The 142,175-nt window shown below is 44.7% G+C and overlaps 3 protein-coding genes, 3 long non-coding RNA genes and 1 other non-coding gene across 16 annotated transcripts; 4 read left to right on the forward strand and 3 right to left on the reverse strand.

Moving 5' to 3' along the window:
- Positions 1-2,903: 2,903 nt before the first annotated feature.
- On the forward strand, positions 2,904-44,321 carry LOC136007873 (uncharacterized). The gene is made up of 4 exons (XR_010609886.1): positions 2,904-3,461; positions 9,014-9,112; positions 14,353-14,469; positions 42,976-44,321. It is a non-coding gene; the product is annotated as an uncharacterized LOC136007873 (long non-coding RNA).
- LOC136007874 (uncharacterized) lies at positions 28,128-36,421 on the reverse strand. Its single transcript, XR_010609887.1, has 3 exons — positions 36,320-36,421; positions 33,653-33,754; positions 28,128-28,213 (listed from the first exon to the last, which is right to left on the reverse strand). It is a non-coding gene; the product is annotated as an uncharacterized LOC136007874 (long non-coding RNA).
- On the reverse strand, positions 43,371-57,138 carry LOC136007872 (uncharacterized). Of its 2 annotated transcripts, XR_010609885.1 has the most exons (4): positions 57,011-57,138; positions 54,373-54,698; positions 48,875-53,299; positions 43,371-43,433 (listed from the first exon to the last, which is right to left on the reverse strand). It is a non-coding gene; the product is annotated as an uncharacterized LOC136007872 (long non-coding RNA). The 2 variants fall into 2 exon arrangements; XR_010609884.1 differs by lacking the exon at positions 43,371-43,433 and having other exon boundaries at positions 48,771-53,299.
- On the forward strand, positions 52,012-56,247 carry IL6 (interleukin 6). The gene is made up of 4 exons (XM_065666308.1): positions 52,012-52,343; positions 52,429-52,542; positions 52,776-52,922; positions 55,201-56,247. Exons 1-4 carry the CDS (start codon positions 52,089-52,091, stop codon positions 55,390-55,392), a joined length of 708 nt encoding a protein of 235 aa, XP_065522380.1. The 5' UTR covers positions 52,012-52,088; the 3' UTR covers positions 55,393-56,247.
- An 8,583-nt stretch (positions 57,139-65,721) lies between the features above and the next one.
- Positions 65,722-70,770, reverse strand: TOMM7 (translocase of outer mitochondrial membrane 7). Of its 2 annotated transcripts, none has more exons than XM_065666316.1 (3): positions 70,513-70,770; positions 67,160-67,208; positions 65,722-65,942 (listed from the first exon to the last, which is right to left on the reverse strand). In XM_065666316.1, exons 1-3 carry the CDS (start codon positions 70,685-70,687, stop codon positions 65,927-65,929), a joined length of 240 nt encoding a protein of 79 aa, XP_065522388.1. In that variant the 5' UTR covers positions 70,688-70,770; the 3' UTR covers positions 65,722-65,926. The 2 variants fall into 2 exon arrangements, with proteins under 2 accessions (XP_065522388.1, XP_065522386.1); XM_065666314.1 differs by lacking the exon at positions 70,513-70,770 and adding an exon at positions 70,110-70,193.
- Positions 70,303-80,853, forward strand: LOC136007875 (uncharacterized). Of its 8 annotated transcripts, none has more exons than XR_010609891.1 (3): positions 70,316-70,975; positions 78,733-78,768; positions 80,439-80,853. XR_010609891.1 is itself a non-coding variant. In XM_065666313.1 (3 exons), exon 1 carries the CDS (start codon positions 75,394-75,396, stop codon positions 76,414-76,416), a length of 1,023 nt encoding a protein of 340 aa, XP_065522385.1. In that variant the 5' UTR covers positions 75,193-75,393; the 3' UTR covers positions 76,417-77,118; positions 78,733-78,768; positions 80,439-80,853. The 8 variants fall into 8 exon arrangements, 3 of the variants coding, with proteins under 3 accessions (XP_065522385.1, XP_065522383.1, XP_065522384.1); XR_010609890.1 differs by having other exon boundaries at positions 70,319-70,697; XM_065666313.1 differs by lacking the exon at positions 70,316-70,975 and adding an exon at positions 75,193-77,118.
- Positions 79,019-79,106, forward strand: LOC136009528 (small nucleolar RNA SNORD93). The gene has a single exon (XR_010610590.1). It is a non-coding gene; the product is annotated as a small nucleolar RNA SNORD93 (small nucleolar RNA).
- Positions 80,854-142,175: the final 61,322 nt, after the last annotated feature.

The following is a 142,175-nucleotide window of genomic DNA, read 5'->3' on the forward strand; positions in this document are numbered from 1 at the left end:
TACTTCAGATACACTTATCAAGAAAAGGCAGAAAGACTAGAAGAGGCAAAAAGAGCATTCAGCTGCAGCTCTTCCAGGGTCTTCCTTCCTTCTAACAGCATGTTCTGCCCAGGACAAGAAACATGGGTCCAGTGCAGTGGGACCTATGAAAAGCTGCATCAAGCATAGTACAGGGTTGAGGAACAAAAGAAGGTAGGAACCAACTGGATTTTTATTCTATAGATATTAGCTCTGCCAGCTAGCGTAAATTTAAAGGAGAAAAAGCCCCAGCAATCAGAGGGAAACACCTGCAGCTCTTCGGGAGCCCCTCAGCCTTGAACTGGAACTTCATTGTTTCACCATTTTAAATTAAACAATTAGTCAGTAATGGGCTGCCAATTTTTCTTAACACACCTCCCAAACAAACCATGAGTTTTTGATAAAACTGTGGTACAGAAAGGGCACATAGGAGGTGGCTCTGAAATTTGTTGCCGCGTTTAAGGGATAAAAAACCTTTTCTGCGCTGCAGGGGTGGGGAAAAGCAGAGTATTTTAATCAAGTTAACCTCCTGGGTACCTAAGATAGGTAAGTGCATGCAGAGTCTATTGACTACATAATGTTCATGCAGGCGGTTGATAGGGAATGTATGTGAAGACTTGGTGGATCTGAAGGCTCCCTCGTCCCCACCAGCAAGCTTTCTTTTGGCTGCACATTTTGAACCTGTTTCATTCTCCCTACTCCTGTGATCTCCACCACCACGCCTATGCAACCAGTGCTAGCTTTGCCTCATGAAAGCAAAAAGGTTTATGTAATCTGTCTCCTGGAAACACTCATCTCAGCAGTCCTCCTCCTCCCGTGAGTGTCTTCTCTAAATCCTGCTGCTCTCTCTGCATTCATTAACCCCCCAGATAATTCTGCATGTGCGTAAGTGATGTCTGGGAATAGGAAACTTTCTCCACTGGGGAGAGAATAACAGATGTTAAAGCTCATTTAAAAATTACTTGTTTTTTCTTAATGTCTGGGTGATAAGAGACCACATCAAACTGCATTTCTTAGGCAGCAGTTTACACCAAAGCCTCAGCTCTGTTCCACTCAGACCAGGGAGCTTTGTGGAACGGAAGGCTTTTCCCATGAGATTCCACTTCCCAGGAAGGTTTATTTCCCTACAGCCTAAGATCTGAGACGACATGCATATAACCAGAGAAGGGAGCCTTCACCTTCGTCTTAACCCTTCATATCACTCAAACCACTAATCTAACTTTCCTGACCTGCTGTGCTTGTCCTCATCTGCACATTGCACTTTCCAGAACACTAGAAAGCTTGTGGGCACATTTCATGGGCTGTGCTGTCATGTTTATGGAATTGAGCATCCTCAATATCTCACCTCAAGCAAAAGCTAAAATAGGACTCAGTTGCAGCATGCACTGTATCTTAGCACATCATGAACCCTACAATACCCACACAATCAAAATCAGGCCTAGTCACTGACACCTACATCTCTTGGGTACCTACACATCAACAAGTCACTCAGTCTTCTGCCTGCATTGAATCCATTCGTTTAATTTTAAAGCTATCTTTGAATTAGCATCATGCAGCTGCAAATTCAAAACCTTCAGATTCTCTGCTGAAGATTTAAAGACTGTAAATATGGCATAACAACTATAATGGGAGTGACAACTCCGAGCAGAAAGGACTTTTTAGAACCACAAGTAGGTGTATGTTTCATAACTTCTATTTTTTAAAAGCACACAGAGAACAGAGATGAAGCCAGCATCACGTGCAATCACAAACTAAAACTGGACGAAACCTCTAGAAAGAGAGGCAAAGAAACACAAGTAACATGTCTGCATGTCTACTTTACCTTCTCAAAGGTGAGGAGCCACCACTGCCTTTGCCACTTCCCTCCACCACCTCTGTCTGCTGGAAAGAGACAGGCAAGGACAAACAGCTTTGCCAATTCAGGTCTGGAGAAACACCAGGTGGCCTCAAGTGGCAGATACTTTTCCCTACCCCATTCCCTCTGCCATTTGCTAGCTACTGTCCTTCATGGTCCTGAATTTGTCTCCATGCCTGTAGACCTGGCAGATTTAACTCTGATGACCCAGAAAAGTTGTGTTGCATCATGCCTTCAGGCCCTGGGCCAGGCAGGATCAGTGATGCGAAGCAGAGGACTTTCCAGAGGAAAGCCCCTACAAAGAGCCTTTGGGAAGAAAGCCAGGCTCAGATTTATGTCTGTTGTCCTTAGTTGTAGTTTCCCTTTAAGTGCTTTAAGAGCAACATTTGCCAGGTAAGCATGCTGCACCCCTGCTACACTGCAGGATAGTTAAGTCACCTCTGTGGTCACACCTCCTCTGCAGCTCTTAGCCACTGCTGAGGGAGGGGCTTTGGTTCTCCTCTGTCCCTTTCTGTTAGTATCTAGTTTAGGTAAAACCAGTCTTGAAAGGATTAGGGCACTGTGGTCCCCCCTGGGACTCTTGCTCCCCATGTGCCAATGTCCAGCTCACATGTCCCAGGAGCAGGGTGCTTCCCTTCATGGCCTGCACCAAATCTCATCCCTTCTGACAGCTGTCCACAGGATTAACATTGCCTAGTTTAGCTGATGGACAAGATTTCAGCACAAAAAGCACAGTAATTTGTAACTGAGCTGCTTAATATCTACATGTCAACATGTAAATGGTTCAGAGTAGCTACAGGGGTCTTCTTCACTGCTGCACATGGCAAAGGGCTTAACTGCTTGAAAGCTTCTCTGTTCTCCCCCCATCCCTCTCCCCAGGTGAACTCTGGATATTGCCTACTATTAGAAAAATGGCTTCTGCTACAGCTCTGGACCATATAGTTGTGTTAGTATTATTACTGGAATTAAGGATTTCCAGCCATCTGCTGGTCCTTTGCCCCGGCCCCAGCACTGCAGGATTCTCAGGGAGCAGAGTGGGTCCCTAGGAGAGAAGGAATTTCTCTACCCAGCTTCAGACCTGTGAACAAGCATGGGCCAAGTTTCTTGAGAACCTAAGAAACCTTCTCTCTTTGCATGAGACGAGGCTGACATCAATGACGGCAAAAAATATTGGCCTTGTTAGTGAGGAAGCCATTCCTCTCTCACTCCATTGGTGCCACTACTCCTGAATTTTAAGCTAATCACAAAAATCTGAATTTTTGCAAAACCTCTTCTATTGGAATGAAAAATGTCATCAACACACCTTGAAATCTGGAAATACAAACTTCCAGCAAGGAGAAAAATCAAGTCACATGGAGATTTTTATAAACAGTTAGATTGTTATAGTTTGCAGGTGAAGACCATTCCAACTTGACACATGTAAATCAGGCTGTGATAGGAGTCATTATTAAACAGATTAAACAAAAAACAGCCTGAATACAGTCCAGGTGGCACTAAAGAAAAAAATTGCTAATGAGGTGAAACAGAAGTACTTCAGCCTGACAACACACAGAGTCACAACTAATGAAGCACCAACAGTGCATCACAGGTAAGCAATCTCTGTAACTTTTCAAACTCTTTGTTCTACATTTAAATATTTTAATATTAATTTATTCCAATATCATCTCAAGTAAATAATTAATTATATCAGAATTGTGGGTTAAGAAAACTCCAGCAACAAAAAAATACTAGACTCTTATAGATCAGCCTGTCCTGGTAAATAGAACACTGAACACCTTTCTTAAACATAAAACCTTCCTATAATGGACTCCCTAAAGGCTATTCAACCAGCTACAAAAATTTTATGTTTACCTTGAAAGCAGTCATTAGTATAGACTAATGATGTCTAAAAACTTTCCTAAAATCTGTGATTAAATAAATTCTATAGTCAAGAATGAATTAAGTAGGAAATGCTGCACTACAACAGGAGCGTAATAAGTAATAATTAACATACAAGCAAAATGCACTGAAAGTACAGACATTTTTCCTGGCCCTCCAAAATAGAATAATGGGTGTTTCTCAAGGTTTCTGCATAACACATTTCCAAAGGAAAAAACCCCAACAAACCCTGAACTTTTATTTTGCATTTTCTGAGGCAGTCAGAAAAAGTCAGCCAGGTCTTATATTTGATCTCCAAATGTTTTTTCCCACTTAAATTAGTTTATCAAATCATAGGGAGAAAATTAGTATTTTCTTTTCCAGCCTGTCAGATACCTTTAAAACTGCAAAAAACCAATACCAGATTAAAGTGATTGCCCCCTCTACACAAGAGGTCAAAAAGAAATTTAGAAAATAAGGTTATATGTTTTGATGGTTCATTTCAATTACTACCTTGCTGAAGTTATAGTTATACTGTTATCATTGTGGAAAGGGCTGCCCATCGTATACTTTTATGTACTAAAACGACTTGCTGTGGCATATGCAACACTTAGTACAGGGTTAGCTTGTCTGTGACCATCACAAGCATGCCATCAACTGTAACGAGGACATAGGCTTGCAAACTCTCTTAGGATGACATAAGCTGGCACAGCCATGATAGTGAGACACTGCTGCTCTCAGATGCCACTGTCCCCTTTCTGCTGCCATCACTACCGTTCATAGTGGAGTAGGCTAAACACTGATCCAGTTGAAAATTAACAATTAATTAAAATTAAACAATTGGTCCAACCCCCTGTTCAGCCAAATGGCATTTGAGTATGGCTTTTTGCCTTTGGAGCACCTTATCCCTTTTTGTTCACCATAGGGCAGTGTGTGTTTCCACTGTAGGTTCCAGTTCTGCACCATTCTCCATTCTGCTCTCAACTCTCCTTCCTCTCAAGATGCTGCCAAGATTAAGGAGCATTTGTATATGTGCCCGAAATCTTTGTTCTTAATCCTCTCAACTTCACCAACCAATCTAAGAAAAATATTAACTTTCCCTCCAAAATCTGCATCATTTTTTTCTCCATGGTCTGTATTAGAAGTGTTTTTAGGTGACAAATACATACTGTAGGAGAGATTTTAGCCCACAGTGCATTACCACTATAGAAAACACAAAGTTACCAAAATTCCATGAAAAACTGATGAAACCCCATTGCTATTGCTGAACAGCTCCAGAGAGGGAGTCCTGCTTGCTTTTTGCATCATGAAGGAGTGATTGACATACAGAAGTTCACAGGATCTGTGACCAGGCAATGAGTTACTTTTCAAAAAGAGTAGCCTAGTGAGGACATTTCAGCTCTAGAGAATGTGGGCACATTCAAAACTCAGAAATCCCAACACATAGTTCCAGTTTAGACAATGGTCCTGTTGTACATGCTAACATGACATGCAGTCATTCCTTGAAATTGTGGGATCTTCTTTTTAAAAGAAAATTAAAATAAACAATGTCAGTGATGTCTCCAGTCTTCACAGCATCGTTTCCTTAATCTTAATTCATCCCTTTGTGGATTACAATTCTGTTTCTATTTCTGTCTGTCTCCCAACAGCAAATTATGAGAAATAATTTTAGGGAGGTGGAAGGAGTGAGAGAGGGTAACATACCTTCTTTTGTATCTTTCTTTGGAGCAAAAATTGATACCCTAAAAATGGAAAATCAGTCTCAATTTGGTTCTCCTGACAGGTAACACTCTCCATGGGCTGGCTTCTCATGTGAGAAGTCAGGGAACCTACATGTGTTAACTTGAGTGTCAGTTCAGTGCATGAAGTTCCCATGAACATTTTATTTATGAGTTCCCACCATCCTGGTGTCAGTCATACAGCCAGACTGCTGTCACTGAGCCTACTAATCTCATCCACAAATCTGTGACAGCTTTCAATGAGCATTGTATTTGGTGGATGCGGTACAGGAAACCATTTTCATTTATGAACCACTGCTTCACTAAGGGAAGTTTTTTGTTTTCCCTTCATTGTTGCTGTGGTGGAAGACGCTATATATTCTTTCTATACTAGCCTGCTTGCATGACTACAGCGTTAAACAAATTACACATTTTGGATGAGGTCCTGGGAACTGCTGGATTTCATTGTGGCTACTGCTGCCGACTGCAATGTAAGACTGCCAGTTTTCAATACAGCAACTTCTCAGGTTCTTTAACAACAAAATAACAGACAGGTTTCAAATACGAGCCATTCAGCTAAAGCACCATCATTAACTGTTCTGAAAGGTGAAGAGAGGCAATCAAGGAATTTGAACTAAGAGACAAAGGGCTTCAGTCTGTCTCTCTTTTCCTGGCTAAAGCAGCAACACTCCTAAGAAATCAGAATTCAGTAGTGCAACCATAACTACCCAACAAAACAGAATATTATAAATATCCAACGCATAGATGGCTGAGGCCTTACTGCTGCAACTCTGCTTCTGCAAGGATGAAAGCATTTTGAAGGGAATCAAATAAATAATTAATAACCATTGCCTCTACCCCACCAGCATGAAATTACTCATTTAATTCTAATCAAAGTTAAGTCTCAGTTTTCCAAGACCAGACTTTTTATAACTTTACTGCAAGATCCCAATGTTCTAAAGATGTTTTTCAAATGCTGTTTACAGTTTGGTTTTCATGACATCCTGAAAGAGCTCGTTCTCTTCGTTGCTTGTCTCACACAGGTAAACTACACAGCAGTTGCAATCTGCAGGGTGCATGACCATAAACACAGTACACATGCAATAGCTGCTGAGCAACTTGACCTAGCATATCTGTACCTTAATATTGGTAGTATGTCAGCAGAAGCTATAGGAGAACATATACGAGACCAAAAAGCAAGACAGGGACATATAGTTCAGACATTGATTCCCTTCAAAAATTGTGTTAGTTTTCATTTCTTCAGACACAGTCTTTCCTCTTCATTTATGTACACTCCTTCTGTAGAGGCAGAATTAACAGAAATCATTCAGCTTGACCCTTTTCACCTTCCTGGCACTCCCCCAGAGTCTCTGGCTTTAGCGCTTCCCACCACCAGCCAAACAAGGGTAGGTGCAACTCTCCAGAACCTGTCAAAGTAACATCAAAACTCAGCCAGAAGAAATCCAGCAAGCCATGAACCAGAAGGTTATTCCAAACGAATTCCCTATTGGGATGCCCGAATTATCTTAATAGCTTTGTTGGCCTAAACACAGTTCACAGAGTTTGGCAGTTCTGAGTTCTCGCATTTTAATTGCTTTTTTTTTTTGATCCAAGGATAGAGGCATATAGCTGGTAGGAAATACTAGGTCCACAGAGTTAGTAGAGTTTAAATTTTCTGAACATAGTCCTTGAATGTTCTGTCCTGGGGATATGGCAGCTTACTGTATCACAGTTACCATAAGCGACACAGCTGACATAAATCTTAATCTACTCTTATCTCAACATCAGAATGAGTTCTAGCACTAATCACATATCCTTGGAACTTCTGACCTTTAAGAATTAAATTATTTGAAAGTACATCAAAAACATGGAGAAAGCTGCTTTCTCAATGGAAACAATCCAGGCAATTTATTACATGGGCGACAGCTCAAATTATGTAAAAGAAAAAAAAATTAAAAAAAAATTGAACTTGCCTGAGATAGCCCAACATATAACCTTAAGTGTCCGTTACAGTGAGGAAATTATGTCAGTGGCAAACATGGGGAGTTAACATGGCAGCAGGATCTAACCAAGGACCTCATCCCCACCAGGAAGCACAGAAGCATCATTTCTGAGAGCTGCAACCATGCACCTGCATTTTCTGTAGGAATTTGAGAACCCAGCAGGGGACTGCACATGGGAAACTGTACTGAATGGAAGCAGAGAACTTAGGACAAAAGTAACAGAGGTCCTTTCCAACCCTAACTATTCTATGATTCTATGTTGTAACATCTTAGCTGACACCACTAAAACCAAGAGCTGTTCATATTCCACTGAAGGCACACAGAACATTATGTATGTGGCACATTACATTTAAAAGCTCCCAGTGCACAGAATGAATTATGCAGCAGTGTTTATTGAATGATTTTACTAATAAGCTATCTTAAAGTAATACTAATTTTTCATGTAAGGCATATAGTAAAAATGATTAATGCATTATAAGTGTCTGGGTCAAAGCACACCTTCCTTAGCAGGAGGCTCACTGGGGAGCTGATAGCTGAGGGATTACCAGCTATTCATAACAATGGGGACAGAGAAACAGTGTGCTTCCAGTTCCTCCTGGCCACTTCAGCCATCCTAGAGCCAGCCTTAAGGCAGGAGCTCAGGACTGTGAATATTACAAGTGTGAGGCTTTGCTATTGAGAGTAACCAGGGGCCTTAACTGGCAGCTGCAGGTGATTCTTGCATGTACATCTAGTGCTAAATGTAGCCAGAGATAAGCAGAAACTGCTGAAACACAAGTGAGAACTGCAAGATGGTGAAGTGACAATGTATTTATTTGGGGATTTTGGTCCCCAAGTACATGGGGATCACCCAAATGTTCCAAGAAGCCTATCAGGAAAGAAATAACAGTATTTGCACCACTGTTCCATGTGCTTTAGGGTCTTAATGACTTATATAATTACAGCAATATTACAAAACATTATAATGCATAAAATTGGGATAATGTTGCATAATTGTAATCTGCAATATAACACATAAACTGATTTGTATACTATATGACATTACATTATAACTCTACATTCTGGCATTTCACATGCTCTAATTGCAAATTGCCACTTAAAGCATTCCCTTAAACCCCTATCCACAGCTCCCTTGTGCTTTCCAACCTACCCTCATTTCTTTTCTATCTTCATCACATAGTTTCTGCCTAATCTGGCTTGCTCATCGGCTTCTGTTCCACTACAGTGTTTTTTGCCCTGGCATATGTGGTGTTCAAATCTGGTCCCAGTGGATTATAGACCATTTTGAATTAATACAGAATTGTTCAAGAATGTAATCACAGAACTACATTAAAAAAAAAAAAAAAAAAAAAAAAAAAGATCCTAAGTGGTGGAAAAACTGACTTTGTCTTTTTGGCTAAGTAGAAAATAATTATCTTTTGGAGCTATTAGTTCCAGAGCATAGAAGGATTCTTTAGTTTGAGTAATATACTGTAAATTAGCAAGTCTACATACTGATTGTTGAGCATATCTGGAACCAATGAATGCTACAGTCTATAACAGCTGCCTTATCGCTCTATCAGTCTGACAGCAATGGAGCCTGTCCTGAATCACCCAAAGACCTGCAGCCTCCTTTCCAGCTTTGCTGTCCACTTTGCACATTTGTAGCCAGTCTCCCACAGGTAACAATCACTCCTTTCTCTATATTAATTTAGCAGTAATGTCAAATAATTAGGGAGTTGTTTTGTGCTCTGCAAATTTAAATCCAAACACATCATTCACATTATTAACACCTATGGACTTTGTTCCAGTTTTAGCTGTCTTTAAAAAAAATGGTAATCACATGTTTCCCATGGTGTTTGTGTAGAACTATCTATGTGAATAAGGAGCAAATGCTAGAGCTTGCCAGGATTTTAGTTAAAACTTTCTTCATGGGTAGTTGAAATGGTTTACATTTTCATGAGAATTTTTTGCTGTTTCTAGGTGTCCTGGGTTCAGCAGTAGCAGTCATTTTTCTCCTTCTTAGTAGCTACTGCAGTGCTATGTTTTCATTTTTTGGCCTGGGAAGAGAGCTGATAACGCTGATGTTTTCAGTTGCTGCTCAAATGTTTGGTCTGGCCAAGGACTTTCTGAGCCTCATGCTCTGCCAGGGAGGAGGGGAGGCCGGGAGGAAGCAGAGACAGGACACCTGACCTAAACTGACCAAAGAGGTATTCCATACCACAGCACGTCATGCCCAGGATGTAACGGGGAGTTACACGGAAGGGCTAGGGACTGCAGGGTTGGACGAGGTATCGGTCGGTACTTGGCTCGAGGGAGTGGGGCGAGTTATCAGTCAGCTGGTGCCGAGGTGTATTCTTTCCTCTTGTTATTTCCTTTAGCACTATTATCATTGGTGGTAGCAGTAGTGATTTGTGTTATACCTTAGTTACTAAACTGTTCTTATCTCAACCCGTGGGAGTTGCATTCTTTTCGATTCTCCTCTCCGTCCCTCCAGGAGCAGGGGGAGGGCAAGAAGGGGGGGAGTGAGTGAACGAGGTTTGTGGTTGGGTTTAAACCACGACACTAGGAAATTATTATTTATTCCCTTTAAAAGTGAGGAAAAATTCCAAAGTACAATTTAAAAAATTAAAAAAATAAAATAAATAATGACAACAAAAAACCCATACCACAAAACAAAACAAAAAAAAAAACCAAAAAAAAAAAAACCCCACCTAAACCTGTTTGTTTAATAAAAAACAAGGTTTTGACTACAGAAAAGTATAAATTGGTATTTTTTGCAATACCAAGTTGGATTTGTAGCTTGGGTGGCTGAATCTCCCCTCTGAATTAGAGCTGCCATCAGAATACACTTCTCATCAAGCACTGCCAAGGACTCCTTTGGTGGCTGAGCCAACCAACCAGATGGGGGTGATGCCATTGAGCCACAAGAAGAACAAGCCGGATGCATTTCCAATAGCATTTTCAATGTTTTAGCAGTTTTCCGTTTTAATTTTGGTACAGCAGTAGTATTTTTTATATAATTTTCTAATACTATACTACCTATCCTTTCTTTCCCTTATCAGCTGTAATAACTTATCCTAGGTGAGGGTAAAGCAGGGAGCTCAGCACCTCAGAGAGCACTCAGCCAAATAAAAGCATCAAATCTGATCGTAAATGATTCAGCATTTGACCAAAAGGCATAGCTGAAAAGACTGGAACTTTGAACTTCTCTCAGCTTAATCTAATTTGTATTCAATGCCTTTCTAGTTTTGTTGATATAGTCTGGCTGGCATTTTTGTCAAGGAAATCTAAGGGGTTTTTTTCCTCCTCCATCACTCATCCCATTTGTTGGAAGAGAAGTAGATAAAAATACTTTTGAATTAATCCAGAAGATTTCTTTCAACCCCCTTTAACTCCTCTTCCCTCTATCTATTAGAATAGTGTTCTGTAAAGTTTAGCCTAGATTTTGTGACCAGATCACATCATTCAAGGGAAAGACTTCCAAAGACTGTGGTCCCACATGGGACCAGAGACCTACTTTGCTCACTGTTCACTCTGGGAAGCTGTGTGTGCCTACTGTATCTTGGATAACCTGCTCTAATGAGATGCATGATTCTGGTTTCTGACCTTAAATACTCTAGAGAGGCCAAAGTAGTATATTCCACTGAAGTCATCCTCTGAAAAAAAGTCAAACCCTGAGGATATGTTTGTCTGAGTGACAGAGTTCACCAGACAATTGTGAAAATTTTGGTCATTGAGGGCTGGTGCTCTAGTGATTAGTACTTAAATAGTGTTTAAAGTATTATTTATAATATTTAATATTTACATTCCTATCTCCTTACTATAACCTCACTGTCTGCTTTCTTGTGACCTAGGTGTTCATAATCCCCGTTTACCTTTAGCAATAGGTGGCATGCTCTGGTTTTAATTAAACCAAACTTCAGCTTCTCGTTGAATACCTTCGGCTGCCAGAGAAATAAGCCCCGAGCTCACAGGGCTCTGGAAGGTAGTGGGGGCAACCCCGGTGGGTTTTCTCAGGGAGAGCACTATCCGCTGCCACAGGGAGAGGCTCCGGAGGCGGAGAGTGGCGGGCGGACGGCTGGCTCCATCTAGTGCCCGCTGGGCCCCGTGTTACCCGGCCCGGGCAGTGCGGAGAAATCCATCATCATCACAATAATAATAGAAACTTAAAATGATAACTAAACCAAATTCAATATTTTTAAAATGGAAGAAGAAATACTATTTCCAGATTGAGGCATAAGAATGGTACTTCATGAAACAAGTTCCCAGACAAATAATTGATAGACTGCTCTTCTGAAGAATCAGAGAATATGAGGTTGGAAGGGACCTCAAGGATCATCTGGTCCAACCTTTCTAGGCAAAGCATGATCTAGACTAGATGTCTCAGCACCCTGTCCAGCTTAATCTTAAACATGTCCCAACACGGGGGAGCCCACCACTTCCCTGGGCAGACTATTCCAACGGCTGATTGTTCTTATTGTAAAAAAAAATAATTTCATCTTGTGTCCAGTCAGTCTCCCCAGGAGTAATTTGTGCCCATTACCACTCAACTTTTCCTTGTGACCTCTTACAGAAAGGGAGTCTCCACCTTTGAAAGCACCCTTTAACTACTGGCACCTGGTGATAAGGCCTCCCCTGAGCTGCCTTCTCTCTGGCTGAACAAACCCAGCTTTCTCAACCTTTCCTCATATGCAGACTTCCCAGTCCTCAGACCATCAAATCCTGGGGGTGTTTTGACTGTGGTACCACCAAGCCTCAGGGCTGGGAAAAGGCAGAAAAAGCAAGGTATGGTGGGGCTGGAAAGCAGTTGCCAAAGGGAGCCAGCGCTGACACTAAGTGGAAACACTGGCTGCATTAGCCGTCTGCTCAGGGGCTGATAGATGTCTTACTTGGGTGGCTGGGGTTAAAAGAGATTCTATAGCCCTGTGAGGATTGGAGCTGAAGGGTCCTGTCAGAAGGCATGTGAAGGGTATAACATAAAACCTGCTCTCCTCTATCTCCCCAAGGTCACCTTGCTGAATACCATTTTGGGGAAGCCTCACAGATCAGCTTTGGAAATCTTTTCCTGCATAACTACATGCAGCTATATTCTTAGCCCCTCCATTAAGTACATATTACCTCTTTAAATGACCTGAGAGCTTTTTGTCATAGATTATTAGAAGCTTTTTTCACCTTATTCTTTAAGTAGCTGTTATTCACACAAATTGGGCTAATACTAAATGAAAAATATTTCTAAGGAATCCACTACAGACACTAAAACATCTTTTTGACATTTCTGTGAAATTAAGGCTATTTTGTCCTTATTCACAGTTGCTTTATCATCTGTGCACGAATTTGGCCTGATGCAACTTCATAGTATTCCCAGTTCAACCTGACACCTGAAGCATTGTCCAGCAAACCCCCAATAACATCATTGTGTGGACATGACAGACTGCACCTTGCCCATAAACTGGTATAAAGCAAGTATGTGAAATCAGTAATTTCCCTGGTCCCCTCTTCTGAACACAATCAAGCACATCATGTGCTGTCATCACTCCCATACTACAGAGGGGTTTGTGTTTTCTGTAGTTAGTAGTTTCTGCTGATGTCAAAATACTTCTTGTTGAAAAGATGTGGTGGTATGTGTAATACACACACACACATATATATGTATTGTTTTACAATATGCGATTTTTCCCTAAAACAAAGACTGGGTCAGGCCCAGGAGGTTCAGAACAGGGTGGGGTCTCCACTGCAGCAGATGATGGGCAAGAAATCAATGTCACCTCATAGCCTTCTACCAATTAAGGCTCTTCCCATAAAGGTTCATATAAAGTCTTCATTGTATACTAAGAATCAGCAAGCCAGATGCTTCATCAGCTAGCAGAATTTACAAACTTTTGACAAAGCTCACAGTAACACTACACTGCCACAGCCCACAGGCAGGGCCAGCAGTTGCTGCTATAACATCAAGGGTGAGCAACAGCAGCTGTACCAGTCAGTGGGTCCATACCCAGGAGAAGAAGGTTTGAAGCTCTCACTCCACAGCTCCAGTGAGGACTTAGCACACAGAGGAGGCACTGCACAGCTGCATCCCAAGCATCCCAGCAGGCCACCAGCACTGCATGCAGAGGCAGGCAGAAGGACCCATGCAACCCTGCTCAAGCTCCTGCAACCCTCAGTTGTCCTCTGGAGAACTGTCGTGGTGCACAGTGGCAGGTCAGGAACAGGCACTGTGGCTAACAGCCATTTGGTTTTGTGTTAGAGGATGAGTGAACTGAAATGACTGAAAACCTGCAATTTTCTCTGCATATAAGAACATGCATTGAGCTCTGCTTGCAGATCAGAAAAGACAACACTGGTCAAGACTACCATTTTAACCATATTTCTGTCCATCACTAGTTCCTTTACTACCTCACAGTATTTTTTTTACAATGAACTGGTATCTCAAAAGTTCCTGTTACTTCACAGCAAGGGCCACTTACTTTATAGGAAAGCTGGAAATAAATTTAGCTTGCACTGAAATGTCTCAAAAGCTCCCAGTTAACCTTGATGGGAGCTGAGGAGATTTGTGAACTATGTAAAGCTAGTTCTGATATGCAGGAACACAAACATGGGAGAAAGGGCTCATGGAAGAATCAGCTTCTGAATGAGCTTAAATGCTGAAAGAAAGCACACAAAGGTAGACGCAGTGACAGGCTGCCCAAAAGGAATAGAGAAACTTGGCTTGAATTTGCAGGAGTGAAGCTAGGAAGGCCAAAACCCAGCTAAATTGGAACACAGAGGCCACATTGGCCAGGAAGGACAACTTCTACAAGCACACTAGCAGTAAAATGAAATTTGAGGAAGAAACAGTCCTGCTGCATACTGAGGCAGGGGGGCTAGTGACAGAAGACATGAAATATGCTGAAGTACTCAATGCTTTTCTTTTTGGCCCTAGGTTTCAACAGCGAGTTGTGCCATCTGGTCTCCCATTTCCTGACCATACCAGCCTAGTGTATGGGAGCATATCAGGTGGCAGCAAGGGGAGGGTGAGGCAAAGGTGAAGACACCACAGGTAGGTATCTTACCACTGGGGTATGGTCCCACAGCCCCTGAATAGTGACAGCAACAGGTCCCACCTGTGATCATTCAGTGATCATCAGGCAAAGACAAGATAACAAGTCAGATCCAAGGTCAACCCAGGAAATCCAAATAATTATTCATAACTATCAGGAAATAGGATTGGAAAAAAGTCTTACAGCTGCAGCACAGCCCAGAAAGAGCTTGTGATCTGAATCTGAGCCTAAGAGAGCTCCTCAGTCAGTGGGGGGGGTGGGTGGTGGGTGTATGTGTATGTTTGTATGTGTATTTGTGCGTGTGTGCGTGCGCGGTCGTGCGTGCAGGTCCCAGGTGAGAGTGGTCAAAGCAATTACAGCCTAATAGAGCACTCAGTGCCCTGGCAGAGTGAAGAGTTGCTCACAGCTGAGGAAGATACAGTTAAGGAGTACTGGCCAGGTACAAGTCAAAAGGACCAGATAGAATGCACCCAAAAGTCTTAAGGTAGCTGTTGTGCAGCCCTTCTCTATCATCTTTGAAAGGTCATTGTGGCTGGGAGAGATGCCTGATGTTTAGAAAAACACATCACAGATGTGTCCTTCAGGAAGGACAGTTGAGGGAAATAAATGTAGGCCAAACAGCTTTGTTTTAGGTCCAAAGATTTCCAGCCTCAGAAAGGTCGTGCAGATGACTGGGAGCAGTCAGCATAGGTTGTTCCAAGGCAAATCATGGCTGATTAACCTGACCTCTGATGAGGTGCCTGATTCTGGGAATAAGGGAAGGGCAAAATCTCAAACTTTGGATCTCAAGAACCTTTTCAAGACACAGTGTTTTCTCTGCACAACATAAACATGTTGAAAGACTTAATCTATGCCATATCTAGGTCAGCTTCCATAGGCCATCTCAGACAATTTTAGTAGATATATGCACTCATAAACTGGGTTAGATGAGACATCCTGGTCCTCCAACATTAAGTGTCTCTGTGTTTCCCCTTGAAGGTCTTGTAAGGTTTTATTTCTTGTTTAAAGCAGTAAACTACTTCTGCCAGTTTTCTTTTTGTTACCTTTTCTGAGAGGCAGAGCAGAGATGGTGGCATTGTTGGCTGGGGCCAGGAAGAAAGCCTGTGGGAAGTGTCAGTGCTGAGACCATAGGTTCCACACAGTGTGTGTAGCATCTATACCAGTTTCAGACCAGTACAGCTACACTCAAGGAAAGTATAGTCTCTTTCAATTAAATATTTTGTCACCTGAAGACAATAGGTTGATAGAGGAATGCAGTTCAGTGCAAATATCTTTGGAGTAAGAGAGGAGATAATTCTTCTGTTAGGGTCCACTGCTGAGCAAAGGAGTCACTTATGGGAATGAGCCCAAACAGGACCCCCTCCCAGTGCAGAATTCCTCTTTTTAGTGCACAGCTTGACACTAAGTCCTGAAGCTTTTCCCGGGTCTATTTCTAAATCTCAACAATGCAACCCAGACCCATAACTGATGGAGACAAACAATGAATTAAACAAGTTAACAACTTCTTCTAGTGCCAATGCACAGCCACATTAGACTTGTAGCAGCTTTAGTGGAGCCACTTGTTGAAAGAGGAGGCAAGAAGTGCCTTTGTAAAGTGTGTATCTGGGTATTAAAATTGGATGTCCTTTTTGCTAAAGGAATGGGAACTTCAATCATTAAATAAAACACAATAAATTATGTTAATGGTTAACTGGATGAGAAATAAATAATTTCAAGACACTATTTTTCTTATTCACGTCCTAATATTTCTGAAATCCTTAAGTGTGATGAAATACTTTCTGTCACAAGCCACAAAGCTTTTCAAAATGTAAAGATTGTAGCTTCTCATTTAATGGCTTCAAGGTCCTCTAAAACAGAGAAACCATAGGTTCCTCTCCATAATACTTCTTTTATGCTCAGGCGATACTTCTTTTATGTTCAGGCGATATTTCTTTTACATTCAGGTCACAAATGTGAAAGGCGAAATATACCAAAGTGGCAAATGATTTAAATAACAAAAGGGGAAATCATAATGGATTGAAAATCAAGTCATACTTAGTTTTGTAAATGAGGAACTTGCAAAGAAGAGTGTTTCCTGCATATAGTACTTTGCAGAACAAAAATAATCAGGCTATATCTAAAATTGAACATCACCATTTCCTGCAAAGCTCAAACATGACTTAAATGAGGCTCAGTGCTGTCACTGAATCTCTGATTCCTAGACAGGCTCTTATGACTACTCATGTGAGCAGTTTTAGTGTCAAAATATTCTTCCTCATAAAGTCTGTGGCCTTGGATCCTTCTGAGAACTGCACGTCCTTAATACTATGGCACCACGGCAATTAGGCCTCCTTTTGGTTTCTGCTTTAATGTGGGGACAGCCTTTATGTTGACACCAGCTCCAATAAAAACTGGAGGTCTCTGAAGCCTGATTGACTCTGGCTGGATACTACTGCTCCTGGGGATATCTGCTAGCTAGGAAGGGTTGATGTGCTGTGTGATCTATTATCTGTGCCCCTCCTCAGTGCCACAACACATTCTCTTGTCACTGCCTGGAACAATCATCAGTTGCGTCAACACCAGGAATTTTTAAAAGTAGCGTGGTTAAAAAGAGGTCCTTTGGGGTTTCCTAATGAGTGGTGGAAAAACTGAAATTGTGATGATAGAAATGCCATTGGAGTCATACTTGTTGCACTGTACTATTCTTTCCTCTACAACTGCATGCAAATTCTTCAGTGGATTTTACTGGGTTCTGATGTAGCCTGTTGTTGTTCTTTGGTGTTTAGGGAAATCCCCAAATTAAAATTGTTCCAATACCGATTTCATAATTTCATGAAAAGTTTCATAAAAATGCCACTCATGTCACTCCCTGAAATCATCCTTGCAATTGCAAGATACGTGGCTGTATTAGGAAGGGGAAATGGCTTGTTGAAATACATATATTTATATATAAAGTATTATAACACATAATTTACAATATAATAATATACAATATATTGTTGATACATTATATGTTTTATATAAAAATATATAAAAATACACATGCTTAAGTGTGTATATATATGTACACAATGGTATGTAAGAAATACACTATGGTTCATAAGTGCTCCCACAAAGCCACAGTACTTGGAGTGGTGTTAGGCTAAGGCCCAGCATTCACATTTCAAGGAAACTTGTAGAAAAACCCCAGCTGGATAATTGGTTGCAAGCAGATGCATATAATATGCTCAACAGAGCTTTTCCAAATGGGATGTTCCACAAATCTTTCAGAGTTCTTTGAAGAAGTCTACAAACACGTAGACTGACTAGGTGGATCCAGTTGATACAGTCCACTCAGATCTCCAAAGAGCATCTGACTTTGTTTTTTTAAGGGAAAAAAGCTTCCATGTGATAAGAGTGAAGGACTTTGCATGCTAAGCAATGATGGAAAGATAATAAAAAAAACCACAGATAAGAATAAACTTTTTCACAGCAGAGGAAAACCACTAACTGAATACCATAGACTTGTGTTAGAGTCTGTATTTTCTAATATATTCCCATATTGTGTGAAAAAAGCTGACTACTGAAGTAGTGATGTTTGCTGATGACACTATTCTTTATGCTGGATGTAGCAACACTCTCAGAATGGTTGCCATGAGAAACTGCTGAGGCAGGTTCAGAAAAGGATCAGGCAAATTCAGGGCCAACATGTCTATAAATCATGAATTGGCAGGGCAATGAAGTAGCATCACCTATTTTCCCTGTTGGAGATGGAAGACTGAGTAGGGAGACTATTGCTGTAAGTAGAGAGTTTCTTATATTTTGTGTACACTAACTTTTTCAGGGTAGTAGAGATACCGGCTAAATATGAAGAACTGCAAAAGCAGTCCTGAGTCACTGGGAGATAAAATGGCCTCTGGATCAATGTGACTGTGGTGCACATGAAAATAAAAATCCTAACTTCACAAACAGGGTGATGACCTATGAACTAAGCATATATTGCTCAGGAATGAGATGTTGAGGTTAGAACAGAAAGTGCTATGTAAACATCTGCTGAATGTCCAGTAGCACTGCATAAACAGTCAAATTATATGTTGGAAAGCATATGACAGAAATCATCATTATGTCATCTATTACATCTAGAGTCTGTCTGCATTTTTCAATGCTTTCATAGACCTCCGTCTATCAAAAATCATAGGAGCCTGAGAGAATATATCAGGGAAGTGTGGCTGTATAGATGGGCTCTTCTTACACGACCCTTAATCATCCTTCTTTCTGTTTCCTGCCAGAAGAGTTTACTGCAAAACCAAGGACTGTTCAGTTTTGGCGAAGAGGTACAGACCACAGCTGTGGTCATCACAGTCTTCCCTAGGCATGCTCTGTGCAGTGATGGCCCCATGCACAACATTCTCCATAAAACCTACAATGAACCTCATGATCTCTGAGGTGCACTGCACACTGCCATGGGTGGGCCAAGCAGCAGAAAATGGGCTTGGTGATGCCCTAAACACTGTTGTAAAGAATCCAAGTACCTCTATCCCCTAGCTTTTCAACTTCTTCTCCACAGCCAGACACAGTAAGGGCACAGCCAGTATCTTCAGATACTGAGCTAAACAAACTTCTGTTCTTGTTTCCTTTATCTCAGCATCTCCTTCCCACTTCAATATCACCCACGGTTTATGCTGCACAAGTTCTGCTGCCTACCAAGTTTTCCAACCCTGCCCACTGAAGACAAGAACTAGGGCACGCCTCATTAAATGCACGTATGTAACTGAGTTCTATTCAAAGTGTGGCCGTGTTCACTAACCATCCACAGACTGGAGAAACATATGGTGTTTAACATTACATTACATTACTATTACGTTACATTACACTACATTACATTACATTAAACACTACAAGATATTACACTAAACACTACAAGATATTAGTGTAGAAGAACTAAATTTAAGATTATATTCCACAATCCTGAATGCAAAAGTCACTGGTTAACATAGCCTAGCTTTATGTCTGCACCAACAGTGACCAGTTTTTCTTTTTCCATCTCCATAAATAGATACTCTGAACAGCCATTATTAGCTCTGTGTTTTTAAACACTGTTTAGTTTCCTTCTGATTGGTACATAAACACTTTTTTCTACTGTAAACTTACTCACTGCATGAATGATCTTCAGAGTATGAGCAAAGCTAGACAACTGTTACTATGAAATTTTAAATCTGATCAGAAAAGACCTGGAAAATAGAGTCCTTGCAGTGGTAGTAATCATTCTGCATCTCTGCTGGTGTTGCACTCAGAGCTCAACTAGGCCAAGGGCACCAGAGAGAGATTGTACAAAAGCTCTGCACATACACGATGCAGGTCAGGCACCAGAAGCAGCACAGGAACAGGGCTGCAGTGTCTTGAATTTGCTGCACAGAGAAATATCTTCACTACCAGCAAACACTATCTCTAGTACCTGCACAAGTTCCTTGTCCACACTCTGCATACCCTTTATGCACTGATGCAGGTAGAGGCTATTCCTCTATCAGAGGCTGATCTATCAAAATCATGTCTCACAAAGCCAACTGGAAAAGTCTTATTTTTACCAGACTAGAAAAGTCATTTCAATGGACTAAAATAGAGGAAAAATCAAAAATCAAACTTTAAAATAAAGCTTTGTGATCAAATGTTTCAGACAATTAAAAATGCATAAAGTTTAGGTCAGCAAAATTTCTCAGAAAGAAATCGAATTTTGAGTAGCAGTCTTAGAGACAGCTAGAGTAGTCTGTCAAATCAGTATAACTCATCTGCAATTAGGTACGTGACAAGATAATGGGCATTTTTTAAATTTGTTTTAGAATAAGAGATCTCAACAAAAACAGACCAGGCAGGCACTTTTTTAGGCTGACTGGCTTTTCTTCACTATTGCTTTCTTGAACTAATTGCAGAATCTATTACCACATAACTTGCTTTCATTTTCTTATATGAGTATGCTTTTCCTTTTCCAAAAGTGAAACAGGATATCAGACTTTCAGAACTTCTGTCCTACCTTTTGCAATACCATTCATTTGTATGTGGCAAGAGCACAAGGATTTAGCAAATCACACTGTGGTTATAGGAAGTTTGCAGCTTTCCTATTGCAATAGAAGAAAGCTTTTGTTGATCTACAAGATTGACTAATGTGGGACACTTCCTACACCCCCTTACTTTGATGTCATCTGTTTAAGAGAAATAATAACAGCAGAAATAATAACTGTATTTTACTGTTGATCTTCCTCATTTTGCCATGATACTGACTTTTAAGGAGAGCATATTGAAAGAGCACATAAACCAGCTGGAAATGGCCCTTCAAATCCCGTGCCATTAGGGACAATTACCACAGTGTCACTCATACAAAGAGTATGGGACCTGCTTTCACCCCATGAAGGATGTACAGTGATTTTCTTTTTTATAGAAAATGCTGACAGTTAAATCTCTATGCTGCACTGTCATTGCTAACAAAAAAAAAAAAAAAAAAAGCTAAAAATCATGAAGAGAGCTTGAAGAATAGACTGGTTTTGCTAAGGAGGTTTTTCAGTTATATGTAACGTACTATGACAAGAACAGTACACATACTAAATTCTTAATATTTGCTTTCCAAATTTTCAGTTTTATTTTGGAAGGAAAGGGGAAAACCCTGGCCAAGCTGCTCGATAAAATTAAGGTAGGAAATGTGAAAAAAGGGGATGTATTTGGACAGAAGAATCAGGTTTTTCCATATTCATTAAAAAGGACATGGAAATCAATATCACTGTCTTCTTGAAGTTTTTTTTTGTTTTTTTGATTTTTTTTAAAAGAGCTTCCAGTTGTTTTCAAAGGATTTTCTTTACTTGTAAAGGGACTGTGATTCTTCAAGTGAAATTACATGTGTATATATCCTTTTAAAAGTATTTTTTAGACATGCTATAAATGTTCATCCACTCTGAGTCCATGGCTACTCTCCATGATGATTATTACATACCACTTAAAGATACATGTGATAGAAGAAGGACATTGCTCACTTAAAAGCACGCTCCGCCTGCATTTATAAGTTGTGAGGTTGCCTACACTTCCAGGAACACAAACTGTTTTCTCCAGGGGATTCTGCTCTCATGCAGAGTCTGCGATGAGTGCTGCTCAGGGAATGAGACACCTCCTCAGTACTTTGGCTCTTCGTTCAACAGATGATCCCTTTCTTGCCTATAACTATTTGTATTTTTCCTGAAGTTTTCTACTCCAGGAATGGTAGGGAGGTGATAAACACAACAGGATTTTTGCTACTACCTTCTAAACCCTAAAAAATATCAATTTATCTGAGGCAAAAGTTGTCATTAATATTATTCTCCTGGGAAACTGAAGACAAAGTCCTTTTCCTGAGGCTATCCAGAGATAGACTAAAAAAAAAAAAAAAAAAAGTGTCATTTTTCATGTTTCCTTCACAAATAGATGCCTCATTTGTGAAATAAAATTATTTAAGACAGTTTCAGCTACACAAATGAATTAATTGCAAAGAAATCAACCCTCCTCCCTTCTGATACTGTATTCCTTCAGATATCACAGTTTCTCTGCTACAGTGGTGAACACTGCAATGACTTTGGCTGTAGGTATCTAGAAAATTAAAAACACTGCTGTTGCTTTAGCTTTTAAAGCCTGGTGATTATCAGTGGCCTACAGGGGCTTCTTATGGCAACCAAGACATTGCCAATGGTTCACCTCCTGGAGTACAGAAGGTAACAAAAGGACTGTGCCTGAATCCTTCCCTACTGGTGGTAACTTCCAGTACCAAAAAAACAGTCTTTGAGCAAGTATAAGAATTAATGGGTCTCTACAAATTCTTCAAGCTGAAGTCCTCCATTTATTTTTTTGATTTGAACTAAACTTGCCTCTCAAACTTAGGTTTAGGGTTCAACAGGGAGGAAAGGTTTGAACACCTTCATTTGGTGTCCTAAACCTTGGAGGGCACCTGCTTTATCCTTAGTATGAAGTGTACAATTAGTACCTAAATGAGTATAAAATACTTCAGTGAAAATGACATTTTGAAACATTACAAGGACTAACCCTAAACAAGATTACCAAAAGAAAAGTTTTCAACATCGTTTCATTGTTTTATTTTCTCAAAGTGTTGAGACAATTCTGCAGAAGCAAATTAACCCCTGAGGACTTCTCTTTCAGCAAAGGTGGTTACAGTATGAGCAAATTTTCAAAGTGTCCCCTCAGACCTCATTCCTAATCTGCTTCTTCCATTTTACATATAATTTCCAGCAGCGAACAAAGCCCTGAGGAGAAATAAGCCTAATTATTTGTTCATGGCCCCCCATGGTGTCCTACTTGATTGTGTCAAAAGAGTCATTCTGCTGAGGCACCTCCTGCCAGCCAGCTGTACAGTATAGTGATGATTCTCCTTCCCTCATTTTGCTTTCACTCTCTACTTGGCAGAGGTGCATGTGTGGGATTTCACAGGGTCGTCTGACAACTTTGAGGCAAGAGATATGTCCAACTTCTGTTGGTTGCTTTCAATTTGTAAGGACTAAACCAACATAATTTGAAGCTTCAGACAAATACCAGGAAGGAAAAAAACCCTCTGCTGTTGACTTACTGGAACATAGTATGATTGACACTTCAAGGGAGGAATTTAAAAGGAACAAATTGCATGGATTGTGCGAGTTATTAATTCTATAATTTGATGAACAAGCCTAATAACACATGCCCTAACATGAGAATGTGGGTAACAAATACCACAATTCACAGCTGTCATGTCTATCTTAAAGTGATGTCTGCATAATTTCCCAGACTAACCAGTTACTACACTTCCTCAAGTAACAGCTGAATTTGCCCCTCCTCTGCCTGTTGCTTCCAAAGTCATTTCCTTAACACCATCAGAGAGCAACTAATAAGACTTTTACAGATCAAACTCATTGCAATATATCTAAACTAGCTATTAGTGTTATATAAACACTAACAAGGACACAAAACCTTTTTCAAAACATAAACTGGAGGTTTCATTTCTTATATACAATATCCTACCTCCTTAATATGGTATATTAGCCAGGGCACCTTATTCAAGAGTCATCATAGGATTTTTATGTGTTGGAGCAGAAGGAAGAATATGGGGTCTATTAAACACTGAACCTAATGCTGAACTACAAAGCAGGACTTTGCACAAAGACTAAGTGCCAGATGTGTGCATCTTGCTCATCAAAATAAGCAGCCAGGGCATTCACAAGATGTTTAAAGCATATTTATAGAATGAAGACTCTGACCAAAGTATTACTAGGCAGATATTGTAGCGATATTGTGCAAAGTAACAGAGTAAAAATCATAAATATGATAAGGTAAGAAAAATGTTCCAACCATTTTGGCCAACAATGAGTTCTGCTATTTAAAGAACACTTGGGAAATATTCTTTATTTTTAGGACTTCCTAGGAAGTTATTACTGAGCAACCAAAGAGGACCTCATATACGTTTGATAAAAAGAATTCATCCTGGTGTAAAACTACTTATTAGCTGTTAGAAAGATAGTAGGAATCCATGATGCTATTTTAAAAATCCTACTCTGTTGATCCAGAAAACCCACGCCATTCCTAAAAAATGTGAAATATTCCAAAAGACTGATAAACTTTTTTTTTTTTTTTTACATTTTCATCCAAGCAATTTTCCACTGCCAAAAATAAGTAGTTTTTCAACTTAAGTAACTCATTTGGGGATAGTTGTTTCCACATTATATCACAGACCATTTTGCGTTCCTTGTACACCAGATGGTCCTAAAAATTTATCTAGTACAACTCTGGTACAGCGAAGAAACTCACCACCTTGCAGGTGCTTTACCATTTCCCCAAACTACAACTGTAACCCCATGCCCTTCATCTACTGCTGTCTTTGACAGCCTTCCCCCCTCATCCCTGTCCCATCACTGCCACCTCCCCTGACTCCCTATGCACTTCTTTTGACACAGAGGCATTGCAGAGCTCATGAAGAGCGGGCATGGGCATGGGAGTATCTGGTGGCTGTCCTACAGAGAGCTCCCCTGCCTTCCCAGGAGATGTAGGATGAATAAACAGTAGATTCTGGAGAAAATATGTTGGGGAAAATGAAACTGAACTGCTCACAAGGACTACTTGCCCAGCTCTGTAGCAGAGAAATAGATTAAACCTCACACGAAGACAGCTGCTGGTTTCAGTAGCCTTTCTGCATGTAGTCTTCTGCAGTTTAGTCTTCAGTGTATTTCATATCCCTTCATTTTGTCCATGAATGTTGATATAAAAAACTATCAGTACCAAAGAACAACTGTAAATTCCCACAAAGAGGATGTTGTCATGTGTTTCTCCATTTGCCACCTGAAGGAAAGACTACATGTAGTATTGCCATTCTATTGTAGCAGCCTTTTTTTTCAATATAAGATCTAGGGCTAGAGTCAGACCTTAAATCCAACAGGTAAGTTTGATATTTTAGATAGTTAGATATCCTGTTATACCTAAGCTTTTAAATTAATAATGGCAATACTGAATTTAGGATAAGTACTCAATTAATTCCCCAGATTTTTAGGAAAGTTTTGCACTTTCTACTGAACCTTGTGCTACCACGAATATACTGCCAGAAGATGCTCAAGAGAGCTGCTTCAAACACAATGACTTTAGTCACTACATTTACTGCAATAATCTCCAATGTCCTTTTGTTACTGCCCTCAGTTTCCCGTAACCTCCATGCCCAGGGCCTCAAAGGCAAAGAACTGGCAGCTTTTACCCATGCTAAGTAGAGGTCGAAGAGTGTCAGTGTGATCTTCTCCTGGCCTGCCCACAGACTGAAGTGTGAAAATGTAGTATTCTTGGACTTCATTTCTCTGCAAAAAGTGCTGAAATCCCCTTCCAGAAAAGGCACAAACTCACCATGCTTCTAGATGACTAATACTGTATTCTGTGTTGAAAATGCACTTTATTCTGTTGTCATTATTTTTTCCACAGTCAGCCCAAGGGTGATTCTTGCATTATTTTATCTCATAGTAATGGGACAGTTTCGCAATCTGTCCCATTATCCAATATCACTCACCGTCAATGGGTTTCACTTTCTCCCCTTCTAAAGAGAAAAGAGTGTCCATTTTGAGAAAGCCATGCGTGGGGTTTTTTGCCAAAGAGATGTGTGAATCAGGCTGTTAACAGCTAGTACATGAAGATCAGCACATCAAGCTGATCCTGGGAAATAGCTCATGTCTGACCTCACAGTCTGACACAGACAGCACAGAGCAGAACACCCATTAGCACATGAAGCATGGCTGAACAGGTAGCTCAGAACACAGCCTTACGCCACAGTTACAGCAATGTTCAGGATAATTAAAGAGAGAATAAAAATAGTCAGGATAAAGCTGCATTATTTAACCTGATTAAAAGCCAAAATATTGTGGTGAGCCAGTCTCCATCACTACTGAAAAACAAGCAGAGTGATCAAACAGGGAGATGTGAAAAGAGTACACAGCTTTCAGCCCGCTGCAAGAAAAGGGGGGATGCTTGTGTATGTCAGTTGTTTCTCATATCAATTGATATTAAGCCAAACATTATAAAAGGCTTAGTGACTAGGTTCTTTCCTACAGCATATTGCTGGGAAGCTGCACTGTTTAGAGGCTACGATCTCTGATTGCAAGGAAATCCAGCAAATAGCATCAGCAGCCAAATTGATGGCGGTGAGTCAGGCCAGTTTCTCTCAGATATTTCTGCTGCTGGTATACGTAGTCAAAACCCTGGCAAGTATTACTGAGCTGAAATGAGAACTGGGGAAGTTTCACATCCTTGCCCAGTGCTGGGCAACCAGCACCTTCTCAGCCCTCTTGCCCCAGAATATGCTTTACTCAATTTATTTTTCAATTAGCCCTTGTTGTTGGCCAAGAAGAAGAAGAAGCCAGATTTTCTCAGTGAGAATTACCCATAAGGACAGAAATGTTAATGCTCCAGCAGCAAAGACCAGCAATGATGACATGAGGCCAGCCAGCGCTAATGCTAGGCGCTCCTGCACGTACAAAGAAATTAGGTTGAGGGAAATGATGAATAGAATAACGTTCTTTGCTGAAAGGCTCACAGCCCCAAAATCAGTCTGAGAAGCTGTGGTTACATAGCGCGATATGTGGTAAGGAGATAAAAGGGAGGCTGGAAGAAGTGATACTGGGATGAAGCAATCAGTCACACTTATAGGAAAAGACCATGTACCATGTTCTTCCAAAAATATCCAAAGCACTTGGAGGATCCTGTCCATCTTTAGCTGGTATCTGTGACCCTGTTACACTGCTGCAAAATAATCATAAAAAAAAAAAAAGTAAGAAAACTTACTTAACTTTCAACAACTTCTGAATACACAGCTGTAGAGAGGAATGTGATGGTACCTGCAAGCTGCAAGCTCCAATATAGGCTGAATATCTTCCAAGTTTAACTTCTGTAACTTCTTTCAGAGAATGCCACCTCAACTTCTAGCCTGAAAGACTTGGAAACTTATTAAAACTCCACTTGCCTGAGATACAGTCTATATTAACAGGAAAAATTCACAAAGCTCAGTATCTTTTAAAGGCTGTAGGGAGCAAGCATGGCTCATAGCAAACCCTGAAGCTGGAGGAATGGAGCATAACATTTAGAGCTATGACAAAATGCGTACCACAATCCTAATGAATATGTGTTTAAACTCCAGACACCTGATGGTCAATTATAACAGAGTGCTGTAAATATTAAGAAGAGTGGTTTTGGAATGAATCCAATCGTAATGAGTCTCACTCTGGGTGGTGCTGAAAAAAAAACAGCTATGTAATTGCAATGTGCTCTGCTGCTGTTCTGATTAAAGCTGTGCTGGGATCTCTCTTAGCTTATATGATCAGGGAAAAATCTGCATATTCTCATTCAGTTGATGAAGCATCAATATCTTTAAGTTGCCATTGAAACACCATCAGTAGAAAACAGACAATGAATTACCCTCAGGTTCAGGTTCACTGCATTTTACAATTAACCACCAGGTCTGAATTTTCTTACTTTTAATTGTAACTCTAGACATATAAATTGTCACGTCTTGAATTATCAGTAAAGACATTTTCATGCAAAACATCTGTTAAATACTTTTGAAGATGCAAATAACTAGTTAATGTAGGCATTCGAAATTAGCATTTGACCTCAAGGATTTTCATGTGAGTTTTAATGCTAATTCACTAGGTGTGTTTGAACAATATAGTTTGCATCCTGAATTCCTGTACAATGCTTGTGCAATGAAGTGAATGGCTGTAGTTAAACTACTAGGCACTGCTGGTTTGATTAATCATTGTAATATTGCTACAGCTAGCAACCACAGAGTCAGCTGGGCAGCACTGTTTTGTTGCACACAGGACGCACCCCAGTTCATCACAGTCTCCTTCACAAAAAAAGGAAGCAGGAGAGAACCCTGCACAATGCTGGAAAGATTCAAACAACAGCTTTTGCCCGCTCTCTGAGAGAAGTCACTGCCATCACTCCTGCATTATCCCTTATGGCTTGCTGTTACACAGCCATAGCTCTCAAGAAGCACCGAACACATTTGGGTCAGTTACTAAGTGAATCATCTTTAGTCCATGAAAAATCAGATCAAAGAGCTGAGGAAATTGGTAAAGGAGGTACAGGGATAACATTCCTTTTTTCCTCTTCACCAGCTTCTTGGAAATACGGGAAATGCCTTCAGCACTTCAGCCATCTGCAAGGCTTGTGGCTTCTCTATTTTATTCTCAGCAGGTACATCTGGTTTCCGCTAAAGGGATGGCCCTTCACCTTCCCTTTTTCCTCTGACATGGACATCTGCAAAGTAATGAGAATAAAACCACTTCAGTCACTTTCAGGGAGACTGAGTGAGGTTTCTTGAAACATAACAGGAACTGAAAGCAGTAGCAGCTCTTTGAGCAGAACTCTGTAAACTTATGCAGTGGCATCACATCTTGCTGGGGGCTGCTGCCTGGGGAACTTCTGTTCATTCAACACCTCTTCCAATGACATCTCACACTAGTTCATTTCTTTGAAGTTCTTGAATCTGGAAATAATTAATGGCCAGTCAAAAGTGGTGCTCCCCAGGGTTCAGTACTGGGCACAGGTCTGTTTAATGTATTTATAAAGTGCACCCTCAGTAAGTTTGCAGACAACAAGTTGGGCAGGAGTGTTGATCTGCTGGAGAATAGGGAGGCTCTGCAGAGGGATCTGGACAGGCTGGATCAATGGACTGGTGCCAATGGCATGAGGTTCAACAAGGCTCAATGCCAGGTCCTGCCCTTGGGTCACAACAGCCCCATGCAATGCTACAGGCTTGGGGAAGAGTGGCTGGAAAGCTACTGGGGTGCTGGTAGACAGCTGCCTGAATATGAGCCAGCATTGTGCCCTCGTGGCCAAAAGCATCCTGGTTTGTATCAGAAATAGTGTAGCCAGCAGGACTAGGGCAGTGATCATCCCCTTGTCCTGGTCACTGGTAAGGCTGCACCTCCAATATTGAGTTCAGTTCTGGGCCCCTCACTACAAGAAAGACATTGAGGTGCTGAAGTGGGTCCAGAGAAGGGCAACAGAGCTGGTGAAGGGTCAAGAGCACAAGTCTGATGAGGAACGGCTGAGGGAACTAGGGTTGTTTAGTCTGGAGAAGAGGAGGCTCAGGAGGACCTCATCGGTCTCTACAGCTACCTGAAAGGAGGATGAGAAGGGGTAGAGTTGGTATTTTCTCCAAAGAAAGAAGTGATAGGACAAGAGGAAATGGCCTAAAATTGTGCCAGGGAAGGTTTAGGTTGGATATTAGGAGAAATTTCTTCACTGAAAGGATTTTGAAGCATTGGAACAGGCTGCCCAGGGAAGTGGTAGAGTCATCATCCTTGGAGGTATTTAAAAGACATGTAGATGTGGCACTTAGGGACACAGTTTAGTGGTGGACTTGGCAGTGATATCTTAATGGTTGGACTTTATGACCTTGAAAGTTTTTTCTAACTTAAACAACTTTATGGTTCTGTGATTCTGATGTCCAATGTTTGGCAAGGGCAGTCTAATATGAAAAAAAAAAAAAAAGAGAAGAAAAGAAGTTCAAAAAATCAAATCTGTTTCTTCTTCTCTCCATGTTTAGGATATTGGAAATTTCACAACAATAATTGCCAAATTCCATTCATGGTCCCCCCTCCTTCCTGACAAGCTAACTTTACTTCAGACCTCAGATACAGTAGAGTCAGCTCACATTTAGACATCTGTTCATCCTAACCTACTGTTAGCAGCACTGTTGTGAACAGCTGTGCCTTGTGTCAGGACTGGTCAGCTGAGGAACAGGGGATGAGATAAATGTGACAAAAGTGCAGTTGTGACACCAGCTTTGTACAAACGAAATCAGGGATTGTGATGGCTCCCCAGCATGTATATGAAATACTACTTGTACTGCTCTGCATTTTTTTAACGTTTAATCGAGCTATGACCACAGGATTCTAAATGAAAGTGACTTTGCCTTCCTCCTCTGGTGTCAGAAGTGACAACACCTTCCAGAAACACGGGCCTCTAGACTGCATCTTTTGGCCAAGCTGTAGTGGCTTTGGGTGCTGAGCCCATTGATGTCTTGAGCATATGCTATCTTTTCACGTGTAAGCTCACGGATTTCACTGGATAGGCTTTCCACAGGATCTTGGCCAAGAAAAATAAAACCCCAACAGTTATCTCTCTGAAACATAGACAAATAGAAAAATAAATCACTGCCCCATCTTGGCACCTGGTTTGCTTTTGAATCCAACCTGCTTAAGCACATACTGTTTGCTATTGCTGAAAATAGGTGCCTCTAGCTCTGTGCCTTTGGAAGTCAACGTGCTCCTTAGTGGTCTTGCTCTGCAGATGATGTGAGGTCAGCCTAGGGATATTAGATGGAGCCCAGAATGTTTCATAACACTCGAGAGAGAAAGCACAGCTCAGGACCTGTTTGTGCTCAGTTGGGGCTGGGATGCAGACTCTGACAAGCTTATCTGCTGATGTCAAGAGTGATTTAACATGTGACAGTGTGTGGAAACTGGCTGTGCAAGTGGTTGCAACATCCAGTAAGAGCAGCAAAGGCAGTAGGAGTACTACAAGTACTTTGCAACCACAGCAGTTCATGCTGAAGAAAATCCCCATAAAAAGTATTTACAGCCATCCTCTGACAGAGGCTGGTTAGTAAGATGGGTAGTAAGTGGCATAACTGAAGGATCCCTAAGGCAGCTGTGGTGGTTTCCATACCCCAGAGATAAGTCTGGGTGTGAGCATGAGCCAGGAAAAAGGGGGATGTGACATAAAAGGGAGGAGAACCCACATTTTCCATGACCCAGGAACTTTCCACAGCACGGGAGAGAAGAGAAACTGGAAGCACATTTGCTGATTCTTCTCTGGGGTAAAGGGATTAATCACAAAGAGAAAATGCCTTGTAACACTGTGACTCAGCAGAAAATATTACTTGCTAGGAAAAAGCTGGAGGACACAGCCAGGATTCAGCAGTGAGTCAGGGAAACCTGGGATTTGGGCTGTTGCCTTCACCCTCCCCTCCAGACAGTCTGAAAATTTGGGAATAAGGTGATTCCTTATAAAGAGACACCTCATGTTGTCTTGTGTAGCCAGTGTGGATTTGGACTGCACAGCAGAAATAGAAGTACAGAAGACATTATTCTCCTTTTTGTGATGTCTTCTTTGTCACCAATATTTCTATGGCAGCACCTGTGGTATGGTTCTAGCAAAACAGGGTGGTGTATCACACTGAGCCTTCTGACATGTACAGTAGTCTAAACTGATAGTAGCACAGACCTACATCACCAGCTTTTCCACAGGAAAAAAAGAAAAATGAGGTAAAAAAACCTCCTATCACCTCAGCCCTATACTCCGTGGTGGTTTTAGGGGAAGATCTCTCAGAAAAGGGGATAAATAAATCATGTGTTGTCTTTTCTGAGAATAACCACAAGCAATGAAGTGAGCTCTCATCTCATTTTTGATGAAAGCTTTTTGAGCTTTCATCTCACAGAGTCAAAAGAAGATAAGAATAAGTCTCATTTTCAAGAAAGACATTGTGAGGGTAGGATGTTATCCAATTGCTCTCTCCTGTCTGATTTACTTAAGTGGTTATGCCGAGCAATGAATGGTACCTGGGTACTAAATCAGAACACAAGTTAAAGGAGTTTTAAAGACTTTTAATCTGTCCTGCTCACCTTTTAGGAAATGTTAATTATCCATAAACCCTTAAGATCAACCTACATAGTGATTTTCTTTTCACCATTTTATGTTACATGACAGTCTGGAGACCCCTGGCAGAAGTAAATCTCATGGTCACTGGAAGAGGTTGCCCAAAGAAGTGGTAAATGCTCCATTGCTGGAAGTCTTCAAGGCCAGGCTGGACAGAGCTTTGGGCAACATGGTCTAGTGTGAGGTGTTCCTGCCCATGGAGGGGGGTTGGAACTAGAAGATCATAAAGTCCTTTCCAACCCTAACTATTCTATGATTCTATGGTCCGTAGCACTCTAAAACTCACTAGGAAGCTGACTTTCCCCTGCCCCGATTTTATAACCCAAGATACACACAACAAGCAGCAGGTAAATAGTTAAAAGAACGTAAGTAAGTAAAATAAACAGACTAAATAAAACCTAAATAAAATTAAATAGCAGGCAAGGGAAAGGTGATACACGGTGACAGTGAAGTTAGGTGTGATTACATGACCTAGTCACCACAGAGACCTGGGTAATTGCAAGCCACTTCAGGATCATTTGTGTGTCAGACAGCATGAAAAGCTAGGATTTGGTGAAGAAAAGATGATGGTTTCATGAATTAGTGCAATATGCAAAAATGTTAGGTATTTTATTTACTGGATGGATTCATGGATTTATTACAAGTCCGTGAAACTGAAGCTGGGATCTACACTATTACTTTTATCAGTCATGATGAACCATCACTCTTTTCCTTGCTGCTGTTCTCTTTTAAGCCTCGCTTCTCAGCACTCTGACATCTGAAAGATTATAATGAGCAATGCTGGTGGGTTTTTCTCCCAAAATTTCTGCTGACAACCCCTGGTGACGTGTTAGAATATAGTGTTGGTATTGGGCCACTGCCAGAGGGTGTGCCAAGAAACCGGCAGTGGGAAGCGACACCAGCCCTTACAGCTGAAATTGTAGGAGTGAGTGAACTTCAACTTCACAGTCATTGGGCATAACTGCATGCTCACAGATGTACCTAGGTCAGGCTCCTGGTCCAGGCCCTGGTTTCCGTCCTGTCTGAACAATACAGTTTTCAACCCAGGCTGCCAGAGGTCATCCAAGGACCACCATGACTTCAACGGTGTCTCTCCTGGTGACAGCTCTGCACTCAAGTCCAAAGCTGCCAGTAACTTCTCTTAGGAGCTCTCTCTGACAAGCAGCCCTCTCTTCAGCAGTAACTAAAATGAAAGCTATAGCTTACCTCATACTAAGGAAGAGCCTAAGCCAAAACAAAAAGATAGCAATAAATCCATCATCAGAAGTTGATCTTCTTCCCGCTGTCTTTTGACTTAGATTGCTGCTTTTATCCTTGTTTTAGCTACCATCTCTAACACATAAGAAATATGCTGTGAACCCTGACAAGCAATTGAGATAAACACCAACCCTTGTAAACCCTCAGACAAGAGGCTGCATTTCTGTTATATTCAGCAGTTTGGAGAAACTACCAGAAGCCAGCAAGGTATAAATACTCATTAATCCTTAGCTTGCATTAGTACAGTGAATGGCAGAAAGAGAATTTGAGATTTTATGGAACAATACTACACAGCTATACTACAGTGATGCCAGCAAAGAAGTTTCCTCAGTTGAAAGGTGGCCTGAGGTCATTATGCTTGCTTGACTTGTTAAAGGGTGTTTAACTTGGCCGTGCCAGTAGTGTTCCCTGCACATTTTATGTTGAAACAAAACAGCAAATTTAGCTTCCTTGTATTTTCTTCCTTAGGGAATTCATCTTCAGGGAGAAAGATTATAAACATGCTGAAAGCCAGCATTTCTTTACAGTCTCATGAGCTCACAGTACTCTATTAAGAGTTCCAGTATGGGTGGTGCCATTATTAGAACCATAATATCCTCAGAGTCCTTATGGTGGATTAGAATTTCATATGTAATAGTGACAATAATGACCGTAATAATAATAAAGCAATTGTTAAACCTTGTGTTGGTAGATAGGAGTTTGAAAAACAGCTAAATATGCCTCAGATGCTCAAACCCAGTAAAGCAAGTGTAGAAAGAAACAAATATTTATTACCGATATATCTTCTTGCTCTCTGCGATGCTTATTTAATGGATGATGTAAGGGTGGCACTGCTACTGTGGCATCCTCCTGATAAGATTTGTGCTGTGAAAACACCTGCAGTACAGAACAGAAATGGACACATGAGATTAGCTAATTGAGTACTGCTCTTTAGGAGGCTGGAAAATAGAGTAGAAAGCTGGCAAGTCTGAGGAGGCTGAAGTGGAGGCAAGAGAAAAGAGGTGAGGATCCTCTTGCTCTTCCCCTCTCTAGGCAGAAGCAGCCCCTGGCAGTTCCTTCGGTATGCGTGGGCACCTAGGCCATGCAGCAGCCTGCACTGCCACTGCCATTTTGTCATAAGGGATGGGAACGGTATTTTAATTTTCATTTTGAAACAGTAGTAAAGAGAGCATTTCCTCATTTCCTTGCATCGTGGCTCCTGTGTGTTATATGTGTCTTCAAGTCCAAGAAGAGAAGGCAATAAAAATGTTTGTCAAAGTAAGATGCATTCAATGTAGGGCATGAAGCAGGTCTTGTTTGAGGAGTGAGGGGCAGAGGGACAAGTTTTAGCAATTCTAAGAAAGTCCAAGAAATAGTTCTTGTAAACTTGCCTGAAATTTTAACAAAAATGGAAGAAGATAAAGTGCTTCAACAAGAGAAAACTTTAGCTTCTTCACTTGCCAATATCTTCTTTTCTAAAACTAAGCAGCCAGATGAAAATGAGAGCAGGGTTTGACTGAATTGTTTGGAGGTGCTATGTTTTCTGGGAGGCTTTCGGTTTGCAGTTTGATTTTTTTCATTTAATTTTTAAAGTATGCAGTAACTTATATTTCTAGATGAAGTGGAAAGAATAATAAGCAAAACTTATTCTCTAAAAAAATGCGTGCAAAATGCAAGCGAGTTTGTTTCGCTTTTTGCTTCTTTAGGAGTGGTGTCTGGAGATTGTGGGTTTTTTTCTCAGAAGACTTAGAAAGCAATTCACAAATTCCAAAAGCAGGTACTAGTTACAGTTTTTCCTGTTTGTTTTTCAAGAGAGTATGAAAAATACATTTTTAAATGGCAGAAATACTTTACTAGCACTAACCATTTAATTGTCAGACAAGAGCCACAGGTTAGTAACACTATTGCGAAGTCTGTAAAAAGGACAACATGAAAAATTGTTAGGTGGCTCATTTAGCTTACGGCTGTTCTGTATTGAGCTGTATGATATGTCAAAGAATGACAGTTTTCGTTTTCTCTTCTGATTGCTCTATTTAGCTCACTTTGACACAGATTATTGCTTTTACAAGAACACAGTCTAGCTGGAGGGCAAATATTTCTCCTGAGGTGGCACTGGTCTCTGCAAGGCAGTGGTAGTCAGGTCCAGCACTGGATTCAAGGCCCTGCAGAGGAGTTGTTGGTGTCTCAAAGCTAGTACAACTTTCCTTTCTCGGTTTTTTGGGTGCACTGCAGCAACACTGTCTTCAAGCCACACTGCATCCTCCACAAAAGGGCTTAGGGGTAAAGGACAGCTAGTTCAACTGGGAAAGGTGGATCAGACAAGGGAAGGTCTTTGTGATCCAAAGCAGGAGATAGACACAGAAACCACACTTCAGGAGATAGATCCAGCGACCACTTGCCACTGAGAACTCCTAAAGCTGAAAGGAGATATTGGAAGGAGTAGTAGTAAGAACATATTCAAGAGCTGATCCTCAAAGGCCAGAGAGTTAGAAGAGGATGCAAGAGCAAATTTTTAGCCACTCAGAATATCAATCCTATTAAATATATTTATGGTGAGAAAGACAACATGTCCTTACAGGAAATGAGTGCAATGTAAAGATGTTATCAGAGGCAAACATCTGCAGCTGACTGAGGTTATTGCTTACGAGACTTTCTGTTGACTGCAGTGGAAAAAGGAAACAAGTGTACAAGAGAAGTAGAAGAAAGCATTTGAGAATCCTCTTCTGTACAAGCACGAACATGTTTTGGATTTCACTTGGCCTCTCTTGCAGTGTCCAACTGCCAAGCTAGCATACTTCTCTCTACTGCTGTTTCCTCAAGTGTCAGGCAATCGAAAGTGCCTGATGCCTTCCCCAGAATGAAGTGTCTTCCCCTGCATCTTCCTCCAGCATATGCATAACTGCCCTGGGTCTGTGAGTCACTGGAGAGGTGTCAGCCCATGCACTGTTTTCTGCCCCCAGGCTATGAATGCTGGGCATTTCCAAATGATTCAAACACTTTTTCCTGCGGAGGTTGTTTTGAAGTGTTCAGACAAATGATCCTGCCCATGCCTGTGCTGGGAGAGCAGGGCACCTGCCACCTCAGCAAATAGCCCCCAGTACATGGTCACACACATAGATATGTGCAGAGCTCACAATGCAGGCTGAGAGCAGTGGTAGTGGTGTGTGTGCTGCAAGCAACCTGGGTCATGCTGAGCCAGCCATGCGATGGAGACAGTCACCTGAGAAGCAGCAGACTGCAAGGTAGGAGGAGAGAGAAAGCTGTGCCCTGGCTCTTGGTGCAAGGCTGAAGCAGTGCAAACTCAGAGAAAGGCTTCAGGGAGAGCATTGCAGAACTATACACATCTTGCATGTATAGCTGCCTTGCACCTCACAAGTATATAAAACCCAAGACTTTTTAGGGTGCATCCCATTGGCCATACCAGGAGAATTTTATCATGAATCAGTGAAGGTTTATACTTACGTTTTGGGTATATAGCCTAGGGCAAGCTGAGCCTGAAGTCACTGGAAATCGTACAACTCATTGTGTACCTCTTTAGCATCAGAGTTGTAGCCCAATCTACAGATTACCAAAAGCATGTGGAGGTTTTCCTACCAGATACAAATAAACCCAGTAAATAAGATATCCTTTCACATGAAAATATATTTTAATTTATTACATTTTCCCCTTCTCTGTTAATTTTTTTGCCTGCTACTTCAATATAAAAATAAATACTCTTAAAAAATGTTATCCTGGGCATCTAATTATAGTATTTCTGTTGAGCTCAGTAAACTATCAGCCCAGTCCTTACACATGTGTTTCTGTGTTAATATAGGTCTACTGGACAAAGAGCTAAATTGCCTAAATTTGTTTCAGTGGAATGACATTGGAAGAAAACTGAGTTACAAACAAGAAAGAGGGCTTGCCTTCTAGTGCTCACTGAAGAAGATGAGTTGCTAGGGAGAGAAGGTTGAGTCAATTTGCTGGTTTTGTGGCTAGATACCCCATCTTTTGCAAGCGCTGTAATTCCACGGTTCAAAACCAAAGTCAGGTCAATTTTGCTTCCCCACTTCATTTCACTTTCTAAATGATTTAGCAGAGGCTGTGCCATTGTATCTGCCAAAAAAAAAAATAGGATTTTCTAATCTCTTTAGCAAATCTGGACTTCTGGCCTCCTCCTTCTTCCCCTTGGTTTTCTTTTGATTCTTCCCTTTTCCCCCCACTCCTTTTTTTTTTTTTTTTCTTTTTTTAATCCTATTTCTGCCTCAGCTGTACTTTTTTTTTTCACTGAAAAATAAGCTTGTTCCCAGACTTCAGCATATCTCTTTTGTTCATTACTTGGCCATCTTCAGCTTTCCTGCAAAGCTTTTCTCTGAACCTTGTGAAAACTATATAGAGGAAATGAGTGATAAAGACAGCCAATAAATAATTTCCAGAGTTCCTCTCTATCAAAAAATGCTAAGAAGGGATTGTTGTTGCTGCTAAGCTGTGAGACCCAAACGTAAGAGCTGGCCAGACATTCTGTCTTGTCCTTGCATGTCTTCCCTGTAAGGCTTACAGCCTTAAAAGAACACCCTGGTCCTCAGTCTCTTTCCTACATACCACCTACATGTATAAAATAGTCCTGTTGTAACGGTCTGACATAACAGCATTTTGGGGTTTGAGGACTCTGTTGATGTCATCTACCTGGACTTGTGCAAAGCATTTGACACTGTCCCACGCAACATCCTTCTCTCTAAATTGGAGATATCAATTTGATGGATAGACCACTCGGTGGATAAAGAACTGGCTGGACGGCCGCACACAAAGAGTTCTGGTCAATGGCTCAATGTCCGGCTGGAGACCGGTAACGAGTGGTGTCCCTCAGGGATCGGTGTTGGGACCTGTCTTGTTTAACATCTTCATCGCTGACATGGACAGTGGGATTGAGAGCACCCTCAGCAAGTCTGCCGATGACACCAAGCTGTGTGGTCCGGTTGATATGCTGGAGGGAAGGGATGCCATCCAGAGGGACCTTGATACGCTTGTAAGGTGGGCTGATGCCAACATTATGAAGTTCAACCATGACAAGTGCAAGGTCCTACACCTGGGTTGGAGCAATCCCAGGCACAGCTACAGATTGGGCAAAGAAGAGATTCAGAGCGGTCCTGCAGAGAAGGACTTGGGGGTGCTGGTCGATGAGAAAATGAACATGAGCCGGCAGTGTGCGCTCGCAGCCCAGAAAGCCAACCGTATCCTGGGCTGCATCAAAAGGAGCGTGACCAACAGGTCAAAGGAGGTGATCCTGCCCCTCTACTCTGCTCTTGTGAGACCTCACCTGGAGTATTGTGTGCAGTTCTGGTGTCCTCAACATAAAAAGGACATGGAACTGCTGGAACAAGTCCAGAGGAGGGCCACGAGGATGATCAGGGGACTGGAGCACCTCCCCTATGAAGATAGGCTGAGCAAGTTGGGTCTCTTCAGCCTGGAGAAGAGAAGGCTGCATGGAGACCTCATAGAAGCCTTCCAGTATCTGAAGGGGGCCTATAGGAATGCTGGGAAGGGACTCTTTGTCAGGGACTGTAGTGACAGGACAAGGGGTAATGGGTTAAAACTTAAACAGGGGAAGTTTAAATTGGATATAAGGAGGAAATTCTTTCCTGTTAGGGTGGTGAGACACTGGAATCGGTTGCCCAGGGAGGTTGTGAGTGCTCCATCCCTGGCGGTGTTCAAGGCCAGGTTGGATGAAGACTTGTGTTGGATGGTTTAGTGTGAAGTGTCCCTGCCTATGGCAGGGGGGTTGGAACTACATGATCTTGAGGTCCTTTCCAACCCTAACTATTCTATTCTATGAGTCTACGATTCTATGACTTATCCTTTCTTTCCTTCTGCTTCTCACTAATGTGCTGTGAAAGGTTTCTGGGAGCTTCTTTGTTCTAATGGAGCATGGGATCATTCAGGTGGAAGGCACCTCTAGAAGTCATCTAGGCCACCTCCTCACTTAAATATAGTTCAAAGTGTGATCAAGTTGCTCAGCGCCTCATACAGTCAAGATTTGCACACCTCCAAGGATGGATATTCAACAGTCTCTGGGCACCTGTGCCAGCAAAATTTAAATGGATTCTCAGAAACATCTTTGAATCAAGACAGTAAGCTTCCCTCTTTTCTGTTGGATATACCTCACCAGACCACTCTAAGGTCACATTAACAGCCCATCCACTGTATACACCAGGGTCCTTCCATTCCACAATTATTTCCATCCAACATATTTACTGCCATCACAGCACCCACCTCATGAATTCCTCTCTGATGCATACTAACACTCAGCAGTGCTATCTCCCTTTTAGCCAACTCTGTACACATCTAATCCCTGTTATCTCACAGCTCCCTCATCCCTACATAACACAAGACTCTGAAAAGGCTTAACTGAAATTCCCAGGAAGAAAATATGTATCACTTCTCAAAGAATCTATTGGGCTGACACTATCCAATGCTGTAAAGACATGTTTAATTTTATCCTGTTCACCTCCCAGCCTTTATTTGTCCCTTCATCCAAAGTTTTCTTGAGAGCTTTGCATACTATACCAATCACATAAGACTTCCTGGGTCATCTCCTCTCCCCACCCTCTTAACTAAACAGCCCAGGTTTGCTTTTCTTCATGCGTGTTGTTGTCCTCATCTGAGTGGTCTAAGAATACTTGCTCCCAGGGCTCTGCTTCCATGTACTAGTCCCTCCAAAATTCACAGGCATACTTTGCCCCAGAATAATCCAGAAGTTTTCTGGAAAAATGCCAGACTTGCTGTATCTTGAACAGCAGAAGGGGCAGAAAATATGATGACACACTTGAGATCCAAAATGACTTATGATTATCCCAAAAGTGTGAAAAAAGAGATTAACTGCGCCGTAGCTGCCAGTGTGTTCATAGCTTTGGAGGCAGTATTTTCTTCCACTATATTTCTATTGTCAGAGCTTATCTTTTTGGTCATGGGGATACAAAATGCTGCCATAGCTCTGTTTCATTTCTGGAGTTACTAGCTGGAGAAACATGAGGAGAACAGGTGAAATCAAGGCTTACGAGTTAACTACCAATAGGAGAGATTTCAATTTCCTTCTAATCTCTATTTTTGTTGAGACATGGCTTATTATCCCAGTGTGTTATCCTTTTCAATCAGCTTTCCCAGAAAAACAGTTACCAGCACTGATTTTGTAGTACCCATAGCTAAAATAGTTTTGCAATATGGGGAATATCAGCAAGATGGATTTTGTTGGCCTCCTGCCAATTTTCTTGAACTCTTCTTGAAGGGGCAAAAAACTACTTGGTACAAGAAAATCTTTTCTCCAGTAATCTTTAAGAAATCTACACATAAAAATACATTCTTAAAAAAATTAAATGTCATGCTCCACATTTAAGAGTTTCACTTTCTAATTTCAACCACAGTTATGAATAAAAACCCTGATCCCCTGCTCAAAACATACTATAAATGTCTTACAGCATGCCAAGTGGAAATTCTGGAATTTCATCCTAGAAATTTAAACCAGACCTAATTCTTTCATCTGCTTAGTTCCTTACAAAACCATCATTAAAAAACAAAGCACCACACAAGAAAAACTGCCAACAAGAGTAACCTTAACCTTCTGTTGCAGCTCAATGATAACAGCACTAAGCTTAAAAGATGAATTTTGAGGGTGCTGTTATTTAGTTAGGAAAAATGGTACCTGCATGGTATGGATAGTCAAAGATTAGATTTATCAGTACTGGAAATTAACTGTAGTGAATAAAATGCAGAAGACTGGGAAGTTAGACGCCAGCAGAGAGAAGTAACATGAACCATGTGAATGTGAATGGTTATTTATGATAGAATAAGACAACATTATTTACATAAACCCAACTAGTTACTATGTAAAACATAATGGTTTATATCATCAAAAGACATCACGTGTCTTTTTCTCCTTTCAGAGCCAAGGCTAAAATTTACGTTAGAGACTGTCTCTCTACCAGAGTTACTCCAAACTGCAGCATGATCACAGCTGCTGTTTGTCCACCAGGGGAAAGGAACTCATTCCTCCTTTCTCTGGAGTGTAAAACACTGTGTTGAGTTTTCAGCAGCTTTGCTATGACTCAGATTGAGGGATCTTGAACCCAAGGAATGGGAATGCCCCCAGATGGCTAACCAGCTCCAGCTTCCCCTTGCTCCTGTCACTGTCAGTATAGCTGACAAAGTACAGCTGACTGTAGTGCAAATACTGTCTGTAGTGTAGGTATGTGGTATAGCTGATGAAATTCTGCTCCTTTTTTGCATCAGGAAGAGAACAGCAGTATCACTGAGGGTGATATTTAAGAAGATGGGAGCTGTGGTTCAGAAAGTCTGACACTGTGGCTTCTTATAAGCTTTGTGTCAGCACTCAGTGCCAACAAGGCCCTGCAGCAGTGTAACAGCATCCACAGAGCATTACTACCAAGCTCCAGAGCAAGAGACATCATGAGCTAACGGTCCACTGGGATGATTTCTCACACATCACTTAATATACTGTATGTTTATAAACAGCCAACACATTCTAGACTGTCATTTCTAATTCACTTTCTGGTCAAGACAAGAAAGCCGAGCAGCTATCACAGCTGTCCAGCAATTTGGAGGTGCCAAGAGCCACTCCTGATATTTTAGAGCATTCCCAGCTAAAAAGAAACACTTTGTATTTCATATAAATTACTTCTGATTTATTAAAACCATTCCAGGTTACTAAAGGGAAGAAAAATTAAAGTGGTGCAAAACTGACATCGATATTTCTTTTGCAAGATTGCAGAGTAGCCTTGGCTTGTGGTAGTGTACCATAAGGATGCTTTCCATGTGACTTCTTTTCTTCCTGATAAACTCTTTCGTGAGAATGGCAGGTTTGAAGTGCTAAAGCAAGAGGGAAAGTAAAGAAGAAAAAAGATAGGAAACAGCAGAAGTAGAATAAAAACCTACACAAGCTGGAACAGTGATCTACAGGGAATAAAATGTTATTGTCTGATGCTAACAGAGGAAATGGCATCCCATGTCTTTTTCAGTCCAAGTCAAACCTGAAATTGTCTATACTTTATAGTGTGATGCTGTATTAACATTGAAAGGAAGCCCACTGCACATGTACAAGGGAACATGCTAGGCAAAATCGGATTTGGGGGAAAAGACATTTTGGTGAAAGAGAACCTAAGAGCAGGGCAGGCTTTGAGGATACAGCAAGTATGCCTACTAGCAGTGAACTAATGCCAAACTTCAGCAGTATCAAGAGACACTGTTGTGTGGGATTACAGGTCCCTACATGTCCCTGTTCAGAAAAAGCTATTCAGGAAAATGTCCTTAATGAACCACTTTAGAGTTTTTCAACTTTTTTTCAAATTAAAAAAAAAACAACAACCCACATCTATTTCAAAATCTTTGAAAAAAGGTATTACTTCTCACAAGCAACCACATAAAATTAATTTCAAAATGAAAATCTTGTTACTCCAGAAATCCTGTGACTTCATTTTGGAACTGCGAAATGCTATGGTCCCATCATGTACTTTGTGACAATTAATCATTACATTCTCCTTGTTACTCCAGGTTATGTCAAGATTATTAGTGCTTAAAGGCCTAACTCAAAGGAATAAGTGGCAGAACAGGCAGAGTGACTTTGTCCCCTGGCAAAGAAGCGTCCTACGTCAATGGCAAGCAAAGAATTTCAAGCAGATGTCATCTAATGTGTGGAACCAGTAGTTCCTCATTTTCTGATATATATGCTCTGACTCATTCTCTGAGGATGCTCCAAAAGATAGATATCTATCTCTCTGTGGTAGTGTTTGTTCTGAGGGTACTACTTCTAGAAAAGTTTCCTCGAAGCCTGATGAGAAGGAGCTGAAGGTCAAAAGAGAGTGAACAAATAGTACAGAAGGTAGGAAGGATGGTAGAAAATATTTCCCACTTTATCAATTTGTCTGTCTTTCCTGCCAGGTTCATAATGAATTTAATAGAAATGCTCCCATTGAGTTCACCCCCTTACAGTAATTTTACCATACCATTGAGAAAGTTTTAAAACAGCTTTCCCTCTGTGTGGCACTGATCTTTCCCTTTTGAGAAGCAGCTATTTTCATTACCCCTGTGACCAGTTCTCTGAAACAATACAAAAAAAATTTGCTCAACAGGGACACAAAAAGGAAACTATGAAGAATGAAGCAATGGAATTCTGGAGATGTGAAAGGAGCCTCCCACACATTTCTTATCATCGTCAGAAGCCAAAAAACATCAGCTCTGTTTTGCTGACTCTTTGCAGGCTTTTGATTCTGCAGAGGTTCTTTGTAGACCCAAGAGCACTGGGAGCTCTGGCAAAATTTGCGGTCCAAGAGGTCGTGCAACCCCATCACATTGCTTAGTAGAAAAAATTGTCAGCTGTGGACTTACCTATTTGGATGGCAAAGCATGCACTGACAGTGGTGTGTGGCTGCAGAACTCTTCAACTTGACTCTCTCTGCTGTTTCATTGGACAAGAGGAGTCCCGTCCAAATCAGAGTAGTTAAAACAGCACAAAACATATGCAATTGCTTTCTGTAGGCCAAGGCAACCATTCAGGGAATAGCAAATATGTCCAAAGCATGACCTGGAGCTGAAAGGAGGTGAGGAGACAAAAGTCCTCATGAAATCAAATTGAATTTGCCTGTTAATAAAGAGTGATGAACACGTCAATGTCTTAAAACTTTATCTTTTTATTAACTGGTTTCAAGAGTATGTGCTGCTTTGGAGATGCGAGAGGTAAATGTTATTTGAGATGAGGTAAAACATTTCTCATGTTCAACACAAAGCTGTTATTGGTATGGTCCTAGTAGTCAGGCATTGCAGCTGGCTCCATCACACTGACACAAGCATTTGGGTAGATGTTCAGTGACTCAGATCACACAAAAGATCCTAGTTAAAATTGTTTTATATTAAATTCCTTTGGTGTCTCAGTTTCCAACTGGATCCTCTCCCTAGTCTGACATAACTGCTCAGCACTGACACACGTGGGAGGTGGTGAGAAAAAGTGACTCATGGCAGAAGTCAGACTATGGATTAGCCTGATACTCTTTTTGGTACCATCTTTCCCATATTGTCACCCATTTGGTAGCACATTCCCACCTCCTAAGAGTTAGCAGGGCTCATTGAAAGAACTATAAATTTATTTGAAGGGGAAACCAGGCTCGCCAGAGATAAATCTGGAGACAGCACCTCAATGTTTGAGGAACAGTGTGCTAGCAAGGTCCTTCTGTCTGCCATTAAGGTATAGGATGGAGATGCATGTGGCAGCAAAGACACACATTGATAGTGCGTTAGAAACCACAGAAGTGCCGGATAATGGTCACATAGGAATTAGAAGCAGATTTCACTAAAATAGGCATGTGGCACCCAGACTAAGTGGGAGACACAGCACTTAGCTGATGACTGCATAGCAGTGTCCAAGGAATGTCTTCTATATGACTTAAAAAATTTCCTATTAAAAACAAATGTAGAAAATAAACTTCCAGAAATTTGTAATTTTACAAAATGTATAAAATATGCAAATTCACACCAGAAATTTTGCATAACAGTTTGCAGACTGTTGCAAACGCATAATAAAAACACTGCGAAATGAAACAGAGATGTCTAATTTATCCTTTCTTAAAAGTGCCTGTAATTCTGACCAAAGCCTTTGCTCTCTGTTGATGCTTGCCAATGGTTATTGAGGGAATAAGGAGAATACACTTTGCTGCATTCACCATGACATGTGTTGGAAGTCTAAGCATTTCATCCTGAAAAGCCCAGACAACTAATATCAGAAAAAAAAAAAAAAGCAGACCATAGAAATCCCAAGATTTGAGCAATTATAAATTACAAGAAATGAAGATCAAAGCAAGAGCAGCGGAGAGTGAGGCTTGATGCTGCACAGCTAAAGTTCAAAGGGAGATACACAACGCATTCCCTCTCCACACCAAAAGTCAGGCACAGGGAAGAGCTGGGGAGTTTTCAGATCAACCAGACTGCTTCTGGTTCTTATTTTTAACTTTCGGTTTCTCTTGTATTTTTAACATCAGCAGGGGGAAACAGTGCACACTGAATTTGGGATGACCAGTACCAGGGGACTTCATAGCAAGAGTAGCCAGACTGGGGCAGGTCAGAGCCATGGTGTTCCCCTGCCATGGTGTTCCCCTGCCAGCCATGGGCAGGGCCCCCACCTTAAAATGGGTGAGAGCTGTTTTTTTTTGTGTGAGGTGCTCTTGTACCAGCCCGTAAGAAACCAAAGGCAGAGAAACTTTTCCTCCCCTAGAAAGCAGGTGTATCTTCCTGAGAAGCAGCCAGGATCTTTGCTGCGGAGGCTCAGACACCCAGTCCTCCTGGGTTTCGCTACACAGATCAGCTTCTCCTCTCAAAACACAGCCCATGGAGGAAGTGAGACCCTCACCCATGGCCAGGCTTACCCAACAGCTTTGAGGTCAGAGCGCTTCCTGGGAATCAATTCTTATTTCTGCCCAAAGGCTGAATTTATTGTATCGAGCAAACATCAACTGTAATCCAGATCAGTCCAAGGTGGTACTGTGGACCCCAGACCTTCTCTTTCTGGCAAAAAAATGGTCCACTTTAAGAAGACAGACTGGAAAACATTTTGGCTAAGATTATTCTTAGGAGTTGGGGGACTTCCCTGTAAAGTAGCAAATTTGGTTTCATAAGCCCTTTAGATAGGGAAGGGATATGATTCAAAATCTCCACATCCTGGTTGAGCAATATAAACAAAAAGCACCTGACAATTTAATTGGTCATCTCAAGGAAAAATCTTGTTGGACCTAGACCACTTGAATCCTCTGATTATGGAATCAATGTCCTTATAGCCAGCCTGGCCCCCAGGATACCTCTACTTCAAAGGCAGCAGCATGGGAAGAATGAAGATTACAGATCCAGCACAGCCTATTAATCCTATTATAGCGTGCTGGCATGTAATTGGAAAGGGCTCCCACTATAGTAAGTAGGTTCCCTTTCACAAATTCAGTTTAGAACAGTAAAGGAGTTTACTAGAACTCACCCAGAAATGAAGAAAGACCCAAAACACCCAATGCATAAGGCACTTTCCAAGTAGTGATATTCAGGTTTCTCAACAAGATTGTAAGGCCAAAAATGTGACCAAAGTGGCAAATTCCAAAGCACCTCCACCATGTCACTACAGGATCCTTGAGCTAGAAAACCTTCATGGAACGACACAATAGTTATTGCAGATATATTTTGGTTTTCTAGTTACCCGTCTCCTAAGAAAAATTTGCAACACATATGAACTGCTAATTAAATGTTATCTCCTGAAAGGAATGTACTGCATCTGATTCTGGCAATGGAGTTACAGTACTTTCATCAGCAACACTACCACATTATAGCATGTGTAAAAGATAGCCCTCCAACTGGACACTCTACAGGTCTCATTATACTCAGAAGGGAAATAATTTACACCTACCAACTTTCAGCTCTATTTCCCTATTCTAACCCCCAATGGAGAAATAAAGCTCTTTGAAGCATGAAAGGTACTATCTCTTGCATCGTTCCGCATAGAATGGCAAAAATAACCACTGATGCCACCCAACTTCTGTTCTCAGTGAAGAAAGAAACTGCTGCTTTCTAGGAAAAAATATAAAAAATACCATTAAGTGCCGTGGGTCATGTGTAGGCGATTTACAACATCACAGAAAGGCAATCAGAAGGAAAAGCAGAACAAGAATGCACAGCTAAATGCGAAACCAAGCAAGAGAACACTCCGATAATGAGATTATGGGCACCAAAAATTTTGGCATGAATGAGGGTAAACACATTTAGATCTACAAATGTCTCACTGAGCAACACATCAAACTTTCGTGTAAGAGTGAAATAGACCTTATGGTTACTGAACCGAATTAGACTTGGTATGCATTCACAAGTGCGATTACTTTCTGGATAAACATTGACACCCCTTCCTTTGGCACTGAGCAAGCATCTCAGAGAGAGAATTTGTCTTTTGAATGCTTTCTAAACCAAATCTGTGTCTACTATATCAAAAGCAGCAAACTATAAAGATAACAATCATACTGTTAAGTACCTCCCATACACTCAGGCTCCTCAGTGTTCTCTTTTCAGACTCATCATCTTCCCCAGTGGCTGAAAAGCCTCACTCTTCACCTCTGTCATACAACTTCAAATTTTCATCTTTCATGCATAGAAGAGAACTCAAAGGGAACCAAGAAGTTCCTTAAACACAAGTGGAATTCAGTTCAAATAACATTTTCTATACAAGTGCAGACCAACAACAATTTAAAACATAGTACTCATAAGATGGGGTCTTTGTCAAAACAGTGTGTTGCCATGGTGGACAATGATCACGGACAAGCCAGATAACAGCATGCAGGTATCATGCTTGCTTGTGAAAGACAAAGGCCACTGGGGTATTTCTAACATGGCCAGTCCTCTGCTTTTGTGCCTCATGCAGCCCTACAAAGAAGCATCACCACATGAGGAACACTGTGCCGTGGTGGAGACAATGCAAGAGCTACCTTTCTTCCATGGGAAAAGTTTGTGGAATTGCTTCATGACACCATCAGTGCAGCCACAGTAGCAAAGTGCTCCTTGTGCAAATCTAGGTTCACTGGTGAGCATTTCAATATTCTAAACCATCTGCAATTGTTTTGATTTGAGGGAGATGCGTCTACTTTAAAGTGACCTGTAGCATTCAGATATTCCCCAAGAACAGTTTCTAGATCTTTCACTTACAACTGCATACCTGCCTAGAAGCTGACTAGAGAAGACCATGATTTCTCATGTTCTCATTTCTCATCGACATGATTTTTCTTCTCAAGATTAAGAAGATAAAGCTGAAAATCAGGACATAATTTAAAGCTAACTAAGAATTTTTCCTCTAAACCTCTGATTTAGCTTAAGGCATGGAAATTAATGGTATTTGCATATGAAACAGTGGGGGGGGGGGAATGTCTATTACTACACATCCCAGTATTACTTCAAAATGATGCAAGTCTACCTTTAAAGAAGAAAAATGAGCAATCCCCAAAGCTTTTCACCAAAAATCCACAAACAACTCTGCATTTCCCTGGGAAACAACAAAGAGAGAACCAGTTTGCAAAGCCACAAAAGCCAAGGGCCATTAGTCAAGTCCACCAGTGCCCTTTGGTGATGTGCAGCTTCTGAAAGCAATGTTTGCTTACGAGAAACATGAACACATGACATTAAAGACCTGTTCAACCCGTTCACTTCAAATGCAGAACAGTGCACCTTGCTTTAAGACTCACGCATTCATCTCTTAGCAGAGCCAGTGGTGACCATTTATTTGAAAAATGCATGGACAAAAATGCATTCCAGTTTTTGAAGCTAGGGATTTTTGATGGAGACTGCTGAAGATGATTCTGCTAATGCTTTGTGACACAAAAACTCCAGAAAAAGTAGAGGAGAGGCACATAAGCATTTAGAGATAAGTGACTGTAATGTCAGTGAATGCTGAATATAAAGATCCTTAAAAGAAATGAGCTCTAGAAAAGGTGCAGTGTTCACATCTTGATGGACAACAAAGAATTCATTTCCACATTTTACAAGATCTGTAGGAACTCAAGGCTCCTCATTCCCAGCTTTGTTTCAACCAAAATATGCCAGGGGAATTGGACATCATCTTCCAACCTCATTCAAGAGATTCAGAAGTTATTTTTTCCAGTCATTGTCATAATCCCACTTGAACAGTCTACCAACCATTAGCATTTTCTTCCACACATGAATTAACACTTATGGAAGAACTGAATTTTTAGTTGTATTTTTTCCTCTTATTACCACAATCTGAAATCATAATCTCTGAATAAACATTAGTGGTTTGTATTACTACCATAGAACAGTGTAGTTTATTAGGAAGAAAAAACAGTCAAACTAAATACTCAAATAAATCAGAGTAGAACATACTGCAGCCCTAATAATCCTCCTGCTTTATTAAAAGACCTTATTTTTCCATCTAGGAATTGCACTTATACAGCCATTTAGTTGACTTGTAGCATTCAGCAAGCAAAGTCTCCTGCTTCTGGGTTTTACCTTGGCTGATGGTGGGACTCCTTGATGACATGTGCCTGGTGGTTGACAGAAGAAGGGTGACAAGCTTTGACCATGACAGCTCCGCAGCCTGTTGAATTCTTCAGTGGCAGTAGCATTTCCACACTGGTGTCACCCACCTCCCCCGAAAACAGCCTCTTGTTTGCAAATCTCCCAGGTATCAGGAATAAAAGTGGCATGGGCTTGCTCCCAGGCAGAGCAATTCTAGAATAAACAGAACTCGTTTTGGAATGGGCCTCTGAGTTGCCACACTGATCCTAGAGTTTGATGCATGGGATGATCCTGGGTGGGCTCCCTCGCTATAAACTCACCCTGAACTATAACCAGTAGTAATTTTCATGTCTGAGAGGAGAGAATTTTACAACATTCAGAATGGACCCCTCTGCTCCCACAGAAACGTACAGCAGTAATGCTCCTTGCTCAGACAGAAAAAAAAGATGGATAAACACTGAGAATTTCTGAAATCCCACCTTAAGGAGATCTGGTTTATAGTATAAACTACAGGAGAAAAAAAAAAAAAGTACAGTGGCATGAAGAACCATAGCAATAAAAGGGCATCAGAACAGTAATCTACAGTATTACAAAGATGCTATGCAGGAAAGAAATTCTTCTGTATCTAGGAATTACACCTCAGAGTCTCAGTAATACTACTTATACATTTTAAAGTACCAACAGGCGAATCTCCTGACTGGTAGCTAACTCATGAGCAAGTGGTGTTTGTTCAGAGCTTACTACATTTTGAATAATGTGGCTACTGATGAATCAGTGTAACTCAGTGTAGTACAGTGCAGATTAATAAACCCCCTTTAAACCAGACTTCAACCATTATTATAGATAGATTAGCACAAAGTATTTCTTTGATGTGCAGTACCAATTTAAAGAGTGGGCTTTCCATAAGAAACTGCAATAGGAAAAATATATTAATGCTACTGTGTAAATTCCAGTTCCTCCCTTCCTTGAATGCTACGCTTTGTCCTAGGTTGTCAAACTGAGTTTCTAAGGCATTAATGAGCAACTTCCACTGTTGTATGTAAGCACACTTTGTATTTCTGAAGTCACACAGACAATCATGTAAAAGAGTAAATAAAACCCCAAAAGGAGACACTAATAACTGAAGGCTAAGAGGCTTTTAGATGAGGAACAACAGCTGAAATTTGCTTCTATTTCACTCTGAAAACGTAACTACACGCATTACCAAGACTCGGCCCTGTACAGCAGTGCTCAGCACAAAAAGGTTCTCTGTAGATTGCTAGGGCACAAATATTTTCATGACATCAGGAGAAAAGGACAGCTCACAAAATAAAATTACAGAATTAAAAATTCCAGAGCTACAAACAAGATTAATTTACAGAATACCTGCTGAAAATATATTAAGGAAATGTAGCCTTTTACTGAGTTTTGGTGATTTTAGGAATAGTTAATATTTAAACTTTGGATAGGTAAAGGAAAAGTTTGGCTGTCTGGAGGGAAGAGCCCAAGAGCCACCCGGCAGTGGAAGGAAATCCCTATCCAAGACATGTACATCCATGTGCTATCACAAACAGAGGAGGAGGCACGAGTTCCCATCCTGCTGTATCTGCCCCTGACAGTTATCAGACTGTCAGGGGCACTGAGCTCATCTGCTCTGGCTGTTTTAATCCTTTGGCACCTTGCGACTGGGTCTTTTCATTTGATACTAATGAAACATACTGTTAGTGGGGTGCTTTATTCTTATGCCTAATGACACAGACCTGCTGAGGGAGAGCTAACATGACAGAACATTATTGCTGTTGCGCCCCACTGCTGCACTCAGGAAACTGGGCAGAGGGGGATTGCTGCTGTTGGAAATTGCTCTCTCACACCTGCATTTGAGCATTAACATCTCTTTACTGGGCAAAAAAAACACAGCTGCTTTTCACTACTGGAGGAATAGGACATTAAGTAAAAACACAGTAGTACCCTCTTCTTTCCTGCAGCTCTCTATCCAGGATGTCCTTAGAAAATGAATTAGAAATATCTGGGGTTTTTGGAGAGTACAAATGAGGACACCCAAGTTCAGTCACTGTGTTGTCTCTTATGTCCCATATACTGTTCTCTCTACTTCGTGCCCTCCTGCTAACACCTCCTGAAGCATAATCAGGCCTTTTTCTGTCTTCCTTAAGTAAGAAAATACCAATTTTATTAAAAAAGAAAAAAGAAAAAGTCAGCTTGTCCAAAATCAGTTTAAGGCATTCCAAAAGTTCAACTTCAGCATGCCTTGCACAGTTTGACTCAGTCCACACTCTACACAATTGAGGTGAATGGGCATACTTGCCTTTGGTAAAGAGCCCCTATGTGAAAGGTTAAAAATCCCATCTCACCTCCCAGGTGGGCAGAAAGAGATTAAGGCAGCAGATAGCAGGGAACTGGGTGGCATTTCCTACAGCCACCCTCTTGTCGGAGCTGGATTTGGCCTATTCAAGGCACACTTAAAGTGCATGAGCATGATGTATTTAATTTCAGCGATACACAGGTCAACAGGGAGAGGGGTCACTTATGACTTATACATACCCAGCATTTAGTTTCAGATATATCACAGAATCACAAAATTGTTACGGTAGGAAGGAACCTCCAGGGGCAGCTGGAGGTCATAACTAATGAAAATAGCTAGAATACAGAGATAAATACACATAATATGAAATTTATATAACACTAAACCACTTTAAAATATATGGAAAAATATACGTACACACACACATATGTACACACATAGGTATATGTACACATATAGGTACACACATAAGCACACATACACACACACACATATATATAATGTAAGTATGTGTGTACACAGGTAGTAGTTGCATGCAATTTCAGAGACGTTCTGGGCACCTGGAGCTGGCAGGCTCGAAGGTTGCCGGCAGCTGGACCCGACCGCAGCCCCTGCCCGGTGGGGTCAGGTAAGCCGTTGCCGACGGCAGGGATGGGAGATAGCCCGGTCCTCAATGAATTACAGTGCAGGAGCACGATGACTTCATGTAGTTTCACAATCGCCGCACTGTCCAAAGCAGTGTTTCGCCGCGCACACACCCCCGTGTTCTCATGCCGGATTTTCCCTTGTCCATGAATAATCTCGAAGCCCCCTCAATAAATACACGTTCAAGGATGTCCGGAGCTCATTCAACCCGCCAGCCCCGCCGACGAGACAGGGCTGGTGCCGGAGCCTAGGAGCCTCACCATGAGGTTTCCCCAGGGCTGTGCCTGTGACCATGATCGTAACCGCGCCGCCCGTCGCCGCCAGCCCTCCCTTCGCGCCGTCCTGCCGCTGCTGCTGCTCCTATTGCTGCCGCGGGCCGCCGCCGCGCCGCTGCCCGCAGCCGACTCTTCGGGGGAGGCCGAGCTGGAGGAAGCGGCGGGGCGGCGGGCGGCACTGCCCGACTGCGAGCGGCTGGCGCGGCTGCTGCACGCCCGGGCCGCACAGCTGCAGGAGGAGGTGGGTATGGGCGACACACACACCAGATCCGGAGGCTGCTGCCACCGGCCAAGGTGCAATGAAACCTCTCGGTGTCTCTCTCTAGATGTGCAAGAAGTTTACCGTCTGCGAGAATAGCATGGAAATGCTCATCCATAACAATCTCAACCTTCCCAAGGTGACGGAGGAGGACGGGTGTCTGCTCACCGGCTTCAGTGAGGCAAGGAACCACTGCTCTCCTTTCTGGTCTAATCCTCTGTACCTGGGGTAATTTTTTTCTGCTTCAAAAAGCCTGTGGGAGTTGACCTAAAGATTTGTGCCGGCTCCAGCTGGCTTTGCCATGGCAGACTTCCACTGTATCAGCACCATCCAGTTACCTGTGCTGCACACACAATGCCATTATCAAAGCGTTCCTAAGCTGTAAGTGACCTTCTTACTTTTCTCTCACTTCAGGATAAATGCCTGAGGAGAATCTCCAGTGGGCTTTACACATTTCAGACATATCTTCAATTCATACAAGAAACTTTTACTAGTGAAAAGCAGAACATAGAATCACTGTGCTATACTACAGAGCACCTGGCCCATACCATAAAACAGATGGTGAGTTGGTTTTAAATTCTCTCCAATAACTGTTATGGCTTGGCACTGACGTGTAGTCAGACAACGAGGATGCTGCATGAAGCTCAACATCTCCCAGTTTCACTTTTCTCCCCGGATAGACACGATGGTTCCTTCTGCTCACTCACCCTTATGACTAACTTACCAGTTTCACAAGGTTTGGTTTTATATTCTTAAGGAAACAACTCTTCTTCCTACTTCCTACTGCTGTTTCTAATTTCCAAACTAACAATTAAATGCATAGTTGTTTCAAGAATGAATACACTAACACTGCCTGGCTGACAGAAATGAGATTTCTCATGGAGCTTGTTCCTAATTGGAACTGCAGTTCAGTCCAAGTCTTCTAATGCTGCAACCCCCTGAGAAGCAGAAAAAAAAAAAAAGAAAAAAAAAAAGAAAAAAGCCTTTTTTTTTAAGAACCCACATAAATAGAAGCAAATACATCTTTGCAATACTATTTATCTTTAATATGCTCCAGAACAAACTTTTAAGCCAAGATACTGGTATGTCAATATACCATCTAGCTCTCAAATGAGGGAAGACAGTTAAATTCAGAATATTAGTGACTTGACTAAACAAAAGGTGCTGCCTATTGAAAAGCACACATTTTGACTGTAAACCTAACACTAATAAAAATCTTCCTTCTTTACAAATGCCAAATTCTCTTTCGATTCAGTAAACTAAATGCTGTTCATCTCTGACAATCATTTTGGAGAGCTTTGAAAGTTCACGCTCCAAAAATTCACTTCATTCCTGCAGTTCTTACTCACATTAATAACCCTTAACATGAATACTTCCTTTTGTAATCAGGGAAACTATTTGCCTGAGTAAGAACCATTCAGGTGAGTAAGATCTGCAGAAATCTCAGGGCATGATTTCCTTCAAGGTGTTTTTCAGCACCTGAAAAGCCCTTTGTGTGTTTGCCATACCTTGCCTAACATTTACTTATGTCCATCACTCTTTAAGAGAAAGGGAGCTGAACTGCTTTTTTCATACTGTGCTAGCTAAGAATAATTGTCCTTTCACACAGACAGCAACTGACTGCTGGCTTCCAATATGCTATAATAGTCTGCAGAAAGTTTGTTTCTTAACTGGGGGATAACAGCTTTCTTTGGAAAATTAGTAGGATTGAGGCAACCGTAACACGCAGAATGAAACACAGTAACCAAAAGCAAAACCTCTACCTGAGAAAGTAAGTTTTTGAGAAAGAGGTGTCTTGATCTCCAGGTTTGAAATCCTTTCTTTACAAAAGCAGCCTATCTGCTGTTTAAGGCAAGGAGAGCAAGGACAGAATCTGTCATTTGTGCTCAGGCTGACCCATCAGCAAGCTAGCTGACTGTATATCCAGATACAAAAAATTTTCAGAGCACGCTACAACGAGTTGGATACACCACTTCCAAGTAGCCTGGACAGAAAGCAATTAATATCTTACCGAATTTCACAAAAAAATTTCATGGTTCCAGAAGCAGGTGCACATGCTTTTGTCACTTGTTAATGGGTAGGAGAGATTATAAAACCAGGATGAAGCTGATACTTTAGACTTCTAGACCATAAATCATCTAAACCAGCTCCATGATTTGGGTGAGTAACTTCCATTTTCAGAAGATCATGGGACAAGTTCTTAAAAGACATCTGGGTACCAGGTGCCCAGTGCTGTCAGTCAGCATTAGGTACATAACTCCTTTTACTCATCTTGCAGTCAGGATCCTACACAGGAGTGAAAGTTGGTGACATCAAGACTCCCACGTGCCTAAATGCCTGGAAAATAAAAATTAGGCAGCTGAACAAGTTTGACATCTTTGGAAACTGTTAATCTACTAAAACCAGGAGAGTACTCCAATGTCATCCAGTTAACTTATGACTCAGGATGGAGCAGCCAGAACAGTTTAGGACAAATCACAATCCGCATCTTCCCAACTAACTACATGGTTGGCAGATAGCAGGAAAAGCGTATGGATCTGTTCAGTGCAGCATGTTGGACTGCAGTGGCAGATGTTGCATTCAAACCAGGACAAACAGCATAGATCAGACAAGACACTCTGATTGTTCCACAGTAACCATAGCAGCACCAACATACCCCAAACCCCAAGACAGAAGTGGGGCTGTAGGGAAGCACAGGTTCAAGAGAAGTCTGTTGTCCACAGTACAGAAAGGGTGGATATGTAGCTGGCTGGGAACATCACACACCTAAACTGGTGCTCCCCAACAAGTTCAATTACAATGATTTAACCAGAACACCCCAATATTGTCTTTTTCACAGGTGATCAATCCTGATGAAATTATCATCCCAGACTCAGCTACCCAGGCATCCCTCCGGGCAAAGCTGAAGTCTGGTAAGACCTGGATAGAGAAAATCACCACCCACCTCATCCTCCGAGACTTTACTTCATTTATGGAGAAAACCGTGAGGGCTGTTCGCTATTTGAAAAACACCAGGAGTTTCAGTGTCTGAATGTTTTAATTCAGGCACAATCCTTTGTTACAAATCTGTCATGTGGCAGATGACAGTGTTGTTCTGTTTTAGGAACTAGAAACAGTAACAATGGTTTGCATTTAGGTATGTTCTCATTTCCTTCTAGGAACCTATTTATTGTATTTAAAATATTTATTACTTTCTAATGTTTTCTATTTATATTTTCAATACTTAGTAATAATTTAAACAAAGGCTGTATTTTATTTCACTGCTAATGGCACTATTCAAAATAACAACTTATTTAATATGTATTCAACAAAAATATTTTCAGAAGCCAGAAAAATTATTTTATAACTTATACTTTTTAAATATTTGAGAGATGGTATTTATAACTTATTTATATTTTTTAATAAATAAAAACCAATTTGTAAAAACAAACCATATAATCTGAACTTGAAACAATACTAAGGAACTCTAACATATACATTTTTTCATACCTGCAATTACCAAAATAACCACTTTCAAGAATTTTATCTATATAATTAGTTCAGTTATCTACATAGCACATACACACACATAGATAGCTTGATCAACATACAGTTCTTAAACTGGGATATAAAAGAACCAGACACACTGAACATAGCACTTAAGAATGAACACAATAAAACACCGTTGCTCTCCAGAAACAAATGAATAATGAGTCCCCTATATTTAATAAGGAACACTCCATAAAATAGTAACGGTAAGCATCTGCTTACATGTCAAGCAATCTCTTTTAAACAAATAAAATGGCAAGATACCAAACTATCAGCTTGGACATGAATGGTATGACCTGATTAGATTTATTGTCACCATCCAAAGGAATTTTCCAAATTTGACTAAACATTTCTTTCCCCTCCCCAAAGAAGCAGAAAAACAAAAATCTTAGGTTCTTTCCTTAGGTGATATAAATCAATATACTGCTGCTAAGATGTCAATCACCATCAACAATCTAATGCGTTTGTCTTTTGTCATTTGTATTCCACTAGCACAGAAAGGCATACACGTAACATGTATGCATACTCTTCAATACTGTAGAGGGGAAAAAAACCCAACAAACTAGGTCCTTTTTCTAAGTACCAAACTGCTGAAATACTTCTTATGTGTACCATCTGCTTCACTGTGGCTATGCAGGTACCTGTATACCTAAACTGAGGGGAATTCACAAGGGATTCAAGCAGCAGGAACCCCTCCAGCTTTGTCCCTATAAATGGTGGAACATTAATTATCCTCTTTCTTGCAGCACAGCAGTGCAGATGAGGAGATGAAAGGCAAGCCCTGGAATGTGGATAAGGACGTCAGTAAATTTTCCTCTTCCTCTGAGTGGTTGTCCACACATGTATTCCACTGCTGGGGATGCCAAAACAGTGACCAGTCCACCCAGAGCCTACATCTCAGAGGCTCAAAACAAAACAAACCACAGCTTTGCCCAATATGGTAAAACCAATGCCTTCAGTTATGCAACATCTCAAGAAGGAATAAGGAGACCTCAAGGTGGTCACTTTGAGGATGCCCATGGTGAATAGTATTTTCTCACCACACAAGATCCTGCTTTAGCTGCCCTGGCATGGGCTCTAGAAGACACAGGAAAGCCTAGTATGACTTTTTCACAGCTTACCTTCACAGAGATTTTCTTAGTGATTGTCTTGGGTTTAGCAGTAGCAGTCAATTTTTCTCCTTCTTAGTAGCTGGTGCAGTGCTGTGTTTTGACGTTCAGCCTGGGAACAGAACTGATAACACCGATGCTTTTAGTTGTTGCTAAGTAATGCTTACTCTGACCAAGGGCTTTGTGAGTCTCATGCTCTGCCAGGGAGGAGGGGAGGCCAGGAGGAAGCAGAGACAGGACACCTGACCCAAGCTAGCCAAAGAGGTATTCCATACCACAGCACGTCATGCCTGGGGAGGTAACTGGGAGTTACCCGGAAGGGCATGGGCTCTCTTCTGGGGGTCGGACTCGTTTCAGCAGGTGGTATCGTATTCTCTTCCCTTGTTGCATTTCTCTTACTATTATTATTATTGGTGGTAGCAGTAGTGATTTGTGTTATACCTTAGTTACTGGACTGTTTTTATCTCAACCCGTGGGAGTTACATTCTCTTGATTCTCCTCCCCATCCCTCCAGGAGCAGGGAGGGGGGGAAAGGAAAGAAAGAGGGAGAAAGGAGGGAGTGAGTGAACGAGCTGCGTGGCTGGGTTTAAACCACGACAGTGATCATTAGGTTAGAGACCATTCTGGTTCTTACTGTAATAGCTACGAGACCTGAATGTGGGTCCCGCATGTGGACCTTTTAAAGACTTTATTACTATGTAAGAAGAACGCAGGGAGGGAAAAAGATGGACTGACCAAAAGGAAAGGCATCTCCTGGTTTCACCTCTCCCAGTAGTAGGTGGCTGCCTGTGATCACCATTAGTCACTATGTACAGCTAAACAAACTTGCACTGATTTCCTCCTTGACTGCCAGCAAGCATCTAAGATACACGGTACTGAAATCTTCTGCAATTGATGGACAAGTGTCCACACATCCCACCAGCACCCTTCAGCTGGCGGCCACCCCAGGTTTTCCACGATTCTAGCAAAGACACAGAATCATAGAATAGTTAGGGTTGGAAGGACCTTGAGATAATCTAGTTCCAACCCCCCTCACATGGGCAGGGACACCACACACTAAACCATGTCACCCAAGACTCCATCCAACCTGGCCTTGAACGCTGTCAGGGGTGGAACATTCACAATGTACAAGATGAGTAAAAATGAACTACTTACTGGGTGGGGATGTAAAATTTCACATCCTGCCTGGAGTAAAGGGTATCACTGATGCTGCCACTGAGCTGTGATACTTTACCCATAGCTCCTCCACAGTCACCTGCAATTCTCAGGGTACTTCAATCCAGCAGCTGCCTTGCTGGCCATTATTTCACTGTGCCAACTTTAGATGATGCCCCAAAGAGAAGCACCACCTGCTGAAATCTACACTCACTGGTGCTTTTGGCACATGACCCACATTGCAGTCAGAGGAAAACTAAACACTGCTGAGGATGTTATGGCACTTCTCAAACTAACGAACTTACTGTCCTTTTTCCAGTTTGCTGTGTAGAAACAACAATCAGTAAACACACACGGACATTTATTTTACTTGTCAAACCATCACAAACACAAAACACACCCAACAATAGTAAAAATGAGCATTCCTAACTCTTATAAATGAATCCTCAAAAACAACTGTAGTACTTTTAGCAACAATGAAATACCTTATTGCTTCTACTGGAGAGCACGGAAAAAAAAAAAAAAAAAGCACCACCACCAAAACCAAATCCAAAAAGCCCTGCTAATAATTGCTGAAAAATCCCTAGGAAACTAGCCAGCAAAGCAGCATTTTGGCTGCTGCTGTACACAACGAGCCTCTTCCCCTTTTCCTGCAGATCCCATCTAGCCCTTCCCCACATTCCCACTACATCCCTACTCATTAACTTCACAAAGAGGTTTTGGAATGCTCAACAGCTTACTAACTCCCTTCACCCTGAATTTGCTTTCCCAATGCAGGAAGAGGGTAAAGCTATGTTAAAAAGCATGCATACACTCTACAGTATGCAAGAAAAAGCCCAGGGTGTTTAGAGACAGTGATAAAGATGAGAAACAAAAATTCTTCAGTACTGTGGGAAAGCCACTAAAATGCTACAATCAGGAAGACAATGCAACCTAATACTCATCTGTAATGCAAAATTACATCTGTTTCACAATGACAGTGTCTGAAATATTTTCTGATTTATTAACCATACTGTACTGATGCAGACACTGGTCAGAAAGAACAACAGCTACTTGAAAGAGACTGTCTGCATCTCTAGCACCTTCACAGATTTTATCAGCAGCTGACGGCAAGTGAGGTTAGCAAGTCGGAGATGATGCTACAAGAGATGGAAGAGTCACACCACCAGTGAAGCAAGGGGAGCAGGATCACTTTTTCAGTGGTAATGAGCCATTAGATTGGCTTAGGGGGAAGGTTCCCATTCAGCCAAGTCTGCCACTGTTATTTGTGAGTAATAAACTTTTCCGTATTCAGTTTAAAAGATAAAACGGTGGAAAGGTACATATTCAATACTGCACATCAAAGTCAGATCTTAGGGGTCAGGAAGTGCTACCAGATCTATGAATATTACTACAAACCATGTGATACTGGGTAGGAAGCCTTCTGTAAATCCTTCTCTAGTCAAATGATTAGACAACAATTTCTGATCTCTCTCTGTGGATTTCTTTCTTCTTGATAAGAGAAGAAATGAAACTCATCCCCTCACCTTCAGAAAATGCAACTTCTTTAGGCACCAACACTGAAATACCATTTCCTCCCTGAACTCTTCCCAAAATCAACTGATTTCTGTCATCTAAACTTAACCAAACATTAGTATACTTTCAAGACTGGCTTTGGCAGTCAAAAAAAAAAAAAAAAAGCTACAGAAATTTTGCAATCTGAATTTCAGTGCTCAGAATCTAAGATTAAATCTTTCATGAGAAAAATATATTTTAAAAAAATTAAACATTAATCTTCAGATTAATGAAACACTGAGATTTCATTTGCTCTGCCATACCTATTGCCAGCAGACAGTGCTTATCTAATATTAATTTCAAGATTTTCTTCCGTTTCAACCATTCTGAGGGCAGAATTCTGACTGGTTTCAATAACACAAATGTATTTATGATTAGTTTCTTCTTTATCCCTTTGAACTTCAGTATTAATAGATATAGTACTACACTCTTTACTTTCTATAAGAACAATATGATGTATAAGCAAATTATATTAACAGGTTTATTACCCAAGACAATCTCTAGGGCTGCCACATACACAAAAGTAAAATCACCTATGGAAAGCTTGAAGTCTCATCCTCAGCTCAAGAGAAAAAATAGCTACTACACCATCACCACTGCACAGTGATAGTGCTCTTACATGTCTAACAATTTGGGAACAGATACAAAGGTCCCATATATTGACTGTGCCCATGGGTCCCACATTAGTGTGCATTAACAAATAGAATCAAGTTCAAAGATGTCAGATATACCCCTCCTAAACTTATAGCTCAGTGCCCCGGGATAGGACTATAAAAGTAAATGGAATTTGATAAAACAGAGACCACCAGGGATGAAATCAGATGTACAGCTAACCTTCCAGCCCGGCTGGGAAATGACTGCTTTCAGGCTGCATTGAACAAACTGCACTGTTTAGGGGGATCTCTACAAGAATAAAATGAACCCTGAGAAACAGAATTGGAACATAACTGGAAATTCACACTTAACTCACTTCCCAGGCTAGTAACTGCTCCCTACTTTGCAGTGGCTCAAACCTATTTTTGATAGAAGTTTGGAATCGATTTCTTTATCGGAGGAAATAATCAAAGTGTATATACCTATTTCCACTCAGCAGATAAGCATCCCCCTGGTCTTACCCACCCCTTAATCCTGAATTAACCTAAGAATAACCCACAAGCAATGCATGCAACCCACAAGTTTAACCAAGAAATAGCTAATGCATTGCGCACCATCATGGAAAAGTATTTAGAAATTACTATAATTAGATAGTCATTTGTAAAAATTAAATTAGTCATATGACATTTAACCAGGATGTGGTCTCTGCTCCTGTGGCAAGAACAGATGTAATGAGCTTTTATTTCCAAATATATAATCATAGCTTAAATTCCAAGTCTGTAACAAATATCCAGGGCATACAGCTCTTTTAAACATTTTTTTTCCAGATAAAAAACAATGTGTTAGATCCATTTCACTTATAACACAATGCAATGAAAACACATTTTCAGAAGCACTTTGTAATTACGGCCATTCAGAAGACAACTACACCAAGAAGCGAAGGATTTTATACACTGCCAGCACAGGAGCTTGTGACCAAGTTATGAATGTTGCTTTAGTGTGCACAGATCACATACCTGAAAGCTATAGGTTTAAGTTCATGTGAGTTTTGCTGCTGAATTCAAGAAATAAAAGCACGTATCTTCTGTTTTATAACTGTAATGAGATGTAGTACAGTGACTTTATACCAGCCATGTCTACACCAGGAATTTGTAGCAGAATTAAATACTTGCTCCAAATTTCTTATGAGCTTCATTTTTACCTCACAGCCAGCCCTTGAAAAGTTTTTGGAGCAAAGAAGTAGGTTCCTTTGTAGATCATCATACAAAGCACAAATTTATACTGAAAGCCAGGTAACTTTTTTTTTTCCCCTCCCTTCTTTAACGCTGACACAAAATGGAGTAATTTTTCACCCCCTACTACCAGGAGATCTCTAGTCCTCATACCAAGACCAAGACAACCACCAAACTCCACCAACAAGACTCCCTCAGCATCACACACCAAATACCACAGGGCTCTGTGGCTTCTCCTCTGATAAGCACACCTTTTTCTCACTTCTTACTTCACCTTTAAAAACCTTGTCAGTTTATCCTCCTCTTTATTCTTCTTCTGATCAACCTCCTTGTCTTTATTCTCTTTTCGGAACCCTACCTTTTCTCCCTACCTTCCTGCCTCCCTGTCTCTTAGCCCAACATCTTGCCCACACCCAAGGGCATCTCCTCAGAGCCAAGCTGGCAAGAGATGTATTGCTAAAGGGGTTGTCACAACTGTGGGCTGAAGAGGTGCTGCCCACTATGTTGCCTTCCATTACCCAATGGTACCAGGTAATATTAACTGATCTTCTGACTCTAGCTGAATACAATGATGGGAGAAGCATTCTTTAAAAAAAAAAAAAAAAAAAAGAAATAATTGAATATATGGAAATTGCTCTTGAATGGTAAAACCACCATCAGCTGTTGTGATCAGTGTGCCAGTGAACAAGAGATTCAGAAGACAGTGCTGTGGTTTAGACCCAGCTGTTAACTCAGCACCACACAGCCACTTGCTCACTCCCCTTTTTTCCCCTGCCCAGGGAAGGATGGGGAGAAGAACTAAAAGAATGTAAACCCCACAGGTTTACATAAGAACAGTTTAATAACTAAAATACAGTAATAATAGAAAAAATACCAACAGGAAATGATGAGAAGAAATGAAAGCTCAGAAAACCCAAGTGATGCAAAATACAATCTCTCCCCACCCACCAAACCATACCTAGCCCAACAGAACATGGATTTGGCCTTCCGAGTGACTCCCCACAGTTTATATACTGGGCATGACGTGCTGTGGTATGGAATACCCCTTTGGCTAGTTTGGGTCAGGTGTCCTGTATCTGCTTCCTCCCAGCTTCTTGTGCCCCTCCTCACTGGCAGAGCATGAGACTGAAAAATCCTTGATCAAGCTGCCTGCTACTTAGCAACAACTAAAACATCAGTGTGTTACCAGCACTGTTCTCAGACTAAAGCCAAAACACAGCACTGCACCAGCTATTAGGAAGCAAAATAACTCTTACAGCTGAAACCAGGACAGACAGGATACCGTATTGCTCCTTGCCCGTTATAACCTCCTGACACTTCGGTAGCATTCGACACACAGTCTGGCTAAAGGAGAAACAGCCTGTTTATTCAGTCTTGGGTTAAGGACAATCTCTTTTTCACAGACACTCAATTCAGAGGCCAAACAACAGTCACTGCTGCCATTGTCACAGACCAGCACCTTCTGAAAAGGAGGAATTCTGTCTTTCTGATGTGAAGGCACCATGGGCATGGGATTGCAGGTCATTCAAGATGGAGAACAGGGCATTCCTCTTGCATTAAAATCCTCAAGATGCCTTAATTTAAGATGCCTTTATTTTTGACCTTCATTTAACCACTGCAACTCTTGATTTTCTTAAGACTGGTTCAGGTGGAAACATTCCTCTCAGCCCCTTGTGCAACTGTTTGTCACCAGGTACAACAGACATCAGCATAGCCTCTCACTGGGGTATTTCCCCAGCACTAAGGCAACCACAAGGACACTCCACCTCTGCTTCGAGGCACAAACAATTCATATCTCCACGTAAAATCAGCTGGATACCTCAAAGCTCGTACTATCTTCACAGCACACAGGAAGGCATTGGTGACTATATCACACAGCTCAGACTGCAGCCTTGAGCTCATTTGCGGAAGTCACAGCTCAATTTTCAACAAACTACACTCATCGACTTTATTCCAACACTGCGTTCATACCTGTTCTTGTAGAACAGCGTAACAAACTCCACTACAGGGAAGCATCCATACTTGGCTGCGGAAGCCAACAATTCACTTGACAAAGATCAATACAGTCAAGTAGAGGAGCCCAAGTCCCTAGCTCACAGCTTGACAAACAGGAGTGTCACTCCACTCTGTAGACCTGTCCTCTTCTCCCCAGCACCACCACCAAAACAAAGTCTTGATAAAACCAGCATATTTGCTGAAGTTATTTTAAGGAACTAAGGTTCTTCACAGGAAACTATTTAACATACAACTTCACAAAAGACTGACCTACTCTTAATAAGCACATCTGAATTTCGTGCAAAAGAATTAACTGCAAAGTAATTTCAAGGTATTGCTACTAAAGATGCTTACATTTTTAAACTTGGAAAAAAAAAATATTTCTCCCATGCTGTTTTTTTGCTACCTTACAATTAAAAGACCTATGAATAATGCTTATTCTGCTGGGGTTTCTTTCAGGAGGAAGAAAAGAAGCGCTTATTTAAGGAGTTTCACTCACCTTTTAGTTACAGAGAGCGCGCTATACTGAATCAAAGTGTCTGGTGTTGTTACACTACATATGGGCATTCCATTTAACTTAAATGTACCATGAAAGACTTTTTCCCTCAATTTGAAACCCCAAAGTTCCATGCCAACAACTTTCCTGAACTATACTTGATCTTTTTTTAAGAGGACAAGAATTTCCCATATGAATTTCCCATATTTCCACAACAGCAGTGAATTATCAAAAATTATCAAAAATTTGCTATCCAATGTGTATAAAGTGAAATTCTAAAAGAATTACATAAGCAATATTTATCCAATAATTCCCAGTCTCAAAAAAACCTGAATTACACTGACTTTTAAGGGAAATTTTCAGCATGCTGAAGTCTGGAATCTGGCCTGTCCCTGGTCTATCCATGCTTATGTAAAACTTCACAGAAGAGATAAAAACATTTCCCTGTTTCTCTGTGTCTTGCCAAATACTATTATTCCTGGAGAGTAGCCAGAGCACCCATGTGGCGGTTAAGACACACAAACCATATCCTCAAATGTCTGAGCACATGAAATACACTCCTGCAGGTGTTTGGGTCCATCCACCCACAGGTGCACTTTGGATATTGTAAACCCTGTGAAACACAAAATCAGATTTTGAGAAACTCAAGTTACTTTACACTGAATACCCTATCTCTTAATATTGATATTTCAGGTTATTCCACTAGATTCAAGAGAAGGAAAATATTTATGATCACCATTAAAGCCACTATCAATTACCAACCAATTATTTCATTACTATTGTAATTAGAATCAGTCAAGAAAAAGGATCAAAATTTGAACTCCTTTCATGATTTAAGACACATGAGCAGTTACATTAATCTCAAGTCACCATTAGAAAAAAGGCACTAGAAAAGCAGCACTAGCAACAGGATATAGGGTAACATGAAAAATGTTCTGTGTTCAGTCCTTGCTCTGTTCCCCTGTCAGCGGTCTATTATCTTTAACCATTCCACTATGTCATGACATTTGATTTAATTACTCTGATTAATGGAATTTTAATTTAATGGTTTGCATTAACTCTCCTTAATGTTTCCCACCTTTTTCTGAAATATAAAAGAGGGAAAACCAACTGAAGCCAAACCAACAATATTCCAAAGAGCAAGACTTTGGAGTAAAACTAAAGCAGATACCTTGTTTTCTTCCTTCCATTATACATTAATAACGTCCTCTTACAATAAAAGCCCTACACACATACACACACAAAGGGCACTTTTGTTGTGCCCTCCCATCCTATTCCAAATTCCGGAAAATGTACATAGTGTTTAAAGGTAAATCTGGCAGAAAAGTATACTTTTCAGTTTCTGACTAAGCGAGGAAAAAACATATACATCTCTCAACTCTTAATGTCTCCAGACATGAACAATTCCAAGAGGAAGAGGAAAAAAGCTCAAAACATAACCAACCACAAAACCACAATGACCAGCTGCAGAGGATTACCAACATTTGGAAAAGGCATCTTTGAAGACTATTGAAGTATTTAAAACATTATCTCACTTTTCTGGTTACTCTGAAGATAAAGAGGAATCCACCCAAAAGACCACTGTAACTGAGATAAATATGGGCGTTGAATGTCACCATGTTTTGGAATAGGTTACCCTTTCTGTAACAGAGGTATGACTACATTAAACTTATGTAAAGACTTAAAAACAACGTGTATCCATTCAAATTGTATTTATTTAATTACACTGTTGTGCAAATAAGTTAGGTCCATATAAACTCCATTTTGTTGTATGTACAACCTATGGCGTTAGAAAGCTGATTGAGCCAGCTGGTGTAAGTGTCTGCCCCATCCTCTGGAATGCGCATCTTCAGACACTTTCTCTGTCCATCAGCTGGTTCTAGAACACGATCACCACTTCCTTCATCCCCAAAGTAGACTGGAAGGGGAGAGGGAGGAAACGAAAGTCAGATTTGCAGCATGTACTTCCTTTTAAATGGATATTTGGAAAACACAAATCTGGAGGAACAGCCCTATAAATGTACAGAATAAATGCTAGACCCAAAATACTGAAATAATGCCACCTTTAAAATAAAATTCAAGCCTACAGTGCATGAATATGTGCTCAGAGAAATAAGCATTTGTAAGCTTTGTATTAGAGCAAACACATGCTTCTGGTATCTATGTACATAACATGAAATGCATGTAAGTGTACTCTGCAGAGACACACGCAGTCAACCAGGTCTCAAACTGCTAGCGAAGCTAAACATGAAAACACGGTCCAAACAACAAACAACTCCAACAAGTCAGTTCTTAAGACAACAGAGTTTACTGAAATTCTAACATGATCTTGACACTTTTTTCCAAAAGTTGTACTGTTAGAAGTAGCTCCCTTGAATCACCGCATCTTAAAAAGGGGATATCTACACATTGTAACTCTGTGAAGCTAGAAGAGTTAATACGTGACTTTGCAAACAATACAGTCTACCAATTCTCTGTCTTAGTAATACCTGGTTCTTTATATTAACCAAAGTTATTTCAAGAAAACAGAAGTGTCACCCCTTCTTCAGAGCTTTAATTATTTTGACACAAGGAAGCCCTCCAATAAAACTCACATACCACAAGAATTCAAGTATTACTAATGCTATGATATTGCAGCATTAATAAACACCCCTATGAAAGAGACAACATGAGCAAATGCACTTGCTTCATGACAATGACTAATACTGAAGGACAGAGTGCTTTATTTCATGCAACCTTTATGCAGTGTTGCTACCATATCTTCAAAGGCAGAGGAAGACTGGGTTTTGGTTTAAATTCATGGTAGGGAGCTGAGAACTGCAGGAACTTGCATAAACTAGCCCTGCAACAGATTAGAGAGGCAGCTTCCATTGAAAAGGTACAGAAAGTCCCATATATTAAAAGCCATTCAAGGTTAAAAGAAAGGCCCTCTCAAGAACCTGTGTTTGCTTGCCTTCTCATATGAATTTCTAAAGAAACAAAGAACCTCAAGCAGCCATGCTTTCACCCTAAATAACGAAAAACCCCAACAAAATGGATGAAAGAAACCTTCCCAACTGCTGCTGTCCAGAGATAATACCCCAAACAGTGACTACCTGCGCTGGATTTGCATGTACATTTGGAATAGATACGTACCTCCAGATGGTTGGCTCAGGCATTCCAGGATCTGCACCTCTCTTAAAACCTGAAGCGAAACATACATTACAAACATATATGTAAAAATATATATGTGCAGATGCCAATGTACTTAAATCACTATCAAATTATTCCAGCCCACTAAGCCGCAATAAAAAAGAAAACCCATTAAGAACTGCTATTTTTGAAGTTGTATATAAACATAAATAAAAATTGCACGTTCTAATCAGGGTTAGAAAACAGAGAAAATAAGTATAAGTGTACAGTTTTCTGGTTTTCCTTTAATTCTTACCTGCATCTTTATCTGATTTAAAATTCAGGGTCAACTAGCTATGTGGGACAGAGGAAGTTATCAAGACATACACACAAACACACAGATTTTCAGTGTTGTTCAGAAAGCAACCTAGTACCACCAGTGACACCCATAATTGGTACAAGCGAGCACCTTGAGTCCTAACAGGCAATGTTCTGCAGTAACACCTGATACAGAACTTACAAGTAATATTTCAGTAACAGTTCACTCAATGTAGAATGACAGAATTCTAAATGCTGTATCAATTAAACCCTAAAATCTTCTACTTTCACTGTCACTTTTTGAAAACCTACCTAGTTCTAAAGCCTGCAAAGAAATAAGATGTTTGTGAAACTACTCACGCCCAGGAAAATGGAAAGCTAATTATGAAGAGCTCATGTCCAGATAACTCAAATACCAATTGATCAAAACAAACTAGAGAAGCAACTGAAGGTTCAATGTATGAAATATCTTTGCCCACTGGACTGCAACTTAAGTCTTGAAGCAGAATCATACACTTCATGCACTGTTCAACATGCGGTCTCCTACACTTGCTACCTAGAAATGGATGTTATATGAAAAATATATTATTTCCCTTGTTTACAGAAAATAAATAATGTTGGCTTGCCTGAAACATAGGACATGAAGGTTAGTGGAAAAACTTCCATCAACTTCATGGGCACTGGGTTAGCTCTTCGAAGATAACCTTATGTGATTTGAGACTATTAAACATACTGATCCACTTTCTTTGGTTGCCATGCTGTCCAGCAAAATCACTTTAAAATTCGTGAAACTGTTATTAGGAGTTACACTCCATGTGTGTGAATATGTCTGGCTTCCTCTCCTTCCAGTACTTTAAAATAAAAAAGGCAGATTTAACAAAGCCTCACTGGTCTAATTTACCTACACAACAAGGGCAGACACTTCAAGTGTAAAAAAAACCACAGACCAGTTACCTGTAATTGCACTTTCACACACCAAGCTCCCTCTTACATCCCTTTAGCATGCCATCCTGACCTAGAGACCCAGAAAGCCTTCCAGAAAAAGTTTAAAGCTAATTCTGAAAGTTTCCTTGCCTATGCTTAGTTTAGTGTCTATTACATATACACAAGGGTCAATACACAAATTTACTTTGAACTAGTGACATCAAGAGCTGTGCAGCCTCTTGCACTTGTGCTGCATCACACCTTCCCTCTCAGACTCGAATGCAATCCCAGAACAAAAGAAGTTCTTCCCATTCTACCAGAATTCAAGTGCATGTCACCTCCAAAGTAAAGGCAAGTAAAGGTGGCACCTACACACACCCCCCCCATCTGCTTACGCTTAGAGAAGACAAATTCAGAAGAAGGCAATACAGATGTGGAATAGCACACTTATTTTCTGGAGGCATGAGGTTAACTACTACAACTTTGCTTCTCACTGCAACATAACAGAAACATACTAGGCATGCTAATACTAGTACAACCATAAACACAATTAGATGGCTTTATATGACTTGAAGTTAACTTATTTCATTTCCCCTGGTGTCCCTCGAAACAAAGAGCATCTTTCCCATACTCACAGATACTGTCATAAAAGTAAAATTAAAAACTCAGCAAGCGCAAAACTAGGTCACAAAACACTGCTGAAATTCCCACCCAAAAGATACCAATTGAAAACAACTGACAAACTAAAAATGGAAATACAATTGAAGTTTAAACTTAATACTGCCAATTCAGGGTTGGGTTTGTGTGTGTGTGTGTGTGTGTTTGAAGTGACTTCTCGTACTTGTTAAAGCATGAATGCAACTTAAAGAGACCAACTTTTCCCTGATTGTTATCTACTATGTGAACAATCAAGGCCCTGCAAATCTGAAGGGCTGTATTCCCGTCAATTAAAACAACCTATCAGTTTGGACTGTAAACACACCAAGCTCCCAACCCTCCTTAATGTTTGCATTCCATGCAGAGCACACCTGCCTAAGGTGTTTTTCCCAAAAGCCCAATGGTAAAACAGATTAACGGCAGGAATCAGTCTTTTTGGAACCCCTTGTCATAAAAGAAGTGAACAAAAGTGTCAGGCCTGTTGCACACATTCGTATTTTAAGTGGGTCAGGTTCTTTAATGAAGACAGCTGATGGCACACAGCCCAAACAGCAGGACAACTACCATGTGATAGTGATGCCTAGCCAGCCCCGGGACAGGAGCAAGTGAAACACATCCTGGGCACCAGCCATGACATCAGGGCAACCACAGCAGCTCATAAACAGCACCCACACCATTTTGGCAAACTGTAACCTGCACCTAGCTAGAAATTCAACCTCAGCCACAAAGCTGAGGCGCTACGAAGCAGAACTCCGGACGCACACAGCTTCTCCTCACACACGGCTCCCTACGGCAAGAAAGACGCAGGCGAGCCTGCTAAGGCCCTGTCTCTAATGCATCGTCTAACCGCAGCTTCGTTTGCCGTTAAGCTGCTCTGATGCGCGCTCCGCCCGCTGCCCAAAGGGAGGTCCTCCCATCACTAGGCACGCGGAATCATCCACCGGGAAGGGAAGAGAGCAGAAAAGCCTTCTTAAAGACGGGAAAAAAAAGAAAATCCCCAACCCACTGTCCCGCCGTTTTGCCAAGGGCGAACCCTCACCCGACCTCGCCGCACCCATCCAAGCAGCCGCCGTACCTCAGCACTCCCACGCCTCACCCACCCGCTCATGCGCGGGGACAGGCCGCAGAACCCAGGTCGCGACAGCGCGCGCCTCGTCCACGCACGTGCCCTTGCCCGTGCCCAACCCCCTCCCCCCCTCCCCAACCCCCTCCCCCCTACCCCCACCCTCCCCCCACCCCCCCTCCCTCCCCCCACCCCCCCTCCCTCCCCCCACCCCCCCTCCCTCCCCCCACCCCCCCTCCCTGCTTCCCTCCCTCCCTCCTCCCCTCCCTCCCCACCTTACTACTGACGGGCAGTAACGGCCCTGGCGGGATGGGAGTAGGGGGGGGTATATGCGCCCCCGTCTCTCAGCCTCGCCAATGGCCACCACCTTCCCAGCCCCCCAGACCTCTCTTTCGGTGCCCTGTCCGGCACTGACCGAGATAGAGCACAACGGGAATGAAGCCCCAGCGGATGGCGAACTGCCCGCCCTTAAAAAGCTGCTGTAACCGCTGCCTGGCTTCTTTGCTAAGCTTCGGCATGCCGGCGGCCACAGAGAGAGGAGCCCAACTGCCCTTACAACCCTGCGCCAGCGCTGGTGGGCGGAACCCCATCGCGCAGCCGGTGAGTGACGGGGACGAGATACCGCCTCGGCGGCTGTAGTGGGAACGGCGGGGGGCGGTTCTGGTCTGCCCTGAGAAGGGTGAGAAAATGGCTGCCGTGGGTTCCGTTGCGTTCCGCTCCTCGGCCGCCAGCGTGCATGCGTGATACGGGCTCTCGGCCCGCAGCCCGGAAGAGATCGTCTGGCGCCGCCGCGCCGGCCCCACGAGTTGGGGTCGATGGGCGAACGGCAGTCTGTCAGAATCGGGGTGTTTGTTCGAGGGTGAGGGAGTTACAAAGCTGTAAGTCTTCTCTGTCTGCCTGTAGCCACTGCGCTTATGTATTTGTGTTTCTTTTCCGGAGCTGTCAAGGTGTGCACGCTCTTTGCACACTGCCTCTGGAGGCTGGCAGGAGTGCCTGTTGGTAAATGCAAGGTAGAGGTGGAGTGGTAAGGAAAGTATTTCTGGGTGAAATTGGAATTGACTCCCCATCTTTGATAGCAGACTGTGCAATGTGTCCAGTCTGTGGAAGAGTAGAGTTCTGGGAGTAAAAGCTTACGAGATACATGGGGAAGGGCATTCTGGATTTAGACCTAATATCTAAAAAACGCCAATACAGATTTTAGGGCCTACTGTTCTTACAAACTCAAAGCCCAGATAAAGTACTGGGACACTTTCTTTTCTGACTGATAGATGATTGGTCTCTGCAAAAACCCCTTGCAGTGCCCAAATTATCTGTTTGACGCCACTGCTTATGAGACATCTTGCTGTGTGATGTCCGTGGCCTTGACTCAGACAGTTATGTCATATCTGTACCATGTTTTTGTGCTCTCTCATGTAGTCTTGCTGCTTTTTTCTATAATGCCAGATCTAGGTCTTCAGGTGCTAGTACTACTAGTGTGGCTGCAGTATCAGCAGTCTATAACATGTCTGCTAACTATATGAAACTCCAGTCATAGTTTGAAGGCAATTTAATTACATATGGAAACTCTGAAAAATGTTCTTAGAAGTCACTCTGTGTGATAGTGCAGAAATCTACTCAGTTTTGTTCACAGCCATGATTTACAGAACAGACACATTTAAAGTTCTGCCTAAGGCAATTGCTTGGAGTTCTGTAGCCCTTTTGTCACATTGAGAATAACAACATGTCAGTGCTTTTAGATCCAAAAAAGAATTCAGGGCTGTAATAAATACCACTTACACAGATCCCTCATTTTGTCTTCCAATGTGGATGCCTGTTCTGCCATTCTGAGATTATAAAAATACAAGCTTATAGGTGACCCCTTGCTTTCCAGGTATGGATAGGTAGCAAACTGCAAGCCACATGAGGGATTCTCACAGCCCACAGCTTGCTTTTGCCATAGTCTACCCATAATGAAGATGTGGGGGATAAAATAGTGTTTTGGTGATGTGATAGCACAAACATGCTGTCATGTTACAGAATGCACAGAAGGCCTTTCCTTGTGTGAACCAATCAATATGTATTGTGCATTCATGTGCATTAAATGTGTTGATGTGACTGACACACACCTAACAATACCCAACAAATAAAGCAGAGACATAGCATTTGTAAGTGTCTTCTTTATGAACTGAATAGCTTATCCCTAAAGAAAGGTTAGGCACCAGTGCTGTAGTTCATCTGGAGATGAACATCAGCATGAAACATGGACTATAAGCCTGCATCTTTCCCAAAAGAACATGTGTTCATGACATATGGTACATGATGTGATCATATCTCATGTTTTCTTTATATATTTTCAGCCACTGGGGTCAACAAAGTGTGCTTCAAATGATAACACAATAATGGAAGCACAGTTGTTTCAACTGACTGTGTAAGAGGTAGTTTTGCTTGGTGAAGTCTTTGTCAGTGTTGGCTTACTCCACTTTTCTGCAGAAGTTGAGCAGCTGGGCTAGGTAGAAAAATACTAGCTGAGATACCTTCATTTCACTTTTAAAAATAAAGGGCTTCCAGTATCATCTTGCAGGTAGGGCCTTTTGCAGTTCGCTATTCAGCAACCAAGATGATGTTACTTCAAAATAGTACCTCCAGATTAATGAAACACTTTCAGTAATCAAGAATTTATGGAAGATACAAATGAAGTAGTATTTCCCATAAATTCTGAAGTAATGTGGTCCACTTTCCTGTGTCAGTCTTGCCAACTAGTAATAGAAATAATTCATCCATAAAAGACAGAGCTGCCTCTGAAGTGCTGTTTGTTGCTTTATTTCTGGGTGGTGTTAAAGGTGAGTTTGTACTTACCAATATGGACACCTGTTCCTACCCTGTCATACCTGGCCTGGTACTTGTATATCAGTGGATTGCTGTATTTCTGCTCCTGACTTTGGGTACTACATAATTATTGTTAAATTACTTTCAGCTTAGTCTTCAGGCTGTGAATTCAATCTTGAAATTGAGGTAACAAGTCTTTCTATCCACAGGTTTGCATTAGCTTTCAGTTTTTTTGGTATATTGCTGATGTCAGACTTTCCAAACTAGTCGAATTGCACAAACATTCAAAATTAGAAAGTTACCATTCTTCTGGACAAGTGTAGTGAAAGAAGCTCATTCATTTGTCAGCAGTGGCTTGTCAAACTCAAATGAGAAAAAGCTGACACCAGCCTTCTTTTCTGACCCTTGCAAAGGAAGAGAAGTGGTTGCTGCAGGAACCTGTTTTTCAGTAGTTTGAACTGTATTGATTTTCCTCTTGTCCTGGTTGTCTGTAGACCCAATCATATCTGTTCCTGCAATGTAGTTACTGTTACAGCTTGTTCTTTTTAAGCATACAGAACCAACTGTTCATTACAGCACACAGCTTGTTAATAATCTCTTACAAATAGAATGTGACCCACTGTATTTGAATTCAGTTCAGAAGGTATTTTCCTTAGTGTGAGACTCAGAAGGTCAAATAGATTACACAACTGATCCAAATGGTTAAACAGCTCTGTCTCCTTTGAGTGTAAATCGGTTTAAGTGTCATACGTAATACAATATATTCTTACTGTGGATGTCCTTGAAGAAGTGTATTCACAGAAATATGCCATATGCACCACCTGCTTCTCTTCATTCCTTCACAATACCAAGTTAAGGAGTAATTTCCAGAGCACAGACACTTCCCTTGGTAGCTCTCATTTCTCATGTTTGCTAATTCTAATGTTTGACTAAAAGCTTGTAGGTTATTTCCTTTAATGATAGAAGCCAGGAACTGAATAGCAGGAAAGTTAATATTTCTTTGCCATAATTTTCTTGCAAACAAAATCTGTGTGGCTTAGAAGAGCACAAGTGCATGTGTTTTGTATGCAAGTAAAGAAAGTTGATTCTGTATAGCTAGCGGGCCAAACTGATGTCGTTTTACAGGCTGAAGCTGAGAAAGGATATCTGTAAACTAAGGAAAGTGACTGGAAAACAGCACTTCCATCGTAACACACATAATCTCATACTATCTGAAGGATCATATTTGCAGTAAACAAAACAACAAAACAGCAACCCCCCCCCCAAAAAAAACACAAAACCAAACACAAAACCAACCAAACAACACAAAACCCAGATCATGCCAAGGATAAGGGGTTGCACTAACTCCAGAAGTTTTCTGTGCCTTTATTTGGCTCCTGTCACACCTAGGAAGTTAGAGGCTCTAAGGGCTCAGCAGTCCTTTGGTGAGTTCTTGGCTTAGCCAAAGGGTAAAAGAGCACCAGTCATCTTCCTGGCACATTGAAGCTGGTGGGACAGGACTATTCAGATAACTGAAATACTGGAAATTGGTCTCTAAAAGCAAAGATGCCAATCAGGGGGCATGAAACAATGAGCTGTTTTGAAGGGAGAAGTAATACCCAGAGAAATTGGTAGAAGACAGGAGGAGGATGTTGTGGGAATGCTGTGGGTACTAGTTAATGTTAATAATTTATAGTGGTAACAATTCCATGAAGGGTATTGGATTTCCTTGATTTTTTGTCTTCATTATCAGCCATAAGGAAAAAAGCAAATACACTTGAAATGGTACATTCAGTAAATATGAAAAACAAGCTCCAATTGCCGAAGTGACAAAAGAAAATCAGTAATACCATATATGCTTGACAGTTTTTTTGTTACTGTCCTGGGTTGAGCAGCAGCAGTCATTTTTCTCCTTCTTAGGAGCTAGTACAGTGCTGTGTTTTGATCTTTTGGCCTTGGAACAGTGGTGATAACGCCGATGTTTTCAGTTGCTGCTCGAATGTTTGGTCTGGCCAAGGACTTTCTGAGCCTCATGCTCTGCCAGGGAGGAGGGGAGGCCGGGAGGAAGCAGAGACAGGACACCTGACCCAAACTAGCCAAAGAGGTATTCCATACCACAGCATGTCATGCCCAGGATGTAACTTGGAGTGACCCGGAAGGGTTGGGACTGCAGGGTTGGAGGAGGTATCGGTCGGTGCTCTGCTGGGGGGAGTGGGGCGAGTTATTGGTCAGCTGGTGTTGAGGTGTTGTATTCTTTCCTCTTGTTATTTCCTTTAGCACTATTATTATTAGTGGCAGCAGTAGTGATTTGTGTTATACCTTAGTTACTGGGCTGTTCTTATCTCAACCCGTGGGAGTTGCATTCTTTTTGATTCTCCTCTCCGTCCCTCCAGAAGCAGGGGGAGGGCAAGAAGGGGGGGAGTGAGCAAAAGAGGTTTGTGGTTGGGTTTAAACCACGACAGTTCTTTTTGGCGCCCAACGTGGGGCACGAAGGGTTGAGATAACGACAGAGATGATCGGATTAATAGTCGTCACAGTGCTGATTTATTGGCTCTCAAAGTTGTTTCTCTTGCTCTCAGAGCTTCAAAATGTAGTACATTACTTAGAGCCGGTATTCCCTGTGGTAGTGTTTATCAAGTGTGGGGCTTGGGCTAAGGTTTTTGTTTCACTGTACTTTATGGCAATGGCTTGTAATACGGGTGGGCTCCAGCAGCAGGGAGAGATGGACGTGGCCGTGGACTTGTACCCGGTCGTCCCGCTGCTCTTCACCGCCCTGGCCCTTGTCCTCGCCTCCGTCTTCGTGAGGCTGCGGGGAGCCGAGGGGGAGCGGCCCCGGGAGCCGGCGGCGGCCGAAGCGGCCCGGGAGAGCGGCCCCGGGGACCAGGCGGCGGCGGGAGCGGGGCCCGAGCCCGGGAGGAAGGCGGCTGCCGAGCAGCGGGAGGAGGCGGCCGAGGAGCCGAGCCCCGCGGAGGAGCCGAGCCTCGTGGCGGCCGAGAGCGTCCCCCGGCAGCCGCCCGCCGAGCCGCAGGTGGATGCAGGAGCCCAGGCAGCATTTCCCAGCAAGGCAGAGGAGGAAGAGCTGCACCCGGGAAAAGAGAAGCTGGTGGTGGGAGAGCCGGCAGGCACGGCAGCTTCACCAGCCCCAGGGACAAGTACAGCAGCGTCATTGGAGGGTTCTGAAGGGTTTGAATGGCCTGTGGATACCCTTGGGACCTGCCTGCTGATTGCGATGGGGATCAGCATGTTGGCACACACACAGAGTGTGTTCTACCCACGGCCATTTTGTCTGATCTCAGAAGTTAAGCAGACTCAGGTTTGCTTCTTGTCTGGGGTTAGACCACAATATGGGAGGACCAAGAGATCTTCCCCAAGGCTGGACAGCCATGAGTGGCAGGGTGTGTGGGACAGTATGAGCGAGTACCTGGTCCACTGGGCCCCTCCAGTGCTTTGGAAGCATTGGAGATGGAAGGCAGCTGTATGGAGTCCCCAGCAACAAGCTGCAGAAACTGCTGAAGGGGACAGTGAATTATTTTGAACCTGGTGGGCCCATGGCACTTCAGGCCATCAGGGCAGAGATGCGACACAGAGACGGACTCATGATCGAGGGGTGGACTTAGCAATGGACACTATTGCCCAGGTTATTCACTAGTGTGAACACTGCACACAGCCTCTCCTGCTCTGAGAGACTGTTACAAGAGATGGCGCCTGACATCATGGACCAGATGGACTCAGCAGCTTTATAGGTCCATGCACTAAGAAATGATCTTTTTCTCTGTGTGTATGTAGATGTATATATATATGTAAGAGTGATGGCATATTGAAGATGTGGGATCTGAGCATGACGTGAATGGTATGGAATAAGGGGTGGATAATGTCCTGGGTTGAGCAGCAGCAGTCATTTTTCTCCTTCTTAGGAGCTAGTACAGTGCTGTGTTTTGATCTTTTGGCCTTGGAACAGTGGTGATAATGCTGATGTTTTCAGTTGCTGCTCGAATGTTTGGTCTGGCCAAGGACTTTCTGAGCCTCATGCTCTGCCAGGGAGGAGGGGAGGCCGGGAGGAAGCAGAGACAGGACACCTGACCCAAACTAGCCAAAGAGGTATTCCATACCACAGCACGTCATGCCCAGGATGTAACTTGGAGTGACCCGGAAGGGTTGGGACTGCAGGGTTGGAGGAGGTATCGGTCGGTGCTCTGCTGGGGGGAGTGGGGCGAGTTATTGGTCAGCTGGTGTTGAGGTGTTGTATTCTTTCCTCTTGTTATTTCCTTTAGCACTATTATTATTAGTGGCAGCAGTAGTGATTTGTGTTATATCTTAGTTACTGGGCTGTTCTTATCTCAACCCGTGGGAGTTGCATTCTTTTTGATTCTCCTCTCCGTCCCTCCAGAAGCAGGGGGAGGGCAAGAAGGGGGGGAGTGAGCAAAAGAGGTTTGTGGTTGGGTTTAAACCACGACAGTTACAAAAACCTTTTTGAATTTATTTTATCTTATAGTTCATGTAATCAGCAACAACAATAAAATCAGAAATAAAATTGCATTGGTTTTAGCTGGGACAGTAAGAATGTGAATCCCTGCTGCTTTATTAACTTGATTAACAGTAATTTCACAAATGCTGTGTTTTCATGGCAAATAAATGCAACTAAACACCCACTGCAAACCAACCAAATGCTTCTGGTTTTATGGGTAAAGGAGAGAACTGAAATTCTTACAGACATGTCTGAATCGCTTCTGTGTCTGTAGTTCAGGGAAACGTCATTCTGTCTAATGGTTTTAGCGTGTCTTTGTTTTTTGGTGCAGAGGGTACATGTCAGGTTGAAGAATTCCTGACCTCTGAAGTTTAATGTCAACACACTTCAGAATAAAACCCGCAACAGTGCATGCACCTCAGAAGGCTGAAGAAGGAGACAAACTGAAGTGACACATGAAAGTTTGTGAAAAATCACCATAAACTTTATGTAGGCAATTCCTGCAAACATCCATTATGCACTTTTGATACTTTCTCTTTAATGTAATGTCAGGGAACTGTGTTAAATTCATCTGCTTGGAAACAATTCTTGAGTGACTATTAAGGAGGAACTTATCCAGTAGGTATTTCATTCTTGAGGATTACATTGTAAATCTGTGCAAATAATACAAGAATGTAAGTAAGAGAAATTTAACAGATTTCCATTGCAGACTGATTCTTTACGATATCAGTAAAAAAGGTCCTATGTTATGACTAGAGATTCTATTTCACTTTAGTACTACAATTAAACTTTCTATTTTTGTTGTGACTTAGCAATGATGGTCCTTTTCTTCCATTCCATTTTAGTATTCCCATTGATTTAGTTTAATAAATCCCAGCTATGCTGCACTACTGGTCTGGGAAACATTCCTTGTTGATTTAAAAAGAGACAAAAATGGAAAGCACTGCAGTCAAAATAAAAAAGACTAGGGCTGTCCAATTATGTCACATGGGAAACATCCGGATTTTGAATGTCTCTTTGTTGAATGTTGGTAATATCTAAATTACTTGAGGGTGAATATGTTTGAGTTTTTCCATTTATCCTATTTTCAAAACATACTTGGAATACAGAGCAGTAATGTATATGAAAAAATTCTGTCCACATTGGAATATCTCATATGAATTTCTGTGTGACACTCATTAGCTGTACTTTGGTAACTCTTTGATAGTGTTTCCAAGAAAACTGATACAGTCAAATGCCCATCTAGAAAATCGGTAAAGTGATCAGAGTGGTAGGAACAAAAAGCAAAGTGATGTAATTTTGTATAATCAATACAATAAACCGCAGCTGAGAGTAATATGGAGTTGAGTGCAAGCACAGTAATAACTTCATTACTTTTCCTTACAGCTTCTGAGGCCAGTGAAGGAGAGACAACAGTCTGAGGTGAGACAGCATTCAACAGAAGCTCATCAAGTGCTTTTAGAGGCCTTTGAGAAGAACTGCTGTTGTGCTTGAAAATTGAGTATGACCTGCTGCAAAACTTTTGTTTAAAACCTTAGTTTCCTATTCTCCCCGTCTTCATTTAATGATGAAAATGAAGTGTTATTTTTAAAGATAATGCTACCTTTTACCATAGGTAGTTCATCTAAAGAAACAACAGATCTTAAATACATGTTTTTATGATTGCAGTACTTGGCCGAGGATGAAAACCATCATCTGATTCCTTGCATTCTTTCAGTGATACGCAAAAATCTGATGGATTAAAGGATTTTCTGAGGCCAAAACTAATATCCATATTTACTCATTCTTTGGTTTTAAATCAAGCTTGCTTTTTTTGCCATCTGGGCAGTGAAGGTTTCAGTATCTCTGGGAGGATTTTCCTCTAAAAATATTTGAATGTAAACTTTGATTTGTCAGTAAATCCCAGCTAGGCTTTTGTTGCTGAAAAACATATTGTTATAAGAGCACGCATCTATAAAGATTTTAAAGGACTTAGAAGATGTTTGGTTTAGGCAGATTTTTACTATGACTGAAACAGGATGAGAAAACCAGTGAATATACTATAGTTTCCAAAGCAGTCTTTGCTCTCAGTGTACTTGTTTTTATCGTAGTTCTGACCTTGTGCATTGTATTAAAGCGAGCAGCCATGAAATTGAGAATGTAAGTCTTTGCAATCAGTTGACAGCATTGCACATGAAAATGCAATATTTCTCTTTAATGCAGAACATAAAACTGGAGCATTTGAAAAATAAGAATTGTAATTAAAAGTCATATTTCTGCTTCCTCTCTTCAGTGAGCATTTGTTGTAACAGTCTCTCTTAGCATCTGTTTACAAAAAATAAACATGCTGCTGAAACCACCTTTTCTGAGAATAAAATATTCTAAAATCGTGATTGATGCACAGCACTGGCTTCACAGTAATGCTTTTGGATGCACTCTTTCAAATTTTACGTGGTAAATGTATACAACAACCAGCTACTAATTATCTCCTGGTTATAAGCAAAGAGAAAGCAAGTAGTAAAGCAAAAGGAAGGACCTCTGAGCTGAAATATACCAGGTGGATGTAGAACACTTCCCTGTGGGTTTTCTGCTAGAATGTTTGTTTTTTCTGGTCATTTACTGTGTATATCCCTAAGTATCCTTTTCCTTTGGCACTTCCCAAACAGGAAGGCTCTTGTAAAAATTAGTATTTATTTTTTTAAAGGTATAAATTAAATTTTAATATAACATAGCTTACATTTGAATAGAATTAAATAATCTACATTTAATAAAATTATTATATGATTAATAAAGCGTGACTTTAATTCTTCAGAGTCTGTATTGTAGCGTTGTCATTGTAATAGTTTTTAACAACTTGTAATGCAAACTACAGAGGTCAAATTATAATAGGAAAGGTAAAATATGTATCTTTTCAGATCTTGAATAAGATTATGCAATCAACAAAGTGAATGTGTTATGTATATTCATAGACTAAATCTTTCTCACTATATCTAAATATTGAACAAATTAGTTAGGTTAACTGAATGTAGGTATTAATTTATCTTGATTGTTCCTTTTGGGTAAATTAACTTCAGAAACTTAAGGACAGCCCTTTTGTCATATTCCTAATTCAGCATGGCCTAAACATGACCAACAAGGTGAGCAGTTATTGTCCTGCTGAGCTCCATCAGAACACACTGCATGAGCTGTCTACTGAAGGTGACACTCCAGGAAGATCTTACTGCCTTTCAGAAATTGAAATGGAACCAGTGTTGACAAAAGTATCAGCAGTTGTGCCTATCTGTATTGTTCACGTTTCAGTAGCTCAGATTTCACTGAAAATTCTTTGAGATCTTCAATACATGGAGGATTATAATCAGTAATTTAGAATTATAATGAGGAGTAATTAAGGCCTTTTGTAGATACCAGAGGGTGATCAAGGAAAGCTCTTTTCTTGCTTTGCAAGTGTCCTGTAGTGCTGTCAGGGTTAAATGAAATGCAACTCATGGTTTTACTATTCTATTAAAATAAAAATACCTTAAAATGGTGTATCTTTGCCTGTCAATATAATATCTGTCCATCTTTGTCTATTTTAGCATAATCATATGCCATATTTAGACCAGAAAAATGTTTTTATATTTTATTAATTTTAAAATATTAAGTAGACACACAAGTATATCTTAGAATCATCTATACATTGACAGCCAATTCACCTATCTGTAAGTTCATCTTAGATTCTTTCCATTAACACATAGACCACCAATGACCTTTCAAGAATATATTTATTATTGTTTCAGTGTGGCAATGCTGATGCTTTTCTGTTAGGATTGTTAAAAATAACCCTCTGCACCTGGGTTGGGGCAAACCCAGGCACAACTACAGGCTGGGTGGAAAATGGATTGAGAGCAGACCTGGGGAGACTTGGAGGTGTTGGGTGAGGAGAAGCTGAATTGACCCAGCCCAGAAAGCCAAATGCACCCTGGGCTGCATCAAAAGGAGTGTGTCCAGCAGGTCAAGGGAGGTGATTTTCCCCCTTTGCTCTTGTGAGACCCCACCTGGAGTCCTGCATCCAGCTTTGGGGCCCACAAGAGGGACATGGACTTGCTTGAGTGAGCCCAGAGGAGGCCAAGAAGATGATAGAGGGCTGGAGCACCTCTGATATAGAGACAGCTGAGAGAGCTGGGCTTGTTCAGCCTGGAGAAGAGGAGGCTCTGGGGAGGCCTTTGAGCAGCTCCCAGTGCCTAAAGTGGCCTACATGAAATCTGGAGAGGGATTTTTTACAAGGGTGTGTAGGGATAGGACAAGGGGCAATGGGTTTAAACTGAAAAAGAGGAGGTTTAGGTTAGACATTAGGAAGAAATTTCGTGCTATGAGGATAGTATTACATATGAAGTACACATCTGAAGAAACCGCATTTTACTCCTTTATTTTAGATTTAGATAGCAGTCACAAGATACTAGATGCTGTTAAGTGTCATGAAGCATGAAGATAACAAGATAAATGACTTAGAGGCTTTTCAGCTTGATCACATCCTCCAGTTCATTCAGTACAGATTTTGTATTCCAGACACAAATGTTGCCTTGGGGTTGAAATTATACTAGATGAATCCATGTGAGTGAGTATAATTAAGATAGTTTTTTTCCTCCCCCAGTAACCTTCCTACTTCAAATATATAAAGGAAAATTAGTCTTTCTGAGTTAAAGAGATGAGTTAATTGCATGTGGGATTTGTGATGGAAAAATCTCTAAAATAAGCATGGTAATGAAAGTTGTTCTGTCACATTTTAGAGGGAAAGGCTGCCTCTAGTGACAGTACTAGACTATTCTCTTTTAGGACATTAGTACTTGACTAGTATATTTAGCACTGTATGTAACAATCATTAATTGTATCATAGCAAAATACTTTTCTGTTGTTTTTCTAGTAAATGTCTTTAAAACCATGTGCAGAATGTTCCTTCCCATATTGTACATTCGTTCCAGCAACTCTTGATGTGAATGATACGCTGGTGGGCTTTTGAAAACCAAAAGAACAAGAATCTGCCAGAAGGCATAGATGGGACTTTAAAATAAATCTAAAATTACTTAACTACTATTAAAAAATAAAAAGGAAATCTGACTAAAGGTCTCAATAAGTTGTGTCAGCTTCTGTTAATTTAGTTCCTCTACTTCATTGCAGAAAGGCACAGTTGATCCAAAATTTATTAACAGTGTTTCATTAAAGCCACAGAGGGCAGAGTTGAATTGGAAACTCTTTTTGCTACTGCAGTTACTTGAACTTAAAATGCCAGATAGTCCCTCGACCTCAAAAGTGATGACAATCTCATCACTTCTCTACTATTCTATTTATACTTGTGCTGGGTAAAAGCTTCTTTACAATTGCTGTTTGACAAAATGAGTGTTTTGCTATGTCGCAGTAAGAATAGTGAATCATGTTTAAATAAAGAAGCTACTATGAAAGATGGTAAATCACTGTATTAGCAGCCATGTGTTACAGGGGAGAATCCACACTGCTTAATAATTAACCACATGTATCTTAAAATGGTTTTTAAAAGCTGATGAATATAATTCATCTGTAAGATATCATTTTATAGATGAAGAAACTTGAGCAAGATAAGATGCAGATTTCTGAAACCTAGTCCAGTGCTCAAGCGTATCTTTTGCACAATGACATGTCTGCTTTTGTGGGCATTCTGGAAATGATTGAAGGAGGGAGGAAGGGAAGGAAGGAAGGAAAGAAGGAAGGAAAGAAAGAAAGAAGGGAAGAAAAAAGGAAAGAAAGAAAGAAGGAAGGAAGGAGGGAGGGAGGAAGGAAGGGAAGGAGGGAAGGTTTTATGGCAAAACTGGCATTCAGCAGGATTTGGATTATTTTCCTCCCTTTCTCGAAGACTTCTTCCACTGTATCGCCCCACACAATAATGTCATCAATGTATTGCAGGTGTTCTGGAGCTTGACCCTGTTCCAGTGCAGTCTGGATCAGTCCATGGCAGATGGTAGGGCTGTGTTTCCACCCTTGGGGCAGTCGGTTCCAAGTGTACTGGACACCCCTCCAAGTAAAAGCGAACTGTGGCCTGCACTCTGCTGCGAAAGGAATTGAGAAAAATGCATTGGCAATATCAGTCATGACATACCACTTGGCTGCCTTTGACTCCAGTTCATACTGAAGTTCTAGCATGTCCTGTACGGCAGCACTCAATGGTGGTGTGACTTCATTCAGGCCACAATAGTCTACTGTTAGTCTCCACTCTCCATTAGACTTTCACACTGGCCATATGAAAAACAACAAGGTGCTTGGTGACAGCCAGCATGGCTTCACTAAGGGGAAATCCTGCCTGACCAATTTGGTGGCCTTCTATGATGGGGCTACAGAATTGATGGATAAGGGTAAAGCAGTTGATGTCATCTACCTGGACTTGTGCAAAGTGTTTGACACTGTCCCACACGACATCCTTCTCTCTAAATTGGAGAGATATCAATTTGATGGATGGACCACTCGGTGGATAAAGAGCTGGCTGGACGGCCGCACACAAAGAGTTGTGGTCAATGGCTCGAGACGTAACGGTCCGGCTGGAGACCGGTAACGAGTGGTGTCCCTCAGGGATCGGTGTTGGGACCGGCCTTGTTTAACATCTTCATCGCTGACATGGACAGTGGGATTGAGTGCGCCCTCAGCAAGTTTGCCGATGACACCAAGCTGTGTGGTCCGGTTGATATGCTGGAGGGAAGGGATGCCATCCAGAGGGACCTGGACACACTTGTGAGGTGGGCTGATGCCAACCTTATGAAGTTCAACCATGACAAATGCAAGGTCCTACACCTGGGTCAGAGCAATCCCAGGCACAGCTACAGACTGGGCAAAGAAGAGATTCAGAGCGGCCCTGCAGAGAAGGACTTGGGGGTGCTGGTCGATGAGAAAATGAACATGAGCCGGCAGTGTGCGCTCGCAGCCCAGAAAGCCAACCGTATCCTGGGCTGCATCAAAAGGAGCATGACCAACAGGTCGAAGGAGGTGATCCTGCCCCTCTACTCTGCTCTTGTGAGACCTCACCTTGTTTAACATCTTCAATTGTGTGCAGTTCTGGTGTCCTCAACATAAAAAGGACATGGAACTGCTGGAACAAGTCCAGAGGAGCGCCACGAGGATGATCAGGGGACTGGAGCACCTCCCGTATGAAGACAGGCTGAGGAATTTGGGTCTCTTCAGCCTGGAGAAGAGAAGGCTGGGTGGGGACCTAATAGCATCCTTCCAGTACCTGAAGGGGGCCTATAGGGATGCTGGGGAGGGACTCTTTGTCAGGGACTGCAGTGACAGGACAAGGGGTAACGGGTTAAAACTTAAACAGGGGAAGTTTAAATTGGATATAAGGAGGAAATTCTTTCCTGTTAGGGTGGTGAGACACTGGAATCGGTTGCCCAGGGAGGTTGTGAGTGCTCCATCCCTGGCGGTGTTCAAGGCCAGGTTGGATGAAGCCTTGTGGGGGATGGTTTAGTGTGAGGTGTCCCTGTCCATGGCAGGGGGGTTGGAACTAGATGATCTTGAGGTCCTTTCCAACCCTAACTATTCTATGATTCTATATGGGGCTATTAAAGGGTGAGAGGGTCCTGCTGATCACTCCTTGACTCTCCAGTCGACGGATCAGCTTATGGATGGGAATCAGAGAGTCCCGGTTGGTGTGGTATTGCCACCGGTGCACTGTTGTGGTCGCGATTGGCACTTGTTGTTCTTAGACCTGCAGCAACCCCACAACAGAAGGATCCTCTCAGAGACCAGGCAAGGTGGAGAGTTGCTCAACTTCCTCTGTCTCCAAAGCAGCAATACCAAAAGCCCATCGGTACCCTTTTGTGTCTTTGAAGTACCCTCTCCTGAGGTAGTCTATGCCAAGGATGCATGGAGCCTCTGGACCAGTCACAATGGGGTGCTTTTGCCATTTCCTCCCAGTCAGGCTGATTTCAGCCTCCAGTACAGTTAACTCTTGGGATCCTCCTGTCACTCCAGAAATATAGATGGGTTCCACCCCTTGACAGCTTGATGGCATCAGGGTACACTGTGCACCAGTATTTACTAGGGCCTTATACTTCTGTGGGACTGATGTGCCAGGCCATCTGATCCACACAGTCCAGTAAATCTGATTGTCCCTACCTCCATCTGGCTGGAGGCAGGGCCCTTCTAATAGTCATCAGAACGTTGGATACTTAAGTCTTGTAGAAAGGGATTATTCTTCTTTATCATAGGAGCTGGAGTAAAATCAGCTCTTCCACTCCATCTGGGAACCCACTCACCAGAGACTGAAGCCGCAGCTTTCATGGGATCATCAGCTTTGACCTTTGCTCTCTTTTTTGCTTTTCCTCTTGCGTACAGGGGAAACCAATATTGGTATGAATTGGTCCTCTGGTTTAGCTGCAGTGACTATCACTGTGGTTTGAGTAGCGACTGTACTTGTCGCTGGGGGTGGTGTAGCTGCTGTGCTTTGGAGCTGGGGTAGCTGCACTGTCTGTTGCAGTTCAAGTTTGAGTAGCTGCTGTGCTCGTTGCTGGGGTAGCTGCGCTACCCGTTGCAGCCAAAGTTGGAGTAGTGACTGTACTTGTTGCTGGGGGTGGTGTAGCTGCTGTGCTTGGAGCTGGAGTAGCTGTGCTGTCTGTTGCTTTGCCCTCAAATAAAGGGACATTTTTTTTCCTTTTGAAGGTGCTGGATAGTGTTGAATTATGTAAGCATAGGCCAAGCCCCAGCACGTTGCCATGAGTTGTTCATTTCTGGTATGGCCAGAATGACAACACACCTCATTTAAGTGTTTTACTAATTTTTCTGGATTTTGCACTTGTTCGGTGGTGAAATTCCAAAGTACTGGAGGGGCCCACTGACCTAGATACTTGCCCATACTATCCCACAAACCCTGCCACTCATGGCTGTCCAGCCTGGGGGAAAATCTCTTCATCCTCCTATATCTTTGTCTAACCCCAGACAAGACCCAAACCTAACTCTGCTTAACTCTTGAAATCAAACGAAATGGTCGTGGGCAAAACACACTCTGTATGTGTGCCAACATGGTGATCCTCATCACAATCAGCAAACAGATCTCAACGGTATTTAAAGGCCATTCAAAACCTTCGAAAGCACTGACCGATACCTAGTCTAACCCCACAATCAACTGGCCCTTTCGGGTAACTCTCCATTACATCCTGGCCATGACATGCTGTGGTATGGAATACCTCTTTGGTCAGTTTGGTTCAGGTGTCCTGTGCCTACTTCCTCCCGGCTTTCCCTTCTCCCTGGCAGAGCATGAGGCTCAGAAAGTCCTTGGCCAGAACAAACATTTGAGCAGTAACTGAAAATGTCGGTACTATCAGCACCGTTGCCAGGCTAAAAGTCAAAAACACAGCACTGCACCAGCTACTAAGAAGGATAAAAAATGACTGCTACTGCTGAACCCTGGACAGCAGCCAAGAGCAACCACAGGAGGTGTTGGTTTCAGCATGTCCCAGTGCACCATGTTGTTCACCTCCTCCGGGTCTGGATACAGGCCCAGCCTTTCCTTCAGGATTTTCTGGGGAAGGAAGGGATCAAGGGCTTACTCCAGCCATGTAGCCAGGGGCATGGCGGGACCCACAGGGGCACTCCCCCTCCAACCCGGCACTGCTGGGGACCATGCCCTAATGCAGAGGGACCGCCTGCACTGGTGCCCTAGGGATGCAGCCATCTCCTGCCCCATAGCAGGATCCTGCTCCTGGCTTTTCCCTAGGGATGAAGTGTCCTATGCAGGAGCCGCTGGCTGAGGTAGTGTGTCTGTCTGCAGTTGGATCACCTGGAGCTGGGGCCATTCCAGCAACAGCTGGATGAACACTGGAAGAGCAGCCCTGAGCAGCTCAAGGAAATGGCACCACCAATGGAAGCTGACGCAGCTGGGATTAGGAAGTGAGTGCAACAGGGGCAGCACTCGCCTTGTTCCTGCTTTCTCCTTGCCTGCATCCCCTGTTCCCATGGTGCTCTGGGTGCCTGTGGCAGTGGTTCCCACGGCATTGGAGGGTTTTGGGCACTCCCCTCTGTGGATTCTCCTGTGCCTAAGTTGAGGTGAAGCTTCTTCCCAGGAGGGAGCCCACAACCAACCACTCTCCCTCATCCTATTGCCTTTCTTCTGTAACCAGCCAGCAGGTTGGGACCTTGTTGGTATGGGAAGGGGGATAAAGCAGGCTCAAAGCCAGGTTTCCCAACTCATCCAGCCTTTTCTCCCCTCCCCAGGCAGCTGCTGGCAGATTTCCAGTGCCTGTCTTTTTGACAGGCAACTCAGCATGCGAGTTCCTAGCTTGTGAGTAGCACCCAACACATGCGCATCAGGAGTCTGCATGGGTGGGATGAGAGGAGATGGGTGCTGGTGGTGCTCCAGAACAGGCATGGGGTTCAGTGCGTCTGCTTGTGAGGGTCCGATCCTGCCCAGCACCCTCCACAGGCCTGCCCGTCAGCGTGAGGGTTAGGACCCCTCCCTGAGGGCAGCAGGCAGGGAATGCTGTGCAGTACAAGCCTATAGGGTTTGGGGTGCTGCCACGAGCCAGACTGGGTCATTTGTCCCCTCTCACCCACTAATGTCTCTTGCCCTCCCCAGGCCTATCCCGCCCATCCCGCCCTTTGCAACCCTGGTCCCTCACATCACTGAACAACCCCATCTTGCTCTAAAGACAGAGCAAACCCACAGGTAGGGGACATGGGACCCATCCCCATCCCTGGGGTGCAGGATGGCCCTGCCCCAGCGAGGGAGGTCCTTCCCCGAGTCGGGGTAAAGGGCTCTGCTCCCTGGGCAGGGCAGGGGAGAAGAGATCTGCCACAGAGGCTCAGCTATGCTTGCCCCAGGCCTAAGGGTTTTACAGCCTCCACACCGTGCTGCCCCGTTTCTCTCTCAGTGGTGCTGAAGCCACATGTGCTGAGTTGTGTGCTGGGTGCTGAATGTTCCCATTCCCTATAGTGCAGGGAGCGGATGGCTGCATGCAGGTGCCCCACTGTGCCACGGCAGTGTGGGGGCCAGCATACCCTCACACACTCGCTGCAGCGCAGCCTGCGCCTCCAGCTTGTCCAGCCCAGCGCCCCGCAGGCACTCCAGCCCTCTACCCTGCTCCCCAGCAAGATATGGATGAAGAAAGAAGGGATCTGGCAGGTGGTGGCTGAGGTTGGGAGGGCGATGCTGAGCGTCTGGGAGGGATCCGTGCCGCAGTTTCACCAGGAGAGATGGGTATAGACGGTTGCTTGGGGATGCTGAATTCAGCCCTGTGCTTCAGCCAACCCATTCTCTCCTCCCCAACACGACAAGATAGAGCAGTTGGGCAGGACAGCCACAGGGCTGACCCCTGCCCCTCAGACCCGGGCACCACTGGCCCAGTGGAACACAGGTCAGCCTCATCACACAGCCACCTTTGCCAAGTACACTGGCCCCACCCGCCCCTTCAGCCCCGCAGGATGTATGCAGTAATCCAGCAGCTGGGCAGGACTGTGGGTCATGGGCTGAATCCCAGCGCCCCGGCACCCCAGCTGGCAAGGAAGTAGCTCCCGGCAGCAGCAGCAAGAGGTGATGCTCAGCAAAGCACCTGTGTGGCCTGAGTGGGGGGACCCTGGCTTGGGATCTGCACTTGGCCTGTGGCCGCACGTCACTTAAGGAGCTGAAAACAGTCCCTGGCCACCCCCCTGCTCCTCATCCCCACCATCTGAGCACCCTGAGCTGCTGCGCTCCCCTTGGCACCTCCACGAGCCCTGTGTGGCCCCGATGGCCCTTGCTAGGGGAGCCTGTGGCCCCAGAGTGGGGCTGGGGTAGCTGGGCAGTGCAGCAGGAGGAGGAGGATGCTCAGCTGCTGCTGAAGGTGATAGCAAATGGGCACCTGGGTGGGAAGGGTTGTGGCAGCAGCACACAGTGAGGAACAGCTCTCAACTCCCTGGACGTGGCTCTGCCCTCCGCCCTGTTAAAAGCAGGGAACTTGCCCATATTGTTGCCTTTCTTTTCTGATTGTGAGTATTGCAGTGGTATTGGTAAAGAGCACAGTGCAGGAAGGGGCTTCAGGGCTTCATGCTAGAGTTGGCTTCCTTGGTGTTTATGGTGAGGAAGGCAATGTGTGTGGCTGTGCTGCTTCTGGCATCCAACTTAGATTATACCTAACCCTTCATTCATCAATAAGCCATGACATCTGTTAGCTGGGGCCAGCCAAGACTGTGGAGATTTGGTGCCTCAAAGAACATAGGAGAGCTAACTCCCACCAGAAATAGGTTGTGTGGACTGCTGAGGCTAGGGTTCAACTCCCCTGGCTTCAGAAGTCTACAGAATAAAAGCTTACCACTGTGTCACACTGAAGCCAAAGGACTGTAGTCATCCAACAGTATGTGGCTGTTAAGAGACTTTGCTGTTGAATTCACTGTCTGTGTGGACCATGCAACCTACAGTCTTCAGTCCATGACTGTAGACCCTTGAACTGGTATCAAGCCCTGGTATCAAGCTTATATGTAGAAACATACACAGCAATTACCTATAGTTAGGTGAGAGGAATACCAGTACAGGTGTCTGTGGGACTGTAGATGCCTGTGATGAAGTGAGCTACTGCAGAGGATCAAGAGATGAAACAGAGGTTTCTGTTAAGTGCACCAGGCCATATGCTACGGTACTGAGCCAGTGCCTGTGAAAGGCACAGCCTTCATGATAACATGCAAGTGGCATTGTAAGGTCACAACTGCTCTGTTTGTGTAAGTCCCTTATACCCACCTGGACCTCAGCAGGGCTTGAAAAGAGGATGTGCACCATCTCGGCATGGTCTGTTGAGGTACCACTTGGGTAGGCGCTTGATAAACATTTTGTTAGATGGTTATTTTAATAAGTTTTATTTCCTGCTACCTATGTTACCTAGCCCATTCAAGGCTGCCAGCTTCTTGCTGCTTGAACATGGAGAAGATCAATCAGAACATAGAGAGGTGACTTGGGGATTTTCTGTGTGCATGCAACAGCTTTTTTTCTCTATTTGCAGAACCAGCTGATCATGAGAGCAGTGTGGCTTCTGACAAGCAAATTATTCTTAGTGCAGCAGAGGAATAAAACCCTTGGGTTGTTTCTTATTGTTGAGAGCCCTTTAAAAATTATGCTTTTGAACATAGTGAAATCTTTTGTGAAGATGACAACACAGTCAGAAGATTCCCCATATTTATTCATTTCTGCCATGTGCTTGCACCTACAAAGCTAAAATACTTCTTGTAGCAGATCTTTTTTCGGTTATCTTTTTTTTTTTTTTTTTTTTTTTTTGCTTCTGATACCGGTAGTGAATTCTTGTAGAACACAGAAAGTGTGCAGGTTAAGGAATGCACCAATACATCAGCATCTGGCACAGGAAGCAGCAGGGCAGGACCTGGAAGAGATTCACAGTTGGGGACAAGATTTGAACGACATTTCCGAGTTTGAAGCAAGATATTTGCAGAAATTAGTCCAGCACTGTACTGCGAACCCTCCAGCTCTGCTTAGGCTGCCATCTAATGCTGAACACAAACACACTCTGGAGGTACTTCGTTTCTATTGAGACAAGGAAGCACAAAAGCACAATGTAATCAGTACTAAGTAACATTAAGTTTGATGGCTTTGTAATGATGTAATTAATGTGTAGCCTCATATATAAGGATGGCCTGTATAGCAATACATGGACACATGTTAGGAGGAGCTAACCCCCGTGTCTCCTGGTGCCACAATGAAGAATACCTGCTTGTTGACTTGAAACTCTGTTAGCGAGTTTGTTCCTGGAGTTTTCTCTGAATCAGCGTCTTGCAGGACACAAACCACAAGATGCCCTCTGCTTCTTGTGATTGTATACTGGTAAGAAACAAAGCCTTTTCTACAAGACACCTGATGCAGAGGGTTGACCAATGTACAGGGGGGTCCAGCTAATGTACAGGGAGGGTAGTAGAGAGGGCTTGTACAGGGAGGATGTACAAGGGAGTTAGAGGAATTCGCTTGCTTAAACAAAAGTATTGTCTTTTGTAAACACCTATCATGCCAACTAAGCAAAAACAAAAAGGCACAAACTACAGATAAGGGGAGAAGCAGAGGCCTGCTTCTATTGATAAGCAACTATTAATAAGTAAAAGCAGACACCTGAGTCTATTGATAAGAGGGAGAAGCAGATGGCTTATGGCTGGGATACCAACCAAACCCTAAGGCAATGCATGAAGATTAAAAGGTGAAGATTTATGAGTTCATAGGTTCCTCTTCTACTCCGCTGCACTCAGCCGAAAGGGGGCACCGGAGATGCTGGATTCAAATGGACTTTGAGGTAGGAAAGTGAGGAGCGACAGCAATGTGTGTGTCACTTCTGCAAAGCTCACTGTGTGCTGAAGATGGCCGGCACAAGCTTTCTGTCCTGGTTCTTTGGCTGTGGGAGCAGTGACCAAACTTTCGTGCTCTACTCTGCTGCTGGGCACCCAAGAGCGGCACCGGTGGTGTTGTATTCTAATAGACTTAAGAGGTGAAAAGCGTGCCCGACAGCAATTCAGGTGGCACTGCTGCAAAATTCAAATGGACTTTGAGATAGGAAATGGAGGAGCGACAGCAATGTGGGTGGCACTGTTGCAAACCTCACTGTGTGCTGAAGAGGCCCAGCACCAGCTTTCTGTCCTGGTTCTTCTGCTGTGGGAGAAAACGCCAAATATTTATGCTCTACTCTGTTGCTTGGCAGCCCACAGCGACCACTGGAGACGCTGGATTCAGAAGGACTTTGAGGTGGGAAAGCGAATAGCGGCAGCAATGTGTGTGTCACAGTTGCAAAGCTCTCTGTGTGCTGAAGATACCCAGAGAAGCTTTCTGGCCTGGCTCTTCGACTGTGTTAGCAGAGTCAAAACTTTCATATTCTACTCACTCTGCTGCTGCTCAGCCGAGAGCGGGCACTGGAGATGTTGCATTCAAATGGACTTTTAAGAGATAAAGTGAGCAGCAACAGTAAAATGTGTGTCACAGTTGCAAAGTTCACTGTGTGCAGAAGATGACCAGCACCAGCTTTCCATCCTTTGTCCTCGGCTGTGGGAGCAGATGCAAAACATTTGTGCTGTACTCTGTTGCTGTTCAGCCGGGAGCGGGCACAGGAGATGTTGAATTTAAATGGACCTTGAGGTAGGATAGTGAGAGTTTCTGCTCTGGCTCCTCTACTGCATATGCATTCACTGACGTTCACAGTCTGTGAGCACTGCACCAGGCTCAAGCGAGGATAAAGAATGCGGCCCTGTAGGAAGATCTTCTTTAGACAAGAAAGGTTGTGCACATTGCCATGCTGCTGACAATGGAGCACAGCTCACTCTGTGCACGTGATTCCCAACGCCAGCTTTCTTCCCTGCCATCTGCTCTGTGGGAGCTGGGAATGGAGCCTTCAGCTGAATGCCTAGCAGCAGCTTTCTCCTCTAACTTATCCAGTGGAGAAGCAGAATCTGTATGTTTCTCTTTGAGTACCTTGCTTCTAGGGTTTTATGCTAAAAAGCTGAGGTTCACTGACATGCTGGTGACAGGTATATGGTGATGTATATGCATCAGCTGGACTTTTAGAGTGTGTGAGCAATGTGCCTGGCTAAGGCAAGGGAACCTCAAGGAGGCCATGTAGAAATATGGTCTTTAGATAACAAAGGTAGTGCACGTTGCCATGTTGCTGACACTGAAGCACAGATTACTCTCTGCAGGTCATTCCCAGAACCAGCTTTCCTCCCTTCCTTCTCCACTGTTGTAGCAGGGTATGGGGCCTTCATCTGAACGCCCAGCAGCAGCTTTATGCTCTGGCTCCTCACATGTATACGCATCAGCTGGACTTCTGGAGTGTGTGAGAGTATTGCGCCAGGCTCTGGCAAGGGAACCTCAAAGAGGCACTGTAGGAAGATGGACTTTAGGTGACAAAGCTAGTGCGCATATCCATGCTGGTGCCACTGGAGCAGAGCTCACTCTGTGCACATGATTCCCAGCACCAGCCTTCTGCCCTGCTACCTCCACTGTGGGAGCCGGGGATGGAGCCTTCAGCTGAACGCCCAGGTGAAGCTTTCTGCTCTGGCTTCTCCAGTGGAGAAGCACAAGTTGTATATTTCTCTTTGAGAGCCTTGCTTCTACTGTTTTTGTCAAGACAGCCAGCGTGCATTGACATGCAAGTAGCACTGCTGCAGAGCTGCGTTGTTGCTTCAGAGGTCCAGGAGCATCTTTCTGCTCTGGCTCGTCTCCTGTATATGCATTGGCTGGATGTTCACATTCTGTGAGCACTACGCCTGGATCATGTCACGGGAACATCAAAGAGGCACGGTTGGAAGATCTTTATTTAACAAAGGTCGTGCACATTGCCATGTTGCTGACACTGAAGCACAACTTAGTCTGTGCAGGTCATTCCCAGAACCAGCTTTCCTCCCTTCTGTCTCCGTTGTTGTAGCAGGGTATGGAGTCTTCAGCTGAATGCCCAACAGCAGCTTTATGCTCTGGCTCCTTGCATGTATATGCATCAGCTGGACTTCTGGAGTGTGTGTGAGCATTGCGCCTGGCTCTGGCGAGGGAACATCAAAGAGGCACAGTAGGAAGATTGACATTAGGTGACAAAGGTAGTGCACATTTCCATGCTGGTGCCACTGGAGCAGAGCTCACTCTGTGCAGGTGATAATCAGAACCAGCTTTCTACCCTTCCACCTCTACTGTGGGAGCAGAGGATGGAGTCATCAGCTGAATGTCTAACAGTAGCATTCTGCTCTGGCTCCTCCACTGGAGAAGCAGAAGCTGAATGCTTCTCTTTGAGAGCCTTATTCTATCGTTTTAGGCATGAAAGCTGGGGTGCTTTGACATACTGGTGACCCTGCTGCAGAGCTCCCTAGTTGCTGCTGAGGCACAGCAACAGCATTCTGCTCTGGCTCCTCACCTGTATATGCGTCGGCTGGACGTTCACAGTCTGTAAGCACTGCGCCTGGCTCATGTCAAGGAAGCATCAAAGAGGCAATGTAGAAACATCTTCTTTAGATAACAAAGGTAGCACACATTGCCGTGTTGCTGACACTGAAGCACAATTTACTCTGTGCAGGTAATTCCCAGAACCAGCTTTCCTCCCTTCCTTCTCCATTGTTGTAGCAGGATATGGGGCCTTCATCTGAAAGCCCAGCAGCAGCTGGATGCTCTGGCTCCTCGAATGTATATGCATCAGCTGGACTTAGGAGAAAGAGTGAAGAGTGAGAGCAATGTTTGTGTCACAGTTGCAAAGCTCACTGTCTGCTATAGATGCTCAGCAGGAGCTTTTTTGCAAGGCTCTTCTGCTGTTTTAGCACAGTCTAAACATTCCTGCACTACTCTGTTGCTGCTCAGCAGAGAGCGGGCACAGAGATGTTGGATTCAATTGGTCTTTCAGGCAGGAAAGGGAGGAGTGACAGCAATGTGTGTTGCAGACTTGCAAAGCTCACTGTGCTGAAGATGGTCAGTGGGAACTTTCAAGACTGTCTCGTCTGTTTCAGCAGAGTCCAAACGTAAGTGCTATATTCTGCTGCTGTTCACAAGGAGCAGGCACAGGAGATGTGGCATTCAATTGGACTTTCAGGTAGGAAAGTGAGGGGTGACAGCAATGTGTGTGACACAGTTTCAAGGCTCACTGTGGGCTGAAGATGCCCAGGAGAAGCTTTCCCTGCTGGCCCTTCGGCAGTGGGATTAGAGTCCAAGTGCACGTGCTCCCCGTGACACTGCTCTTGAATTGAAAGAGGGCACAAGAAACATTGGATTCAAATGCACTTTTAGGAGATAAAGTGAGGGGTGACATCAATGTGTGTGACACAGTTTCAAAGCTCACTGTGTGCTGAAGATGCCCAGCCGAATCTTTCCCTGCTGGCCCTTTGGCTGTGGGATTAGAGTCCAAGCGCTCGTGCTCCCCGTGACGCTGCTCTTGAATTGAAAGACGGCACCAGAAATGTTGGATTCAAATTCACTTTTAGGAGATAAAGTGAGGAGTGACAGCAATGTGTGTTGCAGAGTTGCAAAGCTCACTGTGTGATGAAGATGATCAGTGGGAACTTTCTGGACTGTCTCTTCTGTTTCAGCAGAGTCCAAACGTAAGTGCTATATTCTGCTGCTGCTCACAAGGAGCAGGCACAGGAGATGTGGCATTAATTGGACTTTCAGGGAGGAAAGTGTGGGGTGACAGCAATATGTGTGACACAGTATCAAAGCTCACTGTGTGCTGAAGATGCCCAGCCGAAGCTTTCCCTGCTGGCCCTTTGGCTGTGGGATTAGAGTCCAAGCGCTCGTGCTCCCCGTCACACTGCTCTTGAATTGAAAGTGGGCACCAGAAACGTTGGATTCAAATGCACTTTTAGGCGATAAAGTGAAGAGTGACAGCAATGTGACATAAAGTGAGGAGTGACAACCATGTGTGTTTCAGAAATGCAAGGCTCACTGTGTGCTGAAGATGATCAGCAGGGGCTTTTTTGCATGGCTCTTCTGTGTTTTAGCACAGTCCAAACGTTGGTGCTCTATTCTCTGTGTTGCTGCTCAGCAGAGAGCGGGCACAGAGATGTTGGATTCAATTGGTCTTTCAGGCAGGAAAGGGAGGAGTGACAGCAATGTGTGTAGCAGAATTGCAAAGCTCGCTGTGTCCTGAAGATGATCTGCAGGAACATTTTGGCCTGGCTCTTCTGCTCTTTTAGCAAAGTCTAAACGTTCCTTCTCTACTCAATCTGCTGGAGCTCACAGAGTGCTGGCACTGGAGTTGTATTCAAATGGTCTTTTAGGAGAAAGAGTGAAGAGTGACAGCAATGTTTGTGTCACAGTTGCAAAGCTCACTGCGTGCTATAGATGATCAGCAGGAGCTTTTTTGCAAGGCTCTTCTGCTGTTTTAGCACAGTCTAAACATTCCTGCTCTACTCTCTCCGTTGCTGCTCAGCGGAGAGCGGGCACAGAGATGTTGGATTCAATTGGTCTTTCATGCACGAAAGGGAGGAGTGAGAGCAATGTGTGTTGCAGAGTTGCAAAGCTCACTGTGTGCTGAAGATGATAAGTGGGAAATTTCTGGACTGTCTCGTCTGTTTCAGCCGAGTTCAAACTTAAGTGCTATATTCTGCTGCTGCTCACAAGGAGCAGGCACAGGAGATGTGGCATTCAATTGGACTTTCAGGTAGGAAAGTGATGGGTGACAGCAATGTGTGTGACACAGTTTCAAGGCTCACTGTGGGCTGAAGATGCCCAGCCGAAGCTTTCCCTGCTGGCCCATAGGCAGTGGGATTGGAGTCCAAGCGCACGTGCTCCCCGTCTCAACTGCTCTTGAAACGAGAGAGGGCACCAGAAACATTGGATTCAAATGCACTTTTAGGAGATAAAGTGAGGGGTGACAGCAATCTGTGCGACACAGTTTCAAAGTTCACTGTGTCCTGAAGATGCCCAGCCGAAGCTTTCCCTGCTAGCCCTTCGGCAGTGGGATTAGAGTCCAAGCGCTCATGCTCCCCTTCACACTGCTCTTGAATTGAAAGAGGGCACCAGAAACGCTGGATTCAAATGCACTTTTAGGAGATAAAGTGAGGAGTGACAGCAATGTAAGATAAAGTGAGGAGTGACAGCAATGTGTGTTTCAGAGATGCAAGGCTCACTGTGTGCTGAAGATGATCAGCAGGAGCTTTTTTGCAAGGCTCTTCTGTGTTTTAGCACAGTCCAAACGTTGGTGCTCTATTCTCTGTGTTGCTGCTCAGCAGAGAGCGGGCACAGAGATGTTGGATTCAATTGGTCTTCCAGGCAGGAAAGGGAGGAGGGAGAGCAATGTGTGTTGCAGAGTTGCAAAGCTCATTGTGTGCTGATCAGTGGGAACTTTCTGGACTGTCTCTTCTGTTTCAGCAGAGTCCAAACGTAAGTGCTATATTCTGCTGCTACTCACAAGGAGCAGGCACAGGAGATGTGGCATTCAATTGGACTTTCAGGTAGGAAAGTGAGGGGTGACAGCAATGTGTGTGACACAGTTTCAAAGCTCACTGTGTGCTGAAGATGCCCAGCCGAAGCTTTCCCTGCTGGCCCTTCGGAAGTGGGATTAGTGTCCAAGCGCTCGTGCTCCCCGTCACACTGCTCTTGAATTGAAAGAGGGCACCAGAAACGTTGGATTCAAATGCACTTTTAGGCGATAAAGTGAGGAGTGACAGCAATGTGTGTTTCAGAGATGCAAGGCTCACTGTGTGCTGAAGATGATCAGCAGGAGCTTTTTTGCAAGGCTCTTCTGTGTTTTTGCACAGTCCAAACGTTCGTGCTCTATTCTCTGTGTTGCTGCTCAGCAGAGAGCGGGCACAGAGATGTTGGATTCAATTGGTCTTTCAGGCAGGAAAGGGAGGAGTGAGAGCAATGTGTGTGGCAGAGTTGCAAAGCTCACTGTACGCTGAAGATGATCTGCAGGAATATTCTGGCCTGACTCTTCTGCTCTTTTAGCAAAGTCTAAACGTTCCTTCTCTACTCACTCTGCTGCAGCTCGCAGAGTGCTGGCAATGGAGTTGTATTCAAATGGTCTTTTAGGAGAAAGAGTGAAGAGTGACAGCAATGTTTGTGTCACAGTTGAAAAGCTCACTGTGTGCTGAAGATGCCCAGGCAGAGTTTCCCTCCCTGCTCTTCGGATGTGGGAGCGGAGTCCAAGCGGTCGTGCTCCCCTGTCACAACTGCTCTTGAAACGTGAGAGGGCACCAGAAATGTTGGATTCTAATGCGCTTTTAGGAGAAAATGTGCGCAGTGACAAGAGAGTGTCTATCACAGTTGTAAAGCTCAGTGTTTTGAAGAAGCACAAGAGCAGCCTTCTGGCCTGTCTCTTCCACTGTCTTACAGATTGCAGACATTCCTGCTCTACTCACTCTGCTGCTCAGCAGAGTGCTGGCACCGGAGTTGTTGGATTCAAATGGTCTTTTAGGAGAAAGAGTGAAGAGTGACAGCAACGTTTGTGTCACAGTTGCAAAGCTCACTGTGTGCTGAAGATGATCAGCAGGAGCTTTTTTGCAAGGCTCTTCTGCTCTTTTAGCACAGCCTAAACATTCCTGCTCTACTCTCTCTGTTGCTGCTCAGCTGAGAGCGGGCACAGAGACGTTGGATTCAATTGGTCTTTCAGGCAGGAAAGGGAGGAGTGAGAGCAATGTGTGTTGCAGAGTTGCAAAGCTTACTGTGTGCTGAAGATGCCCAGCCGAAGCTTTCTATGCTGGCCCTTCGGCTGTGGGATTACAGTCCAAGTGCACGTGCTCCCCGTCACAACTGCTCTTGAAACGAGGGAGGGCACCAGAAACATTGGATTCAAATGCACTTTAAGGCGATAAAGTGAGGAGTGACAGCAATGTGTGTTTCAGAGATGCAAGGCTCACTGTGTGCTGAAGATGATCAGCAGGAGCTTTTTTGCAAGGCTCTTCTGTGTTTTTGCACAGTCCAAACGTTCGTGCTCTATTCTCTGCGTTGCTGCTCAGCAGAGAGCGGGCACAAAGACGTTGGATTCAATTGTTCTTTCAGGGAGGAAAGGGAGGAGTGAGAACAATGTGTGTAGCAGAGTTGCAAAGCTCGCTGTGCGCTGAAGATGATCTGCAGGAACATTTTGGCCTGGCTCTTCTGCTCTTTTAGCAAAGTCTAAGCGTTCCTACTCTACTCACTCTGCTGTAGCTCACAGAGAGAGGGCAGAGGAGAGGTTGTATTCAAATGGTCTTTTAGGAGAAAGAGTGAAGAGTGACAGCAATGTTTGTGTCACAGTTGCAAAGCTCACTGCGTGCTATAGATGATCAGCAGGAGCTATTTCGCAAGGCTCTTCTGCTTTTTTAACACAGTCTAAACATTCCTGCTCTACCTTTTCTGTTGCTGCTCAGCAGAGAGCGGGCACAGAGATGTTGGATTCAATTGGTCTTTCAGGCAGGAAAGGGACGAGTGAGGGCAATGTGTGTTGCAGAGTTGCAAAGCTCACTGTGTGCTGAAGATGATCAGTGGGAACTTTCTGGACTGTCTCTTCTGTTTCAGCAGAGTCCAAACGTAAGTGCTATATTCTGCTGCTGCTCACAAGGAGCAGGCACAGGAGATGTGGCATTCAATTGGACTTTCAGGTAGGAAAGTGATGGGTTACAGCAATGTGTGTGACACAGTTTCAAAGCTCACTGTGTGCTGAAGATGCCCAGCCGAAGCTTTCCCTGCTGGCCCTTCGGCTGTGGGATTAGAGTCCAAGGGCTCGTGCTCCCTGTCACACTGCTCTTGAATTGAAAGAGGGCACCAGAGATGTTGGATTCAAATGCACTTTTAGGCGATAAAGTGAGGAGTGACAGCAATGTGTGTTTCAGAGATGCAAGGCTCACTGTGTGCTGGAGATGATCAGCAGGAGCTTTTTTGCAAGGCTCTTCTGTGCTTTAGTACAGTCCAAACGTTCGTGCTCTATTCTCTGTGTTGCTGCTCAGCAGAGAGCGGGCACAGAGATGTTGGATTCAAGTGGTCTTTCAGGCAGGAAAGGGAGGAGTGAGAGCAATGTGTGTGGCAGAGTTGCAAAGCTCGCTGTACGCTGAAGATGATCTGCAGGAACATTTTGGCCTGGCTCTTCTGCTCCTTTAGCAAAATATAAACGTTCCTTCTCTACTCAGTCTGCTGCAGCTCACAGAGTGCTGGCACCAGAGTTGTTGTGTTCAAATGGTCTTTTAGGAGAAAGAGTGAAGAGTGACAGCAATGTTTGTGTCACAGTTGCAAAGCTCACTGTGTGCTATAGACGATTAGCAGGAGCTTTCTTGCAAGGCTCTTCTGCTCTTTTTGCAGAGTCTAAATATTCCTGCTCTACATTTTCTGTTGCTGCTCAGCAGAGAGCGGGCACAGAGATGTTGGATTCAAGTGGTCTTTCAGGCAGGAAAGGGAAGAGTGACAGCAATGTGTGTGGCAGAGTTGCAAAGCTCGCTGTACGCTGAAGATGATCTGCAGGAACATTTTGGCCTGGCTCTTCTGCTCTTTTAGCAAAATATAAACGTTCCTTCTCTACTCAGTCTGCTGCAGCTCACAGAGTGCTGGCACCAGACTTGTTGTATTCAAATGGTCTTTTAGGAGAAAGAGTGAAGAGTGACAGCAATGTTTGTGTCACAGTAGCAAAGCTCACTGCGTGCTACAGATCATCAGCAGGAGCTTTTTTGCAAGGCTCTTCTGTGTTTTTGCACAGTCCAAACGTTCGTGCTCTATTCTCTGCGTTGCTGCTCAGCAGAGAGCGGGCACAGAGATGTTGGATTCAATTGTTCTTTCAGGGAGGAAAGGGAGGAGTGAGAACAATGTGTGTAGCAGAGTTGCAGAGCTCGCTGTGCGCTGAAGAGGATCTGCAGGAACATTTTGGCCTGGCTCTTCTGCTCTTTTAGCAAAGTCTAAGCGTTCCTACTCTACTCACTCTGCTGTAGGTCACAGAGAGAGGGCAGTGGAGAGGTTGTATTCAAATGGTCTTTTAGGAGTAAGAGTGAAGAGTGACAGCAATGTTTGTGTCACAGTTGCAAAGCTCACTGCGTGCTATAGATGATCAGCAGGAGCTTTTTCGCAAGGCTCTTCTGCTTTAAAACACAGTCTAAACATTCCTGCTCTACCTTTTCTGTTGCTGCTCAGCAGAGAGCGGGCACAGAGATGTTGGATTCAATTGGTCTTTCAGGCAGGAAAGGGACGAGTGAGGGCAATGTGTGTTGCAGAGTTGCAAAGCTCACTGTGTGCTGAAGATGATCAGTGGGAACTTTCTGGACTGTCTCTTCTGTTTCAGCAGAGTCCAAACGTAAGTGCTATATTCTGCTGCTGCTCACAAGGAGCAGGCACAGGAGATGTGGCATTCAATTGGACTTTCAGGTAGGAAAGTGATGGGTTACAGCAATGTGTGTGACACAGTTTCAAAGCTCACTGTGTGCTGAAGATGCCCAGCCGAAGCTTTCCCTGCTGGCCCTTCGGCTGTGGGATTAGAGTCCAAGCGTAGGTGCTCCCTGTCACACTGCTCTTGAATTGAAAGAGGGCACCAGAGATGTTGGATTCAAATGCACTTTTAGGCGATAAAGTGAGGAGTGACAGCAATGTGTGTTTCAGAGATGCAAGGCTCACTGTGTGCTGAAGATGATCAGCAGGAGCTTTTTTGCAAGGCTCTTCTGTGCTTTAGTACAGTCCAAACGTTCGTGCTCTATTCTCTGTGTTGCTGCTCAGCAGAGAGCGGGCACAGAGATGTTGGATTCAAGTGGTCTTTCAGGCAGGAAAGGGAGGAGTGAGAGCAATGTGTGTGGCAGAGTTGCAAAGCTCGCTGTACGCTGAAGATGATCTGCAGGAACATTTTGGCCTGGCTCTTCTCCTCCTTTAGCAAAATATAAACGTTCCTTCTCTACTCAGTCTGCTGCAGCTCACAGAGTGCTGGCACCAGAGTTGTTGTATTCAAATGGTCTTTTAGGAGAAAGAGTGAAGAGTGACAGCAATGTTTGTGTCACAGTTGCAAAGCTCACTGTGTGCTATAGACGATTAGCAGGAGCTTTTTTGCAAGGCTCTTCTGCTCTTTTTGCAGAGTCTAAACATTCCTGCTCTACATTTTCTGTTGCTGCTCAGCAGAGAGCGGTCGCAGAGATGTTAGTTTCAATTGGTCTTTCAGACAGGAAAGGGAGGAGTGACAGCAATGTGTGTAGCAGATTTGCAGAGGTCGCTGTGCGCTGATGATGATCTGCAGATACATTTTCGCCTGGCTCTTCTGCTCTTTTAGCAAAGTCTAAGCGTTCCTACTCTACTCACTCTGCTGTAGCTCACAGAGAGAGGGCAGTGGAGAGGTTGTATTCAAATGGTCTTTTAGGAGAAAGAGTGAAGAGTGACAGCAATGTTTGTGTCACAGTTGCAAAGCTCACTGTGTGCTATAGACGATTAGCAGGAGCTTTTTTGCAAGGCTGTTCTGCTCTTTTTGCAGAGTCTAAACATTCCTTCTCTTCCCGTTCTGTTGCTGCTCAGCAGAGAGCGGTCGCAGCTATGTTGGTTTCAATTGGTCTCTCAGACAGGAAAGGGAGGAGTGACAGCAATGTGTGTAGCAGAGTTGCAGAGGTCGCTGTGCGCTGAAGATGATCTGCAGGAACATTTTGGCCTGGCTCTTCTGCTCTTTTAGCAAAGTCTAAGCATTCCTACTCTACTCACTCTGCTGCAGCTCACAGAGAGAGGGCAGTGGAGAGGTTGTATTCAAATGGTCTTTTAGGAGAAAGAGTGAAGAGTGACAGCAATGTTTGTGTCACATAGCAAAGCTCACTGCGTGCTATAGATTATCAGCAGGAGCTTTTTCGCAAGGCTCTTCTGTGTTTTTGCACAATGCAAACGTTCGTGCTCTATTCTCTGCGTTGCTGCTCAGCAGAGAGCGGGCACAGAGATGTTGGATTCAATTGTTTTTTCAGGGAGGAAAGGGAGGAGTGAGAACAGTGTGTGTAGCAGAGTTGCAAAGCTCGCTGTGCGCTGAAGATGATCTGCAGGAACATTTTGGCCTGGCTCTTCTGCTCTTTTAGCAAAGTCTAAGCGTTCCTACTCTACTCACTCTGCTGTAGCTCACAGAGAGAGGGCAGTGGAGAGGTTGTATTCAAATTGTCCTTTAGGAGAAAGAGTGAAGAGTGACAGCAATGTTTGTGTCACAGTTGCAAAGCTCACTGCGTGCTATAGATGATCTGCAGGTGCTTTTTCGCAAGTGTCCTGGGTTGAGCAGCAGCAGTCATTTTTCTCCTTCTTAGGAGCTAGTACAGTGCTGTGTTTTGATCTTTTGGCCTTGGAACAGTGGTGATAACGCAGATGTTTTTAGTTGCTGCTCGAATTTTTGGTCTGGCCACGGACTTTCTGAGCCTCATGCTCTGCCAGGGAGGAGGGGAGGCCGGGAGGAAGCAGAGACAGGACACCTGACCCAAACTGACCAAAGAGGTATTCCATACCACAGCACGTCATGCCCGGGATGTAACTTGGAGGGACCGAGAAGGGCTAGAGGGACTGCAGGGTTGGAGGAGGTATCGGTCGGTGCTTGGCTGGGGGGAGTGGGGCGAGTTATTGGTCGGCTGGTATTGAGGTGCTGTATTCTTTCCTCTTGTTATTTCCTTTAGCACTATTATTATTGGTGGTAGCAGTAGTGATTTGTGTTATACCTTAGTTACTGGGCTGTTCTTATCTCAACCCGTGGGAGTTGTAGTCTTTTTGATTCTCCTCACCGTCCCTCCAGAAGCAGGGGGAGGGCAAGAAGGGGGGGAGTGAGCAAAAGAGGTTTGTGGTTGGGTTTAAACCACGACAGTTCTTTTTGGCGCCCAACGTGGGGCACAAAGGGTTGAGATAACGACAGAGATGATCAGATTAATAGTCGTCACAGTGCTGATTTATTGTCTCTCAAAGTTGTTTCTCTTGCTCTCAGAGCTTCAGAATGTAGTACATTACTTAGAGCCGGTATTCCCTGTGGTAGTGTTTATCAAGTGTGGGGCTTGGGCTAAGGTTTTTGTTTCACTGTACTTTATGGCAATGGCTTGTAATACGGTTGGGCTCCGGCAGCAGGGAGAGATGGACGTGGCCGTGGACTTGTACCCGGCCGCCCCGCTGCTCTTCACCGCCCTGGCCCTTGTCCTCGCCTCCGTCTTTGTGAGGCTGCGGGGAGCTGAGGGGGAGCGGCCCCGGGAGCCGGCCGCGCCCGAAGCGGCCCGGGAGAGCGGCCCCGGGGACCAGGCGGCGGCGGGAGCGGCGCCGGAGGCCGGGAGGAAGGCGGCTGCTGAGCAGCGGGAGGAGGCGGCGGAGGAGCCGAGCCCCGCGGAGGAGCCGAGCCTCGTGGCGGCCGAGAGCGTCCCCCGGCAGCCGCCAGCCGAGCCCCAGGAGGATGCAGGAGCCCAGGCAGCATTTCCCAGCAAGGCAGAGGAGGAAGAGCTGCACCCAGGAAGAGAGAAGCCGGTGGTGGGAGAGCCGGCAGGCACAGCAGCTGCACCAGCCCCAGGGACAAGCACAGCAGCGTCATTGGAGAGTTCTGAAGGGTTTGAATGGCCTCTGGGTACCCTTGGGACCTGCCTGCTGATTGTGATGGGGGTCAGCGTGTTGGCACACACACAGAGTGTGTTCTACCCACGGCCATTTTGTCTGATCTCAAAAGTCAAGCAGACTCAGGTTTGCTTCTTGTTTGGGGTTAGACCACAATATGGGAGGACCAGGAGATCTTCCCCAAGGCTGGACAGCCATGAGTGGCAGTGTGTGTGGGACAGTATGAGCGAGTACATGGTCCACTGGGCCCCTCCAGTGCTTTGGAAGCATTGGAGATGGAAGGCAGCTGTATGGAGTCCCCAGCAACAAGCTGCAGAAACTGCTGAAGGGGACAGTGAATTATTTTGAACCTGGTGGGCCCATGGCACTTCAGGCCATCAGGGCAGAGATGCGACACAGAGATGGACTCATGATCGAGGGGTGGACTTAGCAATGGACACTATTGCCCAGGTTATTCACTAGTGTGAACACTGCACACAGCCTCTCCTGCTCTGAGAGACTGTTACAAGAGATGGCGCCTGACATCATGGACCAGATGGACTCAGCAGCTTTATAGGTCCATGCACTAAGAAATGATCTTTTTCTCTGTGTGTATGTAGATGTATATATATATGTAAGAGTGATGGCATATTGAAGATGTGGGATCTGAGCATGACGTGAATGGTATGGAATAAGGGGTGGATAATGTCCTGGGTTGAGCAGCAGCAGTCATTTTTCTCCTTCTTAGGAGCTAGTACAGTGCTGTGTTTTGATCTTTAGGCCTTGGAACAGTGGTGATAACGCAGATGTTTTCAGTTGCTGCTCGAATGTTTGGTCTGGCCAAGGACTTTCTGAGCCTCATGCTCTGCCAGGGAGGAGGGGAGGCCGGGAGGAAGCAGAGACAGGACACCTGACCCAAACTGACCAAAGAGGTATTCCATACCACAGGACGTCATGCCCGGGATGTAACTTGGAGGGACCGAGAAGGGCTAGAGGGACTGCAGGGTTGGAGGAGGTATCGGTCGGTGCTTGGCTGGGGGGAGTGGGGCGAGTTATTGGTCGGCTGGTATTGAGGTGCTGTATTCTTTCCTCTTGTTATTTCCTTTAGCACTATTATTATTGGTGGTAGCAGTAGTGATTTGTGTTATACCTTAGTTACTGGGCTGTTCTTATCTCAACCCGTGGGAGTTGTAGTCTTTTTGATTCTCCTCACCGTCCCTCCAGAAGCAGAGGGAGGGCAAGAAGGGGGGGAGTGAGCAAAAGAGGTTTGTGGTTGGGTTTAAACCACGACAGCAAGGCTCTTCTGCTTTTTTAACACAGTCTAAACATTCCTGCTCTACCTTTTCTGTTGCTGCTCAGCAGAGAGCGGGCACAGAGATGTTGGATTCAATTGGTCTTTCAGGCAGGAAAGGGACGAGTGAGGGCAATGTGTGTTGCAGAGTTGCAAAGCTCACTGTGTGCTGAAGATGATCAGTGGGAACTTTCTGGACTGTCTCTTCTGTTTCAGCAGAGTCCAAACGTAAGTGCTATATTCTGCTGCTGCTCACAAGGAGCAGGCACAGGAGATGTGGCATTCAATTGGACTTTCAGGTAGGAAAGTGATGGGTTACAGCAATGTGTGTGACACAGTTTCAAAGCTCACTGTGTGCTGAAGATGCCCAGCCGAAGCTTTCCCTGCTGGCCCTTCGGCTGTGGGATTAGAGTCCAAGCGTAGGTGCTCCCTGTCACACTGCTCTTGAATTGAAAGAGGGAACCAGAGATGTTGGATTCAAATGCACTTTTAGGCGATAAAGTGAGGAGTGACAGCAATGTGTGTTTCAGAGATGCAAGGCTCACTGTGTGCTGAAGATGATCAGCAGGAGCTTTTTTGCAAGGCTCTTCTGTGCTTTAGTACAGTCCAAACGTTCGTGCTCTATTCTCTGTGTTGCTGCTCAGCAGAGAGCGGGCACAGAGATGTTGGATTCAAGTGGTCTTTCAGGCAGGAAAGGGAGGAGTGAGAGCAATGTGTGTGGCAGAGTTGCAAAGCTCGCTGTACGCTGAAGATGATCTGCAGGAGCATTTTGGCCTGGCTCTTCTGCTCTTTTAGCAAAATATAAACGTTCCCTCTCTACTCAGTCTGCTGCAGCTCACAGAGTGCTGGCACCAGAGTTGTTGTATTCAAATGGTCTTTTAGGAGAAAGAGTGAAGAGTGACAGCAATGTTTGTGTCACAGTTGCAAAGCTCACTGTGTGCTATAGACGATTAGCAGGAGATTTTTTTCAAGGCTCTTCTGCTCTTTTTGCAGAGTCTAAACATTCCTGCTCTTCCCTTTCTGTTGCTGCTCAGCAGAGAGCGGGCACAGAGATGTTGGTTTCAATTGGTCTCTCAGACAGGAAAGGGAGGAGTGACAGCAATGTGTGTAGCAGAGTTGCAGAGGTCGCTGTGCGCTGAAGATGATCTGCAGGAGCATTTTGGCCTGGCTCTTCTGCTCTTTTAGCAAAGTCTAAGCGTTCCTACTCTACTCACTCTGCTGCAGCTCACAGAGAGAGGGCAGTGGAGAGGTTGTATTCAAATGGTCTTTTAGGAGAAAGAGTGAAGAGTGACAGCAATGTTTGTGTCACAGTTGCAAAGCTCACTGCGTGCTATAGATGATCAGCAGGAGCTTTTTCGCAAGGCTCTTCTGCTTTTTTAACACAGTCTAAACATTCCTGCTCTACCTTTTCTGTTGCTGCTCAGCAGAGAGCGGGCACAGAGATGTTGGATTCAATTGGTCTTTCAGGCAGGAAAGGGACGAGTGAGGGCAATGTGTGTTGCAGAGTTGCAAAGCTCACTGTGTGCTGAAGATGATCAGTGGGAACTTTCTGGACTGTCTCTTCTGTTTCAGCAGAGTCCAAACGTAAGTGCTATATTCTGCTGCTGCTCACAAGGAGCAGGCACAGGAGATGTGGCATTCAATTGGACTTTCAGGTAGGAAAGTGATGGGTTACAGCAATGTGTGTGACACAGTTTCAAAGCTCACTGTGTGCTGAAGATGCCCAGCCGAAGCTTTCCCTGCTGGCCCTTCGGCTGTGGGATTAGAGTCCAAGCGTAGGTGCTCCCTGTCACACTGCTCTTGAATTGAAAGAGGGCACCAGAGATGTTGGATTCAAATGCACTTTTAGGCGATAAAGTGAGGAGTGACAGCAATGTGTGTTTCAGAGATGCAAGGCTCACTGTGTGCTGAAGATGATCAGCAGGAGCTTTTTTGCAAGGCTCTTCTGTGTTTTCGTACAGTCCAAACGTTCGTTCCCTATTCTCTGTGTTGCTGCTCAGCAGAGAGCGGGCACAGAGATGTTGGATTCAAGTGGTCTTTCAGGCAGGAAAGGGAGGAGTGAGAGCAATGTGTGTGGCAGAGTTGCAAAGCTCACTGTACGCCGAAGATGATCTGCAGGAACATTTTGGCCTGGCTCTTCTGCTCTTTTAGCAAAATATAAGCGTTCCTTCTCAACTCAGTCTGCTGCAGCTCACAGAGTGCTAGCAACAGAGTTGTTGTATTCAAATGGTCTTTTAGGAGAAAGAGTGAAGAGTGACAGCAATGTTTGTGTCACAGTTGCAAAGCTCACTGTGTGCTATAGACGATTAGCAGGAGATTTTTTTCAAGGCTCTTCTGCTCTTTTTGCAGAGTCTAAACATTCCTGCTCTTCCCTTTCTGTTGCTGCTCAGCAGAGAGCGGGCACAGAGATGTTGGTTTCAATTGGTCTCTCAGACAGGAAAGAGAGGAGTGACAGCAATGTGTGTAGCAGAGTTGCAGAGGTCGCTGTGCGCTGAAGATGATCTGCAGGAACATTTTGGCCTGGCTCTTCTGCTCTTTTAGCAAAGTCTAAGCATTCCTACTCTACTCACTCTGCTGCAGCTCACAGAGAGAGGGCAGTGGAGAGGTTGTATTCAAATGGTCTTTTAGGAGAAAGAGTGAAGAGTGACAGCAATGTTTGTGTCACATAGCAAAGCTCACTGCGTGCTATAGATGATCAGCAGGAGCTTTTTCGCAAGGCTCTTCTGCTTTTTTAACACAGTCTAAACATGCCTGCTCTACCTTTTCTGTTGCTGCTCAGCAGAGAGCGGGCACAGAGATGTTGGATTCAATTGGTCTTTCAGGCAGGAAAGGGACGAGTGAGGGCAATGTGTGTTGCAGAGTTGCAAAGCTCACTGTGTGCTGAAGATGATCAGTGGGAACTTTCTGGACTGTCTCTTCTGTTTCAGCAGAGTCCAAATGTAAGTGCTATATTCTGCTGCTGCTCACAAGGAGCAGGCACGGGAGATGTGGCATTCAATTGGACTTTCAGGTAGGAAAGTGATGGGTTACAGCAATGTGTGTGACACAGTTTCAAAGCTCACTGTGTGCTGAAGATGCCCAGCCGAAGCTTTCCCTGCTGGCCCTTCGGCTGTGGGATTAGAGTCCAAGGGCTCGTGCTCCCTGTCACACTGCTCTTGAATTGAAAGAGGGCACCAGAGATGTTGGATTCAAATGCACTTTTAGGCGATAAAGTGAGGAGTGACAGCAATGTGTGTTTCAGAGATGCAAGGCTCACTGTGTGCTGAAGATGATCAGCAGGAGCTTTTTTGCAAGGCTCTTCTGTGTTTTAGTACAGTCCAAACGTTCGTGCTCTATTCTCTGTGTTGCTGCTCAGCAGAGTGCGGGCACAGTGATGTTGGATTCAAGTGGTCTTTCAGGCAGGAAAGGGAGGAGTGAGAGCAATGGGTGTGGCAGAGTTGCAAAGCTCACTGTACGCCGAAGATGATCTGCAGGAACATTTGGCCTGGCTCTTCTGCTCTTTTAGCAAAATATAAACATTCCTTCTAAACTCAGTCTGCTGCAGCTCACAGAGTGCTGGCACCAGAGTTGTTGTATTCAAATGGTCTTTTAGGAGAAAGAGTGAAGAGTGACAGCAATGTTTGTGTCACAGTTGCAAAGCTCACTGTGTGCTATAGACGATTAGCAGGAGCTTTTTTGCAAGGCTCTTCTGCTCTTTTTGCAGAGTCTAAACATTCCTGCTCTTCCCTTTCTGTTGCTGCTCAGCAGAGAGCGGGCCCAGAGATGTTGGTTTCAATTGGTCTTTCAGACAGGAAAGGGAGGAGTGACAGCAATGTGTGTAGCAGAGTTGCAGAGGTCGCTGTGCGCTGAAGATGATCTGCAGGAACATTTTGGCCTGGCTCTTCTGCTCTTTTAGCAAAGTCTAAGCATTCCTACTCTACTCACTCTGCTGCAGCTCACAGAGAGAGGGCAGTGGAGAGGTTGTATTCAAATGGTCTTTTAGGAGAAAGAGTGAAGAGTGACAGCAATGTTTGTGTCACAGTTGCAAAGCTCACTGCGTGCTATAGATGATCAGCAGGAGCTTTTTCGCAAGGCTCTTCTGCTTTAAAACACAGTCTAAACATTCCTGCTCTTCCCTTTCTGTTGCTGCTCAGCAGAGAGCGGGCACAGAGATGTTGGATTCAATTGTTCTTTCAGGGAGGAAAGGGAGGAGTGAGAACAATGTGTGTAGCAGAGTTGCAAAGCTCGCTGTGCGCTGAAGATGATCTGCAGGAACATTTTGGCCTGGCTCTTCTGCTCTTTTAGCAAAGTCTAAGCATTCCTACTCTACTCACTCTGCTGCAGCTCACAGAGAAAGGGCAGTGGAGAGGTTGTATTCAAATGGTCTTTTAGGAGAAAGAGTGAAGAGTGACAGCAATGTTTGTGTCACAGTTGCAAAGCTCACTGCGTGCTATAGATGATCAGCAGGAGCTTTTTCGCAAGGCTCTTCTGCTTTAAAACACAGTCTAAACATTCCTGCTCTACCTTTTCTGTTGCTGCTCAGCAGAGAGCGGGCACAGAGATGTTGGATTCAATTGGTCTTTCAGGCAGGAAAGGGACGAGTGAGGGCAATGTGTGTTGCAGAGTTGCAAAGCTCACTGTGTGCTGAAGATGATCAGTGGGAACTTTCTGGACTGTCTCTTCTGTTTCAGCAGAGTCCAAATGTAAGTGCTATATTCTGCTGCTGCTCACAAGGAGCAGGCACAGGAGATGTGGCATTCAATTGGACTTTCAGGTAGGAAAGTGATGGGTTACAGCAATGTGTGTGACACAGTTTCAAAGCTCACTGTGTGCTGAAGATGCCCAGCCGAAGCTTTCCCTGATGGCCCTTCGGCTGTGGGATTAGAGTCCAAGGGCTCGTGCTCCCTGTCACACTGCTCTTGAATTGAAAGAGGGCACCAGAGATGTTGGATTCAAATGCACTTTTAGGCGATAAAGTGAGGAGTGACAGCAATGTGTGTTTCAGAGATGCAAGGCTCACTGTGTGCTGAAGATGATCAGCAGGAGCTTTTTTACAAGGCTCTTCTGTGCTTTAGTACAGTCCAAACGTTCTTGCTCTATTCTCTGTGTTGCTGCACAGCAGAGAGCGGGCACAGAGATGTTGGATTCAAGTGGTCTTTCAGGCAGGAAAGGGAGGAGTGAGAGCAATGTGTGTGGCAGAGTTGCAAAGCTCGCTGTACGCTGAAGATGATCTGCAGATACATTTTGGCCTGGCTCTTCTGCTCTTTTAGCAAAATATATACGTTCCTTCTCTACTCAGTCTGCTGCAGCTCACAGAGTGCTGGCACCAGAGTTGTTGTATTCAAATGGTCTTTTAGGATAAAGAGTGAAGAGTGACAGCAATGTTTGTGTCACAGTTGAAAGCTCACTGTGTGCTATAGACGATTAGCAGGAGCTTTTTTGCAAGGCTCTTCTGTTCTTTTAGCAGAGTCTAAACATTCCTGCTCTTCCCTTTCTGTTGCTGCTCAGCAGAGAGCGGGCACAGAGATGTTGGATTCAATTGTTCCTTCAGGGAGGAAAGGGAGGAGTGAGAACAATGTGTGTAGCAGAGTTGCAAAGCTCGCTGTGCGCTGAAGATGATCTGCAGGAACATTTTGGCCTGGCTCTTCTGCTCTTTTAGCAAAGTCTAAGCATTCCTACTCTACTCACTCTGCTGCAGCTCACAGAGAGAGGGCAGTGGAGAGGTTGTATTCAAATGGTCTTTTAGGAGAAAGAGTGAAGAGTGACAGCAATGTTTGTGTCACAGTTGCAAAGCTCACTGCGTGCTATAGATGATCAGCAGGAGCTTTTTCGCAAGGCTCTTCTGCTTTAAAACACAGTCTAAACATTCCTGCTCTTCCCTTTCTGTTGCTGCTCAGCAGAGAGCGGGCACAGAGATGTTGGATTCAATTGTTCCTTCAGGGAGGAAAGGGAGGAGTGAGAACAATGTGTGTAGCAGAGTTGCAAAGCTCGCTGTGCGCTGAAGATGATCTGCAGGAACATTTTGGCCTGGCTCTTCTGCTCTTTTAGCAAAGTCTAAGCATTCCTACTCTACTCACTCTGCTGCAGCTCACAGAGAGAGGGCAGTGGAGAGGTTGTATTCAAATGGTCTTTTAGGAGAAAGAGTGAAGAGTGACAGCAATGTTTGTGTCACAGTTGCAAAGCTCACTGCGTGCTATAGATGATCAGCAGGAGCTTTTTCGCAAGGCTCTTCTGCTTTAAAACACAGTCTAAACATTCCTGCTCTTCCCTTTCTGTTGCTGCTCAGCAGAGAGCGGGCACAGAGATGTTGGATTCAATTGTTCTTTCAGGGAGGAAAGGGAGGAGTGAGAACAATGTGTGTAGCAGAGTTGCAAAGCTCGCTGTGCGCTGAAGATGATCTGCAGGAACATTTTGGCCTGGCTCTTCTGCTCTTTTAGCAAAGTCTAAGCATTCCTACTCTACTCACTCTGCTGCAGCTCACAGAGAGAGGGCAGTGGAGAGGTTGTATTCAAATGGTCTTTTAGGAGAAAGAGTGAAGAGTGACAGCAATGTTTGTGTCACAGTTGCAAAGCTCACTGCGTGCTATAGATGATCAGCAGGAGCTTTTTCGCAAGGCTCTTCTGCTTTTTTAACACAGCCTAAACATTCCTGCTCTACCTTTTCTGTTGCTGCTCAGCAGAGAGCGGGCACAGAGATGTTGGATTCAATTGGTCTTTCAGGCAGGAAAGGGACGAGTGAGGGCAATGTGTGTTGCAGAGTTGCAAAGCTCACTGTGTGCTGAAGATGATCAGTGGGAACTTTCTGGACTGTCTCTTCTGTTTCAGCAGAGTCCAAACGTAAGTGCTATATTCTGCTGCTGCTCACAGGGAGCAGGCACAGGAGATGTGGCATTCAATTGGACTTTCAGGTAGGAAAGTGATGGGTTACAGCAATGTGTGTGACACAGTTTCAAAGCTCACTGTGTGCTGAAGATGCCCAGCCGAAGCTTTCCCTGCTGGCCCTTCGGCTGTGGGATTAGAGTCCAAGGGCTCGTGCTCCCTGTCACACTGCTCTTGAATTGAAACAGGGCACCAGAGATGTTGGATTCAAATGCACTTTTAGGCGATAAAGTGAGGAGTGACAGCAATGTGTGTTTCAGAGATGCAAGGCTCACTGTGTGCTGAAGATGATCAGCAGGAGCTTTTTTGCAAGGCTCTTCTGTGCTTTAGTACAGTCCAAACGTTCGTGCTCTATTCTCTGTGTTGCTGCTCAGCAGAGAGCGGGCACAGAGATGTTGGATTCAAGTGGTCTTTCAGGCAGGAAAGGGAGGAGTGAGAGCAATGTGTGTGGCAGAGTTGCAAAGCTCACTGTACGCCGAAGATGATGAGCAGGAACATTTTGGCCTGGCTCTTCTGCTCTTTTAGCAAAATATAAACGTTCCTTCTCAACTCAGTCTGCTGCAGCTCACAGAGTGCTGGCACCAGAGTTGTTGTATTCAAATGGCCTTTAGGAGAAAGAGTGAAGAGTGACAGCAATGTTTGTGTCACAGTTGCAAAGCTCACTGCGTGCTATAGATGATCAGCAGGAGCTTTTTTGCAAGGCTCTTCTGCTGTTTTAGCAGAGTCTAAATGTTCCTGCTGTACTCTCTCTGTTGCTGCTCAGCAGAGAGCGGGCACAGAGATGTTAGATTCAATAGGACTTTGAGTTAGGAAAGTGAGGAGGCACAGCAATACCTGTGTCCCAGTTGCAAAGCTGACTATTTGCTGAAGATACCCAGCAGGAGCTTTCCCTCCTGGCTCTCCGGCTGTGGGAGCAGAGGTCTAGGGCTCGTGTTCACCTGTCACTGCTGCTGTTCAAAGGAGAGAGGGCGCCAGAGATGACGGATGCAAACGGACTATTAGGAGATGAAGTGAGGAGCTGCAGCAACATGTTTCTCAGAGTTGCAAATCTCACTGTGCGCTGACGATGATCAGCAGGAACTTTTTGGCCTGGCTCTTCTGCTCTTTTAGCAGAGTCTAAACGTTCCTGCTCTATTCGCTCTGCTGCTGCTCAGAGAGAGCGGGCACTGGAGAGGTTGTATATAAACAGACTTTTAGGAGATAAGGTGACGAGCGACAACAGTGTATGTGTCACAGTCGCAAAGGTCACTGTGTACTGAAGATGATCAGTGGGAACTTTGTGGACTGTCTCTTCTGCTGTTCCAGCATAGTCCAAACGTGCTATATTCTGCTGCTGCTCGTAAGGAGCGGGCACAGGAGATGTGGCATTCAATTGGACTTTCAGGTAGGAAAGTGAGGGGTGACAGCAATGTGTGTGACACAGTTTCAAAGCTCACTGTGTGCTGAAGATGCCCAGCCGAAGCTTTCCCTGCTGGCCCTTCGGCTGTGGGATTAGAGTCCAAGCGCTCGTGCTCCCCGTCACACTGCTCTTGAATTGAAAGAGGGCACCAGAAACGTTGGATTCAAATGCACTTTTAGGAGATAAAGTGAGGGGTGACAGCAATTTGAGATAAAGTGAGGAGTTACAGCAATGTGTGTTTCAGAGATGCAAGGCTCACTGTGTGCTGAAGATGATCAGCAGGAGCTTTTTTGCAAGGCTCTTCTGTGCTTTAGTACAGTCCAAACGTTCGTGCTCTATTCTCTGTGTTGCTGCTCAGCAGAGAGCGGGCACAGAGATGTTGGTTTCAATTGGTCTTTCAGACAGGAAAGGGAGGAGTGACAGCAATGTGTGTAGCAGAGTTGCAAAGCTCGCTGTGCGCTGAAGATGATCTGCAGGAACATTTTGGCCTGGCTCTTCTGCTCTTTTAGCAAAGTCTAAGCATTCCTACTCTACTCACTCTGCTGTAGCTCACAGAGAGAGGGCAGTGGAGAGGTTGTATTCAAATGGTCTTTTAGGAGAAAGAGTGAAGAGTGACAGCAATGTTTGTGTCACAGTTGCAAAGCTCACTGCGTGCTATAGATGATCAGCAGGAGCTTTTTCGCAAGGCTCTTCTGCTTTAAAACACAGTCTAAACATTCCTGCTCTACCTTTTCTGTTGCTGCTCAGCAGAGAGCGGGCACAGAGATGTTGGATTCAATTGGTCTTTCAGGCAGGAAAGGGACGAGTGAGGGCAATGTGTGTTGCAGAGTTGCAAAGCTCACTGTGTGCTGAATATGATCAGTGGGAACTTTCTGGACTGTCTCTTCTGTTTCAGCAGAGTCCAAACGTAAGTGCTATATTCTGCTGCTGCTCACAGGGAGCAGGCACAGGAGATGTGGCATTCAATTGGACTTTCAGGTAGGAAAGTGATGGGTTACAGCAATGTGTGTGACACAGTTTCAAAGCTCACTGTGTGCTGAAGATGCCCAGCCGAAGCTTTCCCTGCTGGCCCTTCGGCTGTGGGATTAGAGTCCAAGGGCTCGTGCTCCCTGTCACACTGCTCTTGAATTGAAAGAGGGCACCAGAGATGTTGGATTCAAATGCACTTTTAGGCGATAAAGTGAGGAGTGACAGCAATGTGTGTTTCAGAGATGCAAGGCTCACTGTGTGCTGAAGATGATCAGCAGGAGCTTTTTTGCAAGGCTCTTCTGTGCTTTAGTACAGTCCAAACGTTCGTGCTCTATTCTCTGTGTTGCTGCTCAGCAGAGAGCGGGCACAGAGATGTTGGATTCAAGTGGTCTTTCAGGCAGGAAAGGGAGGAGTGAGAGCAATGTGTGTGGCAGAGTTGCAAAGCCCACTGTACGCCGAAGATGATCTGCAGGAATATTTTGGCCTGGCTCTTCTGCTCTTTTAGAAAAATATAAACGTTCCTTCTCAAATCAGTCTGCTGCAGCTCACAGAGTGCTGGCACCAGAGTTGTTGTATTCAAATGGCCTTTAGGAGAAAGAGTGAAGAGTGACAGCAATGTTTGTGTCACAGTTGCAAAGCTCACTGCGTGCTATAGATGATCAGCAGGAGCTTTTTTGCAAGGCTCTTCTGCTGTTTTAGCAGAGTCTAAATGTTCCTGCTGTACTCTCTCTGTTGCTGCTCAGCAGAGAGCGGGCACAGAGATGTTAGATTCAATAGGACTTTGAGTTAGGAAAGTGAGGAGGCACAGCAATACCTGTGTCCCAGTTGCAAAGCTGACTATTTGCTGAAGATACCCAGCAGGAGCTTTCCCTCCTGGCTCTCCGGCTGTGGGAGCAGAGGTCTAGGGCTCGTGTTCACCTGTCACTGCTGCTGTTCAAAGGAGAGAGGGCGCCAGAGATGACGGATGCAAACGGACTATTAGGAGATGAAGTGAGGAGCTGCAGCAACATGTTTCTCAGAGTTGCAAATCTCACTGTGCGCTGACGATGATCAGCAGGAACTTTTTGGCCTGGCTCTTCTGCTCTTTTAGCAGAGTCTAAACGTTCCTGCTCTATTCGCTCTGCTGCTGCTCAGAGAGAGCGGGCACTGGAGAGGTTGTATATAAACAGACTTTTAGGAGATAAAGTGACGAGCGACAACAGTGTATGTGTCACAGTCGCAAAGGTCACTGTGTACTGAAGATGATCAGTGGGAACTTTGTGGACTGTCTCTTCTGCTGTTCCAGCATAGTCCAAACGTGCTATATTCTGCTGCTGCTCGTAAGGAGCGGGCACAGGAGATGTGGCATTCAATTGGACTTTCAGGTAGGAAAGTGAGGGGTGACAGCAATGTGTGTGACACAGTTTCAAAGCTCACTGTGTGCTGAAGATGCCCAGCCGAAGCTTTCCCTGCTGGCCCTTCGGCTGTGGGATTAGAGTCCAAGCGCTCGTGCTCCCCGTCACACTGCTCTTGAATTGAAAGAGGGCACCAGAAACGTTGGATTCAAATGCACTTTTAGGAGATAAAGTGAGGGGTGAGAGCAATTTGAGATAAAGTGAGTAGTTACAGCAATGTGTGTTTCAGAGATGCAAGGCTCACTGTGTGCTGAAGATGATCAGCAGGAGCTTTTTTGCAAGGCTCTTCTGTGCTTTAGTACAGTCCAAACGTTCGTGCTCTATTCTCTGTGTTGCTGCTCAGCAGAGAGCGGTCGCAGAGATGTTGGTTTCAATTGGTCTTTCAGACAGGAAAGGGAGGAGTGACAGCAATGTGTGTAGCAGAGTTGCAGAGGTCGCTGTGCGCTGAAGATGATCTGCAGGAACATTTTGGCCTGGCTCTTCTGCTCTTTTAGCAAAGTCTAAGCATTCCTACTCTACTCACTCTGCTGTAGCTCACAGAGAGAGGGCAGTGGAGAGGTTGTATTCAAATGGTCTTTTAGGAGAAAGAGTGAAGAGTGACAGCAATGTTTGTGTCACAGTTGCAAAGCTCACTGCGTGCTATAGATGATCAGCAGGAGCTTTTTCGCAAGGCTCTTCTGCTTTAAAACACAGTCTAAACATTCCTGCTCTACCTTTTCTGTTGCTGCTCCGCAGAGAGCGGGCACAGAGATGTTGGATTCAATTGGTCTTTCAGGCAGGAAAGGGACGAGTGAGGGCAATGTGTGTTGCAGAGTTGCAAAGCTCACTGTGTGCTGAAGATGATCAGTGGGAACTTTCTGGACTGTCTCTTCTGTTTCAGCAGAGTCCAAACGTAAGTGCTATATTCTGCTGCTGCTCACAAGGAGCAGGCACAGGAGATGTGGCATTCAATTGGACTTTCAGGTAGGAAAGTGAGGGGTGACAGCAATGTGTGTGACAGAGTTTCAAAGCTCACTGTGTGCTGAAGATGCCCAGCCGAAGCTTTCCCTGCTGGCCCTTCGGCTGTGGGATTAGAGTCCAAGGGCTCGTGCTCCCTGTCACACTGCTCTTGAATTGAAAGAGGGCACCAGAGATGTTGGATTCAAATGCACTTTTAGGCGATAAAGTGAGGAGTGACAGCAATGTGTGTTTCAGAGATGCAAGGCTCACTGTGTGCTGAAGATGATCAGCAGGAGCTTTTTTGCAAGGCTCTTCTGTGTTTTAGTACAGTCCAAACGTTCGTGCTCTATTCTCTGTGTTGCTGCTCAGCAGAGAGCGGGCACAGAGATGTTGGATTCAAGTGGTCTTTCAGGCAGGAAAGGGAGGAGTGAGAGCAATGTGTGTGGCAGAGTTGCAAAGCTCGCTGTACGCCGAAGATGATCTGCAGGAATATTTTGGCCTGGCTCTTCTGCTCTTTTAGCAAAATATAAACGTTCCTTCTCTACTCAGTCTGCTGCAGCTCACAGAGTGCTGGCACCAGAGTTGTTGTATTCAAATGGTGTTTTAGGAGAAAGAGTGAAGAGTGACAGCAACGTTTGTGTCACAGTTGCAAAGCTCACTGCGTGCTATAGATGATCAGCAGGAGCTTTTTGGCAAGGCTCTTCTGCTGTTTTAGCAGAGTCTAAATGTTCCTGCTGTACTCTCTCTGTTGCTGCTCAGCAGAGAGCGGGCACAGAGATGTTAGATTCAATAGGACTTTGAGTTAGGAAAGTGAGGAGGCACAGCAATACCTGTGTCCCAGTTGCAAAGCTGACTATTTGCTGAAGATACCCAGCAGGAGCTTTCCCTCCTGGCTCTCCGGCTGTGGGAGCAGAGGTCTAGGGCTCGTGTTCACCTGTCACTGCTGCTGTTCAAAGGAGAGAGGGCGCCAGAGATGACGGATGCAAACGGACTATTAGGAGATGAAGTGAGGAGCTGCAGCAACATGTTTCTCAGAGTTGCAAATCTCACTGTGCGCTGACGATGATCAGCAGGAACTTTTTGGCCTGGCTCTTCTGCTCTTTTAGCAGAGTCTAAACGTTCCTGCTCTATTCGCTCTGCTGCTGCTCAGAGAGAGCGGGCACTGGAGAGGTTGTATACAAACAGACTTTTAGGAGATAAAGTGACGAGCGACAACAGTGTATGTGTCACAGTCGCAAAGGTCACTGTGTACTGAAGATGATCAGTGGGAACTTTGTGGACTGTCTCTTCTGCTGTTCCAGCATAGTCCAAACGTGCTATATTCTGCTGCTGCTCGTAAGGAGCGGGCACAGGAGATGTGGCATTCAATTGGACTTTCAGGTAGGAAAGTGAGGGGTGACAGCAATGTGTGTGACACAGTTTCAAAGCTCACTGTGTGCTGAAGATGCCCAGCCGAAGCTTTCCCTGCTGGCCCTTCGGCTGTGGGATTAGAGTCCAAGCGCTCGTGCTCCCCGTCACACTGCTCTTGAATTGAAAGAGGGCACCAGAAACGTTGGATTCAAATGCACATTTAGGAGATAAAGTGAGGGGTGAGAGCAATTTGAGATAAAGTGAGTAGTCACAGCAATGTGTGTTTCAGAGATGCAAGGCTCACTGTGTGCTGAAGATGATCAGCAGGAGCTTTTTTGCAAGGCTCTTCTGTGCTTTAGTACAGTCCAAACGTTCGTGCTCTATTCTCTGTGTTGCTGCTCAGCAGAGAGCGGTCGCAGAGATGTTGGTTTCAATTGGTCTTTCAGACAGGAAAGGGAGGAGTGACAGCAATGTGTGTAGCAGAGTTGCAAAGCTCGCTGTGCGCTGAAGATGATCTGCAGGAACATTTTGGCCTGGCTCTTCTGCTCTTTTAGCAAAGTCTAAGCATTCCTACTCTACTCACTCTGCTGTAGCTCACAGAGAGAGGGCAGTGGAGAGGTTGTATTCAAATGGTCTTTTAGGAGAAAGAGTGAAGAGTGACAGCAATGTTTGTGTCACAGTTGCAAAGCTCACTGCGTGCTATAGATGATCAGCAGGAGCTTTTTCGCAAGGCTCTTCTGCTTTAAAACACAGTCTAAACATTCCTGCTCTACCTTTTCTGTTGCTGCTCAGCAGAGAGCGGGCACAGAGATGTTGGATTCAATTGGTCTTTCAGGCAGGAAAGGGACGAGTGAGGGCAATGTGTGTTGCAGAGTTGCAAAGCTCACTGTGTGCTGAAGATGATCAGTGGGAACTTTCTGGACTGTCTCTTCTGTTTCAGCAGAGTCCAAATGTAAGTGCTATATTCTGCTGCTGCTCACAAGGAGCAGGCACAGGAGATGTGGCATTCAATTGGACTTTCAGGTAGGAAAGTGAGGGGTGACAGCAATGTGTGTGACAGAGTTTCAAAGCTCACTGTGTGCTGAAGATGCCCAGCCGAAGCTTTCCCTGCTGGCCCTTCGGCTGTGGGATTAGAGTCCAAGGGCTCGTGCTCCCTGTCACACTGCTCTTGAATTGAAAGAGGGCACCAGAGATGTTGGATTCAAATGCACTTTTAGGCGATAAAGTGAGGAGTGACAGCAATGTGTGTTTCAGAGATGCAAGGCTCACTGTGTGCTGAAGATGATCAGCAGGAGCTTTTTTGCAAGGCTCTTCTGTGTTTTAGTACAGTCCAAACGTTCGTGCTCTATTCTCTGTGTTGCTGCTCAGCAGAGAGCGGGCACAGAGATGTTGGATTCAAGTGGTCTTTCAGGCAGGAAAGGGAGGAGTGAGAGCAATGTGTGTGGCAGAGTTGCAAAGCTCGCTGTACGCCGAAGATGATCTGCAGGAATATTTTGGCCTGGCTCTTCTGCTCTTTTAGCAAAATATAAACGTTCCTTCTCTACTCAGTCTGCTGCAGCTCACAGAGTGCTGGCACCAGAGTTGTTGTATTCAAATGGTGTTTTAGGAGAAAGAGTGAAGAGTGACAGCAACGTTTGTGTCACAGTTGCAAAGCTCACTGCGTGCTATAGATGATCAGCAGGAGCTTTTTGGCAAGGCTCTTCTGCTGTTTTAGCAGAGTCTAAATGTTCCTGCTGTACTCTCTCTGTTGCTGCTCAGCAGAGAGCGGGCACAGAGATGTTAGATTCAATAGGACTTTGAGTTAGGAAAGTGAGGAGGCACAGCAATACCTGTGTCCCAGTTGCAAAGCTGACTATTTGCTGAAGATACCCAGCAGGAGCTTTCCCTCCTGGCTCTCCGGCTGTGGGAGCAGAGGTCTAGGGCTCGTGTTCACCTGTCACTGCTGCTGTTCAAAGGAGAGAGGGCGCCAGAGATGACGGATGCAAACGGACTATTAGGAGATGAAGTGAGGAGCTGCAGCAACATGTTTCTCAGAGTTGCAAATCTCACTGTGCGCTGACGATGATCAGCAGGAACTTTTTGGCCTGGCTCTTCTGCTCTTTTAGCAGAGTCTAAACGTTCCTGCTCTATTCGCTCTGCTGCTGCTCAGAGAGAGCGGGCACTGGAGAGGTTGTATACAAACAGACTTTTAGGAGATAAAGTGACGAGCGACAACAGTGTATGTGTCACAGTCGCAAAGGTCACTGTGTACTGAAGATGATCAGTGGGAACTTTGTGGACTGTCTCTTCTGCTGTTCCAGCATAGTCCAAACGTGCTATATTCTGCTGCTGCTCGTAAGGAGCGGGCACAGGAGATGTGGCATTCAATTGGACTTTCAGGTAGGAAAGTGAGGGGTGACAGCAATGTGTGTGACACAGTTTCAAAGCTCACTGTGTGCTGAAGATGCCCAGCCGAAGCTTTCCCTGCTGGCCCTTCGGCTGTGGGATTAGAGTCCAAGCGCTCGTGCTCCCCGTCACACTGCTCTTGAATTGAAAGAGGGCACCAGAAACGTTGGATTCAAATGCACATTTAGGAGATAAAGTGAGGGGTGAGAGCAATTTGAGATAAAGTGAGTAGTCACAGCAATGTGTGTTTCAGAGATGCAAGGCTCACTGTGTGCTGAAGATGATCAGCAGGAGCTTTTTTGCAAGGCTCTTCTGTGCTTTAGTACAGTCCAAACGTTCGTGCTCTATTCTCTGTGTTGCTGCTCAGCAGAGAGCGGTCGCAGAGATGTTGGTTTCAATTGGTCTTTCAGACAGGAAAGGGAGGAGTGACAGCAATGTGTGTAGCAGAGTTGCAAAGCTCGCTGTGCGCTGAAGATGATCTGCAGGAACATTTTGGCCTGGCTCTTCTGCTCTTTTAGCAAAGTCTAAGCATTCCTACTCTACTCACTCTGCTGTAGCTCACAGAGAGAGGGCAGTGGAGAGGTTGTATTCAAATGGTCTTTTAGGAGAAAGAGTGAAGAGTGACAGCAATGTTTGTGTCACAGTTGCAAAGCTCACTGCGTGCTATAGATGATCAGCAGGAGCTTTTTCGCAAGGCTCTTCTGCTTTAAAACACAGTCTAAACATTCCTGCTCTACCTTTTCTGTTGCTGCTCAGCAGAGAGCGGGCACAGAGATGTTGGATTCAATTGGTCTTTCAGGCAGGAAAGGGACGAGTGAGGGCAATGTGTGTTGCAGAGTTGCAAAGCTCACTGTGTGCTGAAGATGATCAGTGGGAACTTTCTGGACTGTCTCTTCTGTTTCAGCAGAGTCCAAATGTAAGTGCTATATTCTGCTGCTGCTCACAAGGAGCAGGCACAGGAGATGTGGCATTCAATTGGACTTTCAGGTAGGAAAGTGAGGGGTGACAGCAATGTGTGTGACAGAGTTTCAAAGCTCACTGTGTGCTGAAGATGCCCAGCCGAAGCTTTCCCTGCTGGCCCTTCGGCTGTGGGATTAGAGTCCAAGGGCTCGTGCTCCCTGTCACACTGCTCTTGAATTGAAAGAGGGCACCAGAGATGTTGGATTCAAATGCACTTTTAGGCGATAAAGTGAGGAGTGACAGCAATGTGTGTTTCAGAGATGCAAGGCTCACTGTGTGCTGAAGATGATCAGCAGGAGCTTTTTTGCAAGGCTCTTCTGTGTTTTAGTACAGTCCAAACGTTCGTGCTCTATTCTCTGTGTTGCTGCTCAGCAGAGAGCGGGCACAGAGATGTTGGATTCAAGTGGTCTTTCAGGCAGGAAAGGGAGGAGTGAGAGCAATGTGTGTGGCAGAGTTGCAAAGCTCGCTGTACGCCGAAGATGATCTGCAGGAATATTTTGGCCTGGCTCTTCTGCTCTTTTAGCAAAATATAAACGTTCCTTCTCTACTCAGTCTGCTGCAGCTCACAGAGTGCTGGCACCAGAGTTGTTGTATTCAAATGGTGTTTTAGGAGAAAGAGTGAAGAGTGACAGCAACGTTTGTGTCACAGTTGCAAAGCTCACTGCGTGCTATAGATGATCAGCAGGAGCTTTTTGGCAAGGCTCTTCTGCTGTTTTAGCAGAGTCTAAATGTTCCTGCTGTACTCTCTCTGTTGCTGCTCAGCAGAGAGCGGGCACAGAGATGTTAGATTCAATAGGACTTTGAGTTAGGAAAGTGAGGAGGCACAGCAATACCTGTGTCCCAGTTGCAAAGCTGACTATTTGCTGAAGATACCCAGCAGGAGCTTTCCCTCCTGGCTCTCCGGCTGTGGGAGCAGAGGTCTAGGGCTCGTGTTCACCTGTCACTGCTGCTGTTCAAAGGAGAGAGGGCGCCAGAGATGACGGATGCAAACGGACTATTAGGAGATGAAGTGAGGAGCTGCAGCAACATGTTTCTCAGAGTTGCAAATCTCACTGTGCGCTGACGATGATCAGCAGGAACTTTTTGGCCTGGCTCTTCTGCTCTTTTAGCAGAGTCTAAACGTTCCTGCTCTATTCGCTCTGCTGCTGCTCAGAGAGAGCGGGCACTGGAGAGGTTGTATATAAACAGACTTTTAGGAGATAAAGTGACGAGCGACAACAGTGTATGTGTCACAGTCGCAAAGGTCACTGTGTACTGAAGATGATCAGTGGGAACTTTGTGGACTGTCTCTTCTGCTGTTCCAGCATAGTCCAAACGTGCTATATTCTGCTGCTGCTCGTAAGGAGCGGGCACAGGAGATGTGGCATTCAATTGGACTTTCAGGTAGGAAAGTGAGGGGTGACAGCAATGTGTGTGACACAGTTTCAAAGCTCACTGTGTGCTGAAGATGCCCAGCCGAAGCTTTCCCTGCTGGCCCTTCGGCTGTGGGATTAGAGTCCAAGCGCTCGTGCTCCCCGTCACACTGCTCTTGAATTGAAAGAGGGCACCAGAAACGTTGGATTCAAATGCACATTTAGGAGATAAAGTGAGGGGTGAGAGCAATTTGAGATAAAGTGAGTAGTCACAGCAATGTGTGTTTCAGAGATGCAAGGCTCACTGTGTGCTGAAGATGATCAGCAGGAGCTTTTTCGCAAGGCTCTTCTGTGTTTTTGCACAATGCAAACGTTCGTGCTCTATTCTCTGCGTTGCTGCTCAGCAGAGAGCGGGCACAGAGATGTTGGATTCAATTGTTTTTTCAGGGAGGAAAGGGAGGAGTGAGAACAGTGTGTGTAGCAGAGTTGCAAAGCTCGCTGTGCGCTGAAGATGATCTGCAGGAACATTTTGGCCTGGCTCTTCTGCTCTTTTAGCAAAGTCTAAGCGTTCCTACTCTACTCACTCTGCTGTAGCTCACAGAGAGAGGGCAGTGGAGAGGTTGTATTCAAATTGTCCTTTAGGAGAAAGAGTGAAGAGTGACAGCAATGTTTGTGTCACAGTTGCAAAGCTCACTGCGTGCTATAGATGATCTGCAGGTGCTTTTTCGCAAGTGTCCTGGGTTGAGCAGCAGCAGTCATTTTTCTCCTTCTTAGGAGCTAGTACAGTGCTGTGTTTTGATCTTTTGGCCTTGGAACAGTGGTGATAACGCAGATGTTTTTAGTTGCTGCTCGAATTTTTGGTCTGGCCACGGACTTTCTGAGCCTCATGCTCTGCCAGGGAGGAGGGGAGGCCGGGAGGAAGCAGAGACAGGACACCTGACCCAAACTGACCAAAGAGGTATTCCATACCACAGCACGTCATGCCCGGGATGTAACTTGGAGGGACCGAGAAGGGCTAGAGGGACTGCAGGGTTGGAGGAGGTATCGGTCGGTGCTTGGCTGGGGGGAGTGGGGCGAGTTATTGGTCGGCTGGTATTGAGGTGCTGTATTCTTTCCTCTTGTTATTTCCTTTAGCACTATTATTATTGGTGGTAGCAGTAGTGATTTGTGTTATACCTTAGTTACTGGGCTGTTCTTATCTCAACCCGTGGGAGTTGTAGTCTTTTTGATTCTCCTCACCGTCCCTCCAGAAGCAGGGGGAGGGCAAGAAGGGGGGGAGTGAGCAAAAGAGGTTTGTGGTTGGGTTTAAACCACGACAGTTCTTTTTGGCGCCCAACGTGGGGCACAAAGGGTTGAGATAACGACAGAGATGATCAGATTAATAGTCGTCACAGTGCTGATTTATTGTCTCTCAAAGTTGTTTCTCTTGCTCTCAGAGCTTCAGAATGTAGTACATTACTTAGAGCCGGTATTCCCTGTGGTAGTGTTTATCAAGTGTGGGGCTTGGGCTAAGGTTTTTGTTTCACTGTACTTTATGGCAATGGCTTGTAATACGGTTGGGCTCCGGCAGCAGGGAGAGATGGACGTGGCCGTGGACTTGTACCCGGCCGCCCCGCTGCTCTTCACCGCCCTGGCCCTTGTCCTCGCCTCCGTCTTTGTGAGGCTGCGGGGAGCTGAGGGGGAGCGGCCCCGGGAGCCGGCCGCGCCCGAAGCGGCCCGGGAGAGCGGCCCCGGGGACCAGGCGGCGGCGGGAGCGGCGCCGGAGGCCGGGAGGAAGGCGGCTGCTGAGCAGCGGGAGGAGGCGGCGGAGGAGCCGAGCCCCGCGGAGGAGCCGAGCCTCGTGGCGGCCGAGAGCGTCCCCCGGCAGCCGCCAGCCGAGCCCCAGGAGGATGCAGGAGCCCAGGCAGCATTTCCCAGCAAGGCAGAGGAGGAAGAGCTGCACCCAGGAAGAGAGAAGCCGGTGGTGGGAGAGCCGGCAGGCACAGCAGCTGCACCAGCCCCAGGGACAAGCACAGCAGCGTCATTGGAGAGTTCTGAAGGGTTTGAATGGCCTCTGGGTACCCTTGGGACCTGCCTGCTGATTGTGATGGGGGTCAGCGTGTTGGCACACACACAGAGTGTGTTCTACCCACGGCCATTTTGTCTGATCTCAAAAGTCAAGCAGACTCAGGTTTGCTTCTTGTTTGGGGTTAGACCACAATATGGGAGGACCAGGAGATCTTCCCCAAGGCTGGACAGCCATGAGTGGCAGTGTGTGTGGGACAGTATGAGCGAGTACATGGTCCACTGGGCCCCTCCAGTGCTTTGGAAGCATTGGAGATGGAAGGCAGCTGTATGGAGTCCCCAGCAACAAGCTGCAGAAACTGCTGAAGGGGACAGTGAATTATTTTGAACCTGGTGGGCCCATGGCACTTCAGGCCATCAGGGCAGAGATGCGACACAGAGATGGACTCATGATCGAGGGGTGGACTTAGCAATGGACACTATTGCCCAGGTTATTCACTAGTGTGAACACTGCACACAGCCTCTCCTGCTCTGAGAGACTGGTACAAGAGATGGCGCCTGACATCATGGACCAGATGGACTCAGCAGCTTTATAGGTCCATGCACTAAGAAATTATCTTTTTCTCTGTGTGTATGTAGATGTATATATATATGTAAGAGTGATGGCATATTGAAGATGTGGGATCTGAGCATGACGTGAATGGTATGGAATAAGGGGTGGATAATGTCCTGGGTTGAGCAGCAGCAGTCATTTTTCTCCTTCTTAGGAGCTAGTACAGTGCTGTGTTTTGATCTTTAGGCCTTGGAACAGTGGTGATAACGCAGATGTTTTCAGTTGCTGCTCGAATGTTTGGTCTGGCCAAGGACTTTCTGAGCCTCATGCTCTGCCAGGGAGGAGGGGAGGCCGGGAGGAAGCAGAGACAGGACACCTGACCCAAACTGACCAAAGAGGTATTCCATACCACAGGACGTCATGCCCGGGATGTAACTTGGAGGGACCGAGAAGGGCTAGAGGGACTGCAGGGTTGGAGGAGGTATCGGTCGGTGCTTGGCTGGGGGGAGTGGGGCGAGTTATTGGTCGGCTGGTATTGAGGTGCTGTATTCTTTCCTCTTGTTATTTCCTTTAGCACTATTATTATTGGTGGTAGCAGTAGTGATTTGTGTTATACCTTAGTTACTGGGCTGTTCTTATCTCAACCCGTGGGAGTTGTAGTCTTTTTGATTCTCCTCACCGTCCCTCCAGAAGCAGAGGGAGGGCAAGAAGGGGGGGAGTGAGCAAAAGAGGTTTGTGGTTGGGTTTAAACCACGACAGCAAGGCTCTTCTGCTTTTTTAACACAGTCTAAACATTCCTGCTCTACCTTTTCTGTTGCTGCTCAGCAGAGAGCGGGCACAGAGATGTTGGATTCAATTGGTCTTTCAGGCAGGAAAGGGACGAGTGAGGGCAATGTGTGTTGCAGAGTTGCAAAGCTCACTGTGTGCTGAAGATGATCAGTGGGAACTTTCTGGACTGTCTCTTCTGTTTCAGCAGAGTCCAAACGTAAGTGCTATATTCTGCTGCTGCTCACAAGGAGCAGGCACAGGAGATGTGGCATTCAATTGGACTTTCAGGTAGGAAAGTGATGGGTTACAGCAATGTGTGTGACACAGTTTCAAAGCTCACTGTGTGCTGAAGATGCCCAGCCGAAGCTTTCCCTGCTGGCCCTTCGGCTGTGGGATTAGAGTCCAAGCGTAGGTGCTCCCTGTCACACTGCTCTTGAATTGAAAGAGGGAACCAGAGATGTTGGATTCAAATGCACTTTTAGGCGATAAAGTGAGGAGTGACAGCAATGTGTGTTTCAGAGATGCAAGGCTCACTGTGTGCTGAAGATGATCAGCAGGAGCTTTTTTGCAAGGCTCTTCTGTGCTTTAGTACAGTCCAAACGTTCGTGCTCTATTCTCTGTGTTGCTGCTCAGCAGAGAGCGGGCACAGAGATGTTGGATTCAAGTGGTCTTTCAGGCAGGAAAGGGAGGAGTGAGAGCAATGTGTGTGGCAGAGTTGCAAAGCTCGCTGTACGCCGAAGATGATCTGCAGGAATATTTTGGCCTGGCTCTTCTGCTCTTTTAGCAAAATATAAACGTTCCTTCTCTACTCAGTCTGCTGCAGCTCACAGAGTGCTGGCACCAGAGTTGTTGTATTCAAATGGTGTTTTAGGAGAAAGAGTGAAGAGTGACAGCAACGTTTGTGTCACAGTTGCAAAGCTCACTGCGTGCTATAGATGATCAGCAGGAGCTTTTTGGCAAGGCTCTTCTGCTGTTTTAGCAGAGTCTAAATGTTCCTGCTGTACTCTCTCTGTTGCTGCTCAGCAGAGAGCGGGCACAGAGATGTTAGATTCAATAGGACTTTGAGTTAGGAAAGTGAGGAGGCACAGCAATACCTGTGTCCCAGTTGCAAAGCTGACTATTTGCTGAAGATACCCAGCAGGAGCTTTCCCTCCTGGCTCTCCGGCTGTGGGAGCAGAGGTCTAGGGCTCGTGTTCACCTGTCACTGCTGCTGTTCAAAGGAGAGAGGGCGCCAGAGATGACGGATGCAAACGGACTATTAGGAGATGAAGTGAGGAGCTGCAGCAACATGTTTCTCAGAGTTGCAAATCTCACTGTGCGCTGACGATGATCAGCAGGAACTTTTTGGCCTGGCTCTTCTGCTCTTTTAGCAGAGTCTAAACGTTCCTGCTCTATTCGCTCTGCTGCTGCTCAGAGAGAGCGGGCACTGGAGAGGTTGTATACAAACAGACTTTTAGGAGATAAAGTGACGAGCGACAACAGTGTATGTGTCACAGTCGCAAAGGTCACTGTGTACTGAAGATGATCAGTGGGAACTTTGTGGACTGTCTCTTCTGCTGTTCCAGCATAGTCCAAACGTGCTATATTCTGCTGCTGCTCGTAAGGAGCGGGCACAGGAGATGTGGCATTCAATTGGACTTTCAGGTAGGAAAGTGAGGGGTGACAGCAATGTGTGTGACACAGTTTCAAAGCTCACTGTGTGCTGAAGATGCCCAGCCGAAGCTTTCCCTGCTGGCCCTTCGGCTGTGGGATTAGAGTCCAAGCGCTCGTGCTCCCCGTCACACTGCTCTTGAATTGAAAGAGGGCACCAGAAACGTTGGATTCAAATGCACATTTAGGAGATAAAGTGAGGGGTGAGAGCAATTTGAGATAAAGTGAGTAGTCACAGCAATGTGTGTTTCAGAGATGCAAGGCTCACTGTGTGCTGAAGATGATCAGCAGGAGCTTTTTCGCAAGGCTCTTCTGTGTTTTTGCACAATGCAAACGTTCGTGCTCTATTCTCTGCGTTGCTGCTCAGCAGAGAGCGGGCACAGAGATGTTGGATTCAATTGTTTTTTCAGGGAGGAAAGGGAGGAGTGAGAACAGTGTGTGTAGCAGAGTTGCAAAGCTCGCTGTGCGCTGAAGATGATCTGCAGGAACATTTTGGCCTGGCTCTTCTGCTCTTTTAGCAAAGTCTAAGCGTTCCTACTCTACTCACTCTGCTGTAGCTCACAGAGAGAGGGCAGTGGAGAGGTTGTATTCAAATTGTCCTTTAGGAGAAAGAGTGAAGAGTGACAGCAATGTTTGTGTCACAGTTGCAAAGCTCACTGCGTGCTATAGATGATCTGCAGGTGCTTTTTCGCAAGTGTCCTGGGTTGAGCAGCAGCAGTCATTTTTCTCCTTCTTAGGAGCTAGTACAGTGCTGTGTTTTGATCTTTTGGCCTTGGAACAGTGGTGATAACGCAGATGTTTTTAGTTGCTGCTCGAATTTTTGGTCTGGCCACGGACTTTCTGAGCCTCATGCTCTGCCAGGGAGGAGGGGAGGCCGGGAGGAAGCAGAGACAGGACACCTGACCCAAACTGACCAAAGAGGTATTCCATACCACAGCACGTCATGCCCGGGATGTAACTTGGAGGGACCGAGAAGGGCTAGAGGGACTGCAGGGTTGGAGGAGGTATCGGTCGGTGCTTGGCTGGGGGGAGTGGGGCGAGTTATTGGTCGGCTGGTATTGAGGTGCTGTATTCTTTCCTCTTGTTATTTCCTTTAGCACTATTATTATTGGTGGTAGCAGTAGTGATTTGTGTTATACCTTAGTTACTGGGCTGTTCTTATCTCAACCCGTGGGAGTTGTAGTCTTTTTGATTCTCCTCACCGTCCCTCCAGAAGCAGGGGGAGGGCAAGAAGGGGGGGAGTGAGCAAAAGAGGTTTGTGGTTGGGTTTAAACCACGACAGTTCTTTTTGGCGCCCAACGTGGGGCACAAAGGGTTGAGATAACGACAGAGATGATCAGATTAATAGTCGTCACAGTGCTGATTTATTGTCTCTCAAAGTTGTTTCTCTTGCTCTCAGAGCTTCAGAATGTAGTACATTACTTAGAGCCGGTATTCCCTGTGGTAGTGTTTATCAAGTGTGGGGCTTGGGCTAAGGTTTTTGTTTCACTGTACTTTATGGCAATGGCTTGTAATACGGTTGGGCTCCGGCAGCAGGGAGAGATGGACGTGGCCGTGGACTTGTACCCGGCCGCCCCGCTGCTCTTCACCGCCCTGGCCCTTGTCCTCGCCTCCGTCTTTGTGAGGCTGCGGGGAGCTGAGGGGGAGCGGCCCCGGGAGCCGGCCGCGCCCGAAGCGGCCCGGGAGAGCGGCCCCGGGGACCAGGCGGCGGCGGGAGCGGCGCCGGAGGCCGGGAGGAAGGCGGCTGCTGAGCAGCGGGAGGAGGCGGCGGAGGAGCCGAGCCCCGCGGAGGAGCCGAGCCTCGTGGCGGCCGAGAGCGTCCCCCGGCAGCCGCCAGCCGAGCCCCAGGAGGATGCAGGAGCCCAGGCAGCATTTCCCAGCAAGGCAGAGGAGGAAGAGCTGCACCCAGGAAGAGAGAAGCCGGTGGTGGGAGAGCCGGCAGGCACAGCAGCTGCACCAGCCCCAGGGACAAGCACAGCAGCGTCATTGGAGAGTTCTGAAGGGTTTGAATGGCCTCTGGGTACCCTTGGGACCTGCCTGCTGATTGTGATGGGGGTCAGCGTGTTGGCACACACACAGAGTGTGTTCTACCCACGGCCATTTTGTCTGATCTCAAAAGTCAAGCAGACTCAGGTTTGCTTCTTGTTTGGGGTTAGACCACAATATGGGAGGACCAGGAGATCTTCCCCAAGGCTGGACAGCCATGAGTGGCAGTGTGTGTGGGACAGTATGAGCGAGTACATGGTCCACTGGGCCCCTCCAGTGCTTTGGAAGCATTGGAGATGGAAGGCAGCTGTATGGAGTCCCCAGCAACAAGCTGCAGAAACTGCTGAAGGGGACAGTGAATTATTTTGAACCTGGTGGGCCCATGGCACTTCAGGCCATCAGGGCAGAGATGCGACACAGAGATGGACTCATGATCGAGGGGTGGACTTAGCAATGGACACTATTGCCCAGGTTATTCACTAGTGTGAACACTGCACACAGCCTCTCCTGCTCTGAGAGACTGTTACAAGAGATGGCGCCTGACATCATGGACCAGATGGACTCAGCAGCTTTATAGGTCCATGCACTAAGAAATTATCTTTTTCTCTGTGTGTATGTAGATGTATATATATATGTAAGAGTGATGGCATATTGAAGATGTGGGATCTGAGCATGACGTGAATGGTATGGAATAAGGGGTGGATAATGTCCTGGGTTGAGCAGCAGCAGTCATTTTTCTCCTTCTTAGGAGCTAGTACAGTGCTGTGTTTTGATCTTTAGGCCTTGGAACAGTGGTGATAACGCAGATGTTTTCAGTTGCTGCTCGAATGTTTGGTCTGGCCAAGGACTTTCTGAGCCTCATGCTCTGCCAGGGAGGAGGGGAGGCCGGGAGGAAGCAGAGACAGGACACCTGACCCAAACTGACCAAAGAGGTATTCCATACCACAGGACGTCATGCCCGGGATGTAACTTGGAGGGACCGAGAAGGGCTAGAGGGACTGCAGGGTTGGAGGAGGTATCGGTCGGTGCTTGGCTGGGGGGAGTGGGGCGAGTTATTGGTCGGCTGGTATTGAGGTGCTGTATTCTTTCCTCTTGTTATTTCCTTTAGCACTATTATTATTGGTGGTAGCAGTAGTGATTTGTGTTATACCTTAGTTACTGGGCTGTTCTTATCTCAACCCGTGGGAGTTGTAGTCTTTTTGATTCTCCTCACCGTCCCTCCAGAAGCAGAGGGAGGGCAAGAAGGGGGGGAGTGAGCAAAAGAGGTTTGTGGTTGGGTTTAAACCACGACAGCAAGGCTCTTCTGCTTTTTTAACACAGTCTAAACATTCCTGCTCTACCTTTTCTGTTGCTGCTCAGCAGAGAGCGGGCACAGAGATGTTGGATTCAATTGGTCTTTCAGGCAGGAAAGGGACGAGTGAGGGCAATGTGTGTTGCAGAGTTGCAAAGCTCACTGTGTGCTGAAGATGATCAGTGGGAACTTTCTGGACTGTCTCTTCTGTTTCAGCAGAGTCCAAACGTAAGTGCTATATTCTGCTGCTGCTCACAAGGAGCAGGCACAGGAGATGTGGCATTCAATTGGACTTTCAGGTAGGAAAGTGATGGGTTACAGCAATGTGTGTGACACAGTTTCAAAGCTCACTGTGTGCTGAAGATGCCCAGCCGAAGCTTTCCCTGCTGGCCCTTCGGCTGTGGGATTAGAGTCCAAGCGTAGGTGCTCCCTGTCACACTGCTCTTGAATTGAAAGAGGGAACCAGAGATGTTGGATTCAAATGCACTTTTAGGCGATAAAGTGAGGAGTGACAGCAATGTGTGTTTCAGAGATGCAAGGCTCACTGTGTGCTGAAGATGATCAGCAGGAGCTTTTTTGCAAGGCTCTTCTGTGCTTTAGTACAGTCCAAACGTTCGTGCTCTATTCTCTGTGTTGCTGCTCAGCAGAGAGCGGGCACAGAGATGTTGGATTCAAGTGGTCTTTCAGGCAGGAAAGGGAGGAGTGAGAGCAATGTGTGTGGCAGAGTTGCAAAGCTCGCTGTACGCCGAAGATGATCTGCAGGAATATTTTGGCCTGGCTCTTCTGCTCTTTTAGCAAAATATAAACGTTCCTTCTCTACTCAGTCTGCTGCAGCTCACAGAGTGCTGGCACCAGAGTTGTTGTATTCAAATGGTGTTTTAGGAGAAAGAGTGAAGAGTGACAGCAACGTTTGTGTCACAGTTGCAAAGCTCACTGCGTGCTATAGATGATCAGCAGGAGCTTTTTGGCAAGGCTCTTCTGCTGTTTTAGCAGAGTCTAAATGTTCCTGCTGTACTCTCTCTGTTGCTGCTCAGCAGAGAGCGGGCACAGAGATGTTAGATTCAATAGGACTTTGAGTTAGGAAAGTGAGGAGGCACAGCAATACCTGTGTCCCAGTTGCAAAGCTGACTATTTGCTGAAGATACCCAGCAGGAGCTTTCCCTCCTGGCTCTCCGGCTGTGGGAGCAGAGGTCTAGGGCTCGTGTTCACCTGTCACTGCTGCTGTTCAAAGGAGAGAGGGCGCCAGAGATGACGGATGCAAACGGACTATTAGGAGATGAAGTGAGGAGCTGCAGCAACATGTTTCTCAGAGTTGCAAATCTCACTGTGCGCTGACGATGATCAGCAGGAACTTTTTGGCCTGGCTCTTCTGCTCTTTTAGCAGAGTCTAAACGTTCCTGCTCTATTCGCTCTGCTGCTGCTCAGAGAGAGCGGGCACTGGAGAGGTTGTATACAAACAGACTTTTAGGAGATAAAGTGACGAGCGACAACAGTGTATGTGTCACAGTCGCAAAGGTCACTGTGTACTGAAGATGATCAGTGGGAACTTTGTGGACTGTCTCTTCTGCTGTTCCAGCATAGTCCAAACGTGCTATATTCTGCTGCTGCTCGTAAGGAGCGGGCACAGGAGATGTGGCATTCAATTGGACTTTCAGGTAGGAAAGTGAGGGGTGACAGCAATGTGTGTGACACAGTTTCAAAGCTCACTGTGTGCTGAAGATGCCCAGCCGAAGCTTTCCCTGCTGGCCCTTCGGCTGTGGGATTAGAGTCCAAGCGCTCGTGCTCCCCGTCACACTGCTCTTGAATTGAAAGAGGGCACCAGAAACGTTGGATTCAAATGCACATTTAGGAGATAAAGTGAGGGGTGAGAGCAATTTGAGATAAAGTGAGTAGTCACAGCAATGTGTGTTTCAGAGATGCAAGGCTCACTGTGTGCTGAAGATGATCAGCAGGAGCTTTTTTGCAAGGCTCTTCTGTGCTTTAGTACAGTCCAAACGTTCGTGCTCTATTCTCTGTGTTGCTGCTCAGCAGAGAGCGGTCGCAGAGATGTTGGTTTCAATTGGTCTTTCAGACAGGAAAGGGAGGAGTGACAGCAATGTGTGTAGCAGAGTTGCAAAGCTCGCTGTGCGCTGAAGATGATCTGCAGGAACATTTTGGCCTGGCTCTTCTGCTCTTTTAGCAAAGTCTAAGCATTCCTACTCTACTCACTCTGCTGTAGCTCACAGAGAGAGGGCAGTGGAGAGGTTGTATTCAAATGGTCTTTTAGGAGAAAGAGTGAAGAGTGACAGCAATGTTTGTGTCACAGTTGCAAAGCTCACTGCGTGCTATAGATGATCAGCAGGAGCTTTTTCGCAAGGCTCTTCTGCTTTAAAACACAGTCTAAACATTCCTGCTCTACCTTTTCTGTTGCTGCTCAGCAGAGAGCGGGCACAGAGATGTTGGATTCAATTGGTCTTTCAGGCAGGAAAGGGACGAGTGAGGGCAATGTGTGTTGCAGAGTTGCAAAGCTCACTGTGTGCTGAAGATGATCAGTGGGAACTTTCTGGACTGTCTCTTCTGTTTCAGCAGAGTCCAAATGTAAGTGCTATATTCTGCTGCTGCTCACAAGGAGCAGGCACAGGAGATGTGGCATTCAATTGGACTTTCAGGTAGGAAAGTGAGGGGTGACAGCAATGTGTGTGACAGAGTTTCAAAGCTCACTGTGTGCTGAAGATGCCCAGCCGAAGCTTTCCCTGCTGGCCCTTCGGCTGTGGGATTAGAGTCCAAGGGCTCGTGCTCCCTGTCACACTGCTCTTGAATTGAAAGAGGGCACCAGAGATGATGGATTCAAATGCACTTTTAGGCGATAAAGTGAGGAGTGACAGCAATGTGTGTTTCAGAGATGCAAGGCTCACTGTGTGCTGAAGATGATCAGCAGGAGCTTTTTTGCAAGGCTCTTCTGTGTTTTAGTACAGTCCAAACGTTCGTGCTCTATTCTCTGTGTTGCTGCTCAGCAGAGAGCGGGCACAGAGATGTTGGATTCAAGTGGTCTTTCAGGCAGGAAAGGGAGGAGTGAGAGCAATGTGTGTGGCAGAGTTGCAAAGCTCGCTGTACGCTGAAGATGATCTGCAGGAGCATTTTGGCCTGGCTCTTCTGCTGTTTTATCAAAATATAAACGTTCCCTCTCTACTCAGTCTGCTGCAGCTCACAGAGTGCTGGCACCAGAGTTGTTGTATTCAAATGGTCTTTTAGGAGAAAGAGTGAAGAGTGACAGCAATGTTTGTGTCACAGTTGCAAAGCTCACTGTGTGCTATAGACGATTAGCAGGAGATTTTTTTCAAGGCTCTTCTGCTCTTTTTGCAGAGTCTGAACATTCCTGCTCTTCCATTTCTGTTGCTGCTCAGCAGAGAGCGGGCACAGAGATGTTGGTTTCAATTGGTCTCTCAGACAGGAAAGGGAGGAGTGACAGAAATGTGTGTAGCAGAGTTGCAGAGGTCGCTGTGCGCTGAAGATGATCTGCAGGAACATTTTGGCCTGGCTCTTCTGCTCTTTTAGCAAAGTCTAAGCATTCCTACTCTACTCACTCTGCTGCAGCTCACAGAGAGAGGGCAGTGGAGAGGTTGTATTCAAATGGTCTTTTAGGAGAAAGAGTGAAGAGTGACAGCAATGTTTGTGTCACAGTTGCAAAGCGCACTGTGTGCTATAGACGATTAGCAGGAGCTTTTTTGCAAGGCTCTTCTGCTCTTTTAGCGGAGTCTAAACATTCCTGCTCTTCCCTTTCTGTTGCTGCTCAGCAGAGAGCGGTCGCAGAGATGTTGGTTTCAATTGGTCTTGCAGACAACAAAGGGAAGAGTGACAGCAATGTGTGTAGCAGAGTTGCAGAGGTCGCTGTGCGCTGAAGATGATCTGCAGGAACATTTTGGCCTGGCTCTTCTGCTCTTTTAGCAAAGTCTAAGCATTCCTACTCTACTCACTCTGCTGCAGCTCACAGAGAGAGGGCAGTGGAGAGGTTGTATTCAAATGGCCTTTTAGGAGAAAGAGTGAAGAGTGACAGCAATGTTTGTGTCACAGTTGCAAAGCTCACTGCGTGCTATAGATGATCAGCAGGAGCTTTTTCGCAAGGCTCTTCTGCTTTTTTAACACAGTCTAAACATTCCTGCTCTACCTTTTCTGTTGCTGCTCAGCAGAGAGCGGGCACAGAGATGTTGGATTCAATTGGTCTTTCAGGCAGGAAAGGGGCGAGTGAGGGCAATGTGTGTAGCAGAGTTGCAAAGCTCACTGTGTGCTGAAGATGATCAGTGGGAACTTTCTGGACTGTCTCTTCTGTTTCAGCAGAGTCCAAACGTAAGTGCTATATTCTGCTGCTGCTCACAAGGAGCAGGCACAGGAGATGTGGCATTCAATTGTACTTTCAGGTAGGAAAGTGAGGGGTGACAGCAATGTGTGTGACACAGTTTCAAAGCTCACTGTGTGCTGAAGATGCCCATCCGAAGCTTTCCCTGCTGGCCCTTCGGCTGTGGGATTAGAATCCAAGGGCTCGTGCTCCCTGTCACACTGCTCTTGAATTGAAAGAGGGCACCAGAGATGATGGATTCAAATGCACTTTTAGGCGATAAAGTGAGGAGTGACAGCAATGTGTGTTTCAGAGATGCAAGGCTCACTGTGTGCTGAAGATGATCAGCAGGAGCTTTTTTGCAAGGCTCTTCTGTGTTTTAGTACAGTCCAAACGTTCGTGCTCTATTCTCTGTGTTGCTGCTCAGCAGAGAGCGGGCACAGAGATGTTGGATTCAAGTGGTCTTTCAGGCAGGAAAGGGAGGAGTGAGAGCAATGTGTGTGGCAGAGTTGCAAAGCTCGCTGTACGCTGAAGATGATCTGCAGGAGCATTTTGGCCTGGCTCTTCTGCTGTTTTATCAAAATATAAACGTTCCCTCTCTACTCAGTCTGCTGCAGCTCACAGAGTGCTGGCACCAGAGTTGTTGTATTCAAATGGTCTTTTAGGAGAAAGAGTGAAGAGTGACAGCAATGTTTGTGTCACAGTTGCAAAGCTCACTGTGTGCTATAGACGATTAGCAGGAGATTTTTTTCAAGGCTCTTCTGCTCTTTTTGCAGAGTCTGAACATTCCTGCTCTTCCATTTCTGTTGCTGCTCAGCAGAGAGCGGGCACAGAGATGTTGGTTTCAATTGGTCTCTCAGACAGGAAAGGGAGGAGTGACAGAAATGTGTGTAGCAGAGTTGCAGAGGTCGCTGTGCGCTGAAGATGATCTGCAGGAACATTTTGGCCTGGCTCTTCTGCTCTTTTAGCAAAGTCTAAGCGTTCCTACTCTACTCACTCTGCTGCAGCTCACAGAGAGAGGGCAGTGGAGAGGTTGTATTCAAATGGTCTTTTAGGAGAAAGAGTGAAGAGTGACAGCAATGTTTGTGTCACAGTTGCAAAGCTCACTGTGTGCTATAGACGATTAGCAGGAGCTTTTTTGAAAGGCTCTTCGGCTCTTTTAGCAGAGTCTAAACATTCCTGCTCTTCCCTTTCTGTTGCTGCTCAGCAGAGAGCGGTCGCTGAGATGTTGTATTCAATTGTTCCTTCAGGGAGGAAAGGGAGGAGTGAGAACAATGTGTGTAGCAGAGTTGCAAAGCTCGCTGTGCGCTGAAGATGATCTGCAGGAACATTTTGGCCTGGCTCTTCTGCTCTTTTAGCAAAGTCTAAGCATTCCTACTCTACTCACTCTGCTGCAGCTCACAGAGAGAGGGCAGTGGAGAGGTTGTATTCAAATGGTCTTTTAGGAGAAAGAGTGAAGAGTGACAGCAATGTTTGTGTCACAGTTGCAAAGCGCACTGTGTGCTATAGACGATTAGCAGGAGCTTTTTTGCAAGGCTCTTCTGCTCTTTTAGCGGAGTCTAAACATTCCTGCTCTTCCCTTTCTGTTGCTGCTCAGCAGAGAGCGGTCGCAGAGATGTTGGTTTCAATTGGTCTTTCAGACAGGAAAGGGAGGAGTGACAGCAATGTGTGTAGCAGAGTTGCAGAGGTCGCTGTGCGCTGAAGATGATCTGCAGGAACATTTTGGCCTGGCTCTTCTGCTCTTTTAGCAAAATATAAACGTTCCTTCTCTACTCAGTCTGCTGCAGCTCACAGAGTGCTGGCACCAGAGTTGTTGTATTCAAATGGCCTTTTAGGAGAAAGAGTGAAGAGTGACAGCAATGTTTGTGTCACAGTTGCAAAGCTCACTGCGTGCTATAGATGATCAGCAGGAGCTTTTTCGCAAGGCTCTTCTGCTTTTTTAACACAGTCTAAACATTCCTGCTCTACCTTTTCTGTTGCTGCTCAGCAGAGAGCGGGCACAGAGATGTTGGATTCAATTGGTCTTTCAGGCAGGAAAGGGAGGAGTGAGGGCAATGTGTGTTGCAGAGTTGCAAAGCTCGCTGTGCGCTGAAGAGGATCTGCAGGAACATTTTGGCCTGGCTCTTCTGCTCTTTTAGCAAAGTCTAAGCGTTCCTACTCTACTCACTCTGCTGTAGGTCACAGAGAGAGGGCAGTGGAGAGGTTGTTTTCAAATGGTCTTTTAGGAGAAAGAGTGAGGAGTGACAGCAATGTTTGTGTCACAGTTGCAAAGCTCACTGTGTGCTATAGACGATTAGCAGGAGCTTTTTTGCAAGGCCCTTCCGCTCTTTTAGCAGAGTCTAAACATTCCTGCTCTTCCCTTTCTGTTGCTGCTCAGCAGAGAGCGGTCGCAGAGATGTTGGTTTCAATTGGTCTTTCAGACAGGAAAGGGAGGAGTGACAGCAATGTGTGTAGAGGAGTTGCAGAGGTCGCTGTGCGCTGAAGATGATCTGCAGGAACATTTTGGCCTGGCTCTTCTGCTCTTTTAGCAAAGTCTAAGCATTCCTACACTACTCACTCTGCTGCAGCTCACAGAGAGAGGGCACCAGAGTTGTTGTATTCAAATGGCCTTTTAGGAGAAAGAGTGAAGAGTGACAGCAACGTTTGTGTCACAGTTGCAAAGCTCACTGCGTGCTATAGATGATCAGCAGGAGCTTTTTCGCAAGGCTCTTCTGCTTTTTTAACACAGTCTAAACATTCCTGCTCTACCTTTTCTGTTGCTGCTCAGCAGAGAGCGGGCACAGAGATGTTGGATTCAATTGGTCTTTCAGGCAGGAAAGGGACGAGTGAGGGCAATGTGTGTTGCAGAGTTGCAAAGCTCACTGTGTGCTGAAGATGATCAGTGGGAACTTTCTGGACTGTCTCTTCTGTTTCAGCAGAGTCCAAACGTAAGTGCTATATTCTGCTGCTGCTCACAAGGAGCAGGCACAGGAGATGTGGCATTCAATTGGACTTTCAGGTAGGAAAGTGATGGGTGACAGCAATGTGTGTGACACAGTTTCAAAGCTCACTTTGTGCTGAAGATGCCCAGCCGAAGCTTTCCCTGCTGGCCCTTCGGCTGTGGGATTAGAGTCCAAGGGCTCGTGCTCCCTGTCACACTGCTCTTGACTTGAAAGAGGGCACCAGAGTTGTTGGATTCAAATGCACTTTTAGGCGATAAAGTGAGGAGTGACAGCAATGTGCGTTTCAGAGATGCAAGGCTCACTGTGTGCTGAAGATGATGAGCAGGAGCTTTTTTACAAGGCTCTTCTGTGCTTTAGTACAGTCCAAACGTTCGTGCTCTATTCTCTGTGTTGCTGCTCAGCAGAGAGCGGGCACAGAGATGTTGGATTCAAGTGGTCTTTCAGGCAGGAAAGGGAGGAGTGAGAGCAATGTGTGTGGCAGAGTTGCAAAGCTCGCTGTACGCTGAAGATGATCTGCAGGAACATTTTGGCCTGGCTCTTCTGCTCTTTTAGCAAAATATAAACGTTCCTTCTCTACTCAGTCTGCTGCAGCTCACAGAGTGCTGGCACCAGAGTTGTTGTATTCAAATGGTCTTTTAGGAGAAAGAGTGAAGAGTGACAGCAACGTTTGTGTCACAGTTGCAAAGCTCACTGCGTGCTATAGATGATCAGCAGGAGCTTTTTTGCAAGGCTCTTCTGCTGTTTTAGCAGAGTCTAAATGTTCCTGCTGTACTCTCTCTGTTGCTGCTCAGCAGAGAGCGGGCACAGAGATGTTAGATTCAATAGGACTTTGAGTTAGGAAAGTGAGGAGGCACAGCAATACCTGTGTCCCAGTTGCAAAGCTGACTATTTGCTGAAGATACCCAGCTGGAGCTTTCCCTCCTGGCACTCCGGCTGTGGGAGCAGAGGTCTAGGGCTCGTGTTCACCTGTCACTGCTGCTGTTCAAAGGAGAGAGGGCGCCAGAGATGACGGATGCAAACGGACTATTAGGAGATGAAGTGAGGAGTTGCAGCAACATGTTTTTCAGAGTTGCAAATCTCACTGTGCGCTGACGATGATCAGCAGGAACTTTTTGGCCTGGCTCTTCTGCTCTTTTAGCAGAGTCTAAACGTTCCTGCTCTATTCGCTCTGCTGCTGCTCAGAGAGAGCGGGCACTGGAGAGGTTTTATACAAACAGACTTTTAGGAGATAAAGTGACGAGCGACAACAGTGTATGTGTCACAGTTGCAAAGGTCACTGTGTACTGAAGATGATCAGTGGGAACTTTGTGGACTGTCTCTTCTGCTGTTCCAGCATAGTCCAAACGTGCTATATTCTGCTGCTGCTCGTAAGGAGCGGGCACAGGAGATGTGGCATTCAATTGGACTTTCAGGTAGGAAAGTGAGGGGTGACAGCAATGTGTGTGACACAGTTTCAAAGCTCACTGTGTGCTGAAGATGCCCAGCCGAAGCTTTCCCTGCTGGCCCTTCGGCAGTGGGATTAGAGTCCAAGCGCTCGTGCTCCCCGTCACACTGCTCTTGAATTGAAAGAGGGCACCAGAACCGTTGGATTCAAATGCACTTTTAGGAGATAAAGTGAGGGGTGACAGCAATTTGAGATAAAGTGAGGAGTTACAGCAATGTGTGTTTCAGAGATGCAAGGCTCACTGTGTGCTGAAGATGATCAGCAGGAGCTTTTTTGCAAGGCTCTTCTGTGCTTTAGTACAGTCCAAACGTTCGTGCTCTATTCTCTGTGTTGCTGCTCAGCAGAGAGCGGGCACAGAGATGTTGGATTCAAGTGGTCTTTCAGGCAGGAAAGGGAGGAGTGAGAGCAATGTGTGTGGCAGAGTTGCAAAGCTCGCTGTACGCTGAAGAGGATCTGCAGGAACATTTTGGCCTGGCTCTTCTGCTCTTTTAGCAAAATATAAACGTTCCTTCTCTACTCAGTCTGCTGCAGCTCACAGAGTGCTGGCACCAGAGTTGTTGTATTCAAATGGCCTTTTAGGAGAAAGAGTGAAGAGTGACAGCAATGTTTGTGTCACAGTTGCAAAGCTCACTGCGTGCTATAGATGATCAGCAGGAGCTTTTTCGCAAGGCTCTTCTGCTTTTTTAACACAGTCTAAACATTCCTGCTCTACCTTTTCTGTTGCTGCTCAGCAGAGAGCGGGCACAGAGATGTTGGATTCAATTGGTCTTTCAGGCAGGAAAGGGAGGAGTGAGGGCAATGTGTGTTGCAGAGTTGCAAAGCTCGCTGTGCGCTGAAGAGGATCTGCAGGAACATTTTGGCCTGGCTCTTCTGCTCTTTTAGCAAAGTCTAAGCGTTCCTACTCTACTCACTCTGCTGTAGGTCACAGAGAGAGGGCAGTGGAGAGGTTGTTTTCAAATGGTCTTTTAGGAGAAAGAGTGAGGAGTGACAGCAATGTTTGTGTCACAGTTGCAAAGCTCACTGTGTGCTATAGACGATTAGCAGGAGCTTTTTTGCAAGGCCCTTCCGCTCTTTTAGCAGAGTCTAAACATTCCTGCTCTTCCCTTTCTGTTGCTGCTCAGCAGAGAGCGGTCGCAGAGATGTTGGTTTCAATTGGTCTTTCAGACAGGAAAGGGAGGAGTGACAGCAATGTGTGTAGCAGAGTTGCAGAGGTCGCTGTGCGCTGAAGATGATCTGCAGGAACATTTTGGCCTGGCTCTTCTGCTCTTTTAGCAAAGTCTAAGCATTCCTACACTACTCACTCTGCTGCAGCTCACAGAGAGAGGGCACCAGAGTTGTTGTATTCAAATGGCCTTTTAGGAGAAAGAGTGAAGAGTGACAGCAACGTTTGTGTCACAGTTGCAAAGCTCACTGCGTGCTATAGATGATCAGCAGGAGCTTTTTTGCAAGGCCCTTCCGCACTTTTAGCAGAGTCTAAACATTCCTGCTCTTCCCTTTCTGTTGCTGCTCAGCAGAGAGCGGGCACAGAGATGTTGGATTCAATTGGTCTTTCAGGCAGGAAAGGGACGAGTGAGGGCAATGTGTGTTGCAGAGTTGCAAAGCTCACTGTGTGCTGAAGATGATCAGTTGGAACTTTCTGGACTGTCTCTTCTGTTTCAGCAGAGTCCAAACGTAAGTGCTATATTCTGCTGCTGCTCACAAGGAGCAGGCACAGGAGATGTGGCATTCAATTGGACTTTCAGGTAGGAAAGTGATGGGTGACAGCAATGTGTGTGACACAGTTTCAAAGCTCACTGTGTGCTGAAGATGCCCAGCCGAAGCTTTCCCTGCTGGCCCTTCGGCTGTGGGATTAGAGTCCAAGGGCTCGTGCTCCCTGTCACACTGCTCTTGACTTGAAAGAGGGCACCAGAGTTGTTGGATTCAAATGCACTTTTAGGCGATAAAGTGAGGAGTGACAGCAATGTGTGTTTCAGAGATGCAAGGCTCACTGTGTGCTGAAGATGATGAGCAGGAGCTTTTTTACAAGGCTCTTCTGTGCTTTAGTACAGTCCAAACGTTTGTGCTCTATTCTCTGTGTTGCTGCTCAGCAGAGAGCGGGCACAGAGATGTTGGATTGAAGTGGTCTTTCA

This window comes from Lathamus discolor, chromosome 2 (genome assembly GCF_037157495.1).
Source record: "Lathamus discolor isolate bLatDis1 chromosome 2, bLatDis1.hap1, whole genome shotgun sequence".
Lineage (NCBI taxonomy): Eukaryota > Metazoa > Chordata > Aves > Psittaciformes > Psittacidae > Lathamus > Lathamus discolor.

What these genes read in the sequence shown, in the direction of transcription:
- IL6 (XM_065666308.1), top strand. Translation starts at nt 52,089, where the DNA reads ATGAGGTTTCCCCAGGGCTGTGCCTGTGACCATGATCGTAACCGCGCC. An exon ending in CCGCACAGCTGCAGGAGGAG is followed by an intron (nt 52,344 to 52,428) that starts GTGGGTATGGGC and finishes GTCTCTCTCTAG; the next exon opens with ATGTGCAAGAAGTTTACCGT. An exon ending in CCCATACCATAAAACAGATG is followed by an intron (nt 52,923 to 55,200) that starts GTGAGTTGGTTT and finishes TCTTTTTCACAG; the next exon opens with GTGATCAATCCTGATGAAAT.
- TOMM7 (XM_065666314.1), bottom strand. Translation starts at nt 70,142, where the DNA reads ATGAGCGGGTGGGTGAGGCGTGGGAGTGCTGAG. An exon ending in TGAGGCGTGGGAGTGCTGAG is followed by an intron (nt 67,209 to 70,109) that starts GTACGGCGGCTG and finishes GTTTCGCTTCAG; the next exon opens with GTTTTAAGAGAGGTGCAGAT. An exon ending in CCTGAGCCAACCATCTGGAG is followed by an intron (nt 65,943 to 67,159) that starts GTACGTATCTAT and finishes CTCCCCTTCCAG; the next exon opens with TCTACTTTGGGGATGAAGGA.
- LOC136007875 (XM_065666313.1), top strand. Translation starts at nt 75,394, where the DNA reads ATGATCGGATTAATAGTCGTCACAGTGCTGATTTATTGGCTCTCAAAG.